The sequence below is a fragment of the Procambarus clarkii genome, chromosome 76, assembly GCF_040958095.1.
Source record: "Procambarus clarkii isolate CNS0578487 chromosome 76, FALCON_Pclarkii_2.0, whole genome shotgun sequence".
NCBI lineage: Eukaryota > Metazoa > Arthropoda > Malacostraca > Decapoda > Cambaridae > Procambarus > Procambarus clarkii.
This window is the reverse complement of record NC_091225.1, coordinates 7,807,953-7,952,131: the sequence shown is the minus strand read 5'-3', so window position 1 is coordinate 7,952,131 and position 144,179 is coordinate 7,807,953. Positions and strand designations below refer to the sequence as shown.

Below are 144,179 nucleotides of genomic sequence, written 5' to 3'. Positions count from 1 at the left end.
GCAGGGAGGGAGGGAGGTGTATAATAAAAAAATTCATATGACAATAAATCTTAACCGATAATTAATTCCCTATTTGTTGCTAGGGCAGATCATCTCGAGAAAGTATTAGAATTGAATATTTAAAGGATTTAAAAAAATATGAACAAAAAAGAGGAACTTTTCATTAATATAGATATCGAACATATAAATAATGAAAAATTTAACACAAAAAAAATTCCTGGATTATATTATTTACCCCTGAGACATAATCTAATAGGACAATTATTTATAGCTTATAAGTTAATAAATGATAATATTGATGATTCCCACATTAAATTTAATTATCCGCCCAATCTTAGCAGAAGACAGTTAATTTATTTGAAAATTTACGATATGTCAGGATTAACAGCTGATAATAAATTTGTCTGGTATGAAATTTTTTTTACACAATTTCACAATCAGGATATTGTAATTGACGACGATTTTGGGGTATATTCCCCATTTAAAATTGAAGAGGCCAAAATGATAATTTATATTAACACTGTGGTAGATTTATGGGTTTTTCTTTTAGATGGGGTAAGAAATGTTAAACAAAGTTTACGTGAGTATATTATTAGAAATTGTTTAACTTATGAACAAACATTTGAAGTAAACAAAAAATCAATTACAAATATTGATATGTACATTAAAATCGATGAAGTCATGAGATATGATGAGAATATAATTGAGCACCTTATTACTAATTATGAAAAAAATAATAATTGGCCAAAACTAAGAAATATATCACTATCTACAGCGTGGGACATGCATTGTGATTTATTAGAACAATTTACTAGTATTATTAATAAAATTAAAAATCCAATAGAAACAATACCAAGACATGCCACATTTTATTCTTATCTTTCCCCTGATTATGCAATAACTAAAATGGTGGCTTACCTCTCACAAAAAAGGGAAAATATTAATATTTGGAATAATCAGTACAAAAATTATTCTATTAATATTAATGGTATTATTAAAAAGAGGAGAAATCGGGGGGTGTTGGAAGATCAAGTTGTAGAAAGGGAGGTAGTCGAGGTGGAGGACGGTCAAGAGGAAGAAGAAGAAGAAGACAAAGATTACATTCGTACAACATAGCAATGATGAGAGATATTTTTAATGGTTATGTCAGTTTATTCAATCTTCTCCCGATTTTTATTCCGTTACAACTTTCCAATCATAACATCTTGATCACAAAACTAAACCTTTAATAATGAATAATTTAAATAGATAATCATTTTTGAGCCTAGAATTAGTCAAACAATCCTTTCTAAAGAATTAAATAGTGATACAAAAATTAAAATAAAAAGTTCTTTAAAACTTACCTTATGTTTCAAAATAAACCAAATAATGACTTAAATAATGATAAAATTAAATAAAAAAAAAGGTATTTAAAACATACCTTATGTTTCAAGTGAGCAACAAAACAAACTAAAAGTTGTAAAGAAGGATGAGCTTTAGTCAAAGACTAATCTGGTATTAGGGAGACAGGGGTAACCTGGCAAGGACGTTATATAAAGAGACTCCGACAACTTGGCGGTCCACATCTAGAACTAACTAAGTACAGTAGTCACAACAAAAAAGTGCAGTATAGGATTTGCCCGTTAGAGCCATAAGTCAATTATGAACCAACAACCCCATCTTCATCCTGCAGCCGATTGCTTGCTGGAATTTTCCAGAACTATATCTGGTTGTAGCAACATAGATCCTATTCGCCTACTAAATATTTGGAACAGCCTCAGGGTCGATGACAACCTTCCCCTAATAAATATAACACCGTTCACTCTGAACATAATTGACCCAGACACGTTTCCTATCAACAACCCAACTTTACATGCCCCTGAGACATCCAATCCCTCCTTCCCACCATTTTGTTCACTAATCCAAAGTCCCCAAATTACTCCAGCTGAACTCTGCAACAGTCACCTCATCAACTAATGATCTTAACCCACCCTCTAAGAGAACATAGAAAATTGATTGGATCAGCAGAAACAACAAATTATTATCTACTTTACTTTCATCTGTCTTAAGATCCAACAGTGACGATGATTCATCTGAAGACTCATCTGAAAAATCGTCCAAAAGTGAAGTACATGTGCCTCAAGATTTACAACTGAAAGGGTATGTTTTTAAATACTTTTTTTGGTTTAATTTTATCATTATTTGGTTCTTTATTTGGTTCATTTTGAAACATAAGGTATATTTTAACAACTATTTATTATTATTTTTTTTTATTATTACTTAATTTATTAGAAAGGATTGTTTTAATAATTCTAGGCTTCTGTTCTGTATCAGACGTTTTGTTAATTAATTTGAAAAATATTTAGATAGTCTGCTAAAGGGATAACGATGTAACCGATTTTGTTTTTCGTAGATGAAAGAAGTCTCTCAACGTCGCTGTCATCGTTCACGTCGACCCAAGAATGATAAATATCTTCTACCCCAGAAAATAAAAAGAGAGGATGCACAGAGGTACAGACAATATTGTAACAAAAATTGTGGCCCACATATGAAACCCAATAGATGGATGGTTGGTTTTAATACTGAAGAAAAGAAAGGAAGGATCTTAAGGAGTAAACCTTGTTCTTACAAATGTATGGCAGCAGCTGCTGCATGATACATACTGAGGGAGCCGGTCGGCCGAGCGGACAGCACACTGGACTTGTGATCCTGTGGTCCTGGGTTCGATCCCAGGCGCCGGCGAGAAACAATGGGCAGAGTTTCTTTCACCCTATGCCCCCTGTTACCTAGCAGTAAAATAGGTACCTGGGTGTTAGTCAGCTGTCACGGGCTGCTTCCTGGGGGTGGAGGCCTGGTCGAGGACCGGACAGCGGGGACACTAAAAAGCCCCGAAATCATCTCAAGATAACCTCAAGATAATGAAGATAGTGCTTCCTCTGGAGCTGCAGGTGAAGAGAATGGTGTTCCTATACAGGTGCTTCATCCTTCACAAGGAGAGTTAGAGGTGTACCTCAGCCTGTGATGGATAGTGCCTCCCAGACCTCCCAGGCCACCATTGTCCAACCAGGATCTCCCTGACCTCCAACCCCTTAATTATCACATTCGATCCTTGAAATTCAATTTGAAGACAAGGATTCAGAATGTGATTTTGTGGATCTGAGAGGACATTTTGGACTAACTGAGCTCCAGGAGATATTTAAAAGAATAATATATATTCTCCCAGAAGTCGAGCTATCCAAAATATTCAAAATAATCCCATCCTTTAAAAGATGAAAAGGTTTTAAAGCATACTGAAAAGATTAAAAGTCTTTTCACAATTGCAAAGTATAGTTGTAGATTCGCAAATTTTGATTGATTGATTAATGAGGAATGGGACAAGAGTTGTTTGTGACCTAATTCATGTGTTTTATGTAGGATCCAAGTTGGATTTGTGCTGATTGATTGATGAGGTATGGGACATGAGTTGTTTGTGATCTGGATCTAAGTTGGATTTGTGCTGATTGATTGATGAGGTATGGGGCAAGAGTTGTTTGTGACCTAATTCATACATCTTATATAGGATCTAAGTTGAATATGTGTTGAGTTGTTTGTGATCTCCTATATAGAGGATCTAAGTTGTTGGATTTGTGCTGATTGATTGATGAGGTATGGGCCAAGAGATGTTTGTCACCTAATTCATACATCTTATAGGATCTAAGTTGGATTTGTGTTGATTGATTAATGAGTTATGGGAGCAAGAGTTGTTTGTGACCTAATTCATATACATTTTATATAGAATCATATTAAAAATAAATTCTAACCAAGAACATTCTCGTGTCATGCTATTATTGACTAATTTATATTATTAATATGTATATTAATTTTATTTAACAGTTCTAAAGTTATATATATAGAAATAGAAATTTAGTAGCCACACTCCTACTAACATTCGGAATATTCAGCTGCACAAAGCTTTTAAAACCATTTTATCAATGTTTCCCTTTAAATCTTTTACTTCTTCGATTACATCAAGTTCCCAAATAGAAAAATATTTAGACAAAGATAATTCTTATCTTATAAATATTACTTTAGAACCATATATAATTAAATTAGGGCCATTTATTAGACACAATATTGTAACTGTAAATGTTTATGCAATAAAAATATGGATGGGATCTACTCAAAAAAGATATCCTGCGGCATCCCAATTACAATTTATACTGCGAGTCGTAGTTAAAGAGCATGAAAAATATTGTTCTTATATGTTTGTGGAACTCTTCTTTAACATTGACCAAAGAAGCATCATGTTCTGTGAACATAATTTCAAGTATCCCCGTCATTACTTAAAATTGCTTATCACGGGATATAGGTCCTACGCCAAAGATCCTTCCATATTTCTGATGATGATACGAGCTTCCAATCAGGAACGAGAAGCTCTGAGAGAGATAATGATAGCAGACGGAATATCGATTCCATCGCCATTTAGCAAAGTTGATCAGGGTGCGGTGAAAAAGCTTATGTCCATAAAACAATATTTGAATCAGCATTATTATTTTAGGTACATGATGTTGAAAAATATACGTTGGGAATTAATCCGAGATTTGAGAGCTTACGAAGCATGGTTTAAAAATAAAAAATGGCTTAACTACGTTTATCGCAGGATGAAACAACATAAACCCTATTGTTTACAATTTCATTACGAGCGTCGTCAAGATGTAATTTATAGGGACCCCAACTATGAACTTGTATCTTGTATTGATGTACCCGAATATTGTGATAAATGGTCTAAAAATTATATATTTCGGGTTTTCAGTGATGGTGATAAAAAGTGTGATGATATATGTTGCATTAGGCTAGGAAACCTTGACCGAATTTATCATTTAAATTCAGCGAAGAGCGAATTAATTGGTCGAATAGTCACGAAAAACTATGGATCATTTTATGTAGAAAAGGTAAAACTCCTACTTTTCATAACCCGAAATCCCCATCTCTTTATGGACCTCATTCAAACGGGAGAAAAGGATGAAATCTGTCGTTTTATTATAGAAGACGAAGGTTTATCATCATCACCACCACCACCATGTAAAAATACCTACAACCCAAATAGTTTGCAGGCAATGTGCGTCAATCAATTTGTGAATTCCTTTTTGGATATTAATAGAATGGGATATTGGACCGTGGCCTGCTTACGTAGAGCAATCAACACCATCCCTAACATTCCTCATTTTTAAAACGCCAATTAATCAACGAAGTTCAACGGAATCTAATGATTAGATCTTGGGAAAGAGCAGTAGCAGATGAAACAACTACTGAACTTTTATTTATATAAGAACAGATTCAGTGAAAAAGTTATTTTACTGAATTGATTATGTTATAAAATATTTGTTTATTATTCTTATAATAAATAAATCTAAAGATGGGAGCAAATGCTAAAAGTATAAATAAAAAAACATTGGTGAATCTTATACTATACTATAATGTAATAATGCCCAACCAATTAATTCACATATTTCTTTACATTAGAAAGGGAACTTAAGTGACTGACTGGACTCTGGCCGATGATAGATTTAACCAGTTCAGTTATAATTTTCTGTATTTCAGAGTTACGTACTTCTTCCGTTAGTCGCAAGGCAACATTTTGTAAATGATCCACACTATCTTGAAGCCTCGACAATTTAGTTAGCACCTCAATAACAGTTATATGGGTGGTAAATTCATATTGGGTATATTTAGCCAAATCGATTGAAGGTTTCGGTAATCTACCTTTGGTTTCCAGGTAATTAAGGCCTTTAAAAATATTTGTAACGAATTCGTCTTTCGGTTTGTATTGATTCATGTAATACATCATATCTGGATAATTAAATTCGTCTAATCCATATGGCCATTTGTCATCATTATTACATGATGCCACTATTTTTTTGGTTGCTAGGAGTTCATCATTTGAATAAAGGTTTCTAAAATATTTTTAGGTTTTGCCTCTTTTCTAAAGAATAAAATAAAGTTGATCATTTCATTTACTGACGACGTCATTATGTATTCGTTTTTGGTAAATGAATGGAATAGTTAAGTGAAATTCTAAATTTTTATTACTTATATACTTCTTGTCAAAATTTAATTTCTAATTAGCGACAATAGTTGCTGAAAACATGAACTTTTGATAATGATTAGTTCCCCTTTTTATACCCTTCGACTACTAAATAGTAGATATATTATAAATACCTTAGGATCGGGATTATCTAATTGTGTTTCTTCTTCTGTGTCCTTCGGCTGCACTGCTACAACATGTCTCTAGGAACTGATTAAATTCATATGTGGAAGTTGTATGTAAGGCAAGATTTGTCAAATAGGCCAGGTGTTTTTCTTTGAATAATTGTTTTGATTGAATTACAATGTTATTATTTACTATATTATATTTGCATATAAATCATACCTTTGGTTTCCATGGTTAATTGTTACCGGAAATTCAGTAGTTGTTTCATCTGCTACTGCTCTTTCCCAAGATCTAATCATTTGATTCCGTTGAACTTCGTTGATTAATTGGTGTTTAAAAAAGTGATGAATATTAGGGTTGGTGTATATTGCTCTACCCAAGCAGGCCACGGTTCAATACCCCATTCTAGTAGTATCCAAAAAGGAATTCACAAATTGATTGACGCACATTGCCTGCAAACTATTTGACTTGTAGGTGTTTTTACATAGTGGTGGTGACGATGATGATAAACCTTCGTCTTCTATAATAAAACGACAGATTTCTTCCTTTTCTCCCGTTTGAATGAGGTCCATAAAGAGATGGGGATTTCGGGTAATGAAAAGTACGCGTTTTACCTTTTCTACATAAAATGATCCGTATTCTTTCACCACTATTCGAGCAATTAATTCGCTTTTCGCCGAATTTAAATGATAAATTCGGTCAAGGTTTCCTAGCCTAATACAACATATTTCATCACACTTTTTATCACCATCACTGAAAACCCGAAATATGTAATTTTTCCAGTCATTACAATATTCGGGTACCCCCAAACGAGATCTAATTTCATAGTTGGGGTCCCTATAAATTATATCTTGACGAGGCTTGTTAAAAAAGATCCATCATGTAAACAATAGGGTTTATGTTGAATCATCCTGTGATTAACGTAGTTAAGCCGTTTTTTATTTTTCAACCATGCTTCGTAATCTCTCACATCTCGGGTTAATTCCCAACGTATATTTTTAAACATCATGTACCTAAAATAATAATGCCGATTCAAATATTGTTTTATGGACATAAGCTTTTTCACTGCAGCCTGATCAACTTTGCGAAATGACGATGGAATCGATATTCCGTCTGCTATCATCATCTCTCTCAGAGCTTCACGTTCCTGTTTGGAAGCTTGTATCATCATCAGAAATATGGAAGGATCTTTGGCGTAGGACCTATATCCCATGATAGGCACTATTAAGTAATCCGGATCATGGGGGTACTTGAAATTATGTTCACAGAACATGATGCTTCTTTGGTCAATGTTAGAGAAGATTTCCAAAAACATATAGGAACAATAAAAATTTCCATCCTCCCTATCTGCGACTCGCAGTATAAATTGTAATTGGGATGCCGCAGGATATCCTTCTTGAGTAGATCCCATCCATATTTTTATAGCATAAACATTTACAATTTGGGGTTTAAATGGTATTAAATTTATAAATGGTTCTAAAATAATATCTATACCATATGGACCATATTTGACGATATATTTTTTTATTTGGGAACTTGATGTAATCGAAGATGTAAAAGATTTAAAGGAAAATATGGATACCATGGTTTTAATAGCTTTGTGCAACTGAATATTCCGAATGTTAGTAGGAGTGTGGTTACTAAATTTATATTTCTATATATATAACTTTAGAACTGTTAAATAAAATGAATATACACGTATTATTAATATAAATTAGTATATAATGATATGCTTCAATTGGTCAATAATAGCATGAATCGTGTGAAAAAAAATGAGGTAAAAATGTTTGCAAGGGTGGAGAAAGAGAGAGAGAGAGAGAGAGAGAGAGAGAGAGAGAGAGAGAGAGATGAAGAAGTTAGGTAAAAAAGTGAATTTAAAGGTTAGCATATTTATAATATATCTACTATTTAGCAGTGGTGGTTTTGTTTTAAATCTTAAAAAATGAACAAGGATAGATAATAAATATCTACTACTATTTAATGACTTTCAATATAACATTATACTTTTTATACTTTAAAAACCTATAATGTTTTTCAATTTTTAGTTTCCAAACTTTATGTAATTTTGGTTGGGGTAAATAAATTTAATATTAAATTGATTTGTGGAAATAATATAATATAATATATTCAGTATCTCATTTTTTTTTTTTTTTTTTACCCTAATTATTTAATTTTGAGGAAATATCACAACCACCACTGTCATCATTCAACAGTTTTGGTTAATGAAATATATATATTATTAATCGGTTCGACCACCTCCCCTCCTTCTGTCCCAATTACATGATCAATAACATGAATCATGTGAAAAAAATGAGTTACAAATGTTATCTGATCATCCATTTGATAAAACATTCAGGTGAATAACCCTTTACGTGCAAACAGTGTGAAATTTTTTTATTCCAAAAGTAATTTAGTCAAACATTAAGGAACCCATATCAGTGAAAATCATTTAAACATATAAGGGAGGTGTGGGAGAAAATTGAACTACAGAGGCAACCTGACCAAACATTTTAAAATACACAACCAAAAAACCTATATCCAGATTCAACCATTACTTTGGTTTGCGTACTCCTACTGACTGCTCATAAATATATGTGGTGAAGAATTCAGTCAGAGAATCAACCAGGCTGAATATTTGAAGTCACTCAGCAACAAAAAAAGCCCATATGTGTGATGAAGACAGTTGTATTTTTTTTATATTGTGTTAAAGATGAAAAAAGACCAAGAGCATTCTCAATAAAATATAGAGATAACAAAAATTGCGGTTATTTAGTATTAAGTCAAAGGGTATAAAAAGGGGAACTAATCATTATCAAAAGTACAAGTTCCCAGCAACTATTGTCGCTAATTAGAAATTAAATTTTGGCAAGAAGTATATAAGTAATAAAAAATTAGAATTTCACTTAACTATTCCATTCATTTACCAAAAACGAGTACAGTAATAAGTATAATGACATTGTCAGTAAATGAAATTATCAACTTTATTTTATTCTTTAGAAAAAAGTATGATACTGCAAAACTTAAAATATTTTAGTAACCTTTTATTCAAATGATGATCTCCAAACTACCAAACTACCAAAAAAATAGTGGCATCATGTAATAATGGTGATGAGTGGCCATATGAATTAGACGAATTTAATTATCCAGATATGATGGATTACAAGGATCAATACAAAATGAAAGACGAATTCGTTACTTGTATTTTTAAAGGTCTTAATTACCTGGAAACCAAAGGTAGATTACCGAAACCTTCAATAGATTTGGCTAAATATACCCAATATGAATTAACCACCCATATAACTGGTATTGAGGTGCTAACTAAATTGTCGAGGCTTCAAGATAATGTGGATCATTTACAAAATGTTGCCTTGTGACTAACGGAAGAAGTACGTAACTCTGAAATGCAGAAAATGATAACTGAACTGGTTAAATGTACCATCGGCCAGAGTCCAGTCAGTCACTTAAGTTCCCTTTCTAATGTAAAGAAATATGTGAATTAATTGGTTGGGCATTATTACATTATTAAGATTCATCAATGTTTTTTATTATTTGCTCCCAACTTTAGATTTATTTATTATCAGAATAATAAACAAATATTTTATAACATAATCAATTCAGTAAAATAGCTTTTCATTGAATCTGTTCTTAAAAAAAAATTAAATATAAGTTCAGTAGTTGGTTCATCTGCCACTGCTCTTTCCCAAGATCTAATCATTAGATTCCGTTGAACTTCGTTGATTAATTGGTGTTTAAAAAAGTGAGGAATATTAGGGTTGGTGTATATTGCTCTACGTAAGCAGGCCACGGTCCAATATCCCATTCTAGTAGTATCCAAAAAGGAATTCACAAATTGATTGACACACATTGCCTGCAAACTATTTGGGTTGTAGGTGTTTTTACATGGTGGTGGTGATGATGATGATAAACCTTCGTCTTCTATAATAAAAGGACAGATTTCTTCCTTTTCTCTCGTTTGAATGAGGTCCATAAAGAGATGGGGATTTCGGGTTATGAAAAGTACGCATTTTACCTTTTCTACATAAAATGATCCTTATTCTTTCGCCACTATTCGAGCAATTAATTCGCTCTTCGCCGAATTTAAATGATAAATTCGGTCAAGGTTTCGTAGCGTAATACAACATATATCATCACACTTTTTATCACCATCACTGAAAACCCGAAATGTATAATGTGTAGACCATTTATTGTAAATTATATCTTGAGGCTCGTCATCAAAATATTCATTATGTAAACAATAGGGTTTATATTGAATCATCCTGTGATTAACGTAGTTAAGCCATTTTTTATTTTTCAACCATGCTTCGTAATCTCTCAAATCTCGGGTTAATTCCCAACGTAAATTTTTAAACATCATATACCTAAAACAATAATGCCGAAACAAATATTGTTTGAGGGACATAAGCCTTTTCACCACACCCTGATCAACTTTGCAAAATGACGATGGAATCGATATTCTGTCTGCTATCATTATCTCTCTCAGAGCTTCTCGTTCCTGTTTGGAAGCTTGTATCATCATCAGAAATATGGAAGGATCTTTGGCGTAGAGCCTATATCCCGTGATAGGCAATTTTAGGTAATGACTGAGGTACTCAAAATTATGTTCACAGAACATGCTGCTTCTTTGGTCAATGTTAGAGAAGATTTCCACAAACATATAAGAACAATAATTTTCATCCTCCCTAACTGCGACTCGCAGTATAAATTGTAATTGGGATGCCGCAAGATATTCTTCTTGAGTAGATCCAATCCATATTTTTATAGCATAAACATTTACAATTACAATTTGTTGTTTATATACTCTTAATTTAATTATAAATGGTTCTAAAGTAATATCTATACCATACGAACCTGATTTGTCTAAATATTTTTTTATTTGGGAGCTTGATGTAATCGAAGATATAAAAGATTTAAAGGGAAATATGGATACCATGGTTTTAAAAGCTTTGTGCAGCTGAATATTCCAAATGTTAGTAGGAATGTGGTTACTAAATTTCTATTTCTATATATATAACCTTGGAATTGTTAAATGAAATTAAAAAAAAAATGAGGTAAAAATGTTAGCTGATCAACTATTTGTGAGTACATTAAATAAAAAAAATCCCTTTATGTGCAATGAGTGAGAAAAAAATTTAAGTACAGATTCAACGAAAACAAAGTTTTTAGCAACTATTGTCACAAATTAGGATAAATAAATTAGCAAGAAGTATAGAGGTAATAAAAATTTAGAATTTCACTAACTATCCATCCATTCAACCAAAAAGGAGAACACATAAATTTACGTAGGGGGATGGGTCAGCTGGACTTCTCTTTGTGCAGTTTCTTTTACTAAAAACACTACATTTTCACTGGGAATCGGCATATTGTCTTATAAGGCGGTGCTAATTAGAAATAAAATTTTGGCAAGAAGTATATAAGTAATAAAAATTTCGAATTTCACTTAACTATTCCATTCATTTACCAAAAACGAGTACAGTAATAAGTATAATGACGTCATAAGTAAATGAAATGATCAACTATTTTTATTCTTTAGAAAAAAGTATGATACTGCAAAACTTAAAAATATTTTAGTAACCTTTTATTCAAATGATGATCTCCTAACTACCAAAAAAATAGTGAAATCATGTAATAATGATGACAGGTGGCCACGTGAATTAGACAAATTTAATTATCCAGATATGAATCGTTACTATAAATGCTGGACGAAAGACGAACACATTACTTGTATTTTTAAAGGTCTTGATTACCTGGAAACCAAAGGTAGATTACCGAAACCTTCAATTGATTTAGCTAAATATCCCCAATATGAATTAACCACCCATATAACTGGTATTGAGGTGCTAACTAAATTGTCGAGGCTTCAAGATAGTGTGGATCATTTACAAAATGTTGCCTTGCGACTAACGGAAGAAGTACGTAACTCTGAAGTGCAGAAAATGATAACTGAACTGGTTAAATCTACCATCAGCCAGAGTTCAGTCAGTCACTTAAGTTCCCTTTCTAATGTAAAGAAATATGTGAATTAATTGTTTGGGCATTATGGCATTATTAAGATTCATCAATGTTTTTTTATTTATACTTTTAGCATTTGCTCTCATCTTTAGATTTATTTATTATAAGAATAATAAACAAATATGTTATAACATAATCAATTCAGTAAAAAAAAATTTCATGGAATGTGTTCTTATTTTCACATACAAAATATTACACAGTGCTTTGTGTCTCTTATACAATCCCCCCCAAAATTATGTCACCACTGTTTTGGACATGTGAACTAGTTTCATTAAATGGTAGTGGTCGTCGCTGTCACTAAGCATACAAAATATATGAATAGTGATCGCTATCCATTTGGCCAATGTTCCTTATCTTGGGATCTGTAGGGTGTTCGAAATAAAAGTTCAGTAGTTGTTTCATCTGCCACTGCTCTTTCCCACGATCTAATCATTAGATTCCAATGAACTTCCTTGATTAATTGGCGTTTAAAAAAATGAGGAATATTACAGTTGGTGTATATTGCTCTACGTAAGCAGGCCATGGTCCAATATCCCATTCTAGTAGTATCCAAAAAGGAATTCACAAATTGATTGACGCACATTGCCTGCAAACTATTTGGGTTGTAGGTGTTTTTACATGGTGGTAATGATAATAAACCTTCGTCTTCATAAAATGACAGATTTCTTCCTTTTCTCCCGTTTGAATGAGGTCCATAAAGAGATGGGGATTTCGTTTTATGAAAAGTACGCTGTTTACCTTTTCTACATAAAATGATCCATATTCTTTCGCCACTATTCAAGAAATTAATTCGCTCTTCGTCTAATTTAAATGATAAATTCGGTCAATGTTTCCTAGGTTAACACAACATATATCATCACACTTTTTATCACCATCACTGAAAACCCGAAATATATAATCAAGATCCCGCCCAAAACGAGATGCAAGTTCATAGATGGGGTCCCTATAAATTATATCTTGACGAGGCTCGTTAAAAAAAGATCCATCATGTAAACAATAGGGTTTATGTTGAATCATCCTGTGATTAATGTATCACCGCTGCCTGATCAACTTTGTTACATGGCGATGGAATCGATATTCCGTCTGCTATCATTATCTCTCTCAGAGCTTCTCGTTCCTGTTTGGAAGCTTGTATCATCATCAGAAATATGGAAGGATCTTTGGCGTAGGACCTATATCCCGCGATAGGCACTCTTAAGTAATCCGGATCATGGGGGTACTTGAAATTATGTTCAATGTTAGAGAAGATTTCCACAAACATATAGCAACAATAATTTTATTCCTCTTCAACAACGACTCACAGTATAAATTGCAATTGGGATGCTGCAGGATATCCTTCTTGAGTAGAACCCATCCCTATTTTAATAGCATAAACATTTACAATTTTGAGGTCATAGGATATTAATTTAATTATAAATGGTTCTAAACTAATATCTATACCATACGAACAATATTTGTCTACATATTTTTTTATTTGGGAACTTGATGTAATCGAAGATGTAAAAGATATAAAGGAAAATATGGATACCATGATTTTAAAAGCTTTGTGCAGCTGAATATTCCAAATGTTAGTAGGAATGTGGCTAATAAATTTCTATTTCTATATATATAAAACCTTGGAATTGTTAAATGAAATTAAAAAAAAAATGAGGTAAAAATGTTAGCTGATCAACTATTTGTGAGTACATTCAAGCAAAAAAATCCCTTTATGTGCAATGAGTGAGAAAAAAAATTAACTACAGATTCAACGAGAACCAAGTTTTCAGCAACTATTGTCACAAATTAGGAAAAATAAATTAACAAGAAGTACAAAAGTAATAATTACGTAGTGCACTCTGCCCATTAGGCAAAATATGTATAGTGAGTTACTTGACAGTGTATGCAACAATGATGTTGTCCTACTTGGTTAGGTCAACAAGGAAATTTTGGGATAATAAGTTAATTGAGTAAACACAAACTGTATTATAAACTGCCGTTTTAGCAAAGAAAGTGGGTCGGTGAGAGATTGGTCGATCAAAAATGACTTGACCCTCTTATTCCGTCTGGTATGCCTCCTTTACCTTAACTTGTGGGCGACAGAAAGTTAATGAAATTGGGGAGTATGGCTGCTTCGGGACGCCCACTCACGGATGCGATCCCACTATTGCTGGACACGGGTGCTTTTGGCTGCTGGGTTGAAGAAGTTAGGTAAAAAAGTGAATTTGAATTTAAAATTGCCCAAATGCTAGAAAAAGGTGGGGGCCTGGGAGCCGGAGAAATTATTTCGTGTATATTAATGATATTAAAACTACCAAATTGAAATTGACCACAAAGACATCTCACGAATACGATCATGGACATAATATATTAATATGCTAAAGGGAGGAGGATGTGCGTACAAGTACATTCTGCATTATCAGGATCATTTGACAAATTTCTCAGTGTTAGGTCCGTCCCCTTTGTAGTAATCCTAATCCTAAGGTATTTATAATATTTCTACTTTTTAGCATTGGTGGTTTTGTTTTAAATCTTTAACAATGAGCAATTGGTTTGATTCAAAAGGGATAGATAATACATATATACTACTATTTATTGGTTTTCTTAAAGACCTTAAATGTTTAAATTTTTAGTTTCTAAACTATAATGAATGATGAATTTCTTCTATATTATTATTAAAAAAAAGCATATTGTACAAGGGGGTCCATGGGCCGTAGGAGGGTGTGGTGGGGTGAGTTAGTTAATTGGACACAATTATTTTTTCTTTACTCCTTAAAAATGTTAACCTGTGCCTGTTCTTGTCTCCTGACCGAAGACACGTTCCTCCACATTCTCCTGCTTCTCCCATTCCTCCCCTGACTTGGTGTCATCATCTCCATCTGAAGACCATGGCCATTTGATTTTGCTGTAATCGAGCTTCCTTAGTGCCTTTTCTTTCTTCTTCTTCTTTCTCTTTACGGCCTTATTTAGTATCAAGCCCTTCAGTTTGTCAATGAACCGGTCACTTTCGAATGAGTCTGAGGACGACGATGAGGACGACGATAAAGACGACAATGAGGAAGAAGATGAAGAAGATGACCTTGCTTTTACCGTTGATTCAACCAAACAAGACATATGCTCAAGTAAGACAGATGCAGCTTGGCCTCTTTCAGCTTGTTCTTTTGCTTCCCCAGAAGAGTTAGTAGTTATCTCGAAACCCTTCATCATTTCGGAAACAAGGGGTGGGGGAGGATTGAGGGTGGAAAGAACGAACAACAATAATAAATACAACAATAAATAAATACAAAAAATACTTACAATAAATACAATAAATACAATACAAAAAATACGAACAACAATAATAAATACAACAATAAATAAATACAAAAAATACTTACAATAAATAAACAATAAATACAATACAAAAAATACTTTATGCCCGAAACGCTTTGCGTAATAGTGGCTTTAGGCATTATATGTACTAGCTATACCTATAAGTCAAACAATCCTTGTAAATATTTATTGTATGTATGTACCTTACCTAAATAAAATTGTATTGTAAATTAAATTTACTATTATAATTGTGTTTTACTGTAGTATAATGAATAAAAAATCAATCTCTAAATGTCAATTTACCTGAAAGAGACAAATAATTACAAGTCAATCATTTTAGAGTATTTTTCACTATGCTCTCTTCATATGTTTCCAAATGGCTTAGGAAGTGGTATATTCTGACTTGTTCCTTCAGCTGAGATAGCTGGCTGTACCTGATCATTGCGTACATAAGTAGTTAATGTAGGTACTATAACAATAAGAAATAGGGTGTGTGGTTTTTATGATTTGATTCATAAACTGAACTAGTAAGGAATTGATTATTGAAGCTTGTTGTTATGTAATTCTTGCTGGACTAGATGACTGCATATGGATCAACAGTTATACTGGAATGATGCCCGCCACTACCCTGCTGAATGATAAACTGCTTAATTTCAGTAGACTGTATTGAACCTTACTTGACACCTGACACTGGAGCTGGAGAGAGAGCAAGGGGTTGTGACTCTTAAATAGGCAGAAATTCTCCTCTTATACCACCATCCCATCCCCCTCCCTCCACCATAGGTTGCTGAATCAATACAAGTTATTTTAATTAATATTTTCTATATTTTTACTAATATAGGCCGATTACTAAATTCTAATTCTGATTATTTTGTTACATCATAAACACATAATTTAATGGATAAGTAGTATATAATTTAGCATTCAAAATAATTATTTCTTGGATAGTATATTCAACACCGAAGTCTGTTCAATGATTTTCAACATTGAATACACGATACCATAATTTTACATTCTCTCGAATATTACGTTTCTGGACTCATAATCGGGAACCATATCAGGGAGTCCTCCTGCTCTTCCTCCTGTTTCTTGTTCTTCTTCCGAGACTTCCACATAAATATTAAATTTAATGCTAGCAAAGGTTTCTGAGGAATTAATATTCTTAGCCACCATTTTACATTCCACCTCATTATTACATCTTGAAGTTCAAGTTTCATTACCACAAATGGTGGTAATGAATTTTCTTTAATTGGAAAATCATACTTAGAGAATCCCTGAATAAATATATCTTGACTTGCCGCATGCGTACATGATATCCACAATTTGTCCATGTCGAATTTTTTTTCTTTTATTGTGGGATTTAGCCCGTACTGCATTTATATGGTTCTGTAATGTAACATCTTGTATTTCACTTTGATCTGTATAAACATTAGGTTTCAAATCATGATTATTCCAAGGAAATATTAAAATAATTGGATTTTTGGTATAATATCCCTTGTCGTAACTAGAATTTTGCCATACATAATTTGCGTTATATGAGACAATATTATTATATAAATATCTGTGGATTTTATTGTAATTTAAAAGGAAGCTATTAAAAGGCTTAATGATTGTATTCTCACTTTCGATTCTATTCTTAGGATTATACGAAATTGGTGGTTTAGGAATAATTACGAGACCTTTATAGGTATTTATATCTCTGATAAACGGGGAGAATAATGATTCCAACTTTGAGATGATTATATTAGATTCTTCAGAGGACTCTGTTGTTGTTGTTGTTGTTGAACTGATGGTGGATGGTAATGTGATTTCTTGAAGTACTTCAGAGGATTCTGTTGTTGTTGAACTGATGGTGGATGGTAATATTGTTTCTTGAAGTACTTCAGAGGACTTTGTTGTTGTTGTTGTTGTTGTTGGACTGATGGTGGATGGTAATGTTTCAGAGAATTTTGTTGTTGTTGGACTGATGGGGGATTGTAATGTTGTTTCATGAGTAAGTTCAGAGAATTTTGTTGTTTGACTGTTGACGGAATGGTATGTTTCTTGATTGGAGGACTCTGGAATCGGATCATGTCTGATAGCCTTACTGACATTGATACGTTTTCCGCGTAAATGAATAATTATTATAACGACTACAATTAGGATTATAGTAACTAAAATTCGTATTAACCCCATTGCTACTTTTTTCTTTTTTTCCTATTGTTTTTTAGTTATAATAAATTCATAAAAAAACTATTTTAACAAAATATCAAACATATGCTGGTTTGAACCCCAAAAAGCATTGATTAACGGTTATACTTATACTTTTTGAACAATAAGTTTTACAATTAGACCAGCAAATATTGTTATTATAAACAACGCTATGAACAATAAACTGAACTATATCATCTGATAATATTAAACTATACCTATCTTTATTATTATTATTATTATTATTATTATTATTATTATTATTATTATTATATATACATTTGTTTCTTTAAAAAAATAGAAGTTTAATAATAATGGAAAATTGCTTTTTATTAGCTTTTAATTATATGAAAACTTTTTCTTAATCGAATGGATATGTCCATAAACGACATATCCTATACGAAGCCTCTGCTTCAGTAGTAAATATGGCTAATGGTTATTGTTATGTAGATAAATCGGTCTTTCATTTTCCCTTCAAATGCATTGATAGGTATCTAGATATAAATACAAAAACGAACAAGGATGAAATGACAGATGAAGAATTAAACCAAAATCAAGAAGAATTAAATAACTTAAGCGAATGTCTAGAAACTCTGGTGTCCGAATATGATATAAAATATGTCTGGGTCTATGGAATTAATCAAATCTTATTACAATTACCTGTTTTACAAAATCTGGCAGTCTTCGATATCCGAAATAAGAACATCCACACATTTTTAGACAAAATAACAATAAATAAATCTTTCAATGAATCTCGAAATGTATTATACCGTCGGGGTAATATTTATATATTTCTACTAGTTTTACATAGTATTACAAATCTTTGTCATTTACTCGCCCAAAATTTGATTAATGGATACCAGGATTCCACAAAGAATATTACCTTCTATACCACAAACAAAAACAGCAATAATGATCTACAGTGTAATTTTCATTTAGAAGGTGAGAGTAGTTCAATTTGTGCTTGTCTGTTGAATGAAATAAACCGCCTTACTCTTATGTTCATATCGGCTAGTCAAGAGCTATATACGACAGAATATAAAGACTACATTAATAGTAATCATAGGGAAAAGGAACGAATGTGACACTATATGGCTGAACGTGAAGTCGAATACAAACTGCAAGCGCTGTTGCTCAGTATGGTTTGGCCCGAGAAAATACATTGGCAATGTAGGAGAAACGTAAATGGAATGGATGTAGGTGTAACAATTCTAAACTCTCCTGTTAAAAATATATATAATTGGATTCAATGGTAGGTTAGGAATTTTAACAAACATATAATGAAGCAAACAAGGGTGAATCATCAAGATTCATATATCATAGCAAATATTCTGATCTTTTTAGGGTATGAAGAAACACATAATATATGTAAACTACCATAACAACAATCCTGAAACATTTCTCCGGCTTTGTGATAGAGAATCTGTTAACTTGATTTTGTTATATTATAGCTTCCCAAAATTACAAAATATATATTGTATAATATACTTAATAAAGAAAAGAGAGAGAGAGAGAACTAGAAAATAGAATATAGGGAGAGAGGGAAGTGCGATTGCCTTTTCCACTATTATTAAAGTGTTTATAATAAATAAACATTGTTTATTTGAATGCCTTAATGTTTGTTTGTTTGTGTGTGTGTTTGACAGATTTAACCTTGTTTGTGTTAATATGCTATAAAGTTTGTGTGAAGAGGCTCTGGGAAAATGAAGGAAATCAACCATTCCAATAAATATATTTTCCAGCTACATACATAAATACAATAATTATATTATAAAAAAAAAAAAATACCACCCAATTTAATATCATAAAATTGTGTAGTGAGTACAATAGGGCATGAATGATATACTACTAACCTTAAATATGGCACGAGCCAAGTTTAATTAATAAAGCTTTGGTAGGGGAAAATCAACAGAGGTGGTCACGGCATGTGGCACTTGGGTGGCCACAGCAATAATAACAATTGAGTTGGCCCACCCATATCGGGCGGCCCTGGATGAATTATTAAATAATTAATCATCAGTGGGGGGGCCATTTCTCGATATATATTTTGTAAAAATGTAAGGTCCTCAATGAAAGCATTATCTAATCGAGACTTACTAATAGACTCTTGGTACAAGATAGCAGCTGGTATGCCTTCATGCCTGCAAAAATAGGCTGCCGTGTGCAAATAATGAGGATAATTTGAAGAATAATGAGGTGCTACATGTAAGTGTTGATTATACCTCTTACTGGGTATCAGGTAAAAAGGACAATCTCGACATTGACAAGCATTACCCAACAGCCCTACATCTGGTAGGTATTTCTTATACACTTCTTCAAAAGTATCATTTGTTACCTGAACTCCTCGTCCAGAAGCCTCTATTAGGATTTGTGGCCTTGTCATAGGGAGCACAATTTCTCTGTGCGTTGATAAATATTCCTGCAACCACAAATCATTTTTATGTTGAACAATTATATTTTCAAACTCCTTGTAAATATTGAGACAATTCTCCTGGTGAACCCGCTGAGTCACTAAAGCTTGGACGTTATCACTAACATTTGAAGTTAGCCGTTCACGAGAGTCTCTATACTGTAGGGCATGTGCAGTATAAATAAACACGTTGTGTTCATTAAACATATTGTCAATAACCTCTTCCTTTAGACCAACTTCTTTAGCAAAAATTCGCAATGAAAACCAAGATATATCTCCAGCCAGAAAAACATCCCGTTGCTTCTCTACCTTCTTCATATCCACAGCTATGGGGATCTGTTCAATTAACTTTTCCTTAATATTTTGTATGTCCTCGTCTTTAAAATGTTTTCTGGCTGTCTTATCAACCTCTTCTAAGGTATAAAAATCCTTAAGGGTCAGGTTTTCTGAGGTCGCAATGTAGTTCTTCACCCCTTCTTCTTTAAGCTTTTCATCAACAAGTGTTTTGGCAAAGAAATCAGTGAAATGTGTGGAATTCTTTTCCTGTTTCTTATATTTAGAAAGGCAACGACCAATGTATTCTAAGAGAATCATTCTCACAACTTTGATAACAACTTTGTCCTCTAGAGGAGTCTCATCACTTCGTTGATGTAAGTAAAGTATAAACATAGGTTTAATTAGTGACTCACATTTTATGGGCTTTCCCCCAAATTTCTTTCAAAACTCTCTGTCATGAGTGCTTGGACCGTATCATTGATAAGCACTTGCCAATATTTGTTAAAACTTGGTCGGTGGAGATACCCCGATGTTGCTGTTGCTTCTATGTGTGCAATACGCAATTGCACAAACTCGGGCATAGGCTGAGTTGGGTTTTCAAACAGAATCCTCATCCAGGTCACTCCTAAAGCTGCCATGTGAATGTCAAAATCAATAATGTGTGGATTTTTTGTGATTGCATAAGTCGCACACATCGCATAGAGTCTTGTACCCATTAATGGGGCCATAATTTTGGAAGCATCTTGAGAAAAGATCGGGATTATGGCATTAAAACTAGTAGTCATGCTATTATCAGATACCAACTCCACTTCTTTGCTCTTTTCTATGGCAACCTGGTTCATGATAGTATATGGCCATTTCAGTATACTTCTAACACTATATGACCATGGATTGATTGTTACAGAGTCCCTATGTGGAGCATACACAGGAATGCCAGAGATCGTAAACAGTTTTAAAAACTCATATTTATTATTACTATTCAGCATCGTGGGGAAATCTCGATCTTGCAAGTCAGATATAGTGGAGGTCATTGTTACTTGACAATAATCATCTGGATCATTTTTAATGCGCATTATCAACGTTTTAGTTTCATATTTTCCACCTCTTACTGTTGTACTCAGAATATTTTCAGCTAGATCTATTTCATTTTGGAATTTTTTAGTGGTTAATATTGCTCTTATTTTATTAAGCAAGGATCTTAACTCTAATTCATATTTTTTAAATTCTTTTTGTTCTAACCGATCTCGAATAGATCTACTACTGAGTTCCTCACTAGCTTTAATTGATTTAAAAAATCAATCAAAGGTAATACATCTGAAGGAACTGGTTCTTTCTTATTACTAATTTGAATAATAACAGAATTCCATTGTCGAAATACTTCATTCAACTCAAATAATGATATACGACGAAACTGGGGTGAAATGTGACATCCATTATTACCATATATTAATCTAAGTTGTTTCACTTGTTCTTGTTCACAGGGAAAATATACCCACTCATTCAGGTAGAATTTGTCCTTGGCTATACCCCCTGGCAGTAAGAAACCTTTCACTGACAACTTCAGGATCGGTGAAGTTCCATCAGATATGCATCCACCAATTTTCTTCATCTCTTCCTCTAATTCATCTGACGTTTTCGCCCAGAAAAGTGAAGGCATATTGGTACTACCATTGTGCAAACGCGACCTTATATCCAGACTATACTGAACGGGAAAGTCACATCCCATACCTAACACAAAAACCTCACAAATCTTATTCTCAACCTCATTCATTTTGTCAGTAACATGACTTGGCTCAATCAATGTTGTATTATGATGGCCGTCAGTAATAAGAAGCACTTTGATATACCTCTCCTTACATTGGTAAACTTCATGTACAATAGTTTGTAGGGCACCAGTCAAATCTGTACGACCATTAGCAAAATCACTATATATTAGGTCTGTTTCTGATCGTTTTAATTGAACTTTACTGCCAAACACGGACAGATTCGTTCTCCCTACTAAATGAGGTGCCACATATTCGTTCCACCCTGTCATTACACCATTCCAGTAAATGAACATGGATCCTGACACATCTGCCATGAGAATATTGTAGGTACTTGCTTGATGAGACACATTATTCTTTGGATCCGCTCCCGTTAATAATAAATCTGGTACTTTAGCTGGCATCTGGAACACTATGTGGGTCTTCTCTTCACCTTCGACATTCTTCTCTTTAATAATACAGAGTTCCATTTCCAATATCCTAAGATCATTTGTCTCTTGTTCATCATTTTCCTCTATTATAACCATTTCAGGCGGGAGGGGGGACAACATTAACTGCTGTGTAGATTGTTCTAAAAATAAAAATAAAAAAAACATAAAATATATTAAAAAAAAAGGTATATTGTAAAAAATGTATATAAACATCTATATATTCGTATTATTACCTACCATCCATTGTTTCCTCTTCTAAAAAGGGACTTGGACTACTAGATTTTGGGTTCGTTTCAGCTTTCTCCAAGTAATTTCCCATTATGTCAGTTTGTCCTTAAGGAGAGGATGTGGAGGGCATCCTGACTGCTAATAAACTGAAGGCCCAGATGATATTCAACTCCTTTTATATAATCATACAACATGCACTTCACTTCTGTTTCATTGTCACTGATGCATCCAAGATGGACTGTATAGTAGGCATAATGTATTGTAAGATTTTTCTAAGGTACCTGATGTTTGAAAACATATGATGTTTAAATATTTTTTTATGAAGAAGGTTTGAATCTTTTTCTTATTGGATTATCATCATTGTCTTCAACATTTTCAATTAATTCTTCATCATGTTCATTTAAATTAAAGAATTGATTGGCATCGTATTCTGCCTGAACCTTACCCAGATTATTAATAAATTCTATTATACCACACATAATTAAACTTATTCCAGTTTGAACCAAGGCATGTATTATTATTGTACTAGAAGAAGTTGGTTGATAGTGTTTCATATCTTTCATGTCTAATGAAAGAAGCATTAATAATTTGTCAACATGTTCATTCTTGTTATTTTCAATGCGTTGTAAACTAATTGTAATCTGCTTAAAAATCAGGTTTATTGACGATAAATACTGTGGATATTTCTGGAGAGCAATGTCTTTAATTTGTTCAGAAACAATTTTAAATAATTGAAAGAAGTCTTTAACATAAGAGTGATCTGATAATATGTTTTGTACCAAAGTTATCATATTTATAATATTTCTCAATTCTTCATCGTCCATATCCTCTAGATTTTGATTACCAAATTCATAAATAGATTTAGACATTTCATCATCATTGTTTTTAGGAGAACATTTTTACTGAATGTATATTTTCAATAGATATCGTCGTAATTCTTTATTATTCTTTTTCACTTTATAATCAAATACATGACTGTATAAACTACCTCTATCTTTTTTTGGGAAATGTGGTCTAGGAGATGATGGTAGAGGAGGAGACGAACATGGCAAATCTGTTAGTTCTGGTTGTTTTTGTTGTTCTAATTTTGATTCTGGTTCCATTTTAGGTTTAGGTCTTGGTTCAAGTTCAAGTATGGGTTCGGGTTCAGGTTCGAGTTCGGGTTCTAAAGAAATTTGTGAAAATAAAGGTAATGACGATATTGATTCTGAAGACAGTATTCTTGAGGAATCTTCAGATGATGTAGGTAAATATAAATTATTATTAATAATAGATTCCATTTTTATTTACTAAAGTAATAAATGTACATTATATATTTCATCAAATCCCAAAAATATCATAATATTTTGAATGAAATTAGAATCTTGATGGTTGATTGATTTTTCCATCATAATAAGTTTAGAAAATTGACTAGTTTGCCATTGAATTAATTTATATTTATCTATATTTTTCCTTGGACAATCTATTAGTTTTACTGACACATAAATCCCATTTTCATTTCTATAACAGTCCCAATGAAATTTTTCGGGATAAATCACACTGAGTAGTAGCGTTTGTAGTTTGAATTCAACTTCACGTCCAGCCATGAATTGACAGAGGCGATCATTGTGATTTGGATTGCATTTAATATATTCTTTATATTCGGTTAAATATAGATCTTGACTGGCGGATAAAAACATGAGAATGAGGCGATTTATTTCATTTAATAAACATGCACATGTTGAATTACTCTTGGTGGCTTTGAAATGTAAAGGACAATGTAAATGTCTACAATCTGGGTTCTTTTTACTATCTGAATAAAAATTAATAGTCTTCAAAAAATCTTGATATCCTCTAATTAAATTTTTGGAGAGCATTTGACAAAGATTAGTTATACTATGTGAAGTTGGTGGAAAATTATTACGTTTATTATAAACTTGTATAGATCTTGGTATGGAATATTCATCTAACTTAATTTCTTCTCGAAATTTATAGATAGTTGAACTCTTTATATTAAAGACAGTAAGATACTGCAATACCGGTAATTTAAAAATGATTTGATTAATTCCATAAACCCAAGCATATTTTACATTAAATTTGGTTACTAACAATTCTAGGCACTTATTCAAATCATCATCGTCATCATCACTAATCACTTCATCTTCATCTGCCTTTAAATGTAGAGATGTATAAATATTTTTAAGAGGGAAATGAAAAGCTGATTTATTTACATTACAAAAACCATTAGACATATTTACTACTAAAACAGAAGCTTCATAAAGAATATGATTTTTATAAAGATGGGGATTATAATAACTATCATTTGGTTCATAAGATGTTTTTTGAATGTAGTTGAAAGCTAACAATAAACAATTATTGTCCATTTTATATATATATATATATATATATATATATATATATATATATATATATATATATATATATATATATATATATATATATATATATTATAAATGTTAGAAGATTGTATGTTATATATATATATAATATATATTTATTTATTTACATATTTTTTTATTTATATATAAACGATTCGTTTATTATTATTATTATTATTATTAATAATATTATTATTAATATTATTAACTGCAGCATTAGTCGTAGCAGTATCAATAGTAATAGTTGTACCAATATTATCAATAGGGCTATTTGCAATTGTATTAGTAGGTATATTATTATTATTATTATAATTAGTATTAGTATTGTTATTATTATTAGATATTGATAGAGAATTATTATTTATGGTTGGTGAAGCTTCTTTAGATGCCAATGGGTAAGTGTGATCTTCCAAATTAGAGATTGTATTTACATTCATATGACGATAACGTTGTCGTAGGGCCATTCGTGCATTGCTACCCTAGTGAATACTTTCATCATTTGTAAGCAATTGGTTAACTTCACCAACGCCACCCTCACCACTAAATTCTTCATCTTCTTCATTTCCACCTTCCATGATTATTTCACCTTGATTAATAAACCTTTTTAAAAACTCCTTAACGTTTGAATGTCCTAAAATTTCACTAATAATTTTAAAAGATAAAATATAATTCTTACCTAATTGTCTTGAAAGACTGTTAAAAGTACGTGTAGCAAAATCAGCTCTGAGTGAATGGAGACCTGCCCCTTTTAAATCTTTTTGAACACTATATTCTTCATCAAGGGATAGTTTCTGATTTCTTTCTTTAGCAACTTTCCAAAGATAACTTTTAAAAACTTTATGTGTACTCTGGTAACTAGAATCAAAAATAGGTTTCTTGAGGTTATCTTGAGATGATTTCGGGGCTTTTTAGTGTCCCCACGGCCCGGTCCTCGACCAGGCCTCCACCCTTGGAAGGCTGAAGCAACCCGCCTTTCTTTTGAGGAATTGATATGTGCAATAACTTGGAAGTCATATTAATTTATAATGGGACCAAAGAGCCAATGTTATTCAAAACTCCCGCACAGTGACTGACATGGGTACATCACCGACCTGAAGAAGAAGAATACAAACCTCTGGCAGGAGATTGCTGATTTAAAAAAAAAACTTTCGAACAGTTGAAGGCTGCCTCATTTCATTTTTAATTCCACTGTAATTTTCACTAAATAAAAGTGTGTATGAATTATAAAATATATTGCTTTATTTTTTTTAATTTTGCCTTTATTATTCTAGTGTACATAGGTAGGGGAATGGGGCCACCTTTTAATTTCACTGTAATTTTTCACTAAATAAAAAGTGAGCCCAGAATGGGAACAGATGTATAATTAAAAAGTAAGATGATAATGTCAGTATGGCTGGCACTAGTTCCGGTGAGTGTCAGTACAAGTTGTCATATGTCGGTATTGTGAAGACTGTCTAGATACGTGAAGGTGGGTTTGGAGTGAATGAGGACGACGCCTTGCACCCACCTCCTCCAAATAGAGGCGAGGGGGGACAGGAGACATTTATAGCTTTTTGGAGACATGATAAATTTAAGCTATCTCATTGATATATCAAGTGATTCTCCCATTGAAGTTGGGGAGAAGAAAAACATCTATTTGGAGCAGAGGAAATAATCATTAAATTTTGTGTGTAAAGTTACTTCACCCGATTATCCCACGCTGGGCTGGATGGGCATCATTCATCTTTAAAAATTCGTATGTACAAAGTAGTGGGTAATTTTTCTTCATATTTAAAAAAACTACGGATAGTTATGAGGAGGGTATACTCACACACAACATATTTGTGTTTTTTCAGGTGGTAACTTAAGTTGTCATCACACCCATTAAACAAAACCAATTCATCATCTTGAAATACTACTTTAATATGGTGTATTTCAATTTTTTCCTGTGATGAGACCTTCGACATCAAAATCACTTGGTAGGTATTTTCAAGCTTGACTCCATTATTTTGTCTCATGAATAATTCATATTTTATTCCCCACTTTAGTAGTATTTCTTCAAGTTTTATTAACATAATCTTTACAGATTCAATTTCCCATATTTTATTGGGGTTAGTAGGGTTGGGTTCAGTCTTTACAGATTCAGCTTCCCATATTTCATTGGGGTTCATTGCTTTGCTTGTTGGGTTGGGTTCACTCAGAGTCTTATCATTTTCAAAATTTGCTGTTGTCTTGTTAATATCAGTCATAATGGTGATCTATTTGAAATCTGTGAATGTAAAAAAAAAAAAAAAATATGTTAAGGCATATGTAACTTAACTGATTAATCAACATTTTTATCTAAGATAGTATAAGGTGATGCAGGACTAATAATTAGAGATTTAAGTAGCCAGAACGTCGTATTTGGCCTGCTATATAAATAAGACCAAACAAGACCCTACCTTACCCAAACTAAGTCAATATAATTATATTATCTTATTATATTATAATATTATCAAAGTGGACTCACTAGATACAGCACAGGACTAGGGTTGTAACTGACAGTTGAATTCTTTTATATATATCTTTTCAATTCTGACTTGAGGAGTAGGAGGAGGAGGGGGGGGGGAGTGGAAGGTGTGGTATGATGCAGGGGTGTGCAGGCCCAAATGCGTCTTCCCATAAAGCATAGTTAAATCGCCTTCAAGTATTTCTGATTGGCAAAAAAGAAGAAAAAATAGTGAGATTAAATGGGGAGCACGTAGGTCAATGTTGTTTAGCTGGACATTGTCGAAGTTGGGTGTTCCAGATAAAGGTAAATAACATCTTTAGTGTGTAATTATGGATAAATTTCAATGTAATTATGAAATGCATGAATTAATGTCAATCTCTGAATACACTTAGATGTTTGTCATTTTTAAACTTGGTATACAATATTTCTAAATCCAGTATTACCATTCAAAGTACATAATTACATTATTTTTTGGAAAACCAGGCAAATGTGGTGTACAATGCAGAAGTTGTGAGGCAAGCATAAAATGTGTAGACTGCTTTCATTTTTTTGTGTCATAAATGTGATCAGCAGCAGCATTTTGTAATGCCTTTCCACCAGCGATTCTGCTGGAAAAATGGGTTCTTCGAGCCTTCAGACCCAACACAAACTGTGTGTTCAGATGGGAATGTCATTCACTGGAGTATGTAATGTACCTGTAGTCTGTTTCTTATACTCTCATTTCTATCCTGAACCAAGCAGTGTTTTAAAATTTTATTTAGTTCATGTAATTTTTTAGTAGTTTTTGTATTGGTCATTTTCCTCATTAATTATTGATTACCTCATTAATTACAGATTTTTAGTTAAATAAATGAGTTTTTATTTGTCATTAAATATAAATCTTTCATGTAACTCCAGTTAATGCTAAAAAAATTATTAGTAATTTAAAATGTAATGATTGAAACATGTATTTATTTTGCTGCATAGCTGATCTTGTAAATTTAATTGTTACCAGAGCCTGTTGTACCAGCACATCCACCTAATTCCTGCCCGAACTGCAGTGAGAGCAAGTTCACAACTTTAAGCTCCAATAATTTGTGCATCTTTGTAACTTTAAGTGGTAGGTTACTTTAAGAAACGTTTATTTGATACTAGTATTGGTAGCTGGCATTGCTCAGGTGACCCAGGCTACAGTCTTCATCAATCCGTCGGCAGTCTTCATCATCAATCCACGGCAGTCTCCGTGGTGTAGTGGTAAGACACTCGCCTGGCGTTCCGCGAGCGCTATGTCATGGGTTCGTATCCTGGCCGGGGAGGATTTACTGGGCGCAATTCCTTAACTGTAGCCTCTGTTTAACGCAACAGTAAAATGTGTACTTGGATGAAAAAACGATTCTTCGCGGCAGGGGATCGTATTCCAGGGACCATAGGATTAAGGACTTGCCCGAAACGCTACGCGTACTAGTGGCTGTACAAGAATGTAACAACTCTTGTATATATATATAAAAAAAAAAAAAAAAAAAAAAATATAACCATTTATACTTCACTCTCATTACCACTGTATCTTCACTTATGAAGACATATTTATATCACATACGTATTTATAACCATACAGAGAATTGTTTATGGGTTGGTTTACACATATATTGATAGCCACACTTGAATCCCTAGCCAAATAAAATTGTTTTACTTCAATTTTTTTTATTTTTTTGTGGGGGCTGGAAGGTATGATCTGTATACCCCAATATTTAGGTGCAAGTGCGGATATGTAGATGAAGAACTTGGGAAAGCCATGCACCAATCTGGTTTTTATTCAACTGGAAGAAATAGTAGCACTTTCTACAGCATAAATCTATTGGATTCCTGGCATTTTCTCAAGAGAAGCAGCCCTGGAACTTCTCTTCAGGCATTAGTTAGTGCACTGGAATTATTTGGTGCTTCTCGAGGGCGTGTAAGTTTTCATACCATTACTGTTTTAATAGTGCAAGTATTAAATTGGTGTATAAACTTAAAAACTAAGTTTGTTACTAAGCAAATGCATTGTCATTATTTAAGAAATAGGGTTAAATATTATTAAATTAATAAATAGCATGAATATTCTAAATATATATTTTATATATGTCTAATATCATAAGAAATGGAAATGGATTACCAATCTTTAACAATTTCTCTTTTTATGTAATGCTCATGTAAGTTTATTTTCATTTCCTGCAGGTATTTATAGTCTGTTGCTTAACATGCCACTGCTTGGCACTTTTTGATAATTATTTACACACATTTTACATCTTAGCATGGTCCCATAAATTTTGAGACAACAAAAAGAGTCTTCTTTGAATGGCGTTTCCATCAGTATGAACTTGGGAGAATAAAAGGAGAATTTGACAAGGGGTGCCTTGCATGTGATACAACACCTGTGGCTGTACATATTGATGGCAACAAGAAACTGTATCGTTACAACAAAGTTGGGAGGTAAATATTCAAGATAAAATATTTAATGCTGCTCATTATTGTTAAGGTATAATGTAAGGTGTAGTAATATGTTTGTAGTACTATAAACACAGCACTGTATAATATTTATATAGTGTCATGCAACTTTTAACCAGATTTTTTTTAATTGTTAATTGATTACACTTTTATTACTTGCCTTTCAACTTCAGTTGAATTTTTTTATTTGGACTAAGGCTTTACTAATTAAAAAATATTTATTTCACTATATACATTAATTTAGAATAGGAGGGATTATGATGTGAATGCCAGCTTGGGTAGTTGAATTAGTTTTAAGTGAAATGATGTTTAACTGTCATCAAAATGTCTCACACAATGAACATTCATTAATTTAATATCATTCCAGAGGGATCAGAAACTCATATTATTCTGGTGGTATCTTCGCTTGTGACAAAGAAGTTCAAGATCACGTTTCCACTATTCAGAACCTTAAAACTCAAGTAAGAATATTTTTACATCTGTTCGAAAGCCTAAAAATAGGTTTTCAAATAGAAACCTAAGACCTAATACAAGGTTTTTACCCATACAATATTTGAAGAGTACCTTTATATATTAGCTTGAGACATTATCAATAATGTATATTAATTGGACGGTTCCTAACTATATCATGTTCAAAAAAATCTATAAAATATATGTAATGCATATTGAATAATGAAAAATATTACATAAAAAAATTACATTTATATATGACTAATATATATATATATATATATATATATATATATATATATATATATATATATATATATATATATATATATATATATATATAATTTTACTTTTGTCCAACAGAGTAGCCATATGTGTGGAGTGTCGACATTGAAAGCTGCCAAAAATAAACCTGTTTCATTTAGAAGTTTGGATGAAACCGGCATAAGCATGGCTTCCTGTCGACATGGAATTATTCTTGCTGCATTAAATATGTATCAGGGAGAACTCTACAGTTATGCCCACTATTTGCAAATGAACCGTTTACAAAATGTGTCCTTCATATGCCAGGATATCATCTGTAAATACTGGCCATGGGCCTTAAATATTTCATCAAGAGAACAGAAGTTCTCAGTTGGGCAAGGAAAGCCTTTTTTAGGAGTCCTACATGCCAAAGGACATTCTTGGTATTGTCAGGTAAATAATCTAATACTGTAATAATATTTTGACTTCGTTTTACTGTAAGTTGGAAAATATAATTTCTTTTAAACTCTTATATGTAAGGATTTATCTATGTTAAATGCAAATTGTTAATACAGTAGGTAGTTTTTAACAAACGTTATGCTATTATGTCAAAGGTTTTGTATGGAGGGCGGTGGCAAGAAGGAAGTGGCCTGACATCTGGGGAGGAAGCAGAGCAAGTATTTTCCTAACTTTCAAGATATAACAACAACACTTAAGAACATGCTTAAAGCTGGTATGTGTTAATTTTTTTTTAATCTAGTTCTAAATTTTGTACCTTTAATCAAATCAGTACAATGGTAATATTTTATGGTTATATATATCCAGATAATGTTATAAAATAATATAAGAATATAGGAAATTGCAGAAAGGCATTTTGGCTCATATAAAGTAGCATTATACTCATATGCAACCAACATATACATGTATAATCCTTGTTTGAAAAATCAAGTTGTCCCTGTTTTTATGCTTTCTTTCACATCCTGATATTTTTAATCTTATTACTCTACCACTATTTTTGAGCTCTTGGTTTCCTCTGAAATAACAATTAATTCATTCCACTTAAGACAGCATCAATATCATCATCCTTTTACTTTCCAATCAGTATTTTGAGACACAGTATTAAGATGTCAATGAATAACTAAATTTATTTCCACAGAGCGTACAGAAGAACTGACAGAGGGGGCACTCTTTTGGAATCACAGAAAAATTAATGGAATGCGTCGGGCATTAGTTGCCAGATTCAGAAAGGTATTAACATATGAATTGTTCTATACAATGAAAATATAGAATTATATATAAATATACAATTGTTCTATACAATGAATCAAGTGTATATACATGTTTTTATTTATCTTTAATCTTATTATAAGACACTAATGGTATTTTCTTCTCGTAGACAAAGTAAAATTGGATAAAAACCCACTTGTGTATTTGGGAAATTTATGTAAAGAATTACACCAAGTCTTTCACACACTCCTTGGTGTGTGAAAGAGAATCGACTTGAGAATGGTCCAGGACGGACCGAAGCGTCGTCGTCCCTTCAATTTCTAGTGTGTGGTCTGGTCAACACACTCCTTGGTGCTTTGTCAAGGTCTGAATCTGAAAAACACATACTCAGACCTTGACAAAGCACGAAGGATAGTTCAAAAGACTTTGTTAAACTCTGAACATAAATTTTACAATAAATATGATGGCATTTATTTTTAAATAGGCCACAGAGACAGCTGCAGCAGTTTCAAATGAGATTCACAGGCTTAATGTTCCAGAATCTGTTATTGAGAAATGGAGATCAGAATTACTGATCATTGCAAGATCCTTAAATAACAGATCCTCTGCCAATAACATTGAGCATACTATCGAGGCATATGGAGAGAATATAAGGCATCGCAAAAATCAGATTACCACTTATGCAGGTAGACATTAATTGCTTTTTTGTTTGTTCACTGAAACCTAAACATTAATACAGTACACAGTTGTTAAATTAGTTTTTCTATGTAAAATACTATTGGTGCAAATCAAATATTTGATAACAACCTGAAACTTTACAGTTTCATCTAAAATGAGAGCTGTATTGAGAAACAAAAATGAAGTTGAGAAAAAAAACTACGAGATCTCATAAAAATCTACAATCAGAACCTTCCGGATTTATCTGAAGCAGATGTTTTAACTGGCATCCTTCCATGGCACAATTTATTGCTTCATTAAAACACAAGTGGTATTAACACAAGATCTAATGATTCATTAGTTTTCTCAGCATTTTCAAATATTTATATATAATTTGTATTAATTGTACTTTTATATATGGAAAGACTGCAATACCATTAAATTGAGTTTATTTCCAAAGGTAAATTTTATAGATACAATTTTTAATGATGTTTAATTCACAAATGATTCCCATTATCATAATTTGTCAATCACATACTGTATTTTCATTTTGCATTATAGTGTCCCTGACTGAAAAAAGAAGTGCAGTGGAAAAGTTTGAGCTCCAGAAGAGATGTAGAGAGGAGGAATCACTAACCATTCAAGAAATGATAACATGGTTACAGTACTACAAAAAGAAAAGGGACAAACTATCCGAGTATATTCAAGAATTACAATGTGATTCTTTCCCTTCATGTCTCTGCAAGGTAAGAAATTCAAAATACTTTTTGCAATTTTTTTTTTTTTTTTTTTTTTTTTTTTTTTGAGATATATACAAGAGTTGTCACATTCTTGTACAGCCACTAGTACGCGTAGCGTTTCGGGCAAGTCCTTAATCCTATGGTCCCTGGAATACGATCCCCTGCCGCGAAGAATCGTTTTTTCATCCAAGTACACATTTTACTGTTGCGTTAAACAGAGGCTACAGTTAAGGAATTGCGCCCAGTAAATCCTCCCCGGCCAGGATACGAACCCATGACATAGCGCTCGCGGAACGCCAGGCGAGTGTCTTACCACTACACCACGGAGACTGCAAAGACTTCCATTTAGATCTTCAAAACACTCAACTCACTTAAATGTGTTCAATTAGTCAGAGTAATATTGCCATCACCTTTCACATTTAAACTATGAAACACTTCCATTTTCAAGAGTGGTACTGTGGAGAATATGGCTTTTATTATTATTTGTATCCTTTTGTTTTACTTAATCTATACTTTTATATATTTGCATTATGTACAACTAAATAGGTACAGTATATATATTTGACTCTAAGATGTTTTAAATATTATATTCCAGGATTCTAACACGTACACCATTGAAAACCCAATTCTGTCAGAAGAAGAGAAACGTGGATTATTGGCTCTTCTCAATCAGAGTCAAAAGCAATGTGCTGACAAGCTTACTGAAGCCAAACATTTATTTAGTTCCTACCAGCCAAATGAGGTCTATGAGCCTTTCTTGGAGCTCTTAGAAAGTGATGAAGATGAAGACATGTATTTACAAAATGAATAGATACAAATGAACAAATCCACAAGGGCCATGATGAGGGTTCGAACCTATGTCCGAGAGGATCCCACACGAGCCTTAATGGACTGTGTTACGACATGGCAAAAGAATTCCAACCGGGAGTTCAACTGACCTCAATCATAGATTTAAGGCATCACGCTATTGTGATTTATGTATTTAACAAATAGATACAAGATAGGCTTTTAAATTTTTAAATTTTTATTTACTTACTTTTGTCCTGTTGCTTGGTTACATGAATTGACCACACAAATTATGTTGCTTAGTTACAGAGATTCTTATAACTACATGAATTTTGTTGTTCATTTATAAGCCCATTATGTGCCTCTAAAAATTTCCACTGCCACTCACAGGATGGGTATGTTGTGCATAATAAATAAACTAAACTAATATTTTATATGCATATACTTTTGTCTTTTAATACAATAAAACTGGATTATATTAAAATATTTTCCTCATGCTGTGTTTTTCTCAACCCTCTGAAACTATCACTGGAAAAAAAAGTGGTAGCCAAGAGGAGGATTCGAACCCCTCACTTGGTACTCTCAAGCTAGCACTGTAGACCACCATGCAACTACTTTGTGAAAATTAATGCCACCTGGGATACCACTGAATCCTCTAATTAAATCCAATTCTCAATGATACATCACATCAATATGATTTCATAATACAAAGGCATGCATACTCTCAATATAAAATACCTTAAACACTCAAGTGAGTGTTGTGTATTGATGTGTGATTTAAAAGTTGAGTAGGTATGGAGGACAAGTACTGGGCTTTATTTTTTGGGATGGTAAAAAATTAAGTCAAAATGTTTATTCAGGTAAATGTACATACATAGATGAGTTACAAACATAATGTTGGATTTATAGATAGAGCTACTGCATACAATACCTAAACCCATTAATGTGCACAGCGTTTCGGGCAAGGTTTGGGTGTCACATTTCATGATTGCTTGAGAGAGGGGGAAGGAAAGAGAGAGAAATGGGGAGATGGAGGCAACGGGTATTTGAGGCTGAAATACGCAGAGTAGAAAGCTTTCAATAGAAATAGCAGCAGTAAAAATTCGTCCTGAAATGTCATAAAGTACAGGGGTCGTAAGAAGACTTTGAGAAGACTGCCTACAGATATCATAAGGACTTCCAACCATTCGCCGTGCTGGAGGACGAATGAACGTCGTCATTCCTTCCTTTTCTAGTGTGTGGATTGGTCAACATAAGGGAGGAATCCTGATTATATGTGGCATATTTAGTCGAGAATACAGACGTATGTAGGTGAAACCTTGCTGAACAATGAAATTAGGCCACTCCTAATTTTCCCTCTCCTAAACTCCTAAACTAAACTTTCCCTCTCCTAAACTCGCCACTCCTAAACTCCCTCCACTCCTAACAGCAAATCTTGCAAAAAACAAACTCCTAAATAGCACCTGCTTATCAGTTTACAATCAAAATGTTAGGTCACTTGGCAAACATTTTGATGATATGCACTGTAAGTGCACTACTTACAGCACTAGGTACTAAATTATCTTTCATCATTTTAACAGAAACTTGGCTAAGTAATGACTATACCCAACTCTACAATTTAGCTGGTTATAAAGCCATTCATAAATGCAGGCCTAACAAAAAAGGTGGCGGTACAGCAATATATTACAAAGATACCTTCATTTGCAATAGTGTCATTAGTGATAGAGACGACTATTGTGAATATACCTTTGCCAAGTTCTCCAGTAAATCCCTTAAATCCTCCCTGATAATCGGTGCCATCTATACATTTCCTAATACCAACATAGCTTTATTCTCTGACAATGTAAGGAATCTTATCATAAATAACAATCTCAACAAAAATCACATTATTCTGGGAGGTGATTTCAATATTGACCTGGGTCTTCAAAACAACCCTCAAGTTGACTATTTCCGTAACAGCATGCACTCCTGTATGCTAATCCCCACAATCACCAAGCCCACCCGAGTCACTCAAACATCTGCCACTACCCTGGATCACCTATGGACTAATATAACAGCTCCCCTTACATCTGGGGTAATTTATGACAGAACAACTGACCACTATCCTACTTTCCTCATAGCAAACATTGACACATCACCACCAGAAACCATAAAACTTTCATTCAGGCTACACAGTGAATCAGCTTTAGGCAATCTCTCTAATGCACTTCACAATATTAACTGGGAATCGGAATTTAATAATTCACAGGATATAAACTCATCAACTAACCTCTTTCTCACCAAACCTCTAAGCCTCTACAACACTCACTGTCCCCTCCTTACCAAACAAGTAACTGATAAAAGAAAAAATAACCCGTGGCTCACAAGTGGCATAATTAAATCAATCAACAAAAAACATGAATACGAAAAGAAATTTAGGAGTGGCCTAATTTCAATGGAAGTAGTTAAAAGGTACTCATCAGTGCTTACCAGTATCATAAGAAAAGCAAAACTTTCATATTATGAGACTAGATTCAAAGAAGCAGGAGGCAACATGAAAAGCACATGGAATACCATCTCTAACATCCTGGGAACTAAACAACACTCCCACAACCAGATAACACTCTCTAAGGATGGCCTTATACTGTCATCTGACTTAGAAATGGCGAATGAATTTAATAGCTTCTTTTCATCGATTGGTGCTAACCTTGCAAGTAAAATCCCACAGACTCAGACACATATCAACACATATCTCTCAGGCAGCTATCCAAACTCTCTTCTCCTCTCACCAGTCAGCCCGTCAGATGTTGTGTCCATCATACACTCACTAAAAACCAAAGCTGGGAACATCAGTGAAATCCCATCTATTGTATACAAGATCGCCTCCCATGCCCTTGCACCACCTATAGCTCTGCTGTGGGAACAGTGCATTTGTTATGGTTTTCGCTAGCTTTGTTTCTGTGAGTGCTATTATGTCTGGGTTTTCCTCTAGTACCCATTCTCCAAGCTCATTTGTTTTATTTGTAATTCCATCTATTGTTATGTACATTGAACATTGCCCTGAGGCTCATATTCTTCTGTTCCTCCTCAAATCGCCTCCTTGGTGAATGTTCTGCTGGTGGGGAAAGCTGTTCCATGGGTGTGAGGAATTGTGTGGATAACAGGGTCTCAGAGGATACTGGGATGAGGGGCGGAGGGTCAAGAGAATGGGGAGGGGGAGGGACAGGGAGGGTATGGGATGAAGGGGGAGGGAGTACTTGAAGGAAAAGGGGGGAGGGGGGACATGGCGGGAGAAGGGGAGGGGTAGCAGGGTGGGAATGGGGTGTGGGGGGAAGGGAGATTTGGCTGAGCATTTGAGTGGGGGTAGGGAGGGTTTGGGGTAGGGGGGTTTTCTATGCAGAGGAGGATGGTGTGGTTGCCCTTGTTACGTACCTCTCTAAGATACGTAATTAAATAAATTAATTTGTGCTTATATATGCTTAGTGTAATAAATGATTACATGTATGTCCATTTATATATGCGTAAAATATGTACATTGATAATTGTATACAAATTGCATGTTATATATTATATTGTTGTATGTTGGAGTTAGGCCCAACGTACCGTGGGATGATTTGCTTTTTTCTTTGTGTGCTCGGGTTTCCCGTGGGAAACTAATAATTTGTATGATCATAAGTGGATAACAATAGGTGAATTATAATTGTTGAACCTGAGTTGGCAAATTGTTCGTGGGAGAGTCAGTTGCTGGGTGGGCATGCAATCATTCCCCTGTGTTTGTGTTATTTTAATTACTGTATAAAGCAATAATTACCTTATTTTTGTTATACATATTATTCTAACCAATTACTAAGTTAGTTTAAGATTACTCTTGTTACAATATATTGCTCCATGTAAATTTTATAAATACTTGTAACTTTGGCAATTTTTCGCGGGGCAGATGTTATGATTTCTAGTGCTGTCACTTATGTAGGTCAGTAGCTTCAAATGCCCAGGAGGAGTAACATCTGTGGGAGTTAAGTTTGAGATTCTGCTTTGTCATTTAGTAGATCTGTATTCTGGGAGAGACAGTATTTTGATTTTTGTTTAACAGTGAAATATTGGTCCATCTGTACTTTATATGATATTGATTATATTGTTAATATATATATTAAAATAAAATTTATATGGATATTTCTTCAGTCCTAAAGGAAAATTTTACTTTATGACGACATTTTTACACAGGTACCTGATGTCAGACATCTGCAGGAGCTGAAAGAGTCATTTGAGCAGAATTCTGTATTGCGTTTCAGTTACCAGATGGAGAAGGACGGAAAGCTGCCCTTTCTAGATGTAACAGTCATGGAAAAGAGCGGAGGTTTCCACACTGCAGTCTACACGAAGGAAACGAACATAGGAATGTGCCTAAATGCCAACAGTGACTGCCCAGACAGGTAAAAGAGGAGTGTTGTTAATGCTTATGTCGACCGTGCTCTCAGTCACAGCTCAGGATGGAAGCAAGTAGATGAAGAACTCTGTAGGGTAAGGCAGGTTCTAGTCAACAACGGCTTCTCCAATGGTTTCGTTGAAGATATCATAAGAAGGAAGGTGAAACGCCAAGCAACACCTGAAGAGACAACTAACACAACACCTATACCCCCTATTAGACTATTTTACATGAACTTCTTTTCCACAGCTCATAAAACGGAGGAAAGGGTCCTGAAAGATATTGTTAATAGAAACGTAATCCTTACAGACAAAAATCAGAACATACAACTGACGATCTACTATGAAACCAAAAAAACGGCCAGCCTACTCATGAGAAACTCTCCAGACACAAAGCCGAACGCTTTAAAACAGACCAACGTCGTCTATGCCTTCAAATGCCCACTTGGGGACTGTAAGCCTCAAAGAACTCAGTATATAGGCAAGACAACAACATCTCTTTCTAGGCGATTAACGATGCATAAGCAACAGGGCTCCATTAAGGAATATATAATCTCTTCCCACAACCAGACCATCACCAGCTAGATCTTAGCAAACAACACAGAAATCATCGATAGATATAGCGATAGCAGGCGGCTTGACATCTATGAGGATCTACACATCAAGAAGTGAACACCAGCAATCAACAGTCAGTTAATGCACAACTATATTCTTCCCACTTCAAGACTCCTCTCCAATATAGAAGCATCAAGAAATATGGGCCAATTGGCCCTCTGCAGTTACTTCCATTCTTACCTTCAATTTACCCAATTAATACCCATTGTTTCGTGTTTTGATATATATATATATATATATATATATATATATATATATATATATATATATATATATATATATATATATATATATATATATATATATATGCATATATATATATATATATATATATATATATATATATATATATATATATATATATATATATATATATATATATGCATATATATATATATATATATATATATATATATATATATATATATATATATATATATATATATATATATATATATATATATATATATATATATATATATATATATATATATGCATATATATATATATATATATATATATATATATATATATATATATATATATATATATATATATATATATATATATATATATATATATATATATATATATTGGTGTATACTGGCAGCAGGTTTTCTTTCAAACATGTTTCATTGAATATGACCGCATATTCTGTATTTATTATTTTCTGGTTTAGGGCTTCTATCCCTCTAACTATTTTCTTAGCATCAGGGCTTAATTGAAATAGGAGTTCTCCAAAACTCATTTTCGTACTTTTAAGGTGAAGAAAAGAAGTGATTTACTATAGAGTGTATTACACTTATTTGTATAATTTGCACGACGTTTCGAACCTCCATGGTTCATTCTCAAGTGAACAGATCTTACAATACTAGTTGATTTTATACCCGCATTAGGTCAGGTGATAATACAATGAAGGTGAAAACATGGGGGGATACATAAGGGATAAATGTGAGGTGAAACATAGAGGCTGCAGAAGGCTTATTGGCTCATACGAGGCATCTCCTATCTAAACACAAAGATTAATCCAGTGTAATTGGCCTGTTATGTTGGACATTGTCTTCTGTGTTGGCATCGATATGTTCTTGTCTTGTCCTTACTCTCATGGTGGGTAGAGTAAATAGTTCCGTGATTTGGGTGTTCATGGTAGGTCGCTCTATTCTTATGTGAATTGCCTCAAGAATTTGTAATCTTCTTGAATCTTGGGTTTTGTCTATTATGCAAGTATTCTTGTTCAACATTTCTCTTGTTAGAGTAATGTCATGGGCTTGTCTCATGTGATTCCTAGGGGCACCAGATTGAAGATGGCATTTCAAACGCCTCGTCAGCTTGGTCGACGTCATACCTATGTACTTACATTGAAGGTTACATCCTTCGTGGGGGCAAGTGTACATGTATACAACGCTTGACTGCTGTAGAGGGTTCTCCGTCGGCTTCGGGCTGTTTTTGATAAGGAGTTCGGAAGTCTTCTTGGTTTTGTAGAATATTATCAGGTTTATGTTTTGGTTAGGAGTAGTGCTTTTTACTCCTTTACGGATTATTTCTTTCATTATTCTTTCCTCTTTTATATGTTCACTGTGCATGGTTGATTTGTAATATAATTTTATTGGGGGTGTTGTGGTTTCTGTTCTAGGTTCTGAATTATACCAACGGTCCAAGTGTCTTCTTATAGCAGCGTTTATTTCCGCGTTGCTATATCCGTTGTTCACCAATACCTGAGTTACTCTTTCAAACTCTCTAATCACGTTGCTCCATTCAGAGCAGTGGGTAAGCGCTCGACGAATATAAGCATTGAGAACACTGGCTTTGTATCTTTGGGGGCACTCACTTCTACCGTTCAGGCATAATCCTATGTTGGTGGGCTTGGTATATACGTTGGTGCTTAAAGAGGTTCCTGTTTTTGTTATTAGTACATCCAAGAATGGCAGACTGTTATTTTCACTATTTTCATGTGTAAATCGGAGTACTGACTCTCTCTCTAGGTGTCTTTTTAGGTCAATTAGTTCATCTGAGTCTTTTACTATTACGAATATGTCATCTACATAACGGCAGTATACAGTTGGTTTTTGTCTGCTACTGAAGACCCTATCTTCGATGGTTCCCATATAAAAATTAGCAAATAAAACTCCTAAGGGGGAGCCCATTGCTACTCCGTCTATTTGTAAATACATGTCTCCTTGTGGACTGATGAAAGGGGCTTCCTTTGTACATGCTTCGAGAAGACTTTTCAAGTGTGGCTCAGGTATGTCTAATTTGGGGGTGCTCTCGTCTCTGTATACTCTGTCCAGTATCATTCCTATGGTTGTGTCGACTGGGACGTTGGTAAATAGGGATTCAACGTCCAGGGAAGCGATGATTCCATCGGGCTGGGTAGATTTGATCAATTCTAGGAAATCTGCTGATGTTTGTAGACTAAACTTACTTGGAGTGTATGGAGTTAGAAGTTCATTGAGTTTCTTTGCCAGGTGATAAGTTGGGGTTGGTATTTGGCTGATTATAGGGCGTAGTGGGTTACCTGGTTTATGCGTCTTAACATTGCCGTAGGCATATCCTAAGCCATAGTCGCCTTGAAGTTTATCGAAATGCACACTACCTTTCTTTGCGTTGATTGCTGTAATTGTTTTGTTTACTTTCTGCTTAAGGTCTTCTACGGGGTTCCTCGTGATTCGTTGAAATTTGGAGTCGTCACTTAGGATGTCGCTGATTTTGTTCATGTATTCATGGGTAGGAATCAATACATATGCTGCTGTTTTGTCGGCTTTTCTTATTGTTACGTCTTTCAGATTTTTTAGTTGTTTCGCTGCTTCTTTGAGTCGTGGGGTTAAGATTGTAGATGAATATGTTCCTCGTTTTTTCCCTGCTTCTGCAAGTAGTTCAGCTTGAAGTGTGTCAGTGGTGATGACTTTTTTGTTGTCTTCTAGCTTATGGATATCGTCCAGAAGCATTTCGATTTCCAGGCGTTTTTGATGCATCTTTGGTTTAGATAAGAATTGACAATTTAGACCAAGATTTAAGAGGTCTCGTTGGTCCTGGGTAAGATCATAAGAAGTCAGGTTAAAGTAGCCATCTTTAGGACGAGGGATTTTTAGCTGTCCACCGTTTAGGGATGTTAACTTAACTTAATGGGCTCCCACTTTGGAGTTTTATTTGCTAATTTTTATATGGGAACCATCGAAGATAGGGTCTTCAGTAGCAGACAAAAACCAACTGTATACTGCCGTTATGTAGATGACATATTCGTAATAGTAAAAGACTCAGATGAACTAATTGACCTAAAAAGACACCTAGAGAGAGAGTCAGTACTCCGATTTACACATGAAAATAGTGAAAATAACAGTCTGCCATTCTTGGATGTACTAATAACAAAAACAGGAACCTCTTTAAGCACCAACGTATATACCAAGCCCACCAACATAGGATTATGCCTGAACGGTAGAAGTGAGTGCCCCCAAAGATACAAAGCCAGTGTTCTCAATGCTTGTATTCGTCGAGCGCTTACCCACTGCTCTGAATGGAGCAACGTGAGTAGAGAGTTTGAAAGAGTAACTCAGGTATTGGTGAAAAACGGATATAGCAACGCGGAAATAAACGCTGCTATAAGAAGACACTTGGACCGTTGGTATAATTCAGAACCTAGAACAGAAACCACAACACCCCCAATAAAATTATATTACAAATCAACCATGCACAGTGAACATATAAAAGAGGAAAGAATAATGAAAGAAATAATCCGTAAAGGAGTAAAAAGCACTACTCCTAACCAAAACATAAACCTGATAATATTCTACAAAACCAAGAAGACTTCCGAACTCCTTATCAAAAACAGCCCGAAGCCGACGGAGAACCCTCTACAGCAGTCAAGCGTTGTATACATGTACACTTGCCCCCACGAAGGATGTAACCTTCAATGTAAGTACATAGGTATGACGTCGACCAAGCTGACGAGGCGTTTGACATGCCATCTTCAATCTGGTGCCCCTAGGAATCACATGAGACAAGCCCATGACATTACTCTAACAAGAGAAATGTTGAACAAGAATACTTGCATAATAGACAAAACCCAAGATTCAAGAAGATTACAAATTCTTGAGGCAATTCACATAAGAATAGAGCGACCTACCATGAACACCCAAATCACGGAACTATTTACTCTACCCACCATGAGAGTAAGGACAAGACAAGAACATATCGATGCCAACACAGAAGACAATGTCCAACATAACAGGCCAATTACACTGGATTAATCTTTGTGTTTAGATAGGAGATGCCTCGTATGGGCCAATAAGCCTTCTGCAGCCTCTATGTTTCACCTCACATTTATCCCTTATGTATCCCCCCATGTTTTCACCTTCATTGTATTATCACCTGACCTAATGCGGGTATAAAATCAACTAGTATTGTAAGATCTGTTCACTTGAGAATGAACCATGGAGGTTCGAAACGTCGTGCAAATTATACAAATAAGTGTAATACACTCTATCGTAAATCACTTCTTTTCTTCACCTTAAAAGTACGAAAATGAGTTTTGGAGAACTCCTATTTCAATTAAGCCCTGATGCTAAGAAAATAGTTAGAGGGATAGAAGCCCTAAACCAGAAAATAATAAATACAGAATATGCGGTGATATTCAATGGACTCCGGACTCCACCTGCCAAAGATCATTGGGGAATATAAACCTGGATATGCGTATGGAAATGTCAAGACGCACAAGCCTGGAAACCCACTTCGGCCAATCATTAGCCAGATACCCACACCCACGTACAGACTGGCGAAGCGACTCAATGGCCTGCTGACTCCTTATGTTCCTTGCGCCTTCAGCCTGAAGTCTCCAAAGGAATTTGTGGACTTACTGCGGGGCACACGGGCCACAGGGATAAGAGCCTCGTTGGACGTAGAATCGCTGTTTACCAACGTACCTGTGGACGAGACAATCGGAATGATAGCCGACAGAGTGTATCGTGATCCAGCCTGTGCTCCTCTTGACATGCCAGAAAGTATTCTGAGGAAACTACTCCAAGCTTGTACTAAAGAGGCACCCTTCTTGAGCCCAGATGGGCACATGTATAAGCAAGTAGATGGGGTCGCCATGGGTTCTCCCCTAGGTGTCCTGTTTGCAAACTTCTACATGGGTACCATCGAGCAAAAAGTCTTAGTCGACATGAACTTGAAACCGGCCATATACTGCAGGTATGTTGACGACATTTTTACACAGGTACCTGATGTCAGACATCTGCAGGAGCTGAAGGAGGCATTTGAGCAGAGTTCCGTGCTGCGTTTCACTTACGAGACGGAAAAGGATGGGAAGCTGCCTTTTCTAGATGTAACAGTCATGGAAAAGGGCGGAGGTTTCCACACTGCAGTCTACACTAAGGAAACAAACATAGGAATGTGCCTAAATGCCAACAGCGACTGCCCTGACAGGTACAAGAGGAGTGTTGTTAACGCATACGTCGACCGTGCTCTCAGCCACAGCTCAGAATGGAAGCAAGTCGACGAAGAACTCTGTAGGGTAAGGCAGGTCCTAGTCAATAACGGCTTCTCCAATGGTTTCATCGAAGACATCATAAGAAGGAAAGTGAAAAGCCATGCAACCTCTGAAGAGACAACTAACACAACACCTATACCCCCTGTTAGACTATTTTACAGGAACTTCTTTTCCACAGCTCATAAAACGGAGGAAAGGGTCCTGAAAGATATTGTTAATAGAAACGTTATCCCTACAGACAAAAATCAGAGGATACAACTGACGATTTACTATAAAACCAGAAAAACGGCCAGCCTACTCATGAGAAACTCTCCAGACACAAAACAGAACGCTTTAAAAGAGACTAACGTCGTCTATGCCTTCAAATGCCCACTTGGGGACTGTAAGCTCCAAAAAACCCAGTATATAGGCAAGACAACAACATCTCTTTCTAGGCGTTTAACGATGCATAAGCAACAGGGCTCCATTAAGGAACATATAATCTCTTCCCATAACCAAACCATCACCAGAGAAATCCTAGTAAACAACACAGAAATCATCGATAGATACAGCGATAGCAGGCGGCTTGACGTTTGCGAGGCACTACACATCAAGAAGTCAACACCAGCAATCAACAGCCAATTATTACACAACTATATTCTACCCACCTCAAGACTCCGCTCCAATATAGAAGCATCAAGAAATATGGACCAATAGGCTTTCTACAAACACTTCTATTCAATACCCATTGTTTCTGTTCTGTCTTGTGTTGATACTTTTAATACCCTATTAATATCCCCTCTTGTTCTGTCTTGTGTTAATGCCAAATCACCCCTCCCACCTCACTCAAATGTAGATATAAAATCAGAGATATGTAAGTTCTAATCAGTTGTGTATTTGTGAAGTCTTTGAAAATGTAATAAGTTTTACGAAACTTATTGTTGCCCGTGTCGCGTCAGACTAGAAATAAAAATGAATTTTGGAGAAGTGATTTTTGATTTACCTCCAACAGTGAAGCGTAATGTACGAAAGATTGAGAAAATTCGTGTTAGAATTATTAATCTTACTTTTTCGGTCATATTTAATAATATATATATATATATATATATATATATATATATGTATATATATATATATATATATATATATATATATATATATATATATATATATATATATATATATATATATATTAGTATATTTTGGTAGCAGTCTTTCCTGTAGACATATATTATTAAATATGACCGAAAAAGTAAGATTAATAATTCTAACACGAATTTTCTCAATCTTTCGTACATTACGCTTCACTGTTGGAGGTAAATCAAAAATCACTTCTCCAAAATTCATTTTTATTTCTAGTCTGACGCGACACGGGCGCGTTTCGTAAAACTTATTACATTTTCAAAGACTTCACAAATACACAACTGATTAGAACTTACGTCTCTCTGATATTATATCTACATTTGAGTGAGGTGGGAAGGGTGATGTGGCATTAACACAAGACAGAACAGGAGGGGATATTAATAGGGTATTAAAAGTATCAACACAAGACAGAACAGAAATAATGGGTATTGAATAGAAGTGTTTGTAGAAAGCCTATTGGTCCATATTTCTTGATGCTTCTATATTGGAGCGGAGTCTTGAGGTGGGTAGAATATAGTTGTGCAATAATTGGCTGTTGATTGCTGGTGTTGACTTCTTGATGTGTAGTGCCTCGCAAACGTCAAGCCGCCTGCTATCGCTGTATCTATCGATGATTTCTGTGTTGTTTACTAGGATTTCTCTGGCGATGGTTTGGTTATGGGAAGAGATTATATGTTCCTTAATGGAGCCCTGTTGCTTATGCATCGTTAAACGCCTAGAAAGAGATGTTGTTGTCTTGCCTATATACTGGGTTTTTTGGAGCTTACAGTCCCCAAGTGGGCATTTGAAGGCATAGACGACGTTAGTCTCTTTTAAAAACCAGACACAAAAATCCAGACACAAAACAGAACGCTTTAAAAGAGACTAACGTCTCTTATATATATATATATATATATATATATATATATATATATATATATATATATATATATATATATATATATATATATATATATATATATATATATATATATATATATATATATATATATATATATTTATATATATATATATATATATATATATATATATATATATATATATATATATATTGTGTCCTCTTAATGTTTATTTTTTGTATAAAATCAGATATGTAACTGTATAACCTTGCATAATAAAGTGTACACCATATGAAAGGGGGGTGGTAGGAGAAGCGAACACTCTTACGTATTCAGAGTTAAATAGCAAGTTTTTCCCTGAAAGCTCTGTTCCCTTCTCTGAGGCTCTGGGTCCCTATAATTGCACCAGAGGTGGTACCCCCCTGTATATATATGTATTTTTTTTTACAAACCTAAATGTGGTACCACCTCTGGTGCAAGTGTAGGGACCCATAGCCTCGGAGAAGAAAATAATGAGTACTCAGAGAAGACCTTGTGGATCCTCACTGAAAATTTTTATATTTTCTTCCCCTACCACCGCTATTCTTTTAGTGTGTGTCTGTATATATATCTAACTTTATTTAAAATTTCATTACACAAGAAGGGTTACAACATTGGTTACATGCAAGGTACAAGACTACTTGTCACAAGTTGTACAGCTCCTCAGATGGCGGGCATGAACCATGGATGCAGTAAGCATTTCCTCTCTGGATCGCCACACTAAGGCGCTGAAACAGAAAACTGGCGGCTCTAGGGTCTCTAGTTGTTTCAATTAGCTTGGACCCCAGTTCCTTAAAAAAACTTACAGCACTATTACCCTAGGCCTCGTAGCCTGGTGGATAGCGCACAGGGCTCGTAATTCTGTGGCGCGGGTTCGATTCCCGCACGAGGCAGAAACAAATGGGCAAAGTTTCTTTCACCCTGAATGCCCCTGTTACCTAGCAGTAAAATAGGTATCTGGGTGTTAGTCAGCTGTCACGGGCTGCTTCCTGGGGGTGGAGGCCTGGTCGAGGACCGGGCCGCGGGGACACTAAAACCCCGAAATCATCTCAAGATAACCAAGATAGGCACCAAGTGTCTCTAAGGCAATGGAGACAAAATTGTAGTGGTGATCAAGGTCTCTATATTTACGTGACTTGGCTGCTTCCCTGTGATTGGCAGCACCTCCTGCCTGTGCAGCACTGAAGTTAACATAGGTGTCGGCTAAGGTTGAAATAGTCTAGACCTACACCAACTGTGTACCATTCTTCCAGGGGTTATCCGTGATCCCGTCTGGGCGACCGACATGCTCATCTGAGTTATGGGGCATTAGGTAACGGGGCTCTCTCCCTCTGCTGGACAACCGGCCGTGGTAAGGCTTCTCTTGATAATATTGTTAACCTCGCCGTGTCTTGCATGCCATCCTCCTGTCCTTTGGCAGAGAAGCCCATGCCGTCCGTACCTGTCAGCCACTGCCTCGCCGCAAATACACCTGCATTCGATGTGGATTGGGGGCAGCGAGGCGGAGAGCCACGGCAATTCGGAGGGCCTGTGGTGTGATATATCCTAAAGAATCACATGGGAAAAAATAGAGAATGGTTAAAGCGTTCACGGCTACATCGCCTTCATCAGTGCAAAGTAGAATGAAGCTTTTATTCTACTTTGCTCTGATGAAGGTCATGTAGTCGAAAACTCGTTAAGCATTCTCCATTTTTCACATGTGAATTTTCCGCATACTTGGATCAGTGTTATATATATATGAACTTGATATATATATATATATATATATATATATATATATATATATATTAGTATATTTTGGTAGCAGTCTTTCCTGTAGACATATTTTATTAAATATGACCGAAAAAGTAAGATTAATAATTCTAACACGAATTTTCTCAATCTTTCGTACATTATGCTTCACTGTTGGAGGTAAATCAAAAATCACTTCTCCAAAATTCATTTTTATTTCTAGTCTGACGCGACACGGGCGCGTTTCGTAAAACTTATTACATTTTCAAAGACTTCACAAATACACAACTGATTAGAACTTGCGTTTCCCTGATTTTATATCTACATTTGAGTGAGGTGGGAAGGGTGATGTGGCATTACATTTGAGTAAGGTGGGAAGGATGATGTGGCATTAGAAGATATTAATAGGGTATTAAAAGTATCAACACAAGACAGAACACGAAACAATGGATATTGAATAGAAGTGTTTGTAGAAAGCCTATTGGTCCATATTTCTTGATGCTTCTATATTGGAGCGGAGTCTTGAGGTGGGTAGAATATAGTTGTGCAATAATTGGCTGTTGATTGCTGGTGTTGACTTCTTGATGTGTAGTGCCTCGCAAACGTCGAGCCGCCTGCTATCGCTGTATCTATCGATGATTTCTGTGTTGTTTACTAGGATTTCTCTGGCGATGGTTTGGTTATGGGAAGAGATTATATGTTCCTTAATGGAGCCCTGTTGTTTATGCATCGTTAAACGCCTAGAAAGAGATGTTGTTGTCTTGCCTATATACTGGGTTTTTTGGAGCTTACAGTCCCCAAGTGGGCATTTGAAGGCATAGACGACGTTAGTCTCTTTTAAAGCGTTCTGTTTCGTGTCTGGAGAGTTTCTCATGAGTAGGCTGGCCGTTTTTCTGGTTTTATAGTAAATCGTCAGTTGTATCCTCTGATTTTTGTCTGTAGGGATAACGTTTCTATTAACAATATCTTTCAGGACCCTTTCCTCTGTTTTATGAGCTGTGGAAAAGAAGTTCCTGTAAAATAGTCTAATAGGGGGTATAGGTGTTGTGTTAGTTGTCTCTTCGGAGGTTGCATGGCTTTTCACTTTCCTTCTTATGATGTCTAAGACATCATAAGAAGGAAAGTGAAAAGCCATGCAACCTCCGAAGAGACAACTAACACAACACCTATACCCCCTATTAGACTATTTTACAGGAACTTCTTTTCCACAGCTCATAAAACAGCTCTCTTTTAAAGCGTTCTGTTTCGTGTCTGGAGAGTTTCTCATGAGTAGGCTGGCCGTTTTTCTGGTTTTATAGTAAATCGTCAGTTGTATCCTCTGATTTTTGTCTGTAGGGATAACGTTTCTATTAACAATATCTTTCAGGACCCTTTCCTCTGTTTTATGAGCTGTGGAAAAGAAGTTCCTGTAAAATAGTCTAATAGGGGGTATAGGTGTTGTGTTAGTTGTCTCTTCGGAGGTTGCATGGCTTTTCACTTTCCTTCTTATGATGTCTAAGACATCATAAGAAGGAAAGTGAAAAGCCATGCAACCTCCGAAGAGACAACTAACACAACACCTATACCCCCTATTAGACTATTTTACAGGAACTTCTTTTCCACAGCTCATAAAACAGAGGAAAGGGTCCTGAAAGATATTGTTAATAGAAACGTTATCCCTACAGACAAAAATCAGAGGATACAACTGACGATTTACTATAAAACCAGAAAAACGGCCAGCCTACTCATGAGAAACTCTCCAGACACGAAACAGAACGCTTTAAAAGAGACTAACGTCGTCTATGCCTTCAAATGCCCACTTGGGGACTGTAAGCTCCAAAAAACCCAGTATATAGGCAAGACAACAACATCTCTTTCTAGGCGTTTAACGATGCATAAACAACAGGGCTCCATTAAGGAACATATAATCTCTTCCCATAACCAAACCATCGCCAGAGAAATCCTAGTAAACAACACAGAAATCATCGATAGATACAGCGATAGCAGGCGGCTCGAACATTTGCGAGGCACTACACATCAAGAAGTCAACACCAGCAATCAACAGCCAATTATTGCACAACTATATTCTACCCACCTCAAGACTCCGCTCCAATGTAGAAGCATCAAGAAATATGGACCAATAGGCTTTCTACAAACACTTCTATTCAATATCCATTGTTTCGTGTTCTGTCTTGTGTTGATACTTTTAATACCCTATTAATATCCTCTAATGCCACATCATCCTTCCCACCTTACTCAAATGTATTGCCACATCACCCTTCCCACCTCACTCAAATGTAGATATAAAATCAGGGAAACGCAAGTTCTAATCAGTTGTGTATTTGTGAAGTCTTTGAAAATGTAATAAGTTTTACGAAACGCGCCCGTGTCGCGTCAGACTAGAAATAAAAATGAATTTTGGAGAAGTGATTTTTTATTTACCTCCAACAGTGAAGCATAATGTACGAAAGATTGAGAAAATTCGTGTTAGAATTATTAATCTTACTTTTTCGGTCATATTTAATAAAATATATATATATATATATATATATATATATATATATATATATATATATATATATATATATATATATATATATATATATATATATATATATATATATATATATATATATATATATATATATATATATATATATATATATATATACATATATATATATGCGAACAAGCCTGAATGGCTTGTGACACATCCGAGTGCCGGCGGTGGGGTGGTTCAAATAGCCTCGGCTATCACCTCATTATGTCCGGTCGTGATGGTCAAGTGGATTAAGGCGTCTTGTACATACCAGTTGCGTTGCTCCTGGGAGTATGGGTTCGAGTCACTTCTGGGGTGTGAGTTTTCAGTTATATATATATATATATATATATATATATATATATATATATATATATATATATATATATATATATATATATATATATATATATATATATATGTATATATATATATATATATATATATATATATATATATATATATATATATATATATATATATATATATAGTTATATACAACTGAAAACTCACACCCCAGAAGTGAATCGAACCCATACTGCCAGGAGCACTCTGCTGGCGTACAGGACACCTTAATCACTCGACCAACTCAACCGGACAGAAGGGAATGGTAGCCGAGGCAATTTCCATCCCCCACCGGCACTCGGTTGGTAATCCTGGGCATGGTATTTTAACAAATCACCTCATTCTTTGGGACACACGTGAGGAACACAAATGCGAACAAGCCTGAATGGTCCCCAGGACTATATGCAACTGAAAACTCACACCCCAGAAGTGACTCGAACTTGAAAATGAAATAATTATTATTGTGATTCTTTTATTATGCACAAGAGGTGCTGGGCTAATATAATATGAACAGTTTGTTTGGGAGAATAGCATGGTTATACAGGAGCTCAAGGTACAGGAGCTCCTGTACGAGCATTCTTTTGCCGCTGGTGAACATGGTTATACAGGAGCTCCAGGCACAAGATGAACATTCTTGTGTCACTGGTGAACATGGTTATACAGGAGCCCCAGGCACAAGATGAACATTCTTGTGTCACTGGTGAACATGGTTATACAGGAGCTCCAGGCACAAGATGAACATTCTTGTGTCACCGGTGAACATGGTTATACAGGAGCCCCAGGCACAAGATGAACATTCTTGTGTCACTGGTGAACATGGTTATACAGGAGCTCCAGGCACAAGTTAAACATTCTTGTGTCACCGGTGAACATGGTTATACGGGTGCTCCAGGCACAAGATGAACATTCTTGTGTCACCGGTGAACATGGTTATACAGGTGCTCCAGGCACAACATGAACATTCGTTGGTCACTGGTGAACATGGTTATACAGGAGCTCCAGCACAAGATGAACATTCTTGTGTCACTGATGAACATGGTTATACAGGAGCTCCAGGCACAGGACGAACAGACTGAGAGCGAGGCCACAAGCCAACAGGAAGAACATTCCCTGAGAGAGAGTTTCATTATTTAGGATATTATATCAACGTCTTAACTCTTTTAAAGCTGACTGGAAAAGTTTACCCATTTCAATAAATTACATAAACGCTGAAAGTCACAGAGTCAGAAGTATCGTAAATAATGAGAGGTATATTACCCATATGTCAGCAACTGACAGTGAAGCCTGGATTACTATCTTGGTTGGAAGGTTGTCACAGGCAGTAAAGTTTGGTATTGTGGTTTTTACCCAATGATTGTACAGTCCGGATTCAAGCATCATCGTGATCCTTATGGGTGTAATAAATATTATAAACTCTCTCAATATTATATTTTATATATAATCCAAAAATATATATAACATACATTTAAATAAAATATATATTAAACATGAAATATATTAACTGGGAATGAAATATATTTCATAATATTTTGTCAAAATTTCAAACAAAAAACTATCGGAATATTCCAAGAAAATTATAATGCAGCTTCTAATATTTTTTGTTGACGTAAAAGTTTGAGGCAGAGGCATTAGGGACCCAAAGTAGTGAGAGGTATTAGAGTTAAAATTCCATGAAGAATTAAGTAATGCAAGGATTTTCGTAATCGAGAGAGACTTTGAAATATTGCCCTATATTCTCATTAGTCAGCTGAAATTGTGTTTTTTTACCTTTTGCTGAAGACGGGCACGAGACAGTTGCCCTTAGAGAAAGCTAAAGAGTACATAAGCGGCAGGAACCCCTCCCGGCCCAAGTAAAAGTCACACTGACCTAAAAGACAACACATATAATTTTGAATACTTATTCTGAATTATAGACGTGCAGTAACCATATTGTCGCAGCTGCAATGACAGGATCTGTCGACCAACATCAACCACCTATTCTGTTGAAACAGAACATCGAAGGAACACACTTGCCACATCACGCATGGATATCACTGTGCATTAGGGATATATATATATATATAAATATATATATATATATATATATATATATATATATATATATATATATATATATATATATATATATATATATATATATAAATATATATATATATATACATATATATATATATATATATATATATATATATATATATATATACATATATATATATATATATATATATATATATATATATATATATATATATATATATATATATATATATATATATGTATATATATATATATATATATATATATATATATATATATATATATATATATATGTATATATATATATATATATATATATATATATATATATATATATATATATATATATATATATATATATATATATATATATATATATATATATATATATATGCGAACAAGCCTGAATTTGTGTTCCTCACGTGTGCCCCAAAGAATGAGGTGATTTGGTAAAATGCTATGCCCAAGATTACTATCCGAGTGCCGGCGGTGGGGTGGTTCAAATAGCCTCAGCTATCACCTCATTATGTCCGGTCGTGATAGTCAAGTGGATTAAGGCGTCTTGTACATACCAGTTGCGTGGCTCCTGGGAGTATGGGTTCGAGTCACTTCTGGGGTGTGAGTTTTCAGTTGCATATTGTCCTGGGGACCATTCAGGCTTGTTCGCATTTGTGTTCCTCACGTGTGCCCCAAAGAATGAGGTGATTTGGTAAAATGCTATGCCCAAGATTACTATCCGAGTGCCGGCGGTGGGGTGGTTCAAATAGCCTCGGCTATCACCTCATTATGTCCGGTCGTGATAGTCAAGTGGATTAAGGCGTCTTGTACATACCAGTTGCGTGGCTCCTGGGAGTATGGGTTCGAGTCACTTCTGGGGTGTGAGTTTTCAGTTGCATATTGTCCTGGGGACCATTCAGGCTTGTTCGCATTTGTGTTCCTCACGTGTGCCCCAAAGAATGAGGTGATTTGGTAAAATGCTATGCCCAAGATTACTATCCGAGTGCCGGCGGTGGGGTGGTTCAAATAGCCTCGGCTATCACCTCATTATGTCCGGTCGTGATGGTCAAGTGGATTAAGGCGTCTTGTACATACCAGTTGCGTGGCTCCTGGGAGTATGGGTTCGAGTCACTTCTGGGGTGTGAGTTTTCAGTTGCATATTGTCCAGGGGACCATTCAGGCTTGTTCGCATATATATGTATATATATATATATATATATATATATATATATATATATATATATATATATATATATATATATATATATATATATATATATATATATATATATATGTCGTACCTAGTAGCCAGAACGCACTTCTCAGCCTACTATGCAAGGCCCGATTTGCCTAATAAGCCAAGTTTTCATGAATTAATTGTTTTTCGACTACCTAACCTACCTAACCTAACCTAACCTAACTTTTTCGGCTACCTAACCTAACCTAACCTATAAAGATAGGTTAGGTTAGGTTAGGTAGGGTTGGTCAGGTTCGGTCATATATCTTCGTTAATTCTAACTCCATTAAATACATACATAATACATAATGAAATGGGTAGCTTTATCATTTCATAAGAAAAAAATTTGAGAAAATATAATAATTCAGGAAAACTTGGCTTATTAGGCAAATCGGGCCTTGCATAGTAGGCTGCGAAGTGCGTTCTGGCTACTAGGTACGACATATATATATATATATATATATATATATATATATATATATATATATATATATATATATATATATATATATATATATATATATATATATATATATATATATATATATATATATATATATATATATATGTCGTACCTAGTAGCCAGAACGTCGTACTCGGCCTACTATACAAAGGCCCGATTTGCCTAATAAGCCAAGTTTTCCGGAATTAATATATTTTCTCAAAGTTTTTTCTTATGAAATGATAAAGCTACCCATTTCATTATGTATGAGGTCAATTTTTTTTTATTGGAGTTAAAATTAATGTAGATATATGACCGAACCTAACCAACCCTACCTAACCTAACCTAACCTATCTTTATAGGTTAGGCTAGGTTAGGTAGCCGAAAAAGTTAGGTTAGGTTAGGTTAGGTAGGTTAGGTAGTCAAAAAACAATTAATTCACGAAAACTTGGCTTATTAGGCAAATCGGGCCTTGCATAGTAGGCTGAGAAGTGAGTTCTGGCTACTAGGTACGACATATATATATATATATATATATATATATATATATATATATATATATATATATATATATATATATATATATATGTATATATATATATATATATATATATATATATATATATATATATATATATATATATATATATATATATATATATATATATATATATATATATATATATATATATATTAGTATATTTTGGTAGCAGTCTTTCCTGTAGACATATATTATTAAATATGACCGAAAAAGTAAGATTAATAATTCTAACACGAATTTTCTCAATCTTTCGTACATTACGCTTCACTGTTGGAGGTAAATCAAAAATCACTTCTCCAAAATTCATTTTTATTTCTAGTCTGACGCGACACGGGCGCGTTTCGTAAAACTTATTACATTTTCAAAGACTTCACAAATACACAACTGATTAGAACTTACGTATCTCTGAGTTTATATCTACATTTGAGTGAGGTGGGAAGGGTGATGTGGCATTAGAACAAGATGGGATATTAATAGGGTATTAAAAGTATCAACACAAGACAGAACAGAAACAATGGGTATTGAATAGAAGTGTTTGTAGAAAGCCTATTGGTCCATATTTCTTGATGCTTCTATATTGGAGTGGAGTCTTGAGGTGGGTAGAATATAGTTGTGCAATAATTGGCTGTTGATTGCTGGTGTTGACTTCTTGATGTGTAGTGCCTCGCAAACGTCAAGCCGCCTGCTATCGCTGTATCTATCGATGATTTCTGTGTTGTTTACTAGGATTTCTCTGGTGATGGTTTGGTTATGGGAAGAGATTATATGTTCCTTAATGGAGCCCTGTTGCTTATGCATCGTTAAACGCCTAGAAAGAGATGTTGTTGTCTTGCCTATATACTGGGTTTTTTGGAGCTTACAGTCCCCAAGTGGGCATTTGAAGGCATAGACGATGTTAGTCTCTTTTAAAGCGTTCTGTTTTGTGTCTGGAGAGTTTCTCATGAGTAGGGTGGCCGTTTTTCTGGTTTTATAGTAAATCGTCAGTTGTATCCTCTGATTTTTGTCTGTAGGGATAACGTTTCAATTAACAATATCTTTCAGGACCCTTTCCTCCGTTTTATGAGCTGTGGAAAAGAAGTTCCTGTAAAATAGTCTAATAGGGGGTATAGGTGTTGTGTTAGTTGTCTCTTCAGAGGTTGCATGGCTTTTCACTTTCCTTCTTATGATGTCTTCGATGAAACCATTGGAGAAGCCGTTATTGACTAGGACCTGCCTTACCCTACAGAGTTCTTCGTCGACTTGCTTCCATTCTGAGCTGTGGCTGAGAGCACGGTCGACGTATGTGTTAACAACACTCCTCTTGTACCTGTCAGGGCAGTCGCTGTTGGCATTTAGGCACATTCCTATGTTTGTTTCCTTAGTGTAGACTGCAGTCTACACTAAGGAAACAAACATAGGAATGTGCCTAAATGCCAACAGCGACTGCCCTGACAGGTACAAGAGGAGTGTTGTTAACGCATACGTCGACCGTGCTCTCAGCCACAGCTCAGAATGGAAGCAAGTCGACGAAGAACTCTGTAGGGTAAGGCAGGTCCTAGTCAATAACGGCTTCTCCAATGGTTTCATCGAAGACATCATAAGAAGGAAAGTGAAAAGCCATGCAACCTCTGAAGAGACAACTAACACAACACCTATACCCCCTATTAGACTATTTTACAGGAACTTCTTTTCCACAGCTCATAAAACGGAGGAAAGGGTCCTGAAAGATATTGTTAATAGAAACGTTATCCCTACAGACAAAAATCAGAGGATACAACTGACGATTTACTATAAAACCAGAAAAACGGCCAGCCTACTCATGAGAAACTCTCCAGACACAAAACAGAACGCTTTAAAAGAGACTAACGTCGTCTATGCCTTCAAATGCCCACTTGGGGACTGTAAGCTCCAAAAAACCCAGTATATAGGCAAGACAACAACATCTCTTTCTAGGCGTTTAACGATGCATAAGCAACAGGGCTCCATTAAGGAACATATAATCTCTTCCCATAACCAAACCATCGCCAGAGAAATCCTAGTAAACAACACAGAAATCATCGATAGATACAGCGATAGCAGGCGGCTTGACGTTTGCGAGGCACTACACATCAAGAAGTCAACACCAGCAATCAACAGCCAATTATTGCACAACTATATTCTACCCACCTCAAGACTCCACTCCAATATAGAAGCATCAAGAAATATGGACCAATTGGCTTTCTACAAACACTTCTATTCAATACCCATTGTTTCTGTTCTGTCTTGTGTTGATACTTTTAATACCCTATTAATATCCCATCTTGTTCTAATGCCACATCACCCTTCCCACCTCACTCAAATGTAGATATAAACTCAGAGATATGTAAGTTCTAATCAGTTGTGTATTTGTGAAGTCTTTGAAAATGTAATAAGTTTTACGAAACGCGCCCGTGTCGCGTCAGACTAGAAATAAAAATGAATTTTGGAGAAGTGATTTTTGATTTACCTCCAACAGTGAAGCGTAATGTACGAAAGATTGAGAAAATTCGTGTTAGAATTATTAATCTTACTTTTTTCGGTCATATTTAATAATATATATATATATATATATATATATGTCGTACCTAGTAGCCAGACTGCTACCAAAATATACTAATATTTTACCATAATATATACATATATTTTACCATACATATATATATATATGTATGTATATATATATATATATATATATATATATATATATATATATATATATATATATATATATATATATATATATATATATATATATGTATATATATATATATATATATATATATATATATATATATATATATATATATATATATATATATATATATATATATATATATATATATATATATATATATATATATAGATAGATATGAATACTAAAATGGTCAAAAGTATCAATCTCAAGTATCCACTAACCTAGAAAGATATTAAGTAATTTGATGTATTATTTATATATGCAAGACTCCAGATAATTGAGTTTGTTTATATACAAACACTTATACAATATAATAAACACACGTGATTGGGTAGCAAACCTTTACGAGAGAAGTCTCGGGCCATTACAGCTCTTTCCAGAACTTCTTCTGATATGAGTAAGTAATGACCATTCCTTACAAGTGTGTTGATACTCCGAACGAACTCTGACGTCTTGATAAATTTTAGACGATTCTTTTGTTGTAGATCTGCGACATCTCGCAATATTCCAACCTTCGCAGTCTTCATGAAACCAGGAATATCATAACATATTATAAAAGTCTTTGTCCCTAAGTAGTAACTCATATTTTCATATTGTTTATTCCCCGAACATATTGAAAATATATATTATTTATTTTAAACTTTTCTATGACCCTTGGCTTAGAGAGCATAGGAAACATATCATGAAGGTCAACAGAAGGCTGCCAGGTACAAATTATCACAACTCTAGATAAGGAGCCTTCAAGACATCTTCTATAAGATGTCTGAGGCAAAGGTCAGAGGAAGATATGAGGGGAATGAGAGGCATATTCTCTACCTTGGAGGCAGAAGCAATTAAAAATTATCACCTTACTATCCAGAAAGAATAAAAATATACGAGAGATTAGATAATATGATGAATGCGTCAAGAAATACATGTGTTTCACATTAATAAATTCTGGACATTTTTGTCTCATTAAGAATAGTAAAATATTAAAATTTCTATTAATTAGTTTTTGCAAGAAAAAGCAGATATGACTTACAGTAATATATACTGTTTTTGCAGCACCACTCTGAACCAGCAAAGTTACAGAGTGGTCGTCCACAATGTCGTGGAGGGACTGGAAGGGTTGAGGGATGTTTGTGACAGCCAAGAGTGCCATGAGGTTGCCTGCGTAGCTCTGCGTCAACACCACTGTCACCAGCCCCCACACTGCCAACACAACCCGCTCCCACCACCAGTCACTCTGAACAGATATACCTGTTGGGAAACATAATACCTGCATTGTTTGTGTTTACCAATTTGTCATTATTGTAGCTAATCGTTTGCATTATGAAAGCGATTTATATTAAACTGTTAGCACATTAAAGAAATCTATAAAATACAGTTATAAACTGCAATTCTGCATTTCGTAAATAATATTTTCATCACACGGATCATCGGGCATTGAACACGAGCCAGCGTTTGCTGGTGGAGGTGTCCAGCCTCCAATCCTTCCGGAAGTTGGGCCTCTCTGTGTACATGTCTTGGATGCATGCAGGGAGCCGGTAGAGCGCACTGTGCTACCGAGGGTCGCCGCCCCGATGGAATGTGTGGGTGAGGATATGCCTGCTGGGCTGTGTGTGCAGCCGATTGTGCCAGTGGAGGATCACAGTATGGCGACTGCTGTGGTGGTAGAAGCGGCTCCCCAGGAGATGTCCCCATCTGCTTTGGAAAGCTGATCTGGTAAACATGCTTCACCAGTGAGGGCTCCAGGGGTGGGGAAGGATTGTAAAGGAGGTCCCAGGAAGCGTCTCTGGCTCTCTCGTCAATGGAAGGCGTGTGTCCCCCATAACAAGTTCAAGAAGCGTCGAGTCTGGCTCCTCCAGTGCCGGAACAGAAGAGAAGGACGAAAGCTGCCCAGATGCGTTCTGATGATTGTGTGGAACTTGTGGAGCATGTGGAGGATAAGCAGGGTGTGATGGTTGAGTCTGTGTTTGTAGCGGAATCGGTACAGCGTGAGATTGCTCCCTCCCGGGTACCGGCCTGGGGGGTTGTTTCGACTGGTAACAATGGTGGAGATGTCCAGTAATTTGCATTTTGAAGCAGGGGTCCGTCGCCCCATACACTAAGGGATTTCCATTCTTCAACGTCTCCTGCTATTGAGGGTTCATAGTGTGTTTCCCGGTGTGAGTATCCGGTACCATCAAGGCAGCAGCCTCCTGAATGGACTTGATTTTAGAAGCCGTGACTCTGCTTTAGTTAGCATTTGTACATTCTGTTTTCATTTGTTGTTTGCTTGTATGTCTCGCGAGTTGGTAGTGTGTGGCTTCATGTTATAAAACCATGTTTCATGTCTCCGTGGGGCAGAGATGTCTCCTCTTTTTGCTTGCTTCGATAAAAGCTGTGTTTGCATGGTGTGCAGTTGTGATTTTGGAATGTACTCATTCCGTTCTTGTGTGTATCACTCTCCTCTGACCGCGGTCAGCAATATTATTTTATCCCTGTCGTACTGTGTTTTGGTTTTTACACTTTCCTCTGTTGTGATTTATTGTGTGTTATATATTTTTTCGTTTTCCGATATATTTTTACATGAATATCTGTGGGTTTTTTGTACGTTTCCCCTTGTTATTACTTATTTTGTGTCATATTTTTGTCATGTCTCAATGTTCCACAACATCTCTGGCCACAATGATTGCTGCAAAATCTCCATGAGCCACCTGGCCATCACTAATATTTATCTTGGGTTAATAATTTAATACCTTTAATAAAAAGGTATTAAAAATTTACCAGTTTACTGAGGCATATCAAGCAAGTCACCGTAACAACATAAGTATACAGTTCTCTAACACTGCTACTCTCATTACACAATAATATAGCTTTAATCAAAGCTCTTCGGAATCATTATCATGCACATGTCAAGTGCACACCCTATGAACTAGTTGTCACTAAGTTCCAATCCTAGTGCAGTGGCACACTAATTCTAGCATGCTACAAATCAAGAATACAGGATGGTGGTGCCACAATAATCAATTAGTAGGTGAGGAATGAGTATCAATCAGGACAAGACAATAGTCACTCCAGGTCATCAGCTACCTACCACATTTATGTCATACAAAAATATTACTCCACCACCTGTTCCACAAGAATGGTGTACACCGGTAGTTACGATTCTTCAAACAATAATATGGTTACATATATCCCAGAATCTTACAAGCTAATTAGACCATTAAAATGTGTCTCGAACGGGAGCAGGATTAAACGCGTCTGCCCCTTCTGACAAGCCAGCGAACAGTGAGGGCGGTGTCGCGGGCACAAGCGGGGCGTCCACTAAACCATCTCCGCGAATTAACCATCAATACTGGTTTAAACTTTAAAACTCTATGAACTGTACTTTACCATTGTTTGCCGCTCCGTGCATACATTGAATAAAAGTATTACAAAATACACTTCCCAGTAGAATATAAGATCAATATGTGAACACACAAGAGAACATATAATCATGTGCAAAAATATAAAGAGAGAGTTTCTATCTTCAATGTTGTTGTTGTTTAAGATTCGCTACCTGGAACAAAAAGTTCCAAGTAGCACGGGCTATGGTGAGCCTGTATTACCTCTTTTATCTTCAAGACTTGGTACTAATGATTCCGGCCGGTAAGCAAAGTGGGAGGTGGTAAGGGGAGGGAGATTAACTGAAGATTCAAAGAAATTGCCAAGTCAAACCACCACTCTCTTCTATAATACATTGTGAATTAATACATAATTCAAAGAAACTAAAAATGAAATATCATATATACAACAATCCCAAAACCCTGCTTTACATGTTGGTATTGCAATATTCATTAATCAGTATGTCTCAGCAACACTAGGCTACTGCTCTAAACTTCTACTATAGAATACATCAGTAAATATATATAGTATACACACTACAATGATACAGGAATAGTATATATGCATCAGAGGCAATAAAGGCAGTACTGGATACATTTTAGAGTATTGTCCAGAATCAATAATTTATATACAATGATATAAGGGAATACTAGGTTATACGGCCTTATATCACCATATGGTTTGATCTCAAAGTATAGCAATCATACCATGATCATACTGGTGTATCCGAGGTTCTCTCCAGCGAAAGAGATAAGTACATGGTGGCACATAGTGTACACATCCTTACTGGCATGGACTACAAAACAATATCATGAATTTGATATTCACAATCAACTATTAGTCATGAGCTGCAAAACATTAAGTGCAAGCCTAATAATACAGCATCGTAAAATACAGCATATATAATACAGCATTAAGTTTACATAGAACTACAAGTATATTAGCAATATATAAGCAAATACAATCAGGAAATTTTATGGTGGTCCCTCAAACTCAGGGTTTTCTCAGGAAAACACCTGGACAATGCATCAGCCAAAACATTAAATTCACCAGGAATATGATGTATGTGGTGTTCTGCCCTGAAAGGGTTGGGACTCTTGGGGCTTAAACTTCCAAACGAGAGCTCTGGTTGTGTCACCAGACTCTTGCGTACAGGCGGACAGTGTCATGCTAATAAGATTGCAGGTTTGTTTGGGTAGGAGTTTGTGGAGAAACTTCAAGGTTAGAGAAGACTTTAATGGAGGAACTTCGAGGCTAGAGTGTCCCCAATCACTCCCTGACGGAACAAACAACCGACCTTGGCAGCCACGCTGCCTCTACCATCGGTCGATAGCATTGGACACTGGAGTGCTAGTAATATATCTAGATCTCCCTGTACGCATCTTGATCTTGGAGAAGGATTCAGCATCACATATTTAGGGATGCGGCTCCAACACTGGCCTCGTTGTCTTGTATACACACCCTACTCGAGCTGCCGTGACTCCCCCAATCTCTCCTTGTTTGGAATGATCTACTAAATCTCCCTTTCGTGAATTAGTATCTTTTGTCATCCTGTCCGCAGCTGTGAATCTCTCTCTCTCTCCTGCTTTCTGGGGAACCTCACCATGACAAGAGCAAAAGCCAACTAACATATACATTTAATATACAAAGAAAACATATTCAAAACATAACATATAAAATAGAACAGTATCATACAATACTCTAACCTGCTAACACCCGGTAGCATCCCAATATCATATGCTGGCTTTACGAACTGTCCATATCAAGTGGCTGTTCAACTCTTGGTTTACCACTTACTACTCCCTCACTAAATGGGGCTGAAATCCTGTCACAACAATACTCTATCCTCAGCCCTAAAAGTATATAAAACTCAGCTTGGGGCGGAAACACCAGAAACATTTGCGTAAGTATCCCCCAACAAAAGAAGATATCAATCTCTCTCACCTTACACTGCGTCTTGAATGCCAATAAGCATTCAGGCACTCCCCTTATACATTATGTGGGTCCACCGTGAACCTCTGTTCTGCTCCTAGAGGCTCACTACCAATATATATCACAAGGTCCTCTAAAATATTAGGAAAGGCATTTCTGCAGTTCTCAAAATCTGCTGCACAACAAAGTCCTAATCCCATATTAGTGACGCTTCACCACTGAATCTACAGAGATACGTGTAGCTCCTCTACATTGCTCAACTCCTCACAATGGAGATCTGCTCTACCACAGAGTTCAGCATATTCTTCTTCTCCAGCCTCCAAATTTCTTCATTAACTTCTTCTCTAGCCTCGAAGTTCCTCCATCAACTTCTTCTCTAACCTTGTCGTTTCTCCACGAACTCCTTCCCAAACAAACCTGCAATCCCATTATCATGCCAATAAAAATGTTTTCCTAACAAAACATAATTAAATGTATTCACAGAATATGAACTCTTCCATCTCTTTAAACACGATTGCATTGCCGCGACGGTCCTCCCCAACCTGGGCGAGTCCACCCCGGGAACATGTCCAGACACGTCGCTGGGATGGGGGCCGCCGCCCTGGTCGTGAGGCTGGGGGGGGGGGGGGTTCCCACCTCAGTCAGTCACTGACCTTAGGTGAGGGTGGACGCATCACTCCTCCCTCCAGCATGTTCTCCTATGTCTACTGTCTTATTTTAGCTCACTAGCTGAAAAATAAGATTTACTATATACATAAACACTTGCCATGATTGCTGGGCACACGATCAAACACAGGCAACCACTGTAACAACTGTTTTATGAGCTTACCTCAAAATTCTCTGACGTGAGGATAACTCACTGGATCTCCAACATAACGCTTGATAGGCCGCCCACAAAATGATTCAAGACTGCCTTACACAACTTCCTCCAGTCCACGATCTGAGTTCACAACGTCACCTGTCAGGCTCCACATCAGAAATGCCTGCTTACTTCCATTCTCTTGACGAAGCAACACAATCAGAGTTCCACAAAGACGTGGCCAAACACTCACTTTCAGGCCGCCTCTAATTATCATAATCACAGAGAAATGGTGTACAAAGTCCCCAACAACTTCCTCACACTAGTGAACAAGTAGCCTTCGCTCCACCACTAACAAAAGGAACTATATTCTTCCTTATTCTGGAAGAATCAATGAAATACTACCACCTCTGACAACAATTGTGACTTATGTGAGGTCACGACCTCCTGCTTGTGCACTTCATGTATCCAAAGCATCAACATCGCACTTCACGTCACTTGTTACCAACGCCCATCCTCTGCTCATATCCTGAGATTACTCACTGACGTCTATTTAATTATTTAATATATGCATCTTTCCTCTGACCTCTCAAGTTCAGGTCAGGCAGGTAGAATCTCTCAGTGGGTAGATTCGTTCCACCCAGGCTATAAGGGGCTATAACAATGGAGAATAAATTCCTGCAAAAACATCGACCACCTGAAAATCTTCTGATTATTAAGTTTCAATCAATCAATGAATATTAAAAGCTTATGATCAGTATATACATCTTATTACTATAGTTATATAAGAATAACACCTTATTCACTTGTAAATAGATTTTAAACTTTATGCATGCCAAAACAAAAGCATAAGCCTCTTTTTCGTCTACACAATAATTCTTCTCTATACTTTTAAATTTTCGAAAGTAATAATATACCGGATCCTCTATACCATCAAGTCCAACTTAGAGTAAGACAGCACTTGCACCCAAATCGGAAGCATTTAAATACATTACAAAATGTTTATTTAGACCATCAAAGGCTTCTTGACACTGGGTAGTCCACATAAACTTATTCATCTGCTGCAAAAAATCAGTCGGACGTGAAGCTACCATAGAAAAGCCTTTACAATACCTACGATAGTTGGCACTCATCCCCAAGAAGCGCTGTACCTGTTTCTTGTTGGTCAAGATAGGGTAGATAACAATGGCACTAATTTTATCCTGTAAAGGCATCACCTTACCTTGACCAACCTTGTACCCGTGATAGAAAATAGTACCTCCGGCAAAATATAATTTCTGTGTGTTTACAGTAAGTTTAGCATTCTTCAAAGTGGCAAAAAACAATTTCAAACATTGTAAATGGTTTTGTCAGGAGTCACTGAATAAAACAATGTCGTCTAGGTATGCACGGCAATTGGGAATATCCTGCAACAGCAAATTCATTAATCTTTTGAATGTTGCTGGTGCATTCATAAGACGAAAAGGCATGACGTTACAATGGAAAACACCGTCAGGTGTAACAAATGCTAACATTTCACTGGCTCGATCTGACAAGGGCACTTGATAACCTTTTGACAAATCAAGTTTTGAAATAAATTGACGGTAACCAAGCTGGTCAATACAATCGTCAAGCAAAGGTAAGGGGAAAATATCTACTTCAGTTACCTTATTCAATTACCTTTAGTCAGTACACAGGCGCCACTTCCCATTCGGTTCAGGAACTAACAGGCAGGGCGAGCACCAGGAACTTTGACTAGGTTTAATTAGATCATGCTCTAGGAGGAGCTCCACTTCCCTCCTTATAATAGCCACATTAAGGGTTTTGCTAGTACATCAGCTCCCTTAATTGAGCTGACTAAAACAATAAATTAATTTGGAAACCAGAGCATGATACTGCTTATGCAAAATGAAAAAGTCAACTCATTACCACCCCAGTATTAGCAGTACCTGATTTTGATAAGGAGTGGGACGTACACACAGACGCCAGTGGCATAGAAATTGGGGGGTGTTTAATGCAACGCGATAATGTCAATCTTCCTCACCCAGTAGCCTATATTAGCAGGAAGGTTAAGGAGCCGGAGGTCCACTATTCTGCAATGGACCGGGAGACTTTGGCTGTAGTAGAAAGTGTCAGATACTTTGAGCCGTATCTTTTCCAACGTCCCTTTGTCCTTTACACAGATCACAGGACTTTAACTCGTATTTTTAAGAAAAGAACTAAGTGCCCTCGCATGTCACGGTGGTCTCATTAACTGTTTGCTCACTTATTCCAGATACTTTACAAGCCTGGACTGTCACATGTTGTGCCAGACACTTTGAGTAGAAACATCGTTAATATTAATGTAAACCTTAATATTGAAAATATTTCTAGTGAGAAAATGAGCGAATTCCAGATGAGCAAACCTAGGTGGAAAGATATTATTGAACATTTGGAAGGAGAAAAATATCCTTCAAAGTAACGTAATTTAGCCATACATGACTTTGACATGAGGGAGGGGGGTTCTGTTTAATGTAAAGGGACAGAAGGTTCGTGCAGTATTTCAGCTGGTTATCCCAGATGCATTAAGAACGTCGGGCATTGAGTCTCGGGCATTCGTTTAAAATTCCAGATCACCCGGGAATTTTTAAAACTCACATGAAAGCAAAGGCACTCTTTTAATTTCAGGGTATGTTAACAGAGGTCATAAACTTCTTTAAATTTTGCGATCACTGCCAAAGGAGAAAAGGTACCCCTTAAGGTACAAGCTCCATTGCAGGAATTCCCAGAAATTTTGGACCCCTTAGACCGGGTGGGAGCTGATTTGATTGATCTCCATCACAGTCATTCAGGCAATCGATAAGTGTTGGTGTTGGTGGACCATCTGTCTGGATACACCACACTGATTGCATTGCCTCAGAAAGATTCTTGTACTGTTGCAAAAGCGTTCTTGAATAGGTTCGTCACTGTATTCGACCCTCCAAAAGTGTTAGTTTCTGACCGAGGTCAGCAATTTAATGGGAATATTTTTAGAGAAGTATGTAAGATTTTAGAAACCAGCATTCACCACCACTTATCACTCTCAGGCTAACGTTATGAGAGATCGGACGAACCGGTCAGTTAAAGATATGCTTGCAATTCTTGCAGAGCATGATGCAAATTCATGGGACAAACACCTGCCCTATGTCCAGCTGGCTCTGAACACTGCCCTCCATCAGTTAATTAAAACCCAACCCGTTTTGCTTTTCACTGGTCATTCATGTAATTTCCCATCAGGTCTGTTTAACAGACATACCATTGTACAGGGGGATGATTACCCATCAGATGGCATAAATAAGATAAAAAATGCATGGAGAATTGCAGCTAGAGCTTCCAAAACAACACGAGACCGCTATGCTCAGCATTATGACAAGAATGTACTACCTCCTAAGTGTAAAGTAGGGAGTCTTGTGTTAAGAGTTAATGAAGCGGCTCCAGCCATTCAAAGTAGGAAACTTGCACCTAGATGACGGGGCCCTTATCGAGTAACTCAAAGAAAAGGTCCGGTTAATTTTATTATTAAAGGTATTTTTAAGGACCAAGTTGAGAGAACGATTCATATTAATAAGTTAAAACCTTTTCATGCGAGGGAGGAACTAGGGCTGCCTTCAGCAAGTCTAATTCCTGACCTGTCTACTGATTCAAGTACTGAGTCAGATGCAGAGGATGACCTGTCAAATCTCATTAGTAGTCAAGTTAAGAGTGCCGCTGAATTGTCAGATTAGGTACAGCCATGTACCTTGGCCCAAGCTCAGCTGCACAAGGGGTTGCACGGAAGGTGTACCATCCCAATAGTATTGGGATAACAAGTATACGCCGGGAGATGACGTTGCCCAGGAGCAAAGGTAGGACTCACCTGTCCTGTCATCATGCCATCCTCTTCAATGCCACTCGACACTCACTCCAAACGTGAGACACCGTGACACGTCGAAACTCTGTTCTACTGTGGCAGCCATAGTTAACGACCTTCCATCATGACTGTTGTGAGCGAGGAGAAGAGGTATACCCGGGTTCCTGTTAGCGGGGTTCACCTGAGACGAAAGCCAGCCAGCTGTCATTCAGCGCTGTCAGGTGAGGAAAATACGAGACCCTGTACTTTCTATGGTTTGGCAGTGGCAGGAAATGGAACTTCCAGAAGACCAGGATCTTCAAGCAACAGGAGGTAGTAGCCGAAATCTACAGCTCAACAAGATGTCGGCAATGAGAGAACTATAGAAAATCTTAATGGAAAATGTTTCACAAAAAATAAATTAAATTAAATGTTAAATTGTGTTAACTCCGAACAGTAGTTCAACTTTCAATTTTCCATCTTATAGTAAAATATCTTAATACCTTAGGAAAGTGACTCAGGGACAGTGTTAAATGTGGAAAACTAGAATTATGGGTGGAATAGATAAATAAATCTTGAAATTGAACATCTAGAAAACTGTTACTAGAAACTAACCCTGTCTCTAGATAAGCTTGTTATGACTGAACTGCTTCGGGAACCATCCAGTAGGTTCTCTAGAAACGTGGATAAGTTGTGGAACTTTGTCTAGATTTTTACTAGATCCTAGAAATTAATATGCATATATATATATTTTTTTTTTTGAAAACTTATTGACTTATTGGACTTATTACATATTGAACTGTGGTGTTGTGCAGAGTCTGAAAAATGTGTTCACCTGCTGTTGCAGTGGACTTGAGTTAGAACTCTGGGATATTAGGAGTTTTAGAAACTTATTTCCTGTGAATTTTTATTGGTTAAGAGACATGTCCGTGGACATTGATTTTTTTGTAATAAAAATAAGTTTTGTGTATTTTCTTTAGATTTTTAGGAGCCGGTTACATGCTGTGGCGCGTACTTGCCACAGGTGTGAAGTGGAAAACTTGGACCTTGAGAGGTAGTGTTCATCTACTGTATTTGATTATTTTTTTGTTTTAGACGATTTTAACTGTGACATTGTTTTTATTTTTAATGTTTCTATTTTATGTGAAGTGATGTGTTTGAGTTTGATTCCAGGAAGGACACTTTGATAGCTGAGGGCTATCCATTGATTTAGCAAGTTGTAAGTTATTAGATATGGATTTGTTTTTATTTTTTTAGTATTTTTTGCTATATCAGGACAGGTATAGGATGTTTTGGTTTCCAGGGAGTTGGTAGGGATGCGGGGCTGCATCCAAGTTGGACCACTGGGATCATTGGGACGGTATTCTGTCATCATTTATTTTTATGTATCATTGTTGTTTTTCATGTTGTTTTCATGTTATTGTGTATTCATACATGTTGGGGCATACCTTTTGGGTATGCAATTATTGTGATTGGAGATTGTGTGAAATTAGTTAGGATTAGATAATTGTCTTTTGTTTTTGAGGCAGTGGATCTATATATTGTTGGGGTAAAATTGTTTTTAATGTTTTGGAGTTAATAGTTATAATGAGGCAGGATACGAAATTTGTACTTTAAAGTGATTTACACACAAATTTCTAAATTCCGAAGAGGGGGAGTTGTAGTGATCTTTGCACAGACCATAGCTTCTCCCCATCCCCCTTCCCCCTCCCCTTTTGTCGAGCCGGCCTCACCGGTCATAAAACTGTTGGAGTCAAGTTTCCTTAGGGAAGTGAGACCGTCGAAGGCCACTTGTCCTCTCCTGCCCCAATCCTATTCCCTAATCCTCCTTCCCCAATCCTCCCAATCCCCCATCCGAATTCTTCACAACCATTCCCCCCTCTCTCTCTCTCAGTCTATAGCCATTGACCAATTGAGGGCCAATAAACTCAGCCAGTGTCATATACCTCCTGCTCCGAGTGTCTTGAGATGTAAGTGTTGAAACATGATAATTCTGTCAAGGGAAATAGACCCTAAATGACAGGCCTAGCCTAGCCTGGAGTTTGATTAATTGAAATCAATTAACTGATTGGCTTGACCACGGCCTAGAGCCGGACTTTTGAAGTCCGGCTCTAAACTGTGAAAGGCGGGGTTTATTGACCCTAAAGAACTTAGTTGTGGGTGTAGCTTGTTTCCACTGGTAAGCATGTCAAGAAAATATTAGTCAGTGTGTCTTTGGGAAAGACTTGGGACAGGTCCCATCAGATCCTGAGGGGCAGCCATTCAACATCTGTGGCTGGTATTGCAGGTTAAGGTATTGTGCACTTTAGTATTCATGTTCAATCAGTGTTTCAGACTATTACCTCTTAGGGATGTATTTAGAGTAGGATTTATTTCACTTTGATATTATTAAACATGTCCTTTTTAAAAAAGTGAATATTGATTTATTTGGTTTAGTTCATTTCCCTTGTCATTATATGTTACATTTTATGTGCTGTACTGGAAATCCCCCTGTGTTCTCCTGCATTTAATGGATATTAAAGTTGTCCTTCAATCCTCAGTAAGTAAAGTAAAAATTCCTATAAATAATTCCCAAGCAATATTGCCAAGATTCCTATGCTTTTCAAATTTAATGATTATTGATTTCTGTCCTTCCTGGGAGATTAGTAGTCAGACATATTCAGATTTCAAGGTGGGGGCAGTCATAAGTTTAAGTATTATTCATTATTTTAAATTCATAACCCTTTATTTTGTTGCTTCTTCCCATTTATATTTCAGTTTAATCGTTAGCTGGGAGTTCAGTGAGGGTCACAGTGAGCTGCAAGCAGTGTTAAGCTGGGGTTTTAAGTAAGAAGGTGGAATAGCAAGGTTGAGTTAATTCAGTATGATCTCAGTGTATACCAGTCATATCATGATCATACTGGTGTATTCAAGATCATAACAAATTTCAATGTATTTTCTAGGTTTGGTGGAGGTTTGTTGAGGGCTTTTGTGTGTGTTTATTTTCTTTTGTGTATTCTATAACTACTTGTTGTGTGATCCTGGTTCTGTCTTTGCATCGCCTAAATTTAACAGTGTAGTTCTGTACCCTTTTATGCGTGCATTTGCACTGTATCATGGTTCGTGCTCCTGTATTTCCATGGTGTTTTATTTTTATGTCTTGATTTTGTGTGTATGTTTTGTGTAGGAATGATGTTTGGTTAGTGTTGAATCCTGCGGTGTTTGATGCTGTTTTGGTGCTTTAGTACCTTGCTTTTTATTTTGTATTTATATGGAATCTATGTAAATAAAAATGGAAATGTTCGTTTGTTCAAAATTGCTAATCTCCGAAAGTTCTTCACCAATTGCCTGGAAATTTTCACACAACGTTCCATTTACATCCGAGCAGGTTTTTATATACATACTATATGAATGTCACGTCTGTAACGGAAAAAAACAGGCTTCTTTGAAAAACTGTGTTTTTCATGTGTTCCTCATGTGAGGGAAATTTTCGAAACCTCTTTACCGATTGCTTTCAAATTTCCACACAACATTGCATTCAAATAGGCGAGTGTTTTAATATACCTATTATATACATGCCTCATCTGATAAAGGAAAAAACATGTTTTTTGTTTAAACAGTGCCATCTTTAGGACGTAAGAGCAACTAACGCTGTAATCTCCAAAAGTTCTTCACTAATTCCTTTAAAACTTTGACACAACGTTCCAATCACATACGTGCGTGATTTTATATACCTACTATTTAGATACAACACCTGTCATCGATCAAATTTTATTTTTGGAAAAACAGCGCCCTCTGTTGCATGTACGAACAACACACACTACACAAAATATGTTACGATTCCATTTCAATGTTTCCGATTGCATTGATAAATCTATTTTCAGTTTGATTTAATTATTTTGTGTGACATTATGTTGGAATTGAGCTGGGTTGGTTACCATACCGTGCATTTCATGGCTATAGGTTATGTTTCTTTCTTCAGTTTTTTCGTTTCATTTTTTTAACTGTTCTGCTTATTTTTCAGTGCAATTGGTGGTGAAATTGAACTGTGTCGATTGATCTCTGTTTGAATATAAATATTTCGTTAGTATTTTTTGTTTTTGTTTTGAAAACAAGAAAATGGACAACACGTTTATTTCACAGCTGCAAATGTGCAAAAAACTGCTATGAATCCCCCGGCTACAACGTCTTTCTTCACGTTATGTCAAATTGACGCGTTTGCGAAAACACTGCTGATTTCGGAAGTGCCTACGTATTACACATGGAATTCCTGTAGAAAATCATTTGAACGACACAAACGAGGAGAGCGAGTTGACGGACAACCTGGCGTATTCAAATAAACTATGATAAGAAGACTGTGCACCGTGCATCCCAGTCAAGATGAATGCTCCTTTCTTCGCATGCTGTTGGTAAATGTGCTCGGTCCAACGGATTTCCAGCAATTGAGATTTGTGAACGTCGTTACACCCGCCACTTTCTGTAGTGCATGTCAAGCTCTGAATTTATTGGAGAACGACCGACACTGGGATGTATGCATTAACATGCGTCCAACACGTCAAATCCAAATCAAATTTGTGCATTTTTTGCAATCATATTGACCACCTGCTCTCGTTGATCTCCAACAGAGTTATGGGAGAAATATAAATCGCACATGGCTCTAGATATTATCCGTCGAATATGCAAGGAAAATTCAAATATGAACATGGATTTCACAGCAAAATCTACAACGAAGTGTTCATAATGATTGAAGATTTTTGCTTAGAAATCGCGAACAAAGTTCTCAATCAATTGGAAATGCGAATCGATTTGCTGATGCTTCGTTCAATGTAGAATTGCGTCATGAACAAAATTACAACACGGGTGATCTGTTGTCGTATGTGCAATCAAATAATTCAAACTGTCAATAACGGGCTTGGAGAAATCTTCTTAGATGCGCCCAGGAGGAAGTGGTAAAACCTTCCTAATTAGATTGATTCTGGCAGCATTTCGATCACAAAATGGCATAACCTTAGCTCTTGCATAGTCCGGAATAGCTGCGACATTGCTAACGGATGGAAGAACTAATACTTCGGCTTTGAAAATTCCATTGAAAATACAATTAATTGAAACTCCTACGTGCAACATTTCCAAAGGATCTGGCATGGAAAAAGTATTGCAGAAATGCAAACTTATCGTTTGAGATGAATGTACAATGGCCCACAAAAAATCGCTCGAGGCTCTTGATCGATCATCGCAAGATTTGTGTGGAAACATTAGACCCTTTTGGAACGCATTAATATTGATGCAGGAGATTTCAGGCAAACATTACCTGCAATTCCTCGATTGACACCAGTGGACGAAATAAATGCTACACTGAAATATTCTACTTTGTGGCGCCACGTAAAGACGTTAAAATTAACTACAAATATGCGTGTCCAGCTGCAAAACGATCCATCAGCTGAGATATTCTCACATCAATTTCAGAAAATTAGGAACGGAAATGTGCTGGTTGATCTGACCTCAGGGTGAATTTCAGTGCCTCATAACCTCTAGAATCTAGTGACGTCAAAAGAATAATTGGTTGAAAAAGTATTTCCCAATATTCAAACCAATTATAAGAATCACGATTGGCCGATTGAACGAGCTGTTCTTGCGGCTAAGAACAAAGACGCCTACGAACTTAACAATATTATTCAGTCTAACATCCAAAGCAAGGCAGTAACATACAAGTCCGTCGACACTGTTGAGGAAGCAGATGAAGCTGTTAATTATCCAACAGAATTGTTGAATACACTCGATCTACCATGGATACCAACACACGTACGTCAATTGAAATTCGGCTGGCCAATTATTATGTTGCAAAATATCAACCAACCAAAACTTTGCAAGGCCATGCGCCTTGCAGTAAAAAAAAAATAATCAACAACGTCGCAGAAGCAACAATCTTGACAGGACCTTTCAAGGTGAAGATGTCCTCATTCCTCGCATACCTATTATTCCAACAGATATGACATTTCAACTTACGAGATTGTAATTTAAAATTAAATTGGCGTTTGTAATCTCCATCAACAAAGCTCAGGGCCAATCTTTAGAATTGTGCAGTTTATATCTAGACACGGATTGCTTCTCACATGGACAATTATATGTTGCGTGTTTTAGAGTCAGCAAATCAGAAAATCTCTATATCTCCACAGACAATGGAACAACAAAAAATATTGTATACCCACAAGCATTGTGAAATTAATCATATTAGAAACGTGCACTCTCTTTCTTTCTTTCCCATTAAACCCAGATTATGCTACAGCAACGCGTGGCGGGTACAGCTAGCTTTATAATAAAGAGAAAAAAAAGTTATTTTGAACTGTGATACCTATCGGGAAACATAATAACTGCATTGTTTGTGTTTGCCAATGTAACACTTCTTTTGTGTTCCTTAAGTCTGTCATTATTGTGACTCATTGTTTTCATTAATAAAGTGATTCAGATTAAACTGTTTACACATTAGAGGAATCTAAAAAATATAGGAATTAACACACAGAAATCATAATAGTGTGTTGCATCACATGAACAAATCACGCTATTGTGATTTCAGTGTGTAATGAAGTAAGGGCGAAGAGGGAGAACGGCCTATTGACATAGCTCGAGTGCACAGGGGAGTTGTGTAAAACCCTGGTTTATGTCTCGGAGAGGCTGCAGGATCCAGTAAGTTCAGTAGAACTTCGGTTTCAACTCTTTTGACCATGTCGTAGCTCAGTCGATAAAAGCAGATTTGGGATGATCTCGGACGTAGGTTGATCCTCGTCACGACCCTTGTGAATTTGTTTACAGGTATACAAAAAAAATAAGAATTTCGTGAATTACATTTCTATCACGAGGATCATCAGGCATTGAACACGGGCCAATAAAATATGTAGCTGCCGGTTTGCTAACCATGTCTGGATGTTTTTATGAAGGATTCAGGCAAATAACTAATTGCTACAAAACTCGATTTGCAACATTTCCATGGAGCACAACGGTGATAGCTTGTGGTTATAGATTCTTTCATTCATGGTTTTGTAGGCAAAAATATTGATTAACATATTTTGAGTATCACTTAGCCACTTTCTGAGTATTTTCTTGTTATGATCTTTCTGGTCTGATTTGTTAAGGTTGTAGTTGTACATCGAGTTGTACAGACATCAGTCCACAGGAAACGAAACATGAATGCCTAAGATATGAACCAGCCTTCCTAATAGAATGTCGCATTTTGACCTATACTGTACCTAATTACAAAATAACGTACAAGACAATGGCAGCGGCTCACGAAATTAACATAATCTCCCGTTTTGTTATGGGTCCTCAGGTAGGTTATATTGGAAACTTTAATATGACACGTTCTTAACGTTGGGAAACTTTAAAAGGACGGGCTGAAGATATGGTATGTTATGGTACTGTGATGTCTTTTCACAGACATAATGACACAGGATAAAAATCCACAATTTTGTATTTGTGTATTATTATTTAAAGATTTTGAACTTTACCATGTCACTCATACTCTCCAAAGTACAATATCACAATGCAAGTCCCATCCTGATAATGCACTCGGCAATCCTCGGAAGAGAAAGCCTCGGAAAACCCCATTTGTTCAGCAGAACCACATAATGCAACTCTTTTGGTCATGTCGTGGCCTAGTTTTCCAGAGCGTGTGTTTGGGAATTCCCAGCATGTAGGTTCGGCTCCTTATCACAGCTCCTGTGGATTTTCTCACTGATATACTGAAAGAGGGGCGTCAGATAGAATTACTGGCCGACAGACGTCACGTGGCGAAGTGGTAACACACTCGCACTGTGTTTCACGAGCGCTTTGGCCTGGGTTCATATCCTGGCCGGGGAGGATTTACTTGACGCCAATACTTAATTGTAGCCTCTGTTAACTCAGCAGCGAATGGATACAAAGTTGCTAAACGATTTAGCGTGTCATATTCTGGAGAATATTTGGATTGATATATCAAATATATTGATATATATGTCATATATCTAATTAACAAATCAACAAGAATTTGTTTATTTGATATATCAAGTTATTGAGATTTCTGTGTGTATTGAAGTAGGGGCAGAGGAAGAACTATTTGGTTGACGGAGCCCAAATACATGGGGGGAATTGTGTGTGTGTGTGTGTGAGTGTACTCACCTAATTGTGCTTGAGGGGGTTGAGCTCTGGCTCTTTGGTCCCGCCTCTCAACCGTCAATCAACTGGTGTACAGATTCCTGAGCCTACTGGGCTCTATCATATCTACATTTGAAACTGTGTATGGAGTCAGCCTCCACCACATCACTTCCTAGTGCATTCCATTTACTAACTACTCTGACACTGAAAAAGTTCTTTCTAACGTCTCTGTGGCTCATTTGGGTACTCAGCTTCCACCTGTGTCCCCTTGTTCGCGTCCCACCAGTGTTGAATAGTTCCTCCTTGTTTACCCGGTCGATTCCTCTGAGGATTTTGTAGGTTGTGATCATGTCCCCCCTTACTCTTCTGTCTTCCAGTGTCGTAAGGTGCATTTCCCGCAGCCTTTCCTCATAACTCATGCCTCTTAGTTCTGGGACCAGTCTAGTAGCATACCTTTGGACTTTTTCCAGCTTCGTCTTGTGCTTGACAAGGTACGGGCTCCACGCTGGGGCCGCATACTCCAGGATTGGTCTTACATATGTGGTGTACAAGATTCTGAATGATTCCTTACACAGGTTCCTGAACGCCGTTCTGATGTTAGCCAGCCTCGCATATGCCGCAGACGTTATTCTCTTTATGTGGGCTTCAGGAGACAGGTTTGGTGTGATGTCAACTCCTAGATCTTTCTCTCTGTCTGTTTCATTAAGTACTTCATCTCCTATTCTGTATCCTGTGCCTGGCCTCCTGTTTCCACTGCCTAGTTTCATTACTTTGCATTTACTCGGGTTGAACTTCAACAGCCATTTGTTGGACCATTCACTCAGTCTATCCAGGTCATCTTGTAGCCTCCTACTATCATCCTCTGTTTCAATCCTCCTCATAATTTTTGCATCGTCGGCAAACATTGAGAGGAACGAATCTATACCCTCTGGGAAATCATTTACATATACCAGAAACAGTATAGGTCCAAGGACTGACCCCTGCGGAACTCCACTTGTGACGTCTCGCCAATCTGAGACCTCACTCCTCACACAGACTCGTTGTCTCCTGTTGCTTAGGTACTCCTCTATCCACCGGAGTACCTTCCCTTTCACTCCAGCCTGCATCTCCAACTTTCGCACTAGCCTCTTGTGTGGTACTGTATCAAAGGCTTTCTGACAATCCAAAAATATGCAGTCTGCCCACCCTTCTCTTTCTTCCCTTATTTTTGTTGCCTGGTCGTAGAATTCAAGTAACCCTGTGAGGCAGGACCTGCCATCCCTGAACCCATGTTGATGCTGTGTTACAGAGTTCCTTCGCTCCAGATGCTCCACTAGTTTTTTTCGCACAATCGTCTCCATCAGCTTGCATGGTATGCAGGTTAGGGACACTGGCCTGTAGTTCAGTGCCTCCTGTCTATCCCCTTTCTTGTATATCGGGACTACGTTAGCTGCTTTCCAAATATCTGGCAGTTCCCCTGTTGCCAGTGATTTGTTATACACTATGGAGAGTGGTAGGCACAGTTCTCTTGCTCCTTCCTTTAGAACCCAAGGGGAGATTCCATCTAGGCCTATAGCCTTCGTCACGTCCAACTCTAGTAAACACTTCCTTACTTCCCCCACTGGTAATCTCAAACTCTTCCAGTGGTCCCTGGTTAGCTATTCCCTCACTTACCTCTGGAATTTCTCCTTGCTCTAAGGTGAAGACCTCCTGGAATTTCTTATTCAATTCCTCACACACTTCCTTGTCATTTGTAGTGAATCCTTCCGCCCCTATCCTTAATTTCATAACCTGTTCCTTTACTGTTGGTTTTCTCCTAATGTGGCTATGCAACAATTTAGGCTGAGTCTTTGCCTTGCTTGCGATGTCATTTTCGTATTGTCCTTCTGCCTCTCTTCTCGTCCTGACGTATTCATTCCTGGCATTCTGGTATCTTTCTCTGCTCTCCAGAGTCCTGTTATTCCTATAGTTTCTCCATGCCCTTTTACTTTGCTGCTTAGCTAGCCTACATCTCTGATTAAACCATGGGTTTCTCATTTTCATTTCTCTGTTTTCCTTTTGGACTGGGACAAACTTGTTTGCTGCGTCCTTGCACTTCTGCGTGATGTAATCCATCATATCTTGGGCCGTCTTTCCCCTGAGCTCTGTTTCCCATGCTATATCTGTTAGGAATTTTCTTATCCTCTCATAGTTTCCCTTTCGGTATGCTAACCTTTTGGTTTCGGTATCCCTCCTAGAGTTCAATAACCCTTCTTCAATCAAGTACTCAAACACCAGTACACTGTGGTCGCTCATTCCTACTGGGTCCTCAAAACCGATTTCTCTTATGTCGGAGTCGTTCAGAGTGAAGACTAGGTCGAGTCTCGCTGGTTCGTCATTGCCTCTCATCCTTGTGGGTTCTCCGACATGCTGGGTTAAAAAGTTGCTGGTCACCACCTCCAATAGTTTGGCTCTCCTCGTATCCTCGCCTCCATGCGGTTCCTTGTTCTCCCAGTCAATCGTACCGTGATTGAAGTCGCCCATGATGAGCAGGTGGGATCTATTTCTACAGGCAGCAGAGGCTGCCCTCTCAATTATAGTGTTAACTGCCATGTTGTTGTTTTCATACTCTTGACTGGGTCTCCTGTCATTTGGTGGAGGGTTGTATATTACTGCTACTACTATTCTTGGTCCTCCCATTGTTATGGTGCCTGCTATGTAGTCTCTGAACTCCTCACAGTCCGGGATGACCATCTCCTTAAAACTCCATTCCCTTCTCATGAGTAGGTCCACTCCACCTCCTCCCCTACCTTCCCTCTCTTTCCTTATTACTGTGTACTCCTGGGTAAACACGGCATTCGTTATGATTCCAGAGAGTTTTGTTTCAGTGAGTCCGATTACATCTGGGTTAACTTCTTGTGCTCTTTCCCTTAGTTCACTTGTCTTGCTTGTGAACCCATCTATGTTCGAGTACATCACCCTGAAACTGACTCTCTTCTGCTTCTTCTCTGGGGGGGGGACCTTTGGGATCTGGGGTGAGTGGGAGTTGGGGGGACCTGGCATCTGGAGATTGGTGGAAGAGGGAGGGCTTGGGGTGGTGGGGGAGAGGGGGAGGGTACAGGGGGTGGGTAAGAGGGGGAGGGTACAGGGGGTGGGTAAGAGGGGGAGGGTACAGGGGGTGGGTAAGAGAGGGAGGGTTGGAGAAGCATGGGGGGAGGAGAGGCTGTGGGGGATAGGAGAGATGGGGGGCTTGGGGGGAGAGAAAAGGGTGGAGGGCTTGGGGGGCGTGGGGGAAAAGGGAGGGCTGAAGTGGGTGAGAAAGAGGGGAGGGTTTAGGGGAGTGGGGGAGAGGGGAAGATTTAGGTGGGGTGGGGGAGAGTGGGGGGCTTAGGGGGGAGGGGGGAAAGGGAGGGCTTGGGGGTGGGAGAGACGGGAGGGCATGTGGGAGAAGGGAGGGCTTGGGGGATGGGAGAGAAGGGAGGTCCTGGGGAGAGGGGTGAGGGAGAGAAGGGGGTGAGTGGGAGGAAGGGGTGGGTGGGGGGAGGGTGCCCTAGGTGGGTACTTAGTGGGGGGCTGACAGGGGATGGGGCAGGTTGGGTGTCTGTTGGGTAGAATGTGGGGGTGGTGCCCAAATCCCTGTGGCTGTTGCACTGTTTGAGGAGGGTTCTCCACTTCCCTCTGGGATTGTAGGGTTCTGGGTTGTGGTACTCTGATTTCCTTCTCTCTCCCTGCGCTCCTTCCTCGCGTCTGCTGTCCGTATTCTCTATTCCCTTGTCATATCCCTCTGCAGGAATATTTTTTTTAACTTCTCTACACCTGCTAGACAGCACTTCCTTGCTAACAGTTCCTCTTTCGCGATTTCGCTCATGAAAACCACCTTTATCATTCGGTCTCTGTCCTTGTTGTACTTTCCAAGCCTGAAAACATTTTCAACATTTTGCTCAGCGCCCTCCATCCTTACCCTTTTAAGGATCTCTTTAATCATGATTTTGTCCTTGTCTCTCCGCTCCTTTGGTCTGGTCCCTGTTTGCTCTTTAATGCCTGCTACTACTACTGCTCTATTTCTCTCTATCAGCCGGCTAGTACATCTAGCCGCTTCCTGAGAGGAAGCCACTTCCATGGCAACTTCCTTAACTGCAGACCTAGCTTCAGGGCTCTTTTTAAGCATTTCAGCAAATGAGATCTGGGTTGTAGTGGTCCCCTCCACAGTAGCATTCCCATCGCCCTGGGGTACGGTTTGTGCCTGGTATTGTGGAAGAGTCTCCTTTAGGTATCTTATCTCCTCCTTTGCTGCCCTTAGATCATCTTGCAGGTTGGCTACTGTCTCCCTCATTACCCTCAGTCCTTCACTGAATTCATTCCGCATTTGCTGGAGTACTTCCTTCATCCAGTCTTCCTGTTCCACCCCATCCTCTGTGTTTGTTCCAGTTGCGAATGTCCTCCTGCGTTTGGCAGTCAGAGTTCGTCTCCCTTCCATGATTTCCCTATGAGTGTGTGTGTGTGTGAGAGAGAGAGAGAGAGAGAGAGAGAGAGAGAGAGAGAGAGAGAGAGAGAGAGAGAGAGAGAGAGAGAGAGAGAGAGAGAGAGAGAGAGAGAGAGAGAGAGAGAGAGAGAGAGAGAGAGAGAGAGAGAGAGAGAGAGAGAGAGAGAGAGAGAGAGAGAGAGAGAGAGAGAGATAGAGAGAGAGAGAGAGAGAGAGAGAGAGAGAGAGAGAGAAAGAGAGAGACAGAGACAGAGAGAGAGAGACAGAGAGAGAGAGACAGAGAGAGAGAGACAGAGAGAGAGAGAGGGGGGGAGGGAGAGAGAGGGGGGAGGAAGAGAGAGGGGGGAGGAAGAGAGAGGGGGGAGGAAGAGAGAGAGGGGAGGGAGAGAGAGAGGGGAGGGAGAGAGGGGAGGGAGAGAGTGGGGGGGAGGGGGAGAGTGGTGTGTGGGTGTGTGTGTGTGTGTGTGTGTGTGTGTGTGTGTGTGTGTGTGTGTGTGTGTGTGTGTGTGTGTGTGTGTGTGTGTGTACTCACCTAGTTGTACTCACCTAGTTGTACTCACCTAGTTGTATTTGCGGGGGTTGAGCTCTGGCTCTTTGGTCCCGCCTCTCAACCGCCAATCAACAGGTGTACAGATTCCTGAGCCTATCGGGCTCTATCATATCTACACTTGAAACTGTGTATGGAGTCAGCCTCCACCACATCACCACCTAATGCATTCCATTTGTCCACCACTCTGACACTAAAAAAGTTCTTTCTAATATCTCTGTGGCTCATTTGGGCACTCAGTTTCCACTTGTGTCCCCTTGTGCGTGTTCCCCTTGTGTTAAATAGACTGTCTTTATCTACCCTATCAATTCCCTTCAGAATCTTGAATGTGGTGATCATGTACCCCCTAACTCTTCTGTCTTCCAGCGAAGTGAGGTTTAATTCCCGTAGCCTCTCCTCGTAGCTCATACCTCTCAGCTCGGGTACTAGTCTGGTGGCAAACCTTTGAACCTTTTCCAGTTTAGTCTTATCCTTTACTAGATATGGACTCCATGCTGGGGCTGCATACTCCAGGATTGACTTGACATATGTGGTATACAAAGTTCTGAATGGTTCTTTACACAAGTTTCTGAATGCCGTTCGTATGTTGGCCAGCATGGTATATGCCGCTGATGTTATCCGCTTGATATGTGCTGCAGGAGACAGGTCTGGCGTGATATCAACCTCCAAGTCTTTTTCCTTCTCTGACTCCTGAAGAATTTCCTCTCCCAGATGATACCTTGTATCTGGCCTCCTGCTCCCTACACCTATCTTCATTACATTACATTTGGTTGGGTTAAACTCTAACAACCATTTGTTCGACCATTCCTTCAGCTTGTCTAGGTCTTCTTGAAGCCTCAAACAGTCCTCTTCTGTTTTAATTCTTCTCATAATTTAAGCATCGTCCACAAACATTGAGAGAAATGAATCAATACCCTCTGGAAGATCATTTACATATATCAGAAACAAGATAGGACCGAGTACAGAGCCCTGTGGGACTCCACTGGTGACTTCACGCCAATCGGAGGTCTCACCCCTCACCGTAACTCTCTGCTTCCTATTGCTTAGATACTCCCTTATCCACTGGAGCACCTTATCAGCTACACCTGCCTGTCTCTCCAGCTTATGTACCAGCCTCTTATGCGGTACTGTGTCAAAGGCTTTCCGACAATCCAAGAAAATGCAGTCCGCCCAGTTCTCTCTTTCTTGCTTAATCTTTGTCACCTGATCGTAGAATTCTATCAAGCCTGTAAGGCAAGATTTACCCTCCCTGAACCCATGTTGGCGATTTGTCACGAAGTTCCTTCTCTCCAGATGTGTTACCAGGTTTTTTCTCATGATCTTCTCCATCACCTTGCATGGTATACAAGTCAAGGACACTGGCCTGTAGTTCAGTGCCTCTTGCCTGTCGCCCTTTTTGTATATTGGGACCACATTCGCCGTCTTCCATATTTCTGGTAGGTCTCCCATCTCCTGTGACTTACTATACACTATGGAGAGTGGCAAGCAAAGTGCCTCTGCACACTCTTTCAGTATCCATGGTGAGATTCCATCTGGACCAACAGCCTTTCTAACATCCAGATCCAGCAGGTGTCTCTTGCCCTCCTCTCTAGTAATTTCGAACTCTTCCAAGGCCGCCTGGTTTACCTCCCTTTCTCCTAGCACAGTGACCTCACCTTGTTCTATTGTGAAGACCTCCTGGAACCTCTTGTTGAGTTCTTCACACACCTCTCTGTCATTCTCTGTATACCTGTCCTCGCCTGTTCGAAGTTTCAATACCTGTTCTTTCACTGTTGTTTTCCTTCTGATGTGACTGTGGTGTAGCTTTGGTTCGGTCTTGGCTTTGTTTGCTATATCATTTTCAAAACTTTTCTCTGCTTCTCTTCTCACCCTGACGTACTCATTCCTGGTTCTCTGGTATCTCTCTCTGCTCTCTGGTGTTCTGTTATTCCGGAAGTTCCTCCACGCCCTTTTGTTCAGTTTCTTCGCTTCCATACATGCCCTATTATACCATGGATTCTTCTGTTGCTTCTCGGATTTTTCCCTTTGTGTGTGTGTGTGTGTGTGTGTGTGTGTGTGTGTGTGTGTGTGTGTGTGTGTGTGTGTGTGTGTGTGTGTGTGTGTGTGTGTGTGTGTGTGTGTGTGTGTGTGTGTGTGTGTGTGTGTGTGTGTGTGTGTGTGTGTGTGTGTGTTTACTAGTTGTGTTTTTACGGGGGTTGAGCTTTGCTCTTTCGGCCCGCCTCTCAACTGTCAATCAACTGTTTACTAACCACTTTTTTTTTTTTTTTTTTTTTTTTCCCACACCACACACACACACACACACACACACACACACACACCAGGAAGCAGCCCGTGACAGCTGACTAACTCCCAGGTACCTATTTACTGCTAGGTAACAGGGGCATTCAGGGTGAAAGAAACTTTGCCATTTGTTTTTGCCTCGTGCGGGAATCGAACCCGCGCCACAGAATTACGAATCCTGCGCGCTATCCACCAGGCTACGAGGCCCCCAATGTGTGTGTGTGTGTGTGTGCGTGTGTGTGGTTGTGTGTGGGTGTGTGTGTGTGTGTGTGTGTGTGTGTGTGTGTGTGTGTGTGTGTGTGTGTGTGTGTGTGTGTGTGTGTGTGTGTGTGTGTGTGTGTGTGGAAAATTCCACTCATCATATCCATATTATTTTCTAATGGATGTAATATTTCCATACCATATCTATATTTTACATCAGATTCATATCTCTGCTAATGATTTAAGAATCATCATTATCTACATTAGCAGCCTACATGGCCATTTGATAAAGTACACCATTGGGCTCAATAGCTATACAACATTTTACATGTGATGTCAAGAATCTAGAAGTTCGAAATAATAAAAAAAAAAATGTTGGAACCGAAGTAATAGCTTCCAGTGACATTTAGAGCCGGTCGGCCGAGCGGACAGCACACTGGGCTTGTGATCCTGTGGTCCTGGGTTCGATCCCAGGCACCGGCGAGAAACAATGGGCAGAGTTTCTTTCACCCTATGCCCCTGTTACCTAGCAGTAAAATAGGTACCTGGGTGTTAGTCAGCTGTCACGGGCTGCTTCTTGGGGGCGGAGGCCTGGTCGAGGACCGGGCCGCAGGGACACTAAAGCCCCGAAATCATCTCAAGATAAGATAGACATATTTTTCAAAATCCTTAATAAAGGACAAAATGTACTATCAATAATCTTTAAATCTTCTAGGTGTTTATCCTGTGATATAACTTTATCACAATAATCAATATAAACAATGAAAATAATCAAACTATAATCATTGTCGGCACCCTGACTGCGAGGAGGGGGCCGATGCAGGTGGTGCAGAAATGTCGAGTACCTGATAATCCTATGTTGACATGAAAACGGTGTTTGAGGACAATTTCAGTGGACACTAGCGCACAAACTACTTGTTAAATTACCAATAATCACTCCCTAGATATTCGGGGAGTCCCTGATCTATAATCTAAGCTAGAATTTGTCCATAACAATTCGAAGTGAGAGTGAACTCATGTATCCAGAGACTTGCTACGCTTCCATCATCACTTAATCCTTAGCACTGCTAGAATAAAGTGATTGTGAATCCATCCTACAGCAAACGCTACTAGGAACTCAATCAACATCAAGATGCCTTATCTTCATCAAAAATACAGAGCCTATCTCTTGAGAGATCATACAGACTGACAACTTGCCAAATTAGGCTCCGGTTTTCATTTTCTGGATTAGTTAATTATTGTTTTAGAGCGTAGATTAGCCAGTAGTATACGTTATGACAATAATACATCCAAATATAAGTTGAGAGTCGTTAGGCAGCAAGGCAATGCCTCACCAATTAATGAGTTGATATATCTTTTTCAGTGAATGAACCTCTTTTTTTGCTGAATATTCATATCAATCTATCTATATCTTGCGTATATAATTCTTTAGTATTAATCATCATACATTTAATTGCCATTTCCATTAATCTTAATTTATCAATTAGGTTAATTTTATTACATATAATATTTTCTTTGCATATTGCACATGCATTATCCTTGTATTATACAACCACTTTGTTGAGAGCATTAGAACAATTGATAAGGGGTTGTTACAATATTTCTAGAGCTAGGTTAAACTATATCCTAGTTCAGATCTTTGATCATGAACCATACTAGTGTTTACAATTTTAGACTGTTTTTATAAATTTATACTTGTATAAAATTACAAGCTAAATGTGTTGGAATGCCCGCAGGTATATTGTGGTTCTACTATCAATGATCTAGTTCAGCTTTAAGAACCCTACCTGCTACAGCCCATTACCAGAATCAAGGACTCGAGGAGTTGGCCTTACAACCCAGCATAGGAACCTTACCTTCAGGTAACAAATTAGCTTATTTTGTGTGGAATTTTTATTAATTATTTACAGTAATTATTCAGTTGCAGATTTGTGGTCCTATGTAATTCTGTTTTTTTTCAATCCTAGTATTTCTCTCACAGTGTAAAACCCCTGTTAGGCTTCGGTGGAAGACTCAGGATCCGTGTGAAGGCAATAACCCTTCAGATTGCAATTCTTTTAATTATGTACTGGTTCAGTTGCCTAAAGCGCGTCTGGGAACACTCAGCGCATATTTTCGAATCCTCATCAAGGTTCTTGTAGATTTATTCAATAATAATAAATATAATAAATAAAAATATAATAATTATAAGGAGTAGAGTTTCGAATATAAAAGCATTAGAGGGGTCTGAATTCAGCCTAGGGTCACCAGATAAATATTATTAAAACATCCTAGTATTCTAGAAGTAATACCAAGTAATTGTAAATAACATTTGTTTCGTTAAATACAAAAATTTAAATATTGCCAACCTTGATTTAGAATTAGTGATGTAAAGTTGAATGTCTCGTCCATAAATTGGACCGGAGTCTTAATGGAAGTGCATGAGGACATGAGGAACACCGCAAGAGGCAGCACCAGTAGCGCCCCCAAGATGGACGCCCACACCAGCGGGTCCAGAGGGAAGAGGAAACCCCACGGGTCCACCTCCGCCCGACCTCGACCTCCTAGGATCCTAATGTATTCTATTGTCACTGGCCACGTGAAGTCCACAACCGCAGCTGACTGAGCATCGATAGCAAAGGGGCCAAGACCAATGTCCACCTCCTGCGCAGGAAAGATAGGATATTGTATTTTATTTGTAATATTTTGTCACAAATTGTATATCCTAATTGCTTGCATAACAGTTTTAATAAAGAGTACTATATAATGAAAATTGCATGTCCATGCTGTTCAAGTTAATACAGCCATATATATATATATATATATATATATATATATATATATATATATATATATATATATATATATATATATATATATATATATATATATATATATATATATATATATATACATATATATATATATATATATATATATATATATATACACACATATATATTATTAAATATGACCGAAAAGGTAAGATTGATAATTCTAACACGAATTTTCTCAATCTTTCGTACATTTCTTTTCACTTTTGGAGGTAAATCAAAAATCAATTCTCCAAAATTCATTTTTATTTCTAGTCTGACGCGACACGAGCGCGTTTCGTAAACTTATTACATTTTCAAAGACTTTAGTTCACAAATACACAACTGAATAGAACTTACGCATCTCCGATTTTATATCTACATTTGAGTGAGGTGGAAGGGGTGATGTGGCATTAACACAAGACAGAACAAAAGGTGGCATTAATAGGGTATTAATTTCATCAACACAAGACAGAACAAGAAGTGGTATTAATAGGGTATTAATTTCATCAACACAAGACAGAACACGAAACAATGGGTATTGAATAGAAGTGTTTGTAGAAAGCCTATTGGTCCATATTTCTTGATGCTTCTATATTGGAGCGGAGTCTTGAGGTGGGTAGAATATAGTTGTGAATTGAATATATACAATCGGGATGATAGCCGACAGAGTGTATCGTGATCCAGCCTGTACTCCTCTTGATATACCAGAAAATATTCTGAGGAAACTACTCCAAGCTTGTACTAAAGAGGCACCCTTCTTGAGCCTGGATGGGCACATGTATAAGCAAGTAGATGGGGTCGCCATGGGTTCTCCCCTAGGTGTCCTGTTTGCAAACTTCTACATGGGTACCATCGAGCAAAAAGCCTTAGTCGACATGAACTTGAAACCGGCCATATACTGCAGGTATGTTGACGACATTTTTACACAGGTACCTGATGTCAGACATCTGCAGGAGCTGAAGGAGGCATTTGAGCAGAGTTCCGTGTAGCGTTTCACTTACGAGATGGAAAAGGATGGGAAGCTGCCCTTTCTAGATGTAACAGTCATGGAAAAGAGCGGAGGTTTCCACACTGCAGTCTACACTAAGGAAACGAACATAGGAATGTGCCTAAATGCCAACAACGACTGCCCAGACAGGTACAAAAGGAGTGTTGTTAACGCATATGTCGACCGTGCTCTCAGCCACAGCTCAGAATGGAAGCAAGTCGACGAAGAACTCTGTAGGGTAAGGCAGGTCCTAGTCAACAACGGCTTCTCCAATGGTTTCGTCGAAGACATCATAAGAAGGAAAGTGAAACGCCATGCAACCTCTGAAGAGACAACTAACACAACACCTATACCCCCTATTAGACTATTTTACAGGAACTTCTTTTCCACAGCTCATAAAACGGAGGAAAGGGTCCTGAAAGATATTGTTAATAGAAACGTTATCCCTACAGACAAAAATCAGAGGATACAACTGACGATTTACTATAAAACCAGAAAAACGGCCAGCCTACTCATGAGAAACTCTCCAGACACAAAACAGAACGCTTTAAAAGAGACTAACGTCGTCTATGCCTTCAAATGCCCTCTTGGGGACTGTAAGCTCCAAAAAACCCAGTATATAGGCAAGACAACAACATCTCTTTCTAGGCGTTTAACGATGCATAAGCAACAGGGCTCCATTAAGGAACATATAATCTCTTCCCACAACCAAACCATCGCCAGAGAAATCCTAGTAAACAACACAGAACTCATCGATAGATACAGCGATAGCAGGCGGCTTGACGTTTGCGAGGCACTACACATCAAGAAGTCAACACCAGCAATCAACAGCCAATTAATGACCACAACTATATTCTACCCACCTCAAGACTTCGCTCCAATATAGAAGCATCAAGAAATATGGACCAATAGGCTTTCTACAAACACTTCTATTCAATACCCATTGTTTCGTGTTCTGTCTTGTGTTGATGAAATTAATACCCTATTAATACCATTTCTTGTTCTGTCTTGTGTTGATGAAATTAATACCCTATTAATGTCACCTTTTGTTCTGTCTTGTGTTAATGCCACATCACCCCTTCCACCTCACTCAAATGTAGATATAAAATCGGAGATGCGTAAGTTCTATTTAGTTGTGTATTTGTGAACTAAAGTCTTTGAAAATGTAATAAGTTTTACGAAACGCGCTCGTGTCGCGTCAGACTAGAAATAAAAATGAATTTTGGAAAATTGATTTTTGATTTACCTCCAACAGTGAAAAGAAATGTACGAAAGATTGAGAAAATTCGTGTTAGAATTATTAATCTTACCTTTTCAGTCATATTTAATAATATATGTCTACAGGAAAGACAGCTACCAAAATATACTAATATATACATATACATATATATATATATATTTATATATACATATGTATATATATATATATATATATATATATATATATATATATATATATATATATATATATATATATATATATGTCGTACCTAGTAGCCAGAACGCACTTCTCAGCCTACTATGCAAGGCCCGATTTGCCTAATAAGCCAAGTTTTCCTGAATTAATATATTTTCTCTATTTTTTTTCTTATGAAATGATAAGGCTTCCCATTTCATAATGTATGAGGTCAATTTTTTTTTATTGGAGTTAAAATTAACGTAGATATATGACCGAACCTAACCAACCCTACCTAACCTAACCAAACCTATCTTTATAGGTTAGGTTAGGTTAGGTAGCCGAAAAAGTTAGGTTAGGTTAGGTTAGGTAGGTTAGGTAGTCAAAAAACAATTAATTCATGAAAACTTGGCTTATTAGGCAAATCGGGCCCTGCATAGTAGGCTGACAAGTGCGTTCTGGCTACTAGGTACGACATATTATATATATATATATATATATATATATATATATATATAATATATATATATATATATATATATATGTCGTACCTAGTAGCCAGAACGTCGTACTCGGCCTACTATGCAAGGCCCGATTTGCCTAATAAGCCAAGTTTTTATGAATTAATTGTTTTTCTACAATCTAACCTAACCTATAAAGATAGGTTAAGTTAAGTTAGGTAGGGTTGGTTAGGTTCGGTCATATATCTACGTTAATTTAACTCCAATAATAAAAAAAATTTACCTCATACATAATGAAATAGGTAGCTTTATCATTTTCATAAGATAAAAATTAGAGAAAATATATTAATTCAGGAAAACTTGACTTATAGGCAAATCAGGCCTTGCATAGTAGGCTGAGAAGTGCGTTCTGGGTACTAGGTACGACATATATATATATATAAATATATATATATATATATATGTCGTACCTAGTAGCCAGAACTCACTTCTCAGCCTACTATGCAAGGCCCGATTTGCCTAATAAGGTAAGTTTTCATGAATTAATTGTTTTTTCGACAATCTAACCTACCTAACCTAACCTAACCTAACTTTTTCGGCTACCTAACCCAACCTAACCTATAAAGATAGGTAGGTTAGGTTAGGTAGGGTTGGTTAGGTTCGGTCATATATCTACGTTAATTTTAACTCCAATAAAAAAAAATTTACCTCATACATAATGAAATGGGTAGCTTTATCATTTCATAAGAAAAAAATTAGAGAAAATATATTAATTCAGGAAAACTTGGCTTATTAGGCAAATCGGGCCTTGAATAGTAGGCCGAGAAGTGCGTTCTGGCTACTAGGTACGACATATATATATATATATATATATACTTATAGATATTATATATTATATATATATATATATATATATATATATATAATAGTATATATATATATATATACAAAGTTTTTGAGTTTTCAGTCGCATATAGTCCTGAGGACCAGTCAGGCTTGTTCGCATTTGTGTTCCTCACGTGTGCCCCAAAGAATGAGGTGATTTGGTGAAATGCTATGCCCAAGATTACCATCCGAGTTGCCGGCGGGAAAGTGGTTCAAATAGCTTCGGCTATCACTTCCTTTTGTCCGGCCGTGATGGTCAAGCGGATTAAGGCGCCCTGTAGTTACCAGTTGCGTTGCTCCTGGAAGTATGGGTTCGAGTCACTTCTGGGGTGTGAGTTTTCAGTCGCATATAGTCCTGGGACCATTCAGGCTTGTTCGCTTTTGTGTTCCTCACATGTGCCCCAAAGAATTAGGTGATTTGGTGAAATGCTATGCCCAAGATTACCATCCGAGTTGCCGGTGGGGAAGTGGTTCAAATAGCTTCGGCTATCACTTCCTTTTGTCCGGCCGTGATGGTCAAGCGGATTAAGGCGCCCTGTAGTTACCAGTTGCGTTGCTCCTGGGAGTATGGGTTCGAGTCACTTCTGGGGTGTGAGTTTTCAGTCGCATATAGTCCTGGGGACCATTCAGGCTTGTTTGCATATATATATATATATATATATATATATATATATATATATTAATATATATATATATATATATATATATATATGTATATATATACACATATATATATATATATATATATATATATATATATATATATATATATTATTATATATATATATGTATATACATATAGTATATATATAAATATATATATATATATAATATATAAATATATATATATATAATATATATATATATGTCGTACCTAATAGCCAGAACGCACTTCTCAGCCTACTATGCAATGCCCGTTTTGCCTAATAAGCCAAGTTTTCATGAATTAATTGTTTTTCGACTACCTAACCTACCTAACCTAACCTAACCTAACTTTTTCGGCTACCTAACCAAACCTAACCTATAAAGATAGGTTAGGTTAGGTTAGGTAGGGTTGGTTAGGTTCGGTCATATATCTACGTTAATTTGAACTCCAATAAAAAAAAATTGATCTCATACATAATGAAATGGGTAGCTTTATCATTTCATAAGAAAAAAATTAGAAAAAATATAATAATTCAGGAAAACTTGGCTTATTAGGCAAATCGGGCCATGAATAGTAGGCAAAAAGTGAGTTTCTGGCTACTAGGTACGACATATATATATATATATATATATATATATATATATATTATATATATATATATATATATATATATGTCGTACCTAGTAGCATGAACGCACTTCTCAGTTCTACTATGCAATGCCCGCTTTGCCTAATAAGCCAAGTTTTCATGAATTATTTGTTTTTCGACTACTATCCTACCTAACCTAACTAACCTAACTTTTTCGGCTACCTGACCAAACCTAACCTATAAAGATAGGTTAGGTTAGGTTTAGGTAGGGTTTGGTTTGGTTCGGTCATGTATGTACGTTATTTTAACTCCAATAACAAAAATTAACCTCATACATAATGAAATGGGTAGCTTTATCATTTCATAAAAAAATTTGCAACAGGTGCAACTGTCCCCCAAGACATGCACCACATCAGCCGAGGAGACCACCGGAGGAACCGAAGCAATCACCACATCAGGCTGCATGATGTGAACTTCTTCATGTACATCAGGAACCAAACATAGCCCCTGGACTGGAGGTAGGAACTTCCCCCCCGGCGACCAAATGCACACAGGCAGCCGAGACCCCCAGAACACCAGACAGCAAGCTGCCATGACACAGGCCACTGGTACCACCGGAGAAACCATCGCCACTTCCTGTACAGCCATAGCAGGAGGAACGTCCACACACACACACACATCCTCCACGACGCCTGCAGCGCCACTAGGGAGGTCCGCAGAAAAACCGCAGACAAAGTCGGCACCACAACCGCAACAGTGCCTGCTGCAGCAGAGGGGCTCCTAGCTGCTAGCCATTCCGTTAGAGCACCCATGTTTGCAGCATCACGCACAGAAGCCTCCGGGGACTCTCAGAGGAGGGGGATGGGAATCATCCTCTTGGAAAAGATTCACTCTCTCCACCATACCAGCACGACTCACTGCAGCCAGGTGTCCCAACAAACTGCGACTAAAACAACAAGTGCGAGGCTGACCAGCATAAAAATCCCGGATGGGGAACCCAAACATTGACGGGATATCAGCCTAAAGCTGCTTAGTAAGAGCTGGATCTCATTTAGCACACTCTTCAGCCTTCCAGAGGAATTCACATGCAGCTGGAGGTGCATGACACACCCAGTTCCCCCCCCCCCCCCACAAAAAAAAAAGACGACAAAGGTCGTCTGGAAACTCAAAAGGCACACCGTGCACATTCACATAAGTTGCCAAAACACTGTGATCCGAAACAGTCACTGTCCCAGCATTCCCAGGCAACATAAAGGCGCCCGTCATAACGCCGGACAAAATCCGTGAAGACAACCTTGGGATGAAACTTCACCACCACCTGGTGACTTTAGTTGATCTGAACACCACCCACGTTGGCTGCTGCAATACGCATGACATCAAACTGCGCCACGCCTACTGCCTGATAGTGCACCAGGCCGGAGAACTCCAGCCCAACCAATAGCGTCCGCCTTACAGGAGGGATGGACAACCCCATCATGCAGGCCCTCACCATTGCCAGGGTGCCCCTGCACGGCACCACCAACTAACTAATTAGCACTAAATTACAGATGCTACAATCCTTTCCCCAATTACAGGTAATACTCTTCTCATCTTGTTGGAGGGAGCTGAGGTGTAATCACCATATAAGCAAGCGATGTGAAGAATGGAAAACAGTACAATTTCCACAGTCAACAATGTAGCACTCGGCCTGTACAGTTCTAATCGACCCAAGACGCTACAGCTTTGACACAGAGCAGACAGCAGACTACGACCGCATCGAGCCAGTACACAATACCCGTAGGAATTGTGGACATTTTGCATTTAAGTTGAAGTTAAATCTGATCTACACTTATTTTGCGGTGCGGGATGTGCCATTTGAATTACCTAATGACTTTAACGTGCTTGCACGTTATGGACAAGTGGGGGAGGTTCGAATGAATCACCATTCATATGAAGGTGCTGATTAATGGGACGAGATGTTCAAAATGATTCTGGAGGAATATTTCTTCTCCTGTTACAGTGATGGGCAGGTGGCTACAAATTCTATATTCTGGACAACTGAACACATGTTTTAAATATGGCAGTCCGGTCATCTGGCCGCTGCTTGTGAAATTGAATGGGCCGATTGGGTGAATGTGTTCCGGGAGGCTGACCTCCTGAGATTGCAGACTGTGGTTACTGCTTGCAGGATAGAGCAGGATGCCCCTGATGTCGTGACGGTACAGGATCAACTGGTGCAAGCGAATGAGGATGTGGCTCTAATTGTGGGGACTGCCATGGGTGGCGTAGATTGAGGACCTTTGCACATCGATGTGCGGTGGGTGTTAGTAATGTGTCAGCTGGGATTAAGATACAAAACTGTGAAGTGGTGGAGGCGGACGTCCACGCGGAAGAGGTAGCGAAGGCCGTCGTACCTACCCGACCCCCAAAGGTGGATAGAGGGGTCCTTGTGGTAAGGTAAAGCCTGTACTGGAAATTTTGAGGTTTCAGTGGTGTTGAGATGGTTGGAAGTGAAGATGAAGTAGTCATGGTAAATGCGCAGGCAACGTGTGAAAGCAACAAACAAACTCGGAGGTGCCATTTTGCATGTTCCACGAAACCAAGAGGTAAAGGAATAAATTTCTTTGACTGTACAATGGTATGGCCAAACCTCCGTATACATTACATACATATTTAGCTGTTCACCTATTATTATAAAAACAAATTTGAAGTTCACATAAAATATTACTTTCACGATGTGTGTTATATATCTCTGTTCCATAGTTAAGTTTCATCACCGACTTTTTATATACGAACATACGCCATTAATAATGTAATTTATGCATATACAAATTTACCTGTTTCTACTATGGTACTACTGTGGTCACTCTTGACACTTTTAGATGTTTGGAATTTCCAACTAGGCTCAGAACCTATCCTTCAGCTCGGATCCCCATGATCCACAGACTTTCCATGCCATATTACTAGACCAGATCCATTCTGCTGGGATAAGCATAACCATCCATTGCAGTGATCCTAGTAACCCATTAATGCACCTCCTTGCTAACCATACCAAATTTTCAGAATAAAGACTCGTTATTATGCTGGCATACCCAACAACCTGTTTTCCATACCCTCCATAATACAATAGGAACCATTCTTTTGTTTGGACCCAATATACAAACAAATTTCCCCAATTCTCACCAAACTGCATCAGGACCCAGTCATCAATTCGTTCCCCATAACCCATGAACATAAGTCTGATCTCACCATCCGCACGACAATAGTCAATGGTCTAATTCTGTTGGGTGCTCCAGAGTTAATCAACAAGTATACCTGTTCACAATATCGATCAGGATTCATGTACTTCTGGGATCCCCATAAACTTGCGTCTATGATCATCATACTTGTAATGGTACTCCAAGACCCATCTTTTGCTGGTATTTATATGCCCATTAAACCCATCAACTTACTTCCCGGTTCACCATATCCAAAAAAAATGGACACACAATATTTCAAGGCTAATCATGATTTATGACATTAATTATCTATTCAATTATCTACATGAACCCATCCATCGAATGGGATCCCTATACCCATCAACTTACCTGCCTGCTCACCATTCCCACCATACCCGACCAGGACCCATCATTCTGCTGGGATCCCCATATACCATCCGGAGGTCTCACATGCGTATACCTATTAGAAATATATTCGAGATTATTTTATATTTTATATTACTAATTTCTGATATATTTAAACAAATTCAGCATCTATAATATTTTTTAATGTAATATACCCCATTAAGAAATATATTTTAACCTAATACCGCCATTTATTTTGATACATTACATTAACAAATATTATAGATGTCTATATATTTACTCAAGACAATGTCGTGAGTAAAAGTCACATTATCTGAATGTTATCAAGAAGGGCTGATATCATGCTATTATTACTATAACTTCTAGGCTATCATTATTATTTAAACTACCACTAATATTATAAACTTACTGATGTCATAATTTGCATTTTTTTCAAATTATCGTTAGCATTGTTAACTTGTTACTGTCATCGGTCTCCTCATCATTAGTAATTTATTTATCTCTGTTATACATGAGCGTAATAAAGCGGGAGTCATAAGTTCACCATTAGTGAGTTTACATACTTTCATGTCACACCTACTCCACATGTTCCTTTAAATGATGTAGGTAATTCACATGTGTAATTGTGTTATTACACATACACCTAAAAGTATGTATTACACCCATAAACCTAAAAGTTCCCAATACTGGATCCATTATGTGAGTTCGAGCAAAGTTTATATGGCTTGGTGACATTAACAGCTCACACAGCCTGGCCTCCTCTACTCCGAGTGACAGACAATGGAAAACGGCTAAAGTAGCCCCAATGCACAAGCGTGACTGACAGGAGGCACTAAATCACAGGCCAGTGTCCCTAACATGCATACTGTGCAAAGTGATGGAGAAGATCGCGCACAAAAACTAGTAGAACATCTGGAGCGAAAGAACTTTGTAACACATCATCAGCATCGGTTCAGGGATGACAAATCGTGCCTGTGTCAGATCTTGAATTCTATGATCAGTCGACAAAAATCAGACAAGAAAGAGAATGGCGGGCGACTGTATATTTTTGGATTGCAAGAAAGTTTTAGCACAGAACTCCACAGGAGACTAGTGCAAAAGCTGGAGACGCAAGTAGGAGTTTAAGGTTTTATGATGTTGTTGTTGGTGGTCCATTCCACTTCTCTTCTCACAGCTTGAGGTTCTGCTCCTCACTGTATAGCTGCTCTTCCACAGAGCTCAGTACCTTCCACAACCTTGGAGTCTCATCAACTACTTTCACTCAGCTGGCTTAGAAGTTCTCAGCAATTCCTTCCCCAGACAAACCTGCAACCCATTGACTCGCCAATAAAAATGTTTCCCTATAAACACGTAAACGAAATGAACTACACAATATGTTTACACCCAACATCTCTCTACTCTCTACATGCTGTGAGTGTGGACTTCCCCGTTTGGGCTGGTCCATCTTCCGCCCGGCCCATCGGCCCTCGAGGCAGCTGGTGGCTGGCCCCTCAGTTGCCCTCCAGCAGTAGGAGTGGTCGGATGTCGCTCCGCCCTCCAGGACGTTCCTCCATCTTTACTCTCTTATTTTAGGCCTTCTGCCCCAATAAAATATGCCTAATGTATCAATAAACATTCGCTACGATCGCTGGGAATACGATCAATTATAGGCAATAACTGTAAACTGGTTAAAATTGCTTACCACAAAAGGGTCTCCAGCAGGGCGCTCTTGGATGGGGCGGCGACACTCAGGGCGCCTCAGGCTACCCATACAACTGCTTTAACTGCCCCTTCACCACCTTGTGCAGTTCCTAACTAGGGATGACACGCCTCCTAACTTATTCCTCATTCGAGACGTCTGTCCACTTCCTTCTTCTTGAAGGTATATAAAAAAGGGGTTCCTCTCTAACAGGGGCTCAAACAGACCACGCCCTCCCCTCACAATTTCTTCAGCTCAAGTGAGCTCAAGCTCACTTGAGCTGAAGAAATCCTTAACTTCGCCTCGTCCCATCCCCAATCCTTATCCTGACCCCCTTCCAAGTGTTATATAGTCGTAATGGCTTGGTTCTTCCCCCCTGATGATTCCAATTCCTTTCAACACCTCCAGCAAACTCTCCACATCTTATATCAAGTCATTTACTTATTTTCTTATTCACTACCCACATTCTGAAATTTTCTATCAAATCAACAAATTATTTTACATATGTATCTTCTCCTTTATATTTCCTTGACCGTCTAGTCAGGTCAGGCCTAATAGAATAATTCTCAAAGGTGAGACTCGTTTTTCAGCTACCTGGGATCATAACAAAGGTTAAGATACTCCATTAGATAATGGAGTAAATTAGCAACAGGAAATAGCGAGTTACTGTGAGAGGTTAGGTCTCATAGTGGCGCGACGTCATCAGTGGATTCCCAGACGATTCAGTCTTTGGATCTATATTGTTTTTATATATGTTCTCCCAGAAGAAATAGACTCGTTCCTCTCAATGTTTGCAGATGAGGCAAAAACAATGAGGATGATTAAAACCGAGGAAGAAAGCAAGAGTTTTCCAAGATGACCTTAGAGAAACTGAAGGAGTGATCTAATAAATGTCTAATAAAGTTCAACACAACTAGATATAAGGGAATGAAACATAGGTGGACGGAACAGGTGGTCAGACACAGGATACGGAATGGAAGATGAAGTCCTCCATGAAACTAGCAGAGAGAAAGAGCTAGGAGTTGATATTACGCCAAATCTGTCTTCTGAAGCACACACACATAAGAATATCGTCAACGCGTATACGAGGCTGGCTAACATCAGAAGTGTCTTTAGAAACTTGTGTGAAACTTGTATAAAGGAATCATTTAGAACCTTGTATACCACACATGGAAGACCAATCCTGAAGTATGCGGCTCTAGAATGGAGCCCATATCTTGTCAAGCATAAGATCGAGCTGCGAAGGTTCTAATGTATGCCACTAGACTAGTCCCAAATCAAAGAGGCATGAGTTATGAGTAAAGGCTGCGTTCATTGCACCTTACGTCGTTGGATGACAGCGAAGTTTGGGGGAGTCATGATCACTACATGCAAAATGATCAGGGGAAATTGACAGGGTAGATAAGGACAGATTATTTAACACAAATGGTACTCGCACAGGGGAACACAGGTGGAAACCGAGTACCCAAATGAGCGGCAGAGACATTAGAAAGAATTTTCAGTGTTAGACTAGTTAATAAATGGAATACATTAGGAAGAGATTTTGGAGCCTGATTCAATACACAGTATAAAATGTAGATATGATAGAGCTCAGTAAGTTCAGGAACCTGTGCACCATATATTGACAGTTGCTAGGCGGAACAAGAGCCGAAGCTCAACCCTCTCATACACACCTAGGTGAGTATAAGGCAGCAATGACCAAAATATCACTTCCAGGACACCTGCTCTCATATTAATTCACAATTTTCTCAAGCGTGATACATATATAAGTAACTGTGGGGAATAATATATAACATATAAGAGTGTTATATAAACTAAGAGAAGGGTATAACATGTTAAATTAAAAACTTCACTAAATTGGAAATAAATAAATAAAAATATATAAGTTGATACTACCGTGAGCACTTTTGTGGTCTATGTGGTGAAGGACACCATTCCAGTTCAACTTCAGATAAACAATCCTCAGTCGTCTGGTCATGCCTGCATCCATAAGAAGTCTCCTGGGGTTGGGCTCCAAGTGATTGGGCACAATTCCTACCCCCCCCCCTTGTCTCATCCAAATCCTTATCCTGACCCCTTCCAAATGCTATATAGTCGTCATAGCTTAGCGCTTTCTCTTGATAGTTCCCTACCCTTCCCTTCCCTTCCCTTCCCTACGCTTCCCTTCCCTTCCCTTCCCTTCCCTTCTTTTCCTTTCCTTCCCTTTCCCTTCCCTTCCCTTCCCTTCCTTCCCTTCCCTTCCCTTCCCTTCCCTTCCTTTCCTTTCCTTTCCTTTCCTTTCCTTTCCTTTCCTTTCCTTTCCTTTCCTTTCCTTTCCTTTCCTTTCCTTTCCTTTCCTTTCCTTTCCTTTCCTTTCCTTCCCTTTCCTTTCCTTTCCTTTCCTTTCCTTTCCTTTCCTTCCCTTTCCTTCCCTTCCCTTCCCTTCCCTTCCATTCCCTTCCCTTCCCTTCCCTTCCCTTCCCTTCCCTTCCCTTCCCTTCCCTTCCCTTCCCAACCCTTCCCAACCCTTCCCAACCCTTCCCAACCCTTCCCTTCCCTTCCCTTCCCCTTCTCTTCCCTTCCTTGGGTGGGGTGGTCTTGCTCAGAAAAACTTGGGAAGCCATCAGTCAGTACGTATCTAACTTCCGTAGGAATCACATCACTTTCTCTTATCTCACACCAACACTACTCCAGGACTACAAAAAGCGAATAGTCATGGTTATTCGATATCATTTATGATGATAACTGTGTCTACCTTTTTGTGGGAACAGTGGACGAAGTAACGAATCTCGCAGCAAATACATTCTTAGGGGTTGTGAGTATGACAAGGAATAGGACCATTACTGCCTAAGCCCGTCCTCTCGAGTGTTCACGACGTCAGTTAAAAGATGTACTAAATTGCTCGAACCTAACCTAACCGAGGACCCATGAATAGAAAACGGACATAACGTAAATTTTGTTCGTGCCACTAATTATGAGCACATCAGTTTTATGGAGTAATGTGATTTATACATCAAAATGCGATGTTCTATTCGAAAGGACAGGTTGGATGCCTGGTGGTACAGGTTGGATGACTGGTGGTACAGGTTGGATGACTGGTGGTACAGGTTGGATGACTGGTGGTACAGGTTGGATGTCTGGTGGTACAGGTTGGATGACTGTGGTACAGGTTGGATGCCTGGTGGTACAGGTTGGATGACTGGTGGTACAGGTTGGATGACTGGTGGTACAGGTTGGATGCCTGGTGGTGCAGGTTGGATGCCAGGTGGTGCAGGTTGGATGCCTGGTGGTGCAGGTTGGATGCCTGGTGGTGCAGGTTGGATGCCTGGTGGTACAGGTTGGATGCCAGGTGGTGCAGGTTGGATGCCTGGTGGTGCAGGTTGGATGCCAGGTGGTGCAGGTTGGATGCCTGGTGGTGCAGGTTGGATGCCTGGTGGTGCAGGTTGGATGCCTGGTGGTGCAGGTTGGATGCCTGGTGGTGCAGGTTGGATGCCTGGTGGTGCAGGTTGGATGCCTGGTGGTACAGGTTGAATGCCTGGTGGTGCAGGTTGGATGCCTGGTGGTTCACATTGGATTGCCAGGTTGTGCGGTTGGATGCCTGGTGGTACAGGTTGGATGCCTGGTGGGTACAGGTTGGATGCCTGGTGGTGCAGGTTGGATGCCTGGTGGTACAGGTTGGATGCCTGGTGGTACAGGTTGGATGCCTGGTGGTGCAGGTTGGATGCCAGGTGGTGCAGGTTGGATGCCTGGTGGTGCAGGTTGGATGCCTGGTGGTGCAGGTTGGATGCCCTGTGGTGCAGGTTGGATGCCTGGTGGTACAGGTTGGATGCCTGGTGGTTCACATTGGATGCCAGGTGGTGCAGGTTGGATGCCTGGTGGTACAGGTTGGATGCCTGGTGGTTCACATTGGATGCCAGGTGGTGCAGGTTGGATGCCTGGTGGTGCAGGTTGGATGCCTGGTGGTACAGGTTGGATGCCTGGTGGTACAGGTTGGATGCCTGGTGGTGCAGGTTGGATGCCTGGTGGTACAGGTTGGATGATTGGTGGTACAGGTTGGATGCCTGGTGGTACAGGTTGGATGCCTGGTGGTGCAGGTTGGATGCCTGGTGGTTCACATTGGATGCCAGGTGGTGCAGGTTGGATGCCTGGTGGTACAGGTTGGATGATTGGTGGTACAGGTTGGATGACTGGTGGTACAGGTTGGATGCCTGGTGGTGCAGGTTGGATGCCTGTTGGTTCACATTGGGATGCCAGGTGGTGCAGGTTGGATGCCTGGTGGTGCAGGTTGGATGCCAGGTGGTGCAGGTTGGATGCCAGGTAGTGCAGGTTGGATGCCTGGTGGTGCAGGTTGGATGCCAGGTAGTGCAGGTTGGATGCCAGGTGGTGCAGGTTGGATGCCTGGTGGTGCAGTTGGATGCCTGTTGGTTTCACATTGGATGCCAGGTGGTGCAGGTTGGATGCCTGGTGGTGCAGGTTAGATACCAGGTGGTGCAGGTTGGATGCCAGGTGGTGCAGGTTGGATGCCTGGTGGTGCAGGTTGGATGCCAGGTAGTGCAGGTTGGATGCCAGGTGGTGCAGGTTGGATGCCTGGTGGTGCAGGTTGGATGCCTGTTGGTTCACATTGGATGCCAGGTGGTGCAGGTTGGATGCCTGGTGGTGCAGGTTGGATGCCAGGTGGTGCAGGTTGGATGCCAGGTGGTGCAGGGTTGGATGCCTGGTGGTGCAGGTTGGATGCCTGGTGGTGCAGGTTGGATGCCTGTTGGTTCACATTGGATGCCAGGTGGTGCAGGTTGGATGCCTGGTGGTGCAGGTTGGATGACAGGTAGTGCAGGTTGGATGCTTGGAGGTGAAGGTTAGATGCCTGGTGGTACAGATTGGATGCTTGGAGGTGCAGGTTGGATGCCTGGTGGTGCAGGTTGGATGCCTGTGGTGCAGGTTGGATGCCTGGTGGTGCAGGTTGGATGCCTGGTGGTTCAGATTGGATGCCAGGTGTGTGCAGGTTAGATGCCTGGTGGTACAGGTTGGATGCCTGGTGGTGCAGGTTGGATGCTTGGAGGTGCAGGTTGGATGCCAGGTGGTGCAGGTTGGATGCCTGTTGGTGCAGGTTGGATGCTTGGAGGTGCAGGTTGGATGCCAGGTGGTGCAGGTTAGATGCCTGGTGGTGCAGGTTGGATGCTTGGAGGTGCAGGTTGGATGCCTGGTGTGGTGCTGCATTAATCAACTGTACAATTATTTATTTATGTCCTCAAAATAAAATAAAATTATCAGGATTCATTTAAGTAATTTTTCTATAATCTACATACTTTTTTTATGTCTTCGTGTTACTACAAAATTTAATTGCAAAGATAATTTTAAAATTACACTTCAATTTTTTATGTTTTACTTAGACTTTTCTTAACATTTTTTTTTAGAATTGATATTCTTTTGATATGTATTATGAGGCCAAATCCTCTCTATAGTCTCCAAACCCTCATATGACAACATAATTGATACACCAAAGCATTTCTCACTAACGTATATTGTCACACAACCCTCTATGTGACGCCAACAATTGAATGTGAGAGAATAACAAGCCGGGTAATTATCACAATAGTCTTCATATTTTTAACTCATGGGCTGTGGTAAAATGCTGCAGTCCTTTAAGATAATCTGAAATATTATCAGTGTTCTCCCTAGCACAACATTTCTGCTCTAAATAGTCCACTATTGGCTCACCATAGCCTATGCTACTCAGAACTTTTGTTTCGAGTAGCTGAATCAAAAACAAACAACAGTCTGCTATGTTACTTAATAGACTGTCTTGTACTTCAGTACTTGTTAACGTCATATTCACTTGGCATCAGTTTCCACTATTGCTTGCACCTCTCTTGGGGTGTTCTGAATGGTTGATAGTACAAACTCACACACGTTTGGTCACTTTGTACGCACATAGTTCTGTTGTATCTGCGATGAACCCTCTCTCTTGACATCCTAGAATTTCCTGTTAACTGAACAACTGATATCATATTATATCTCTTTTTTTTTATGCAACAAAATTAGCTTTCTTCCCCTTCAAAGACATTTATTTCAATTATCTCCTCGATATAATACCTAAGCAAAATTATTATAAAAGTTCTTCGGTAAATATGAAGTGAATATAGTCTCCCTTTCCAGAAAAAAGGCAAACTCACGTAAAATTTGTTGTGTCAGCTAAAAGTTCAAGAACCTTCGCCATGGCACTGAAGAATTGAAGAACTTTTTTCCTGGCGTCTTGGGGTCGTCAACCATCATAGGTTCGTGTGTAGGATACGTTTCACTGACAACCACTAGATGTGGGCCGTTGGAGAGCCTGAGAGACAGTGCAGCCTTTTAGTTATTATTTTAACAATTATCAATGTGGCACTTAGAGCTATGAATGAAACCCAATATTATCTGTTAAGCAATGCCGAGGCAAACATAATAGGAAATTATACAAAAATCACATATCAGGAAATGAAGAAAAAAGCGACGTTTCGATCCGTCCTGGGCGATTAACAAGTTGTGATAATGACTTGATAATGGTCCAGGATGGACCGAAACGTCGAAGTTTCTTAATATTCTGATGTGTGATTTGCACATCATATCTTCAGCCATGTTATATGACTCATTGTCTCCATATGGATCACCACAAGGAAACACAGAACGTTCCATTTAAAGCTGATAAAAAGTTTTATGGAGGAAGTCTTTGATTAGAGATTACATATATAAACTAAAAATTCAAGCATTTCCTGGGCTACTTGAGCTCAGGAAATGTTGCTTGATCCCAGGGAACTCACCAGTATTTCCTTGAATGTGCGACCACGCTTCATGCATGTCGTCTTTCAAACCCCGACCATCCAAGTGGTTGGCACCATTCCTTTCTTCCGTTCCTTCACCAATCCTTATCATGATTCCTTCCTAGTGCTATATAGTCATAACGGCTTATCGCTTTCCCCTGATAGTTCCCCCCTCCCTGGGCTGCCATTTGGGCAGAGAAAAATTAGGTGATCCTCCCAAGTCATGTCATATAAATTGTCAACCACAATACAATGAATTCACCAAGAGTCTCTACCCACCGACACCGAGATGGAAGTCGGCCGCTCTATTAAAAACTACTGTCTAAGCTGGAACTTTATGCTTTTCCCGAGCGGCCACAGAATAGTAATTGACAATTTATAAGACCCAGGTGTTATTTTACCTTGGGTCGATTTCGGGTGTCAAGGTCCCTGTGGCCCGATCTCTGATCAAGACTCCTGGAGTGGCTCAGATAACTTTCCAGGGTTCAAGTGGCTGCCTGAGGCAGGCTTAAAGGTCCTGTTTGAGCAGTAGTTCTACTCTGTGGTGGCTTGTTAAGTAGCTTGTTCGGTAGTTCGTTATATATATCATATAAATAAAAATGGAAATGTTCGTTCGTTCCAAATCGCTAATCTCCGAAAGTTCTTCACCGATTGCTTTGAAATTTTCACACAATGTTCCATTCGCATCTGCGCAGGTTTTTATATACATGCTATATAGATATTACGTCTGTGACTGAAAAACATGTTTTTTTCTGAAAAACTGTGTTTTCATGTGTTTTTCATGTGAGGGAAATCTTCGAAACCTCTTTACCAATTGTTTTGAAATTTTGACACAAAGTTACACTTGAATAGACACGTGTTTTTATATACATGCTATATACATGCCTCACCTGTGACAGGAAATAACATGCTTTTTTAGAAAAAGAGCACCATCTGTTGGAAGTAAGAGCAATACACACTGAAACTTCCGAAATTTCTACACCTTTTGCTTTGAATTTTAACATGCTTCATTTCAATATGCGTGTTTTTATATACCTACTATATAGCTGCCACACCTGTAACCGGTAAAACCTGCTTTTTTGAAAAACAGTGCCATCTGTGGTATATAAGAGCAACACACGCTATACAATTTATGTTACAATTACATTTCAATGTTGCCAATTGCATTGATAAATTTAATTTTCATAGATTTCGATTTATTTTAAACATTGAATTATTTTGAGTGACATTGTGTTGGAATTGAGGTGTGTTGTTTACCATACCGTTCATTTCGTAAGTATAAGTATAGATGCCACACCTATGACAGGTAAAACCTTTTTTTTTAAGAAACAACTACATCTGTTGCACGTAGGAGCAACAAACACTAAACTAAATATGTTTCAGGTCCATTTCAGTGTTTTCAATTTCATTGATAAATGAATTATCATAGATTTCGATTGATTTTCATTTTGATTTAATTATTTTTTGTGAGATTGCATTGGATTTCAGCTGTGTTGTTTACCATACCGTTCATTTCGTGAATATAGTTTATTTTGTTATTTTTTTTTTTGTTTTTCATTTGCTTTATTTTTGTTTTTCTTATATTTCAGTGATGAGAACATCAGATAATTTGATGTTCCCAATTTTTTTATGGAAACATCAGATCATTTGAGAATGCATCGAACAAGGGAGTAAGTAATGGTGGGGAGGACGAGGGGACGAGAGTGGGGGGAGATGCAGAGGACGAGGGGAAAGGGGAGGGGGTAATGGTTGGGAGGACAAGGGGATGGGGCCAGGGGGATGGTGGGGACGAGGGGACAAGAAATGGATATTGGTGGGGGAAGGACAAGGGGACAGGGAAGTGGGGGGATAGTGGGGAGAACGAGGGGACGGGGGGAAAGGGGGAATGCTAGGGAGGACGAAGGGACGGGGTAGTGGGAGATTGTGGAGTGGACGAGAAGATGATTGAGTGGAGAATAGTTAGGAGGACGAGGGGATATTGCAGTGGTGGATGGTGGGGAGGACATAGGGATGAGGGAGGAAGGAAATGGTGGGGAGGATGAGGGGATGGGGGAGTGGGGAATGGTTTGAAGGATGAGGGGACGGGGGAGTGAGGAATGGTTGGGAGGACGATGGGTCTGCAGAGGGGCGAATGGTGGTGAGGACTGGGAGACAGGGGGAGAGTTGCTGTTCAGCAACGCACATACGTTAATGAGCCACAGCAACGCATGGCCGGGTACAGCTAGTATATATATATATATATATATATATATATATATATATATATATATATATATATATATATATATATATATATATATATATATATATATATATATATATAAATAAATATATATATATATATATATATATATATATATATATATATATATATATATATATATATATATATATATATATATATATATATATAACTGAAAACTCACACCCCAGAAGTGACTCGAACCCATACTGCCAGGAGCAACGCAACTGGTATGTACAGGGACGCCTTAATCCGCCTTAATATATATATATATATGTATATATATGTATATATATATATATATATATATATATATATATATATATATATATATATATATATATATGTATATATATATATATATATATATATATATATATATATATATATATATATATATATGCAATATATGTACTAGCATCACCTGGCCACGTGTTGCTGGTCATTGCTGAGTCTCAGCAACCCTCCCCAGGCACCACGTCCTCCCCACCATTCCCCACTCCCTGTTCTCTCGTCCTCTCAACCATTTCCCACTCCCGTATTCAATCATTCAACCCACTTTTCCCCCCCCCCATCCCATCGTCCTCCCCCACCATCCCCCGTCCCCTCATCTTCCGCACCATTTCCTCCCCCTCCTCACCCATTCCCTCGTCCTCCCTACCATCCCCAGCTCTACTGTCCCTTTGTCCTCCTTACCATTTTACACTCCCCCATCCCCTCATCTCCTGCACCATTTCTCACGCACCCTGTCCCCTCGTCCTCCACACCATCTCTCACTTCCGTCACCTCGTCATCCCCACCATTCCCCCCTCCCTCATCCGATGCCTTACCAAATGGTCTGATGTGCCCATCAGAAAATTGGGAACATCAAGTGATCTGATGTTCTCATCACTGAAATATAAGAAAAACTGTTAAAAATGAATTGAAATATGAAACAATATAAAAATAAACTATACTTGCGAAATGAACGGTTTGGTAAACAACACAGTTCAATTCCAATGCAATTCACACAAAATAATTAAATAAAAATGAAAATAAATCAAAATCTATGAAATTCAATTCATCAGTGTAATCAGAAACAATGAAATGAAATTGTAACATATTTAGTATAACATGTGTGTTCCTCTTGCATGCAACAGATATCGCTGTTTTTCAAGAAAAGCATAGTTTTACCTGTCACAGGTGTGGCATCTATACTTATACTTACAAAATGAACGGTATGGTAAACAACACAGCTCATTTCCAACACAATGTCATACAAAATAATTCACTAAAATATAAAATAAATCGAAATCTATGAAAATAAAATTTATCAATGCAATCGGAAACATTGAAATGGAATTCGTGACATATTTGGTATAGCGTGCATGTGGCTATTATGTGCAACAGATTGCGTTGTATTTCAAAAACGCATTTTTTTTACCTGTCACAGGGGTAAATAATGACCCGCTGGAAAATTTAATACTGTTATTAACATTGGAACTTTGTGTTAAATAGAGAATAAACGGGAGACCACGTAGGAGCCAGTACACGAGGCTTTGTGTACATGTGTGTAAGCGGTATGAGGAAAAAATAGTGAATGGTGATTCCTGGAACAATGAAGTGGACCGGGTATCACAACACACATATAAGTTGGAAGTATAGGAAAATCGTGCATAGAATATTATAAATATAGAATACTAGAAATATAGAATAGTGGCAAGAGGCGGCATCATCTAGGCTGTGTTTACACAAGCCACGAGGCCTACCCCAGGGCAGTCCCACAGTGATAAAATACGGAAAAATATATATTGTAATATGGAAATGTGGATCTAGGAATTAGTAATAAAGTGAGTGAGTACCATTGCAAGCCGGAAATTAGGCGGAAAATTCCTTGTAAGAATACAAGCAAAGAATAAATCAGTGGTATAAATCGAGTAACTGGAAACTGGTGACATCAACCTGGGACAACAAGAGGTCACCTGTACCGACTGGGGACCAGCTTCGCTAGCATACGCAAAGTACCTGACATAAAGTTTGAACAAAATAACATACATAATATTACAAATATACGGTATACATATAATATTATAAATATTAAATATGTAAATATATACATATAATTTTATAAAGAGTTAAAAGGACTGACATCAACAAGTGATCCGTATTGTGAAGCACAAATACAATACAATACATCAGACAATGGAGAGGTGTGGCGAGTGTTCGGGAGTACTGGGAAAACGTAATGTAGGCGTCAAGTGTTGCATCTGTAACATAAGATTTCACCTGGGCTGTGCAGAATTTTCTCCAGGATGCACAAAAAGGCAAGGAACTTACTGGGTTTGCAAAGATGACAGGTTAATGTTGGAGAACATAACTAAACTGATGAAAAACATTCTCGAGTCACAGAGATTATCATTCACAGACAAGCTACCAGTGATATATGCGGACTGGGAAAAGACAACATTGGATAACGACCAAAACTCAGGAACAGATAGTTTAGAGAACCGCAGCAGTAGCGTCTAGGAAGAGGGTATTGAGGTACAAAATAACAGCAATATTGCAGAGCCAGGTAATATAAACGATGAGAGCAACAGTGAGACAGAGTGCATAAATGAAGGAATTGGGACGAAAACAGGAGATGGCTCCAATAAAGAGGTAGACAAGACAGACACAGGTATAAAAACCTTAAAAAACGCAAAACCGGAACATATTTGCAAATTCAACGCTAAAGGAATATGCAAATATGGAAAATTAGGAGCAAAATGCAATTTTCTGCATCCTCGAAAATGCAGGAACATGTTGGCGAGGGGTACATGCCGTTTTGGAACAGGGTGTAGATACTTTCACCCTAAATTATGTCAATATTCAATTAGGGAAAAAAATGCTACAATCGTCGGTGTCCGAAATTCCACGTGAGAGGTACACAGCGTTATAGATGGGAAGATCAATATGACACTACTGGAAATTTTTTAGAGGAAGGCAGAAACAGAGAAGTAAATATAAGAGAGAGGAACAGTCAGAAGGAGCCACTACAGGATTACAGAGGGGAAGGGAGATACCCACAAGATTGGAATACAAATTATCAACAAGCACACACGTACTACACCACACAACACCCGTCCTACTACCAAAACTGGACGAATCACTTGCAAAACAACACACCCGGGACCGGGGTAGAGTGGGGGGAGAACTACCAAAGTCCACCGAAAGTGACACGCAATGTGGGGAAATCATTCATATTTGCAAACATACAAGGCTTGAAACAAAAATCAAGAAATAAAGTTAGTTCGTAAATGGCCTCCTAATAGAATCGAACTCAATATTTGGTGCATTTACAGAAACCCACACAAAAGACCACATGGATAGAGAAATCTTGATTCCGAATTATAATCTATATAGATGTGTCAGAGTAATTAGGTCAAGTGGAGGAGTAGGTCTGTATATTAAGAGGAGCTGGCATGCACAGAGCTCCTGAACTCGTCCAATGAAGTGGTAGATGTATTTGGATTCAAGGTAGAAAATATGAATCTACTTATTATTTTAATATACAAACCGCCAGATGCAACAGTTGAGGAATTCACTGAACAGATCCACAAAATAGAGAATATCCTTGATAACCTAGCAAACCCAGTACCTGATATCATCTTCCTTGGAGACTTCAATCTACCCAGTTTAAAATGGGGAATAGTAAACAATAACATCATAGCAGGAAGTCAACCTGGAAATAACCAACCACAGGTCAGAGAACTACTGAGATTCTGTGACCAATTCTCGCTCAGTCAGCAGATTACAGAACCAACTAGGAACGAAAACACGCTGGACCTGATATTCACGAACAATGAGGAGTTAATTAGAGACATTATTGTCTCAGACACTACGTCCTCGGACCACAAGCTCATTGAAGTGCAAACTAACATTAATAACGGTAGTAGGCCCAAAAGAAACAACAAGCGAGAAGGGTTATTCAATAAATTCAATTTTAATAATAAGAGGATAGACTGGGAGAAAATAAACAGGGAACATACAAACATTCAATGGGAAAAAGTTCTAAGAAATAAAAATCCTACACAAGGAATAGAAAAACTGACTTCTAAAGCATTTGAAGTCTGTCTGAAACATGTTCCTTTGAGGAAAGCCAGAAAGAGGTCCAATGTAGAAAGAGAACGCAGACGACATTACAAAAGGAGGAAGAAATTAACGGAAAAGCTTAAGCAGACACGACTCTCCATACAAAGAAGAAATAATTTAAACAGAGAGATTGAAGAAATCGAACAGAGACTGAAGCATTCCTATCAGACTGAAGAAAGGCAACTAGAACAGAAAGCAATTCAAGAAATAAAGAAAAACCCAAAATATTTCTTCACATATGCTAAATCAAAATCGAAAACCACTGCCAGTATTGGACCTATTCGTATTAGTGAAGGTTCATACACTGAGGATGACAAACAAATTAGTGAAATCCTAAAAAAGCAGTATGAAGACATGTTTAGCACTCCGATACTCAGCATGAAAGTGGAAGATTCGGACAATTTCTTTATGAATGATACTCAAACACCTGTAAATATAACTGATATCAACACGAGCGTGGCAGATTTTGAAAGAGAAATTGACAATATGCCCATGCACTCAGCCCCGGGTCCAGACTCATGAAATTCAATATTTATAAAGAAATGCAAAGTGCCAGTAGCACAGGCACTCAGTATAGTGTGGAGGAAGAGCTTGGACACAGAGGAGATACCAGATTCACTTAAACAGCAGACATTGCCCCTCTACACAAGGGTGGTAGCAAAGCATTGGCAAAGAATTATGGACCAGTTGCACTAACGTCCCACATAATAAAAGTATTTGAAAGAGTGATCAGGAGTCAGGTCACTGGATTCATGGAAACCCGTGTCCTCCACATTCCAGGCCAACATGGATTTAGAGCAGGAAGATCATGCCTCTCACAGCTACTTGACCACTATGACAAAATCACTGAGGCATTAGAGGAAAAACATAACGCGGATGTCGTATACACAGATTTTGCAAAGGCATTCGGCAAATGTGACCATGGAGTGATTGCACACAAAGAGAGGTCAGTGGGTATAACTGGTAAAGTAGGACGCTGGACACTCAATTTCCTGTCGAACAGAACACAAAGAGTAACAGTCAATCAAGTAAAATCGAGTTCGAGCGCAGTTAAAAGCTATGTACCTCAAGGTACAGTCCTTGCACCACTGCTGTTCCTTTTTCTCATATCAGATATAGACAAAAACACAAGTCACAGCTTCGTGTCATCCTTTGCAGATGATACAAAAATCAGCATGAAAATTACCTCTGCTGAAGATAAACTAGATAAACTATAAACAGATATTAACAAAGTTTTCGATTCGGCAGCAGAAAATAACATGATATTTAACAGTGATAAATTCCAGGTACTCAGATAAGGCAAAAATGAGGATCTTAAACATAATACAGGGTACAAAACACAATCAAATCTGCCCATAGTAGGGAAACAGCATGTCAAGGATTTGGGAATAATGATATCCGACGACTTAACGTTTAGGGAGCATAACCAAGCAAGTATTGCGTCAGCCAGAAAATTGATAGGATGGATTACGAGAACCTTCAAGTCCAGAGATCCCATCACAATGGTTGTACTCTTCAAATCACTTGTGTTGTCCCGTCTTGAGTACTGCTCAGTATTCAATTCCCTCTTCAGAGCAGGAGAGATTGCTGAAATTGAGGGAATACAGAGAACATATACGGCACGCATAGACGAGATTAAGCACCTAAATTATTGGGATCGTCTCAAAGCTCTCCAAATGTACTCACTAGAAAGGAGACGAGAGAGATACCAAATAATATGCACATGGAAAATACTGGAGGGACAGGTCCCAAATCTGCACAGTAAAATAAATAACAACGTACTGGAGTGAACGACATGGACGAAAATGCAGAATACAACCAGTGAAGAGCAGAGGTGCCATGGGCCTAATCAGAGAACACTGTATGAACATCAGAGGTCCACGGTTGTTCAACGTCCTACCAGCGAGCATCAGAAATATTACAGGAACAACCGTGGACATCTTCAAGAGGAAACTATATTTATTATCCGAGGAGTGCCGGACCAACCGGGCTGTGGTGGGTATGTGGGCCTGCGGGCCGCTCCAAGCAACAGCCTGGTGGACCAAACTCTCACAAATCAGGTCTGGCCTCGGGCCGTGCTTGGTGAGTAGAAGAACTCCCAGAACCCCATCAATTAGGTATCAACCAGGGGTGGCATCTACATAGTAGGTATATAAAAAGACGCGCGAATTCGAATGCAACGTTGTATCAAAATTTCAAATCAATTAATGAAGAACATTTAGAGATTACAGCATGTGTTGCTCTTACGTCCAACAGAGGGCACTGTTTAAAAAAAATAAACATGTTTTTTCCTGTCACATGTGAGGCATGTATATAGTAGATATGTAAAAAGATGCGCCTATTCGAATGCAATGTTGTGTCAAAATTTGAAAGCAATCGGAAAAAAGGTTCCGAAGATTTCCCTCACATGAAAAGACACCGTTTTTCAGGAAAAACATTTTTTTTACCATCATAGTCATGACATCTATATTGTATATATATATAAAAACACGCTCGGATGCGAATGGAACGTTGTCTCAAAATTTTAAAGCAATGGGTGAAGAACTTTCGGAGATTAGCGATTTTGAACAAACGAAGATTTACATTTTTATTTATATAAATATATAGATATATATGTATATGTATGCGAACAAGCTGGAATGGTCCCCAAGCATATATGCGACTGAAAAATCAACACCCCCAGAAGTGACTCGAACCCAGACCTCTAGGAGCACAATGCAACTCGGGTACATTGTACCTTAACTGCTTGACCATCAATGACCGTACAAAAGACAATGGTAGCCGAGACTATATCCCCATTGTCCCGACGGTACATTGATGGTAATCTGAGGCATAGTTATTTCATCAAATCACCTCATATTTGTGACCCACGTGAGCAGCACAAATGTAAACAAGTTTGAATGGTCCCCAAGCATATATGCAACGAAACATGCAACATATACCTGGGGTACCATGTAACTGGGGTACATGGATATCAGGTCGGTTCAAGCTGGTTCGTTATTGCCTCTCATTCTATTGGGTCCCTTGATATGTTGGCTCAGAAGGTTTCTTGATGCCACGTCCAAGAGTTTAGCTCTCCATGTGTCTGCACATCTATGTGAGTCCCCATTCTCCCAGTCTATCTTTCCATGGTCGAAGTCGCCAATGATTAAGAGTCTGGATCCATTCCTGTAGGCAGCTGAAGCTGTTTTTCTATTATGTTAATGTTTATATCGGACTCTTGTCGGGGTCTTCTATCATTTTATAGAGGGTTGTAAATGACTGCTACTATTATCTTTGGTCCATTCATTGTCATAGTTCTTGTTATGTAGTCTCAGAATCCTTCTCAGACCTGGATATTCATCTCTTTAAAATTCTAGTTCTTCCTTAACAGCAGGGGCCACTCCTCCTCCTCCTCTCCCTTCCATCGCTTTCCTTACTATACTCTATAGTATTTCTGTGGAAATGCTGCATTTGTAATCACGCCTGACATTTTCGGTTCTGTGAGTACCAGTTACATCTGGGTTTTCTTCCTGTGCCATTTTGGCCAGTTCTCTTGCTTTATTAGTAATCTCATCGATGTTTAAGTACATTACCTTGAAGCTCACTTTCCTAATCCTTTATCACACAAACTCTCCACTTGTAGGAAGCTCTTCCATGGACAGTGCAATTTAGGTAGGCTCGTCCTCCTATGGGGTATTTACCAGAGGTTTGGAGGGAGGTGGGGTGGGGGATGAAGGACTTAGAACTTGCCTGGGCCTGCTTTGGTCAGAAAGAAGGCCAGGGAATAGGTAGGCAGAGGGTTCTCGGGTTAGGGGGGGGGGAGAAATAGGATTTGGGTAGTATTGTTAAGTGGAAAGCGATGGTTTGGGCTTGGGGGGGGGGGGAAGGTCCTTCTATGTGGTGGCTGGTAGGGGTGTTGGAATTCTCTCTGGGGTTCCTGAATTGCTGGTTTTAGGTTTCTCCACTTCCCTCTGGGATTGTTGGGTTGGAGCTATATGGGTAGGAGCTGTATGGGGAGATCCCCTATGAGCTATGAGGGCAGGTGGTTTGTAGGAGTGCTTGTGCTTGAGTTTGATTGCGTGTGTGTGTGAGAGTACATGTGTTTTCACCCATAGGGTTATAAACCCATAGAACCACCTTTTCCCCCAAAAAAATTCTTGTACGTTAAATACTTCTGCATTTAAGATCCAGCAAGAATGAGAGTGAATAATTTTCATCCACTTTATTGTGACTGATTGTCTGCTTTGACTGTCACTTCTCCAACCCATTCTCGCACTTTCTTACAGTCAATATTGACTTATTAAATAAGTGCATATGTAACATACTAATTTATTGTGAATATTTTAGTTTACCTTGAAAAGCTTCATAGAAAACACCGACCTTACCTAACCTTCTTAGTATGTTAAGATAAGCATCTTATTGCTTCGTAATTACAATTATTACTTAACCTATTATAGGTATAGGTTAAGTAATAATTGTAATTATGAAGCAATAAGATGCTTATCTTAACATACTAAGAAAGTTAGGTAAGGTCGGTGTTTTTTATGAAGTTTTTCAAGGTAAACTAAACTATTCACAATAAATTAGTGTGTCACATATTCACGTATTTAATAGGTCAATATTAACTATACGAAAGTGCGAGAACGGATTGACTTCTCATACATCTCAGGCTGTATTCTAGGCTATAGTAGGTGCCATGAAGCAAGAAAATAAGGTGAAATACCTATCCAAATGGAGGCAATCATTAGACGACAAGATGCAGTTACTAGCCAATAAGAGACAATCATTAGGTAAGAAATGGCAGTCATTTAGCAGCAATGGCCAGTCATTGACAAACAAGAAGTAATCCTTAGGCATGAATTGGCAATCAGTAGACAACAGAGGTAATCATTATGCAGCAACTGGCAGTCACTAGACAAGTAAAAGTCAAAAGGCATTGAACGACAATCACTAGACAACAAATCAGTGGAAGTCACTCGCTAGTAAACAGATGCCACGAGGTATCTTGCTGATGTAAAAAAAAACTTGTTTTGGTCTACATAATTAAAGAACTGCAATTCTTGAAATGTATACTAAAGTTCACATTGGGTGTTACCTGGTTGATGGGGTTCTGGGAGTTCTTCTACTCCCCAAGCCCGGCCCGAGGCCAGGCTTGACTTGTGAGAGTTTGGTCCACTAGGCTGTTGCTTGGAGCGGCCCGCAGGCCAACATACCCACCACAGCCCGGTTGGTCCGGCACTCCTCGGATAATAAATATAGTTTCCTCTTGAAGATGTCCACTGTTGTTCCAGCAATATTTCTTATGCTTGCTGGGAGGGTGTTGAACAACCGCGGACCTCTGATATTTATACAGTGTTTTCTGATTGTGCCTATGGCACCTCTGCTCTTCACTGGTTCTATTCTGCATTTTCTTCCATATCGTTCACTCCAGTACGTTGTTATTTTACTTTGTAGATTTGGTACTTGGCCCTCCAGTATCTTCCAGGTGTATATTATTTGATATCTCTCTCGTCTTCTTTCTAGTGAGTACATTTGGAGGGCTTTGAGACGATCCCAATAATTTAGGTGCTTTATTGCGTCTATGCGTGCCGTATATGTTCTCTGTATTCCCTCTATTTCAGCAATCTCGCCTGCTCTGAAGGGGGAAGTGAGTACTGAGCAGTACTCAAGATGGGACAACACAAGTGACTTGAAGAGTACAATCATCATTTTTCTGGCTGTCGCAATATTTGCTTGGTTATGCTCCTTAAACGTTAGGTCGTCAGACATTATTATTCCCAAACCCTTTACATGCTGTTTTCCTACTATGGGTACATTTGACTGTGTTTTGTACTCTGTATTATCTTTAAGGTCCTCATTTTTACCGTACCTGAGTACCTGGAATTTATCACTGTTAAAAATCATGTTTTTTTTTATGCCCAGTCGAAAACTTTATTAATATCAGCTTGAAGTTTTTCAGTGTCTTCAGCCGAGATAATTTTCATGCTGATTTTTGTGTCATCTGCAAAGGGTGATACGAAGCTGTGACTTGTATTTTGGTCTATATCTGATATGAGAATAAGGAAAAGCAGTGGTGCAAGGACTGTACCCTGAGGTACAGAGCTTTTAAGTGCACTTGGACTAGATTTTATATGGTTTACCGTTACTCGCTGAGTCCTGTTTGACAGAAAACTGAGTATCCAGCGTCCTACTTTACCGGTTATTCCCATTGACTTCATTTTGTGTGTTATCACGCCATGGTCACATTTATCGAAAGCCTTTGCGAAGTCCGTGTATATCACATCAGCATTCTGTTTTTCTTCTAATGCCTCAGTGACTTTGTCGTAGTGCTCAAGTAGCTGTGAGAGGCACGATCTTCCCGCTCGAAATCCATGTTGGCCTGGGTTGTGAAGGTCATTGGTCTCCATGAAATTGGTGACCTGACTCCTAATCACTCTCTCAAATGCTTTTATGATGTGCGATGTTAATGCAACTGGTCTATAATTCTTTGTCAATGCTTTGCTCCCTCCCTTGTGTAGAGGGGCTATGTCTGCTGCTTTAAGTGCATCTGGTATCTCCCCCGTGTCCAAGCTCTTCCTCCACACTGTACTGAGTGCCTGTGCTAATGGCACTTTGCATTTCTTTATAAATATTGAATTCCATGAGTCTGGACCTGGGGCCCAGTGCATGGGCATGTTTTCAAATTCTCTTTCAAAATTGAGTGCGCTCGTGCTGATATCAGTTATATTTACAGGGGTTTGAATATCCTTCATAAAGAAATTGTCTGGATCTTCCAATTTCATGTTGTTTATTGGAGTGCTAAACATGTCCTCATACTGCCTTTTTAGAATTTCACTTATTTCTTTGTCATCCTCCGTGTATGAACCTTCACTAGTACGAATAGGTCCAATACTGGCAGTGGTTTTTGCTTTTGATTTCGCATATGTGAAGAAATATTTTGGATTTTTCTTTATTGACTGAATTGCTTTCTGTTCTAACTGCCTTTCTTCAGTTTCATATGAGTGTTTCAATTTCCGCTCGATTTCTTCAATCTCCCTATTTAAATTATTCCTACTTTGACGGGAAATTCGTGTCTGCATAAGTAGTTCCGTTATTTTTTTCCTGCGTTTATAGTGTCGTCTGCATTCTCTTTCTACGTTGGATCTCTTTCTGGCTTTCCTCAAAGGAACATGTTTCAGACAGACTTGATACGGTTCCGAAGTCAGTTTTTCTATTCCTTCTGTAGGACTTGTAATACTTAGAACAGTTTCCCATGGAATGTTTGTAAGTTCCCTGTTTATTATCTCCCATTCTATCCTTTTATTATTAAAATTGAATTTACTGAATAGCCTCTCTCGCTTTATCAACGTTTTAGGTCTATTCTGAGTATTGATGGTCGTTTGCACTTCAATGAGCTTGTGATCTGAGTATGTGGTATCTGATATCTTAATGTCTCTGATAATGTCTTCAATGTTCGTAAAGACCAGATCTAAAATATTTTCATTTCTCGTTGGTGTGGGACATTTGGGGCTTGAATCTAATTATTTAAATATTAATATAGTAAATTAAATTACGAAGGACCACCCGCTTTTATAGTAAAGAGGGAAACTGAGAAATTATGATCATTTGATAATTCCTAGATGAACCAGTAACTATGGATAAAATACTAGAGAATATGATCATAGAAATAATTAATGGGCTGTATAATTAAATGAATCAAACCTCAAACACCTACATTGGGGGGTTATTATTGGAACTCAGTACGTCCAGGAACTAGTGTGGTTCGTTCACTAATCCAAGATATAATAATCTAATCCTATGAATAATTGTGAAATCAATGTCATTACCATTAATGGGAACATAGATTATGAATATAATAATGATAATCATAATAAACACATGTCAATCCAAAAACAGAGTTCTGCATATAAATAATTCCAGATAATAAATTAGAGGAATACAAAGGAATCTTAGCTTAATGACGATTCCTTAAAGTAAGTCACGACGCCTCCTCTGATTCTCCTGGGCTCGGCTGGATGATGAGTGGGATTCGATTAACATGGGAGAGGGCAGCTAGGAGAATTCTTCTCACATGCTGCAAAACAAATATTTACAGTAGCAACTAATTAAACTACTGGATTTCTATGTCCAACAAATTAATATTAATAGTAGATAAGGGATAATGACCTGTGATTTGGTGTTGGTATGCGTCGTCACGACAAATCACCCAACTACTATTCTACACCCTATCAGATGCATCAAATAAGGATAAGATACTTAGCTAATATGGGCACTGTGTAAGTTTTAAGTTTGCCGAAATTCGCGTCCCAGGCTCTGGCGTCGGGTGATGTGAGAATTCCAGCCTATTGCACAGATGAAATTATTAGTACATGTGAATTCTACGTTGTGTTAATTTTACTTACTACAATGATTAGTAGAATTAGTAATAATTAATGAGAAGACAACAGTGTTGTATTCGGTGTTGGAAATTTCCAACAGTTGGCTCCGATATCTGCTGATTGAGTGAAAATTTGTCACAGTATCTAAGTAGTTCTCTAATCTGTGGTTGGTTAGGTCCTGATAGATTTCCTGGTATAATATTATTGTTTGCTATTTTCCACCTGAGCCTAGGCAAGTTGAAGTCACCTAGGAAGATAATATCAGGTATCGGGTTCTCCAAATTATCAAGGCTATTCTCTATTTTGTTTATCTGTTCTGTGAATTCCTCAGCCGTTGCATCTGGCGTTTTGTATATTAGAATAATCACTAAATTTATTTTCTCTATTTTTAATCCCAGTACCTCTTCCACCTCATTTGTAACATTTAGGAGCTCGGAGCATACAAGGTCTTCCCTAATATACAGACCCACTACTCCATGTGACCTAATTTTCCTATCACACCTGTATAGGTTATATCCTGGAATCCAGATCTCACTGTCCAACAATTCCCTTGCATGGGTTTCTGTGAAAGCTCCAAATACTGCATTTGACTCCGTGAGGAGGCCATTTATGAACTGTACTTTGTTGTTTGTTCTTGTTTTCAGTCCTTGTATGTTGGCAAAGATGAATGAGGTTACTCTATTAGTGATAGTTTGAATGGAAGACTTTTTCGGCAACCCCATTATGCGTGGACATAATGAGTTTGTTCTGACCAGTACTGATTGTTGTAGGGCAGTTGCCTTTCGTAGTTGTAGTTCCCTTTCGGTGTGTAATGGTATCTGTAATTTTGGAATGCAAGTGGATCAGGCATCCAGTTCCATACACTCCCCATGCTCCTCCTTTTGAATTCTCTTTCGGTCTGGTATAAAAAATTTATAGAGTTTCCTCCAAATTCATTATCCTGCTTGCCGCTCTTTATGTAGCGTTCCGTGCCTTTCACGTGAAAGTGTGGGCAGCTGAGGTCATAGCATTTTCTGTCCTGCGGTGAGGTTTGGCACATGTCAGGATGGAAAAACCTACATATTGATCCAAATTGACACTCACCTTTCCTAAGCATATTTAAACATTTTTTGGGATGTTGGTAACTGCATTCTAATCCTTTCTTATTACCAGCATATCTATATCTGCATATGCCCTTTGCATAAAATTTGCATAAGTCTGTCCTTCTGTTCTGAATTGCTCTATCGGGAACCGTCGTAGTGTCTGTACCTATCGAGCTGTCAGTGCTGTCTGTTACACTTTCTAGTTTACTGTCATCTACATCCGGGCCAACTGAGTCAGAGTTTACAACTTCCTGAGTTTCAGCCTCAGTTTCATCCCTGACTATAGCCTCCGCCCCTGGTATATTAGAATTGTTGTTGTTCCTTTCCCACTCCTTTTGGATGGCTGGTAGGCTTCCAATGAATGATGTTTTCCGATCATGCGTCATGTTATCTAGAAGGTTTTTTTAGGATATTCCAAGCTGGCAGGTCATTTTTACACACCCAGAGCAAGTGACCAGCTCTCAGTGCCGTAGTGTTACTCACTCCTGTACAAGCCGAATGAAATCTATTCTTACAGATATAACATTCAATTCCCGTTACCTTCGACTTTAAGGAGTTGTTACAGTGGCCACAAATTTGTTTATTTACTCCCATTTTGCCTTGTTTTGTTGTATATATCTATATATTTATAATATTATATGTATATCGTATATTTGTAACAATATATATGTTTATTTGTTCTACTGTATGGTCAGTACTTATCGCACGCACGTGTTGTATTGGATTTGTGAATTAAAATATTATTAAAACTTATAATTTTATATAATTTATTAATATAATCTATATAAATAAAAATGGAAATGTTCGTTTGTTCAAAATCGCTAATCTCCGAAAATTCTTGACCGATTGCTTTGAAATTTTGACACAACGTTCCATTTACATCCGGCCAGGTTTTTATAACATACTAAACAGATGGCACATCTGTGAAGGTAAAAGAAACATGCTTTTTCTGAAAAACTGTGTTTTTCATGTGAAGGAAATCTTCGAAACCTCTTTACCGATTGCTTTGAAATTTTGACACAATGTAGCATTCGAATAGACGCGTCTTTTTACATATCTACTATATACATGTCTCACCTGTGATAGTCAAAAAACATGCTGTTTTTTGAAAAACAGCCCCATCTGTTGGACGTAAGAGCAACACATGCTGTAATCTGTGAAAGTTTTTCACTGATTGCTTTGAAATTTTGACTCAACATTGCATTCGAATAGTCGCGTCTTTTTATATACCTACTATATAGATGATACCCCTCTGAAAGGTAAAAAACATAAGTTTTTTTGAAAAACAGCGCCATCTGTTGCACAAAATGACAACATGTACGCTATACTAAATATATAAAGAATTCCATTTCAATGTTTCCAATTGCATTGATCAATTTTATTTTCATAGATTTTGATTTATTTTATTTTTTAGTGAATTATTTTGTGTGACATTGTGTTGGAATTGAGCTGTGTTGTTTACCATACCGTTCATTTCATAAGTATAAGTAGAGATGCCACACCTGTGACAGGTAAAACCATGCTTTCCTTGAAAAACAGTGCCATCTGTTGCATGTAAGAGCAACATACATGCTATACTAGGCATGTTACAATTTCATTTCAATGTTTTTGATTGCACTGATAAACTGTATTTTCATAGATTTTAATTTATTTTCATTTTGATTTAATTATTTTGTGTGAATTGCATTGGAATTGAGCTGTGTTGTTTACCAGACCGTTCATTTCGTGGGTATAGTTTATTTATATATTTTTTCATATTTTCATTTAATTTTTTAACTGTTTTTTTATATTTCAGTGATGGGAACATCAGATCATTTGATGTTCCCAATTTTCTGATTGGACCATCAGACCATTTGGGAAGGCATCGGACGAGGGAGTGGGGAATTGTTGGGATGACGAGGGGACGGAAGTGAGAGATGGTGGGGAGGACGAGGGGACAAGGGAGGGGGTAATGGCGGGGAAGGATGAGAGGACGGGGGAGTTTGGGATGGTGGGGGACGAGGAGATGGGGGAATAAAGAATGGTGGGGAGGATAAAGAGACAGGAGAGTGGGACATGGTGGGAAGGAAGAGTGGATGGTGGAGGGGGGAATGGTGGGGAGGACGAGGGGGATGGTAAAGTGGGGAATGGCTGGAAGACCGAGGAGATGGGTGAGAGTGAGGGTATGGTGGGTAGGACTAAGGAACAGGGAAGGTTGCTTTGGCTCAGCAATGCACATGCATTGCTGAGCCACAGGAATGCATGGCCGGGAACTGCTAGTACATAATAAAAAAAGTACCTCTAAGCAACATCTCTATCAGAGGCGAAGCACCAGCACAAAGGTAATGGGTTATTCCCCAACAGTCATGCAAATAATCCTTCTACATACGCATTGTCTAGAGGCTTTGACCACTCATTAAGGCGTGGCTACCACTCCAACCGTCTCCGAAGAGCAGGGCGGGTAGGGAAGACGACAAAGCGGTAGGCGCACGAGGAGAGGCAACAGCCCCCTTCTTCATCACAACAACCAAATCCGTACTCACGACCACCAGTACCAAGGGTCAACGATTCCACACCACATGTCATGAACACTGGGAACCGCATAGCCTGGTATCAGCAACGGCGCCACCGCATCCTGCCTCGGCAAGTTGCCGTGTATCGCATCAGCTCCCTTCTCCACATCCTCTATCACATCCATAGGTCCACACCACCAAAAGACCGCGACTTGGTAGCCCCATTCCTACACTTTAACCGAGGAACCAACTCAATCGCTCACAAAGTGTTCGAAAGTCGGCGAGACGGCTGCACACCCCCCCCACACCCCACCACCACCAGAGAGACAGCGGGAACCGGCACTGGAGACAGGGAAACAACCTCCACGACCAGAGGCACCATAGGTGGCGCATGCGCACCAGGAACGCACACAAACCCTGACATGCTCCGACAAACCAAAGCACACCACCCCATCCTCGCTTCCATCAGGAATTGTCACACACACACCGGTTCAACAACCTGAACGCCGGGAGACCAATAAACATCCTCAGCTGCCACCCACACTGGCATAGCACCGTGCTGTCTCTTCCAACAGAGACAGCACGTCCTCTGTTGGAAGAAAAGAAAAGTCATCTTCTAGAAGCACATTCACTTGATCAGCAGCTGCTTTGTACCATGCAGCTACAAGGTGCCACTGTTACCCTCAGTGAAAACAAGGTCGGGTCTCCCCTTTATATATGCACTGCAACGTAAACCCCATGAAGTCAGGAAAGACGGAATACTATGTTCCAGAGACATCGTGAGCGTCCTGGTATCATCCAGCAGACCAATACATTTGCCATTATAGACTTCATTCTATTTCACTGAGCACCTTCCCAAACCGAAGAAACAGCCTGGTTAAATGTTCATCCAGTAATTCGAATGGTGCTCCCCGCACCGCCACATAGGTCAGAGCCCCACTCAGGATCACCACACGAACGTCGCAAGCGCCATCAGGCAGAGGAAAAGAACGCCCTGACACTGATGGAGGAAGTCTTAAAACTCAACCTTACTGCAAAACCTGACCACCACTCGACTTTCCTTAAGCAGCTGCACACCCATTAGAATCGTCAACTTGACCAGGAGTACGTCCTCCAAGGCAATTCAAACCTAGGTGTGGTCAGCAGGCACAGTAAACTCTAACCCAGCTGAGGTGGTAAGCTTCAGAGAAGGCACGGAAGATCCCATATTAACACACCCCCAAACAAGTAGGGTACCACACGGGTGTGGTGTTGTGTTACTGAGGAAGTCTTGGTTGTAGGGTTGATATAAAGCCATTGCTTGGTTACTGACTTTAATACTTATAAACGATTACATGACTAGTAGCTACCAAGCTTGGCGGGCGTCCTGTATGCTCTTGTTTACCTCCCTTCGCGTCTGAGCCGCCGCACATAGAAAACGGATGGTATCATTTTCTGTGAACATGACATCCCTCCTTTTCTTTAAAAAGAATGAATACAGGATGTCTACCATGCTTGTAGCACAAAGCAAAGTTATTGACACAAAGTAAGTTATTAACATATCAACAGATATTGCATACATTTAACATTAATTAAGCACACAAAGAATTTAAACAACTTAATCTTTACCACAAAAGATTTCAATGTTAAAAATACATAAGCAATGTTAAACAAACATGAAAGAAACTGTAATACAAAGTTACAAAATATTGAATGAGAGATCTGCATTATTCAAACAATATTAAATTTAGTTTAACATAATAATAAATACTTTGCATTACATAGGAACACAATTAATCATAAAATCGTGTAGGGCGTTTAACATGACGTTTAGGACGAGAGTCCCCAAATACAATAATATCCCTTGATGAATTGTTTGTCGGGTTATAATTCATTTTTTCTTTTTCGTTTGTACGACTTTGCACTTCATCATTTTCTACACTAGTTGGAATCACTTTGAAATAAGCCATATTACGTGTTATACTATGATCTCTATTACTCGCTGTTACCATAGTTCCTTTTTCACTAATCACTTTATATGGTTTTGTATCATACGGCATATCAAGCTTTCCCTCTTTTTTCTTTTTAACTAAAACAGTGTCTCCAACCTTTATGAATTGTTACTTCGCACGTTGATCGTGAGCAATTTTCATTTTGCCCTTGGCTAGTGCATCGTTCTGAGCAAGACGTTTATCCGTTACCTAGGCTGGCATAACAGGTAGTGCGATTCTCATGGGACGTCCAAATAAAAGTTCGCCAGGCGACTTGCTCAGTGTTCCATTCGGTGTTGCACGGTAGTTCCTGAGAAAAGCATACATAGCTTGTTTCCAGGATCGTCCTTCGGCATGAGCACAGCGTACCGGTTTCATGAGAGGTTGCATGAATCTTTCAATTTCTCCATTTGCTTGAGGATGTAGTGGCATCACACGGCGGTGTTTGAATCCAATATGTTCAGCAAAGTTGACGAAGTCTTGTCCATTGAATGGCGGTTCATTGTCCGTCTTGACAACTTCAGGGATGCCAAAGTTTGAAAAGATCTTGTCGAGCTTCGGGATGACAGCCTTTGAAGATGTGGAAGTGATGATTTCTACTTCTGGATAACGTGAGTGATCATCAATGACTACCATCAAGTACTCTCCAGTTGGTAGCGGTCCACAGAAGTCCATCGATACTTCCGTCCATAGTGCAGCAGGTAGTTGTGAAGGTTGTAGAGGTGTTGGTGTGAAGTATCCACTGCAGCTTGGCAAGGGACACAGGCATCATGCATGTCCTTTGCTTGACGATCAATGCCAGGAAACCACACCTTTTCTCGTAGCAGCTGTTTGGTCCTAACAAGTCCTTAGTGTCCTTGATGTGCAAGCTTCAGAGCACGTTGCTGGAGAACAGCTGGAATGACAATATGAGTACCTCGCAGCACGGTGTCACGTTGTTGCGTAACACTTAATTCTGTCTGGATGCGTTCAAGTGCTTTGAATGCATCTTGGTCAACTCCTGAGGGTGGGATGCGTGGAAACTTTTTCTTAGTCAATGTATCCACTGTTGCTTGCAGAGTTGGGTCCTCTAGGGTTGCAGTACGGATTTCATCAAAAGTGAGAGCCTTAGGGACTGCATCACAGGTTACAGAGTGTACATATTCCTCGGCAACTTGAATTACATCTGGGTTGATGTGCAGATGAAGTTTGCTATCAGTATAACAATCCATTGGTTCAAATCGATCAAAAAATTCAGCAACAATACCATCAACACTGTTTGCCGATTCCACTGCTACAGCATTAGAAAGTTGAAGTAGCCCCAATTTAGTTGAAGTCTTGTAACTGAGTAGAGACTCCTTTGCATTCCTAACAACATGGAATGTAGTAGTGAGCATTGCATTCTTTGACTTAATCTCTGCAGTGAAAGTTCCAATCACTGGCAAGGCTACCTTTGAAGCATAGGCAGTTGCTTTGCCATTGTAGTTTTCAAGCTTTGGGAAATGTTTTTTAAATTTTTCATAGTGGCACTCAGCAATGGTGTCAATGTTTGATCCAGTGTCAATAAGAACTTTGAGACAAATACCAGCGATGGATACTATAGTCTCTGGGTTGTTTGGAAGGTCATTCCATTCTGTGATTGCTTGTACTCCATAAATGTACTCACATTCACTGTCATCTGAGACTGGTTGTAATGACATGTTGTCTTGTACATTATTAACATTTTGGATATGAGGTGCAAGATTGTGTTTACCACCTCGACCCCTCTGACCTGATCCTCGTACAGTGCTTTTATTCATTGACTGTGGTTACTTTAGTGCGGAACGACACATAGCACCAAAATGACCTAGTTTTAGTTTTCCACACTCATAGCACTTCTTACCTTACAAACATTATCTTGGTGTGGGTAGTCTCCTCCACAATTGTAACATTTATTGTTGACACCTTCCAATGTGGGTCGTTGTGACTAACTGGTCGTCTTGTTCCTTGACCCCAGTTGTGATGTGATTCTCGGCTCGATTTACTGTTAGGCTTGGCATGATATCTTCTATGATCACGGTATCCTCCCTGAACCTTAAGTACCTCATCACTGATAGTAACAGTGGCAGAGCTGTTGTTGGCACTGCACTCCATGACACGAGCATCACGTGCAGCATCTTCCATTCGACGAGCCATATCCAATATCTTGGTAAGAGAACTGTCATCATCATAACGTTCTAGAGCTCTTCGATGGAGACGTGTAGATGTGCATGTTTCAATTATTTGCTGTTTGATTTCTTTGTCAACATCAGCAAACTCACAATGGGCTGCTACACCCTGCAGACGTGTGTGGTATTGATCCACAGTTTCATTAGAGAGTTGTTTTGCTCTCCTGAAATGCATAATTTCCATGGCAGTATTTTGTCTTGGTTTGAAGTGCTCAGTTAATTTGGCTTTGGGAATGTCATAATCTTTGGCACCACCAGTGTCTTTTAGTGTGTCAAAGATGTCACAAACTCTATCACCTGCATAATAAAGTAGAAAGGCATGCTTTCTTTCAGCACTTTTGATGTCAGAAACTATCAACAAATTTTCAAACCTTTTAAGCCATTAGACCCACCTCTGTGACAGGTTTGTTTGGTCACAGTCTGGATCGAATGCAGGAAACTGAGGTATACTTGCCATTTTTACTGTATAAATGTAAACTTATCACTTAAATGTTCCTCAGAATACTAAACACTTACTGCACTGTATGTGTTAGGTAAGAACTCACTGTAATTACTTTAATTTTGCAAAGCACACAAGCATTTTAATGCAAAAGTTCACAGCAGATCACAATACAGCAGCAACTGACTTCTTACCTAGCCCTTGTGTACATGTGTTGTTCCTACTCACAGCAGCACAGCAGTTGTCAGCAATTGGTACAGCAGTAGTTAGCAGTTGGCAGCAGTTGGTACAGCAGTTAGCACAGCAGTCTGTTCACAGCGTGAAGAATTGTAGCACAGAGCGCGTTTCGTACACAAAACATCGGGTTTTGTATACAGCATCAAAGCGTCGTTTCGTACACAGCGTCGGCAGATTCCTCAGTACTCAGCTTCAGTCAACACAGCTTGGGGTACCACATAGCATTGGTTAGCACATAGCATTGGTTAGCACACAGCATCGGTTAGCACACAGCATTGGTTAGCACGCAGCATCGGGTATGGTGCTCACAGACAGCACAACTTCCCTCCTCCTCCGGAGGCGAGACAGCATGCTCTCCTTGTGGTTTAAGTTGAACAAATACCTACGTTCACAGTTCATTCTCGTCGCCAATGTGGTGTTGTGTGTTACTGAGGAAGTCTTGGTTGTAGGGTTGATATAAGGCCATTGCTTGGTTACTGACTTTAGTACTTATAAACGATTACATGACTAGTAGCTACCAAGCTTGGCGGGCGTCCTATACGCTCTTGTTTACCTCCCTTCGCGTCTGAATCGCCGCACATAGAAAACGGATGGTACCATTTTCTGTGACATGACAACGGGCCAGAGTAGCAACCCCCAACCACCACTTCCCCGCACCAGCTGGCAACTGGGAGGCAACACCAAGGGACGTCCACCCCAACTGGCGGCCGAGCATCGAATCAGATACATCGGACGCTCTCACTCCACTCACCAGACACTGAATATTAGTGAAGAAGTGTGGTAACTATAACCGTTATTTTGTCAGCCATAATTGTAGAACGCCCTTCATGACAAAACTATTATATTTAAAAAATAAACAACTGTGACCCAAGATGATTTTAGTTTTTGATCATTATTTCTCTGCACAAAAGATATAATTCATAATAATATTTTATTGTGTTGGGGGACAGGCAGCCAGTGTATACACACAGAACATGTTAAGCTTATATCAAGGTCCCCCCTAAGGGTTGATTTATAGACCCTTCAAAGGATGCAACCCAACAAACTGACTAACTCCTGAGAACATATTTATAGCTAGGTCGACAGGGCATTAGGTGATAGGAATCGCCCAACCATTTCTGTCCTTCCCTAAATTCAAATGCGGAATTCTCGATTGTGAGTCGAGAACGAACCCGGCTCTACATCCCGTCCTCATAAACAAAGGCCAAAAGTGATTCCATGTGCCTTCCAACACCCTTGTTAATGAATGAAAAACGGTTACCACATGACTCACAACTGATTACGTTCGAACACTTCTTGAACAATGCTTTGCTGAAAATTTTTGATCGAACCACAACGCTGTAAATGCCAGCCCGTTCTCCAAACAACAGCCAGTCTTCCAAACAAAGACCCAAAAGTGATTTCATGTACCCGCCAAATCCCATGTTTATGAATGAAAAACGGTTTACACACGACTTACAACTGATTTAGTTCGAACACTTCCATAACAAATGCTTCGCTGACGAATTTTTACAGCGAACCACAACGCTGTAAATGCTACACCCACGTACTACAAATATAAATAATCGCCAACAGAATCTAAACACCTAACCTAACCTAACCTATACCTATATATGCACAATATGCTAATATATTATAACATTTATTTGTATTTGAGAAAATTCCCGTTTTGAATGAACAGCATGTTAAAATTTATGAATGCGTCTGTAGGTTCAACCGCTGGATGTAATGGACTTGAGTCGAGGTTGGGTTGGTAAATGCTTCACCAACATCAGCAAGTCCTCTAAACAAAGACTTAAATTGTCGGATACATTTCATGCCTCCGCCAAACCTCCTGTTTATGAATGAAAACTGGTTTACACACGACTCACAACATATGACGTTTGAACACTTCCGGACCAAGTGCTTCACTGACGAATTTTGTTCGAATCATAACACTGTAAATGCTTCACCCACATACTATAAATACAAATAATCGCCAACAGAACCTAAACATCTAACCTAAGATAACAAGTGCCAAAATATGTACAATATGCCAATATAAAATAATATTAATTTATATTTGATACAGTTACTGTTTTGAATGAACTGCATATTAAAATTGATGAATGCGTATTTAGGGTCGATCGCTGGATGAAATGGACTTGGTATGAGGACGGGTTGCCCACTTACTACAAATACAAATAATTGCCAACAGAACCTAAATACCTAACTTAACCTAACCTAACCAATGCCTAAATGTGCACAGTATGCTAATATAAATATATATTAAAAACAAATCCTATTTTGAATAAACGCCATGTTAAAATTTTTGAAACTGTCTTTGTGGTCGATCACTGGATTGAATGAACTTGGTCTGAGGACAGTAGGACTGTACTACCGAGGACCCTCATCAACCCGTCCCTCCACCACCAACATGATCAACAACGTATTTACTTCCTGTTTACTATTGCAGTTCTGGTGAAAAATTAGGAGCTAAAGGCCCTATTAACATGTATTTAGAAGAAAGAATAGTTAGTATAACAACTGTAATGATTCAAGTGAGTGCCACATAGTTTCCTGTTTATTTTTTAATAATAATACCAATAACTTTTTATTCCAAACAATGTGTATACAAAGAGTATAGGCATAATATATAATTGTAGGGACCGGAGATTCACATACTAATGAAGCCACTATTATCCAAAGCTTTTCGGAAAAACCTATAGTCTAATCTGTACAGTCTAGTCTGTACAGTTAGAGTCCAAGTATTAATTACTTAAATAAAATGTGGTTTAATGTATTAATATATCTGCGGTTTGGAGCTAGATGATTAGTTTTTTTTAGTTTTTTGTTTTTATTTTTACATGCAAAGCATGCAGTTTAAACACAATAAAAACAACACAGAATACAGAACAGAACAAAATAAAACAATAGACCACCGGCCAGAAGGGCCGACAGCATAGCACAACAAAACACAAAAACGATAAATGCATAGAAAAATACAGCATACATCAAGGCACAAAACATAATACAATGGCAAACTAGCAATCACAGTAACATCACAAAACAAAACATACATCAAGAGGCATAACAGGAAACATAACAGGACAATCACAATACATTCCAAACATAACATAAAGAACAAACACGTACAACAGGTAAAGCAATATGAAAACACCATGTCAAACGTGCAGCACAGAAACAATACAGGAATAAAAACACTCACACCAAACCTTCCGCCCCGTAACAAACAAAGGGGGAGGTCAAAATAAACAATAATAATTAACAAGCAAACCACGCAAACCAGAAAACAAAACAGGTACAAACACAACAACATACATGCACTGGCCCGAAGGACCGAGAAGAAAACACAACATAAAGTACATCAAGAAACATAACAAGACACTTCGCACAGCACCCAACAAGCCAAGAATACCAACAAAAACAACAATTACAGTAACATGAAATCAGCGTACATATTTGCCTGGAACATATCCGGTTGAAAGCGCACATTGAAAGCCTCCCAAAGCAGCCACGTTGTCCAGGGGGCGTGACCTAACACAGGGGCGCCATGTGAACCGGAACCTTGGAAACAAACACCCGCAGACGTGGAACCCACACGGTGTCCCTCCAGACGCCAGTAGCCGCCACCCGATCCCATACACCCGGAACCTGCCCACCAGAAAAGTCCTCCGGCCGTTCAAGCAGCAGGAACTCGGAAACCCGGTCCTCCAGGTCCTCAATGCACAACACCGCAGGAGGGGCTCGACAGAGGGCTCAACAGAGGGCACCACCACAGGGGCACCAGCGGCAATGGGCACACCACCAGACGACTGCAAGGAATCATGGCGGTGCGTATCCTTACGTAAAGTCACCACCAGGCCACGCCCAGCACCAGCATCCGCACCATCCCTGGAGGCGGAAGCCACCACACCCCACCGCGGAGAGCCCCCGGGCGAGGAAGAAACAGAAGACACACCTGAGACACGGGCATCAGCACCAGCAGGCACATGAACCTACGCCACCACCAACCGCGGAGACAACGACTCAGTCGGATCCACGCCGTCAACACTTGAAGACCCACAGTCACTAAAGTCCCCAACATCAGCCCAGGCCGTAGACGAACGCCTGGAACGTTTGGGCTCTGGCCGGATATCGTCAGAGCCGGAAGCAGATCCAGAGGCACGGGCACCACTAGCCGGACGAACCGATGCCTGACGCAGAACGGCAGCAGCCTCTACCACAGGGGGAACCGGACCACACACAGCAGGAGGCTCCGCAGCCACCCCATCACCCAGCACAGACGGCGAGGGTGCAGGGACCAGGACAGACGCAGCATAGGAAGAACTGGAAGATGAGGGGCCCGAGCAGACGGCAGAGGCTCAGGGACACCAGCCGGAACAGGCTGAGCATTAGGTGAGGACACAACGACCGGAGGAGAGGCGACAACAACAGGGGGGCAACAGGCGGAGCAACAGCTGTTACAGAGGGCACCTCCACAGCCGAAAAGACGTCCAAATCCACCGAAACATCCCCCACAGGAAGCTGCGGAAAATCCTCCTCACTGAAAAGATTCACTGGTGCAACGGCAGGCGCAGAACAGGCAGCAGCCTGATGGCCCAAAAGACCACAACGATAACACGTCTGCGGCTGGCGGGCGTAAAACACCCGAACGTTGTACCCCATAAGGTGCACAGAGGACGGAATATCCGCCCGGAGTCTCGTGCCCAGGGTGCGAATGTTAGTCCTCACACCCTTAAGAGGACTGGAAGACACCACGTTCACCCTCACACTAACTACTGCGCCAAACCGGCCGAAATACCGCCGTAGCAGACCCTCCGGAAACTCCAAGGGAGCCCCATGCACACTGACGTAAGTAAGTGCACCACTTCTATCAGAGAGGGTAACAGTGCCCGCGCCATCTGGCATGGGTAATGTCCGCCCCTCGTATCGCCGGAGAAAATCGCGATACGCCACCTCCTCTGTGAACATCACACTCGCCCTACGGGCCGTTACCAACTCGACCCTATAAATCTCAAACACAGGGACAGAGAGCATATCACAAGCCAGCAAAATCTCCGGGTAACCGGCCCGCACAGAGAATTCAAGTCCCACAGACTGAGCCCGGACGACAGGGGGGAGAGGGACCCCCATCGTAACGCCACGTCAGCACAGGCGGGCAGAGACACACCTACCCCCAACTGGCGGAACTGGTAAACAACACCAACTGCCAGAGCACCGAGGCAACACGTCTGTCTCCTACCGAAGCTAGGGCCAGATTCACTCTAGATGATTAGTGGTAGTTTCATCATTGCTCAGTATATTATTATGTACTTAGAGAACTTGTCAGGGAAGAGAGGGAGGCTGGAGGTGAGGGTGAGGCCTCGGTGGGGCGTCCAGGAGGCCACCTTCAGCGCCTGGGCTCCCTGGGGACTGTATGGCACCAGCATGTACACACTGCACCTGTGAATAATCGTTAGTGAAGTTTAGTGACTTAACTCACAGTTTCCTAAAATATGAAAATATTATTACATTTCTTTTTTATTAAACGAGTCAATTGTATTTGTGTTGACGATGGATTTGCAAGACGTTTGTAATTTACTATTGTCCCAACAAATGAAATTACGATGATTTTTCAAAAAATATATAGTTTTTTAATTGGCGAGTTCAAACATTATATATGCTTTATTTTATTGTTCATGTCCATATGTATGTTTCAACAATATTAACAGATAGGACATGCTATATAAGGCCTAGTTTAGTACACATATGTCCTATACTAGACCAAGGAACTTTTAAGTATGAATTTACCTTTATTTTTCTGGACTAAAGTGAATAGTTCCAAATTTTACTTTCTATTTGTCCTTGTCGTCGATATTTGTACAAATTGTCCACATAGTTATAAAAAAGTACTATATTATCAGGAAGATGGCTTATTAATGCTTTCTGCAAATTTTTTATACTACATTTATTAGGGAAGTACCTGATGATATATTTTAATTAAACCTCATTTATGAATGTATTTTATAAACATAATTTTTTTGTCTTGGTTTAGGACATTATAATTGACAAAACATATGTTAAATTTGCAAGCAGTCTTGCATATGATGGTACTTGTATTAACAATTAAAAAAACAAATAATGTTTTTTTTATAATTAAATATATCTAAGACAAACAATGGAACTTGATATCCACATTAAACCAGCATCGTGAATCAATCTGATGTGCACTTTTCGTTATTTTGATTTCATTGTTTACACTGTGTGCCGTACCCTACAGAGTTCTTTACCGACCTGCTTCCAACCAGAGCTATGAGTGAGAGCCTGGTCGACAAAAGCATTGACAACACTCCTTTTGTACTTCTCTGGGCAGTCACTATTGGCATTAAGGAACATTCTTGTGTTCGTTTCCGTACTGTAGACTGCATTGTGGAAGCCATCATTTCGTTCCGTGACTGTTACATCTAGAATGGGCAGCTTCCCATCACTCTGTCTCGTAAGTGAAATTTAACACCGAATTTTACTAAAATACCTACTTAAGCTGCTGCAAACTTCTGACATCAGGTACCTGCATAAAAATGTCATCAACGTACGTGCAGTATATTGCGGGTTTGATGTCCCGTCCATGTCATCAAAGACCCTCTGCTCTATGGTACCCGTGTATAAGTTCGCAAACAGGACACCTAGGGCATGGCAACCCATGGCAACCTTATCTACTTGCCTTTCTATGCCCAACGGGACTCGAGAAGGGTGCCTCTTTGGTGCAGGCTTTGAGTAACTTCCTCTGTATGCCCTATGGTATCTCTAAAAGGGTGCAAGCCGGATCATATACAGGCGATGAGTCACAATAACGTGGCTAAAGTATGTTGACCAGACCACACATTAGAAGATGAAGGGACGACGACGTTTTGGTCCGTCCTGGACCATTCTCAAGTCGAATTGAGAATGGTCCAGGACGGACCGAAACGTCGTCGTCCCTTCATCTTCTAATGTGTGGTCTAGTCAAGCCGGATCATGATACACTCTGTCCCATCATCATCCTGATTGCTTAGTCCACAGGCACGTTGGTGAACAACGACTCCACATCCAGAGAGGCTCTTATTCCTGTGGCCCGTGCTCCCTGCAGTAAGTCAACAAATTCCTTTGGAGACTCCAGGCTTAAAGCACATAAGCTTAAAGTACATAAGAAGTCAGCTGGCAGTTAAGTCGCTTAGCAAGTCTGAATGTGGGTGTGGGTTTCTCGCTGATGATTCACCAAAGTGGGTTTCCAGGCTTGTGGGTCTTGTCATTTCCATATACATAAGCAGGTTTGTATTCCCCGATAACATATGGCAGGTGGAGTCCGGATTTCTTGGTGTTCACAGTTTCAATCAATCTGTTTACGTTCATTTTCAATTCAGCTGTAATGTCCCTCGTTTCCCTATGACATTTAGTTTGACCAACTAATCACGACACCGGTATTGGCTATTCCTGATTTTGAGAAAGAGTGGGAAGTGCACACTGACGCCAGCGGTATTGCTATTGGCGGGTGCTTAATTCAGCGAGACGCAGATAATTTACCCCATCCGGTAGCCTATTTCAGTAGGAAGGTCAAGGGACTTGAAGTTCGTTATTCAGCTACGGATCGGGAGGCACTGGCAGTGGTAGAATCAGTTAGGTATTTCGAGCCTTACCTATTTCAGCGGAATTTTGTAATCTACACAGACCATAGAGCATTAACACACATATTTAAAAATCGAACGAAATGCCCACGAATGTCACGCTGGTCTCACGAACTTTCGGCCCACTCATTCCAGATTTTGTACAAGCCTGGTCCAGCCCATGTTGTGCCAGATACGTTAAGTAGAAATTTAGCGGAAGTTCAAGTTAAGGAAAATATTGAAACCATTCCATCAGATAAAATGAGAGAATACCAGATGAGCGAGCCTAGATGGAAAGAGATTATTGAGTATTTAGAAGGAGGAAAATACCCGAAGAAGAAAAAGAAGTTACCTATTCATGATTTTGAAATGAAACAGGGCGTCCTGTATTATGTTAATAGCCAGAATGATAGGGCAGTATTTAAACTAGTTATTCCGGACGCGTTGCGGTCATCAGCATTAAAACTTGCGCATGCTTCAAAAATTGCAGGGCATCCGGGGATCTTCAAAACGCACTTAAAAGCAAAGTCTCTATTTTATTTTCCAGGATTACTTTCTGAGGTAATCAATTTCGTGAAGTCGTGCCCTCGTTGCCAGAGGAGGAAAGGCACCATTAAGGTACAAGCCCCACTTCAGGAATTTCCTGAAATTCGTGAACCGTTAGATCGTGTGGGGGCCGGTTTGATTGATTTACATCACAGTCATTCAGGTAACAGATACGTGTTGGTGCTAGTTGACCATCTGTCTAGGTACACTACACAAGTTGCATTACCTCAGAAGGATTCTCGTACGGTTGCAGATGCGTTCTTGCATAGGTTCGTTACTGTATTCGGACCTCCTAAAGTTTTAGTCTCTGACCAGGGTCAAGAATTCAATAGGAATATATTTAGAGAAGTGTGTAAGATTTTAGAGACAACTTCGGCTTTTACAGCAGCCTACCACCCACAAGCAAACGGAATGACGGAACGGACTAATCGTTCAGTCAAGGATATGCTTGCAATCCTTGCTGAACAAGACGCAAACACCAGGGATGAACACCTACCCTATGTTCAGTTCGCCTTGAATACTGCCATCCACCAATCAATTAACACCCAACCACTTCATTTGTTTACTGGTAATTCATGCAATTTCCCCTCAGGTCTGCTTAACAGACATAATGTTGCATACGGGGAGGACTATCCTTCAGAGGTCCTTGGAAAAATGGGAAATGCATGGAATATTGCAGCTGAAGCGTCCAAGAAGGCACGGACTCGGTATGCTCATTTTTATGACAAGAAAGTGCGCCCTCTTGAGTTTTTTTTTTTTTTTTTTTTTTTTTTGAGATATATACAAGAGTTGCTACATTCTTGTACAGCCACTAGTACGCGTAGCGTTTCGGGCAAGTCCTTAATCCTAAGGTCCCTGGAATACGATCCCCTGCCGCGAAGAATCGTTTTTTCATCCAAGTACACATTTTACTGTTGCGTTAAACAGAGGCTACAGTTAAAGAATTGCGCCCAGTAAATCCTCCACGGCCAGGATACGAACCCATGACATAGCGCTCGCGGAACGCCAGGCGAGTGTCTTACCACTACACCACGGAGACTGCCAGGGTCAGTCGGAGTCAGAGTTGACGGAAGGAAGCCTCGTATTGAGAGTGAATGAGGCTGCGCCCGCCAATCAGAGCAGGAAACTAGCTCCGAGGTGGCGAGGACCATATAGAGTAATTAAAAGGGCGGGGCCGGTTAATCTTGTTATAAAAGGAGTGTTCGAGGACCAGGTGGAAAGGACAATTCATGTGAATAAATTGAAACATTGTCATGCTAGAGAGGAATTAGAACTGCCTTCAGCGGGTCTAGTTCCTGACTCAGCAGTGCTGACTCATGGCTTCACCGACGAGTCAGGGGATGAGGATGACCCTCTGTCGTCACTCATCAGTAGTCAGGTGCAGTCTCGCCACCCTATGGTGACGAGATCTCGCGCTATACAGTAAAGTAACTTCCTTGGTTAGTATAATTTAGTATTCATTAGATTTTCCTGTGAAGGCAATGAGGTGAGCAATCTCTATACTTGACTCAGGTAGCAACTTTTACCGTGCTCTGGGGTTCCACCTCCACCAAACCCAGAGAATATCTATTCTTCCGCTGTGTTGTGTCTGTCTGTTCCCAGGTCTGATTGGTACACCGACCCAGTTGTTCCAGCCACACGTGAACCCTTGTCTGTAAAGACCGAGGGGGGAGGCACGTTACACAAAGACCTCCCCCCACCAGACCCAGTAACTCATACATCAGTTACTTTGGGGATGAGTGACTGTCCAAGAGTCACCCGGCCGGCGCCTCACGTCACTAACGAGGTTGTCAGGGCCAGCGAGCTGTCCACATTATAGCAGTCACCGGAGGTGCCATACAACGCCGGGGTAGCTGTCTCGAGATCACCACTACCCACCTGCTGCGTCATCAAGACTGCAGCCATTCCAGCAGTGTTGGAGGAGTGGTCAAGAAATGGAAAGCACGTAGCAGTACTCAAGAATTTCGCCGGAAAATTAATGATTACGTCATCTGAAGTAACAAGAAAGCAGAACTAAGGCGGTCACAGGTGGAAGGCACGGTCTCCCTACAGAGTACCGGGACTCGCCAATAGAAGGTCGCAAAATTGTCGCCTTTGGCCTAAAGTCGGCGGCACGAGGGTATACACAGTTGGTGTTTACGGCCTAGTAACCTGGTGACATCAAGAAACGCCGGAGATGACGTGAGCAATGATGGAAGACGAGATTCACCTGTTCTGCAAACAAGCAACCCGCCTCTACGACCCTCTAACATCACTCCTGCTACGAGACACTGTTGGTACATCCAGTCCTGCTCTGCTGTGGTCATCTGCGACGTCAAGTTTAACATCAAGACTGCCGTGTTAACTGTGATTGATATGAAGGCGTGTGGACTGTCGAGAGCAAGATTAATGGCCGAAGTAACAGTATTCTACAGCTGTCACTTGGCACTCCGCTCTACTACACTCTGTCGTCATTCAGGAGTACCGGATGGGAGTACAAGAGGACCAGGTATTGATGTCTACACATGGGAAGAAGCAAGATCGACACCGTCATCGTCAGCGACTACATTCAGCATCCAGCAGCATCGATTTTTTTTCTCGATTACTCAATATGAACAATAGATACAAACAACAAAGTGGCTCTGAACATCTGTGTAAAGAATATCTGGACACTTTTGTTTAAATGTTGAAAAACAGAGTTAGAATCACAATACTTTTTAAATGTTGAAAAACAGATTTAAAATAATTCTGGTATAATATATGAAAATTTTACTTTATAAATTGGTCATTGATTAACATCGAAGCCCCTGTGTAATTGTCTCAGCCCTGAACAAACGGTTATGGAAAATTATGTTGTGATACTTTTGCAGAATGTTTGAACACAGGAGAGGCGGACCAATATAAACATTGACACTCTTACAGTGAGTGCGGACACTTGGCTGTACAGTCAGCTGAAACCTGTGATATAGTATAGGAATTTGTTTTTGTTTATATTTTTAGATACATGTAATAAACGTTAGGTGTGTTCCTTAGCATGTCAAGGTTGACATTGAGTGGGGAGTGGGTAGTACACGGATGTGAACTTGATAGTTCCGTAGTACGCTCCCGGATGACTGAATCTTCAGTCTGAAGATATAACTTTAATGTTTATGTTTGAGCACGGTGTGGCCGGCTCTAGAGGACACATGAACTTGGCTAGTGAAGAGCCAAGAGAGTTTAATAGCTAGTCTTTGATGGTAGAGTAGGGACATGTTATTTAGCTATGTCAGTAAGGATAGGATGTATGTTTCCTGATGTTGGAGGATTGCTGTCAGTTGACAGCTGAGAAATTTATGAATTTAAACATGTTGATGTTGGACACTAAAATATTTGTCAAATTTTAGTCAAATTTTATTAGTTAGGTTAGCTTTTGTTTGTGACATGAGTTGAATTGTGGGTTTGGATACTAAACCTCGTGATTTTTAACAAATTAACAAGGATTACTAAATGCTTGTGCAGGGGGGTTGTAACAAACTAGGCTGGTTGCAAGAATTATCCAGAGTGGTTTATCGACAAAAGAGAATGGGAAGCTGGGCCCGCGTGGTGACCCGGGACCTGACCCCAGGGAATTCGCGGTGAAAATAATCGACTACCTAGTAGCCAGAACGCACTTCTCGGCCTACTATGCAAGGCCCGATTTGAATAATAAGCCAAGTTTTCCCGAATTAATATATTTTCTCTAATTTTTTTCTTATGAAATGATAAAGCTATCCATTTCATTATGTATGAGGTCAATTTTTTTTTATTGGAGTTAAAATTAACGTTGATATATGACCGAACCTAACCAACCCTACCTAACCTAACCTAACCTATCTTTATAGGTTAGATTAGGTTAGGTAGCCGAAAAAGTTATGTTAGGTAGGTTAGGTAGTCGAAAAAACATTAATTCATGAAAACTTGGCTTATTAGGCAAATCGGGCATTGCATAGTAGGCTGAGAAGTGCGTTATATCTACTAGGTACGACATATATATATATATATATATATATATATATATATATATATATGTCGTACCTAATAGCCAGAACGCACTTCTCAGCCTATTATGCAAGGCCCGATTTGCCTAATAAGCCAAGTTTTCCTGAATTAATATATTTTCTCTAATTTTTTTCTTATGAAATGATAAAGCTACCCATTTCATTATGTATGAGGTCAATTTTTTTTATTAGAGTTAAAATTAACGTAGATATATGACCGAACCTAACCAACCCTACCTAACCTAACCTAACCTATCTTTATAGGTTAGGTTCGGTTAGGTAGCAGAAAAAGTTAGGTTAGGTCAGGTTAGGTAGGTTAGGTAGTCGAAAAAACATTAATTCATGAAAACTTGGCTTATTAGGCAAATCGGGCCTTGCATAGTAGGCTGAGAAGTGCGTTCTGGCTACTAGGTACGACATATATATATATATATATATATATATATATATATATATATATATATATATATATATATATATATATATATATATATATATATATATATATATATATATGTCGTACCTAGTAGCCAGAACTCACTTCTCAGCCTACTATTCAAGGCCCGATTTGCCTAATAAGCCAAGTTTTCCTGAATTAATATATTTACTATAATTGTTTTCTTATGAAATGATAAAGCTACCCTTTTCACTTTGTATGAGGTCAATTTTTTTTATTGGAGTTAAAATTAACGTAGATATATGACCGAACCTAACCAACCCTACCTAACCTAACCTAACCTATATATATAGGTAAGGTTAGGTTAGGTAGCCAAAAAAAGCTAGGTTAGGTTAGGTTAGGTAGGTTAGGTAGACGAAAAAACATTAATTCATGAAAACTTGGCTTATTAGGCAAATCGGGCCTTGCATAGTAGGCTGAGAAGTGAGTTCTGGCTACTAGGTACGACATATATATATATATATATATATATATATATGTCGTACCTAATAGCCAGAACGCACTTCTCAGCCTAATATGCAAGGCCCAATTTGCCTAATAAGCCAAGTTTTCCTGAATTAATATATTTTCTCTAATTTTTTTCTTATGAAATGATAAAGCTACCCATTCCATTATGTATGAGGTCAATTTTTTTTTATCGGAGTTAAAATTAACGTAGATATAGGACCGAACCTAACCAACCCTACCTAACCTAACCTAACATATCTTTATAGGTTAGGTTAGGTTAGGTAGCCGAAAAAGTTAGGTTAGGTTAGGTTAGGTAGGTTAGGATGTCGAAAAACAATTAATTCATGAAAACTCGGCTTATTAGGCAAATCGGGCCTTGCATAGTAGGCTGAGAAGTGCGTTCTGGCTACTAGGTACGACATATATATATATATATATATATATATATATATATATATATATATATATATATATATATATATATATGTCGTACCTAGTAGCCAGAACGCACTTCTCAGCCTACTATGCAAGGCCAAATTTGCCTATTAAGCCAAGTTTTCATGAATTATTTGTTTCTCGACTACCTAACCTACCTAACCTAACCTAACCTAACTTTTTCGGCTACCTAACCTAACCTAACCTATAAAGATAGGTTAGGTTAGGTTAGGTAGGGTTGGTTAGGTTCAGTCATATATCTACGTTAATTTTAACTCCAATAAAAAAAAATTGACCTCATTCATAATGAAATGGGTAGCTTCATCATTTCATAAGAAAAAACTTAGAAAAAATATATTAATTCAGGAAAACTTGGCTTATTAGGCAAATCGGGCCTTGAATAGTAGGCTGAGAAGTGAGTTCTGGCTACTAGGTACGACATATATATATATATATATATATATATATATATATATATATATATATATATATATATATGTATATATATATATATATATATATATATATATATATATATATATATATATATATGTCGTACCTAATAGCCAGAACGCACTTCTCAGCCTACTATTCAAGGCCCAATTTGCCTAATAAGCCAAGTTTTCATGAATTATTGTTTTTTCGTCTACCTAACCTACCTAACCTAACCTAACCTAGCTTTTTTTGGCTACCTAACCTAACCTTACCTATAAATATAGGTTAGATTAGGCTAGGTAGGGTTGGTTAGGTTCGGTCATATATCTACGTTAATTTTAACTCCAATAAAAAAAAATTGACCTCATACATAGAGAAAAGGGTTGCTTTATCATTTCATAAGAAAAAAATTATAGTAAATATATTAATTCAGGAAAACTTGGCTTATTAGGCAAATCGGGCCTTGAATAGTAGGCTGAAAAGTGAGTTCTGGCTACTAGGTACGACATATATATATATATATATATATATATATTTCCTGTAGACATATATATTTATATATATATATACACATATATATATACAGACGAAAAGGCCCTTATCAAGCTAGATTTAAAAAATGCCTTCAATTTGGTGAGGAGGGATGCTGTACTCCGTGCGGTTCATATTCATTTCCCTTCCCTCTACCCTTTTGTACATTCATGCTACAGTATGGATCTTAAGCTACTTTTTGGCGAACATGAAATTGACTCGCGAGAAGGCGTCCAACAGGGTGACCCCCTTGCTCCTCTCCTTTTCTGCTTAGTCATCAAACAAGTCACAGAGGTCCTGTCCAGCGAGCTTAACATCTGGTTCTTGGATGATGGTACCTTAGCTGGTTCCCAAGACTCCCTCCTGGAGGACATCAGAAAAATCCAGGAGCAAGGTGCAGTTTTAGGCCTCACACTGAACCCTTCTAAATGTGAAATAATATGTTCCAACCAGGGCATCGTAGAGAGAATAGAGGGTCTTCTACCAAATATCCATAAAACTAAACCTGAAGACAGCACACTCCTAGGAGCTCCCCTGGGGTTGAAAGCCATCGATGAGGTCCTTGATAAGAAAATCGCCGACCTTAAGAGGATGGATGGGAGGATTGAGGATATTGATGCTCATGATGCACTCTACCTCATCACCAGATGTCTGTCCCTCCCCAGGTTAACCTACTTTCTGAGGTGTTCACCATCTTACAATAGCCAAAAACTAAGTGAGTATGACCGGTTACTGAAATCAATGCTAGAAATAGCCCTTAATCTCTCTCTCGATGACCTACAGTGGAAACAAGCCTCTCTTTCCGTAAGACTTGGGGGCCTCGGAGTTCGAACAGCAACGCAAATCGCTGTTCCAGCCTTCCTGTCCTCCTTATCAGCATCCGACGACCTTGTGAAGGAAATTCTACCTGCCCACTTATATCAGCTGGCAGGTGTACATGATCCCAATTTTACACGCTGTGCCACAGAGTGGGCCCCTCGTGCAGGCCAATCACCTCAATCACCATCCCCAAAAGCCCACAAGCAATCCAACTGGGATGGTCCCATTGTAGACCAAGTTGCTGCAGAGTGCCTGGGTGATGCAACAACACAACACGACATTGCTCGCCTCACAGCAGTAGCAGCACCACATGCAGGGGATTTCCTGTTAGCAACCCCAATGTCGGCAACTGGCACGCGTCTCACACCACACGCCCTCCGAATTGCTGTGGCCCTCCGCCTTGCTGCCCCAATCCACACCAGATATAGGTGTATTTGCGGCGAGGTGGTGGCTGACAGGTACGGCCACCATGGCCTACTCTGCCAAAGCACAGGGGGATGGCACTCGAGGCACAGTGAAGTTAACGACATCATCAAGAGGAGCCTCACCACAGCTGGATGCCCAGCTGAAAGAGAGCCCCGTTACCTAACGCCCCGTAACTCTGATGCTCTTATTGGTCGCCCGGATGGTATCACAGTGAACCCCTGGAAGAATGGCAAGCAGTTGGTATGGGACTACATGTGCGTATCAACCCTGGCTAACACCTACATTAACCTCAGTGTTGCACAACCAGGTGGCGCTGCCACCCACAGGGAAGCAGCCAAATCCCGTAAGTATAGAGAACTGGATCACCACTACAATTTTGTCCCCATTGCTTCTGAGACACTCGGCGCCTGGGGTAAAAGTGCTACCAGTTTTTTGAAGGAACTGGGTTCTAGGCTCATTGAAACAACAAGGGACCCGAGAGCTGCAAGCTTTCTTTTCCAGCGCCTCAGTGTGGCGATACAGAGGGGAATGCGCACTGCATCCAGGGTTCCTGCCCGCCATCTGAGGAGCTGGAGGAACTCGACAACCTATGACAACCATCTTTGTAACCCATATGTAACTCCTTTTTTGTAACAAAGTTCAAATAAAGTTAATATATATGTGTACATACAAAAGAATGGGGGTGGTAAGAGAAGATAATATTAGTGTTCAATGAGAAACCACAAGGTCTCCTCTGAATACTTTTTATTTTCTTCTCCGAGGCCATGGGTCCCCACATTGGCACCAGAGGTGGTACCCTCACAAACTTAAAAAAAAAAAAAAAAAAAAAAAAAAAAAAAAAAAAAAATATATATATATATATATATATATATATATATATATATATATATATATATATATATATATATATATATATATATATATATATATATATATGTCGTACCTAGTAGCCAGAACGCACTTCGCAGCCTACTATGCAAGGCCCGATTTGCCTAATAAGCCACGTTTTCATGAATTAATTATTTTTTGACTACCTAACCTACCTAACCTAACCTAACCAAACTTTTTCGGCTACCTAACCTAACCTAACCTATAAAGATAGGTTAGGTTAGGTTAGGTAGTACCTAGTAGCCAGAACGCACTTCGCAGCCTACTATGCAAGGCCCGATTTGCCTAATAAGCCAAGTTTTCATGAATTAATTATTTTTCGACTACCTAACCTACCTAACCTAACCTAACATAACTTTTTCGTTGTTTTCATAACCTAACCTATAAAGATAGGTTAGGTTAGGTTAGGTAGGGTTGGTTAGGTTCGGTCATATATCTACGTTAATTTTAACTCAAATAATTTTTTTTGTTTTCGTTGTTTTCATAACCTAACCTATAAAGATAGGTTAGGTTAGGTTAGGTAGGGTTGGTTAGGTTCGGTCATATATCTACGTTAATTTTAACTCAAATAATTTTTTTTTTTACCTCATACATAATGAAATGGGTAGCATTATCTTTTCATAAGAAAAAAATTAGAGAAAATATATTAATTCAGGAAAACTTGGCTTATTAGGCCTTATTCTCGGCCTACTATGAAAGGCCCGATTTGCCTAATAAGCCAAGTTTTCCTGAATTATTATATTTTCTCTAATTTTTTTCTTATGAAATGATAAAGCTACCCATTTCATTGTGTATGAGGTCATTTTTTTTTATTGGAGTTAAAATTAACGTAGATATATGACCGAACCTAACCAACCCTACCTAACCTAACCTAACCTATCTTAACAAGTTAGACTAGGTTAGGTGGCCGAAAAAGTTAGGTTAGGTTAGGTTAGGTAGGTTAGGTAGTCGAAAAACAATTAATTCATG

The 144,179-nt window shown here is 38.6% G+C and overlaps 3 protein-coding genes and 1 long non-coding RNA gene across 4 annotated transcripts in view; 2 read left to right on the top strand and 2 right to left on the bottom strand.

Moving 5' to 3' along the window:
- The first annotated feature begins 29,984 nt into the window (after positions 1-29,984).
- Positions 29,985-31,046, top strand: LOC138357162 (uncharacterized). The gene is made up of 3 exons (XR_011224841.1): positions 29,985-30,081; positions 30,464-30,557; positions 30,910-31,046. It is a non-coding gene; the product is annotated as an uncharacterized lncRNA (long non-coding RNA).
- A 463-nt stretch (positions 31,047-31,509) lies between these two features.
- Positions 31,510-34,342, top strand: LOC123771529 (uncharacterized). Its single transcript, XM_045764124.2, has 5 exons — positions 31,510-31,522; positions 31,946-32,037; positions 32,501-32,702; positions 33,235-33,419; positions 34,009-34,342. The coding sequence occupies exons 1-5, from the start codon at positions 31,510-31,512 to the stop codon at positions 34,222-34,224; spliced, it is 708 nt and encodes a 235-aa protein (XP_045620080.1). The 3' UTR covers positions 34,225-34,342.
- A 17,478-nt stretch (positions 34,343-51,820) lies between these two features.
- Positions 51,821-103,019, bottom strand: LOC123771528 (glutamate receptor ionotropic, delta-2-like). The gene is made up of 8 exons (XM_069313621.1): positions 102,868-103,019; positions 95,044-95,134; positions 86,066-86,360; positions 59,262-59,479; positions 58,581-58,761; positions 53,062-53,161; positions 52,552-52,681; positions 51,821-52,404 (listed from the first exon to the last, which is right to left on the bottom strand). The coding sequence occupies exons 1-8, from the start codon at positions 102,909-102,911 to the stop codon at positions 52,318-52,320; spliced, it is 1,146 nt and encodes a 381-aa protein (XP_069169722.1). The 5' UTR covers positions 102,912-103,019; the 3' UTR covers positions 51,821-52,317.
- Positions 103,020-131,906: 28,887 nt separating this feature from the next.
- Positions 131,907-144,179, bottom strand: part of LOC123771527 (uncharacterized) — a 117,527-nt gene continuing 105,254 nt past the window's right edge. Inside the window, exon 6 of the mRNA XM_069313794.1 lies at positions 131,907-132,054. Coding sequence (XP_069169895.1) covers positions 131,907-132,054 — 148 coding nt within the window. The remainder of the gene's footprint in view (positions 132,055-144,179) is intronic.

Excerpts from the sequence above, each read along its gene's own strand:
- LOC123771529 (XM_045764124.2), top strand. Across the intron at positions 32,703-33,234 it reads TCAGATTACCACTTATGCAG|TGTCCCTGACTGAAAAAAGA; the intron begins GTAGACATTAAT and ends TTTGCATTATAG. Across the intron at positions 33,420-34,008 it reads TCCCTTCATGTCTCTGCAAG|GATTCTAACACGTACACCAT; the intron begins GTAAGAAATTCA and ends ATTATATTCCAG.
- LOC123771528 (XM_069313621.1), bottom strand. The coding sequence starts at position 102,911 with ATGGCGAAGGTTCTTGAACTTTTAGCTGACACAACAAATTTTAC. Across the intron at positions 95,135-102,867 it reads GCTGACACAACAAATTTTAC|GTATACGCATGTGAGACCTC; the intron begins GTGAGTTTGCCT and ends TATTTCTAATAG. Across the intron at positions 59,480-86,065 it reads ATCACTAATTCTAAATCAAG|GTATATCTGTTCAGAGTGAC; the intron begins GTTGGCAATATT and ends GTTTCCCAACAG.